Below are 144,179 nucleotides of genomic sequence, written 5' to 3'. Positions count from 1 at the left end.
GCAGTTTTAACTCATGCAGGCAAGGAGTGTTGGTGTCGTTTGCAGTTTCAGCTCGTGCAGACAAGGAGCATTTGGTGCCGTGTTGCAGTTTCAGCTCGTGCAGACAAGGAGCGTTGGTGTTGCCTTTTATGCTCGTGCAGACCAGGAGCGTTGTGCCATGCAGTTTAGGCTCGTGCAGGCAAGGAGCCTCGTGTCCTACAGTTTAGGCTCGTGCGGACAAGGAGCTTTGTGTCTTTGCAGTTTAGGCTCTTACAGACAAGGAGCTTTGTGCCATGCAGTTTAGACTCATGCGGGCAAGGAGAATTTGTTGATTTTGTCAAGCAATCCGGGAGAGGCGTTCCTCACAATTTTCATAGCAAGGAGATTTGACTGCGTGATTGAAGAAGTCTTCGGGCAAGAAGTCGCGCATCGTGATGGCAACGGACGATCTTTGTGTCGCAATTTCATCATCTTCAACACGTTCATGTTGCTTTGAAGGTTGACAAGAGCTGTTTTGCCCCCTTTCCGATTGGCGGACTTGTGGAGGAGACGTATGCTTCTTGTGCAATTTCTTAGGAGTGACTTGAGTCCATCCTTCAATTTTGCTTGTCTTGGAGGATGCCCCCAGCGGTTGAGGTGAAAACTTTGAGTCGGAAGAGCCAGAAGTGAAGGTGGTATAGTTTGACTTCGCCACTTCGTCAAGATCTAGCTCGATGATTCCTTTCTGAGCCAACTTCATGATGAGATCTTTCAGCACGAAACATTTTTCTGTCGGATGACTGATGAAGCGGTGGAATTTACAGTACCTTGGACTGTCGGTGCGATTCATCTCTTCTGGCCGTTTGCACTCAGGCAAACCAATCACCTTCTTTTCCAGCAAGTCTTCTAACATGGCAACCACATCAGAGTCGAGGAATGGATAAGTCTTCTCCTCAAGCTCCTTCAAAGTGCGTCTACGCATCTCTTGATCACGAAAAGCTTCGGTTTGAATCGCCTTGCCTCGTGTGGATATTTTGACGGGAGATGTGTTGACCGTCATCGCTTCCTTGGTGGGTTTCCATGCAGCCTTTTCCACCTTTGTCCCAAGAACTTTATCGTTCTTGTAGTCGGCGATCGGTTCTTTCTTCCCATGATGGGCGATGCTCAACTCCATGTCATGGGCGCGAGTGGCCAATTCCTCGAAAGTTCGTGGTTTAATGCCTTGAAGGATGTATTGCAAACCCCATTGCATGCCTTGGATGCACATCTCGATTGAAGAGGTTTCCGAGAGCCTGTCTTTACAGTCGAGGCTTAGAGTGCACCATCTGTTGATGTAGTCAATGACTGGCTCGTCCTTCCACTGTTTTGTGCTCGTTAGCTCTAGCATGCTCACAGTGTGGCGGGTGCTGTAGAAGCGGTTGAGGAATTCCCGCTCCAATTGCTCCCAGCTGTTGATGGATTCAGGCTCTAGGTCCGTGTACCACTCAAAGGCGTTTCCTTTCAGCGAGCGCACAAACTGCTTGGCGAGGTAGTCTCCCTCCGTCCCCGCGTTGTTGCAAGTTTCGACAAAATGTGCAACGTGCTGCTTTGGGTTTCCTTTTCCATCAAACTGCATGAACTTTGGTGGTTGATAACCCCTTGGCATCTTTAGGGCATCAATCTTCTTGGAATAGGGCTTCGAGTAGAACAAGGAGGTATGTGAGCTCCCTTCGTACTGTGCCTTGATGGTGTTGGTGATCATCTCCTGCAGCTGCTGGATAGAAAGAGATCCCATGAGTGCCGCTGCTTGGTCTGGCTCCGGCTTCCCATCGATTTTCTTCACCGGGGGTTCTTCGTCTCCGCCAGCTCCTCCCTTTAGTGGATCATCCTCTGGGTCGGGTTTATCACCGTCTTGCGCCTCCAGTCGGTTGACTAGTGCTGCAATTTGCAAGTCTTTTTCTTCCACAGTTCGGGTTAACCTTGCGATTGCTTCATTCATTTGAGCCACCTGCTCATCGATTGAAGTTGCTCCAATAGTCATGACTTGCATGGCTGAACTGTCGCTTGAATCGGCATCGGAGAGCATGGATTCGGAGTATTTCCTTAGGCTTTCCCCCCTTGGTGCCCTTAGTGAGGCTAAGGTGATCAAAGGCTCGTGCCTTGGGTGCTTTTGTTCCCTTGACAGAGTTGATGCATAGGTGAAAGAGGCGACAGAAGTAGCTCTTGCCATGCTTCGAGTCGTGATGCCTAAAGTGACACCTCTTGCGACGAGGGCGCCCTTGTTCTTTGCGCCAGTTGCGGGAACAGTTTGAACCTTCCTTGAAGCCATTAATTTTGGAAGTGTGCTCGCATTTCTTGAACTGAGAAAGAGATGAGAGGTAGAGATGGTCCCACTGGGCGTGCCAATTTGTGAACACGGAAAATTCCTGAAATGAAAGAGACAAGAACGACGTGCACAAACAAATATTATGTATTTGATGATTTTGGGTTACAATCTCTCTCTATTTTGATCCTCTGATTCGATCTCCGTAAGGTGTTGATTTGTGGGATGTGCGATTGATCCAAGGGCCGTCGAGGCTTGATCTTGGATGAACGAGGATGAACGGATCTTCAAGGGCTTTTGGGCTTGATCTTGAAGAATGGTGATTGACGGATCTTCAAGGGCTTTTGGGCTTGATCTTGAAGAACAGTGATGAATGGATTTCCGAGGGCTTTTGGGCTTGAACTCGAAGAACAGTGACGAACGGATCTTCGAGAGCTTTTGGGCTTGAACGGATCTTCGAGGGCTTTTGGGCTTGATCTCGAAGAACGGTGATGAACGATGAACGCTTTCTTCAAGGGCCGTCGAGGCTTGGACTTGATGAACAGAGATGAGCGGATTCGTTGATGTTGTCAATCCAAAGGGGCCGTTGGGGCTTGATCCTTGAGGATGAACAGTTGATGAACGATGAACACTTTCTCCAAGGGGCTGTTGAGGCTTGGGCTTGAAGGTGGATGATTGTTGATCCAAGGGCCGTCGGGGCTTGATCTTGGAAGAACGATGAACGAAGAACGAAGAAGGCTTTCTTGATTCTTCGGAAACCTGGATGCTTGAAAGCTTCGGAGTTTCAGAGCTTCAGAGCTTCCGAGCTTTAAGGTGTAATGTGAATTGGTTCTTCAAAATGAATGAAATGGGCTTGTATTTATAGAATTTTCCAATGCCTAATTTTGAATATAATATCCCATATGAAATAAGTCGTTTCTGCCAGGTGTTGACACGTGTCCTATTTGATGACTTTTCCAACTCATTTCAATTTTCGTTGAGTCACACGCTACGTGCAAAATTTATGTAATACATGAGCGTTGACACTTTGATTTATCAGTCAACATTTATTTACGAAATTTCGATGTCTACAAGGGTACTTACGAAGGCCGAAGTAGCCTCATGCGGAGGAATGTGGAGGTCCTGGTCTTGAGGATGAACAGGCGTTTCCGCCGTTGCCTCTGGCTCCTCGGCTGGTCGTTTGCCACAGTCGGCCGTGGAAGGGCCGACCTGAATAGCCACCTCGGATATTGGAGGAGGTTGACGGCAAGTATGAGGGTGATTTGCCAGCGGAACCTCGTCGCTCCACTCGCTCTCTTCCAAAACGAAGACCGAGGGATTTGGATTTACAGGGGAAGTTCTCTCGGTCGCAGAGAGCGCTTTTTCCAGGACAGGTGCAGCCTCGACCGATGGGGGTACAACTGGTGTACCGGCCCCAGAAACAGGCCGGCCGGAGTTGGCTGTTTCTCGACCAAGGCTTGGCCGACGGCGGGAGAAGGAGAAACACCGGGAGTCGTCGCCTCCGTAGTTTGACTGGAGATGACGTGGATCTCCCGTGCTCCTTTTTTTGCCAGCTTTTTGACCCGCTTGGCAGGCGGCGGAGGTTCGATGACCGGCTTGGCCTCTTGACGAGGCCGTTTGCTCAGCACAGCAGTCTTGGCCCTCTTAGTAACGACCGATTTTTTCTCGGCCGCAGCCGCAGCGACTGCCTCCACTTTTCTCAACGGTCGACTACCTGAAAAAGTAAAAACAAATCAGCAAGGCAAATCAATGTGCAAAATTGAAGGAAAAGGGGAGAAATAAACAGTTATCTTGAGCTTGGGGGGCCGAGGCCTTCTTAGGTCAGTCATCGAAGAGTTTGTTCAACACACCTTCGACCGGACCACCAAAGAACTCCTGGGTATATTGTTCCCACCAGTCACCGAAGGTGTCAATGCAAAGGGTTTCTGGGGTGGCCGATCGAAGGCTGAAATTTTGGCATTGCTCTTGGAACTCCCTCTTGGCGGTATTACATTCCTTCTCCGAGGAGCCCGGTTCGCGTCCACGGCTTAGGACGGTTCAGGAGGAGAGAAGGGGGACCGGGCAGCCTTGGAGGTAGCCAAGCTGTCGAGCGAGGAAATTAGGATGGTATACTTCCCAGCCCGCTCGTTTCCCATCACAGCCGAGAGGAAGATCGCGAGCGAGCACGAACGACCCCCAGGACTGACGAAGGTCGGCATCTTCGTCCGCGCCCTATATTGATGAGGGTAACTTGATGGAGGAAGGATATTCTCGACGACGACATATCAAGAATTCGTCGTTGGAAAGGTCATCACAGGCGAAAAAGTATCTAAATACCTCTTCGGCTTGGTGAGGAGGTGTTGGTCGAGAGGCCAGCTGAGGTCCAAGCGCTTCCGTTGGCGAGAAATCAATGATTACCGGCCGAAAGGAGGCGAAGTAAACTTGCAACCAGAGTTGAAAGACCTAGAGGGGACCGTTCTGGTGTGGGTCGATCTTATGAAGGGTCGTCTCGGCCAGACAACGGAAGAGATAGGCAAGAATGTTGGAGCTAAGCGACAGGGCATGACCATTAGCCAAGGCTTCGGCCACCGGCATGTTCTTAACCAAGCATTTGTTAGATTTGGTACAACAAATGTACTTGTTGTACCAATAGAAGAGGAAAGCCTCATGTTCCCCTTCTCGCAGAGCCTCTTCGCCTTGGCCGGCAAAATGGAGATAAAGGGTGTTGTAGTTGAAGAAGTTCTTGTGAAGTTTTTGAACGTCTTCTTTCGAGGGTGTTTGACCCTCATTGCTCAACGTCTCAAAGGCCCGTCGGTCGAAAAGCGTCTTCAGGTTGAGGTTCGACGGGTACCCAGAGAGGGCAGCATCGACGGGGATTCCAGATGCCGAAGTTCCTAAAATGGCGGTGATATCAAGAATGGTGGGGCCAATGGGACCAAGAGGGAGGACCATGGTGTTGGTGGCCGAGCACCAGAAGCATAGGGCTGCTAGGAAGAGCTCCATGTCGAGAACGACATCCATGGATGAGAGGAGAATGGCGTCGTAGATGCTGATGGCTTTCCATTGCTCGCCAATGAGCTTTTCCATTCGTACAACCCAGGCCCCCCAGGTTGTAGTGGTCGAAGGCCAAGAGCCTTGAGGCCTTGCCGCATCCCATCTCGACCATTCAAACCCTTGAAACAAGGGTGATAGGCAATGCTCCTGGAGAAGTCCAGTAATGGTTTATGGTACTGCCACCTTGAAAAGAGGACCCAAGATTTGGTGAGAAGTGCTCATGTCACTTTCAAACCGTATGGTTTTGATTGAGCTTCGATCAATAATCTTCTAACACTGATCACATTCCCTGGAAAGCTTAGAGATAAAGGAGGCCATTGTAGGAGGTTTAAAAGGTAGGTGTGAAAAAGGGTTTTTCTGGGTTGGAGATTTGAAGAAGAAGACCTGGGAAAAAGAAATGCGCTGGAGAACAATAGCAAGAAATTTCAGAAAATTTTGAGAGCGTAAAGTGCAAATGAGAGAATTTCGGTATTTATAGAGTTGTGGAAAGAAGTGCAATCGTTCGAAATTCAAAATAAAGGGTAGAATCGATCGAGGAATTCGCTAATCATTATGAACATTCAGAAAATCCAGTTGAGAAGACCGAGGGTTTCTTGTTTTGGGGGACGCACGATTGCGTGTGACGGCGAGATTTATGGTGAAAGACGGTTTGGCGTCTGCACGATATTGGATGGTTCGTAGATTGAGGTGGCATGGTGGTGTTCAGCAACAAGACCATGATGATATGACGGTTCAGGAGGGCTGCACGCTCCAAACATCACTATGAATTAACCCTATAAAAGAAGGCCACGTAGAATGGTGGTTAGCAAAATCGAGATCGTGGGATCGTGTTCAATAAATGCACCTCGGAAGGGGAACATTTGAGTTTTGAAGTTTTAACTTCGCTTCTTCAAGGCCAAAGCTCGACCAGAGGGTTCAGGCCGAAGGCCTCAGAAGCGAGGGGGCAATGTTCAGGCCCAAAATAGTGGTTTGGGCCGAGTATAGAATCATTCTCGGCCCGGGAGGCCTTGCGACAAAGGTGTTATGGATCGTTCAGTACGTGGGCTTCCAAACTTAGGTCGGCTAGGTCATGACGTAAGACAGGCCGAGTCCTAGTGCGATAAGGAGTCTCGGCAGGATTAAAAACCCGAAAGCGAATCCGGTTCAATAAGGGACTAGGTTCACAGTCATAATAAGAGTAGGATTGGTCGAGTTAGTGTTTGATCAGGAGAGGAAATCCTAGTCCGAATAGGGTTTTAACCCGACCTTGGGGGATCCGTTGCTATAAATAGAAGAGGTTGTGCATCATTCAGGCCCCCAACAATTCAACACAAAACTGCCCTGCGCAAGCTTTCTCAACAACTTTGAGATTTTTTTCTTTTCTTTTCTGGCTGACACATCTTCCGTTGGCATCAACAGAACTGTGGAAGCAACCGGTGATATCTTAAGTCGGCATAGATAGCTCTGTCATCGTAGAATCAGTCGGTCTCGCAGTATCTTCCGTTGGCATCAACAGCACTGCGGCGAGGACGGTTGGTTACCTATCCAAGTCTCGGTCGAGAAGGATTTCCGGATCCTTATTGATTAAGGTCATCTCATTAGCTTCCTCGGCGAAGTGAGGTGTTACAGTATATCGAGCTCGGCGCATTGCACGCCGAGTTATTTTATGATTGGATATTCCCAAGTGGGATTTAAAGTTCGGCATTCGGACGGCCGAACCACGTTCACCATTAAAACTTATATTTGCTTTTGAGTATTTGTGTCCTTACACTTTGGTGTCGATTCGGCGTGAGTTTACTCTGACGAATAACATCACTATGACTGAATCCGACGACGACGACTCGTGAACTTCGTAAGAATAGTAACCTTGTCTCCAGGTTCGAGAACCCAAGAGGCCGAGACGCGTTCCTTCCTCGGTCGCAATCGCAAGACGCAGGAGTCAGCCGCGCATCCAACGCAACATCAACAAATTTACTTCTCGGCCGAGCTCAGCCGACGAGTTGGCACGCCCGCATTCACCGAAGGACGTAGTTAGCTTATAGATTACTCGGCCTACGCGCCACGTAGGCTTGGTAGTTTCTAGGGTCAACAGTATGTCATCCACACACCCCTTTTTAGTTCTCATACACTCTCTTAATTCTCTATCGTCGGATCGAATGAATTGAAGAAGATCAAATAATAGAAATTAATAAGAGGTGTGTGAGAAGTAAAAACTAAAAGGAATGTGTGAATATCACACCCCTTTATTTTATCCTTTTCTTTTTAGATTACCAGACCAACATATCAATTATCAATTTATTATCACATTTCAATTGTAGAAACAAGAATTTACCTGATAACAAACCAAGTTAGCAAACCATGAAACCAATGCTCAATCGGAGATTCAGAGGAGAAGGGTTTTGGTGTCGGACTTTTGGAGCCTTGGAAGAGAGGGGTTTTGGTTGACATAGAGGAGTTTTGCAGTTGCCAGTCGGAGCCTCGAACTCGGATGAGAAGGGGTGGTTTTGCAGTTGGAGGAGAGGGGTTTTGCCGTTTGGTCGGAGGGATTGGGAGTCGGGACTCTCAGATTGGGACCATTGGTCGGTGGGAACCCTTGGGCTGGGCTTGGGACCGTTGGGTAGGCCGATAGGCGATGGTGGCCAGGTGGTGGTGTCGCGAAGAAGACTCAAGGGCTCTGTATTGTCTCTCTTTGTCTCAGCTGTAAGGGAAAATTACATACTTTTCTTATAGACCTGTACATCTGCTACTCCAATCAAATTCGGGCTCTGAACAGAGACGTTGTTCGCACTGAGCCAAGACGAACCTGGATCCAATAATGTATTGTAATCATGTGTAAGTTTCTTTTTCGTGGCTTCGGTTTCATTAAGTTTTACCATGCACGTCAACAAGAGCCATGAGCGAGTAAGCTTTGACAAGGGAGACCAGTCAATAGCATTACCTCTCAATACATACAAGACTGTCTCTTATTATATATCAAGATTCAAGAGGGTCAGTTGACAAAACAAACCCTAGCTAATATGCAGATATATATCTCAATTGTACTGAATAACATGAAAACTATATGATGGTGATGTATCAAGCTCAAATCTTAAAGGAAATCACTTTATCAAACTCTCTAATGTCGTTAGATTATTCATTACTATGTGGTAGCTAGTGCCAAGGGAGAAATAGCAATACCAAGGAAAATTTCACGTTGAATGAGTTGTCTGAAGGAATGATTCCTTCGTTTATAAACATTCATCATACCACTTCTACAGGATTGTATAAGATAAGGGGATCTGGCGTTACTCCTTAAAGTTGGTCAGTATTCTGTTGCGAGTGGCTATAGACTTGGAGTGATGTTGAATCAACAAATTAAGGTAATGCCTCAACTTGTGCAGATGGGCTTCGAACCTAGAGAATAGTTATTGTATGTTTGTAAATTGTAGCCTTCTATTTTTTTTTTATACAATTTACTATTTTACATCTTAATCCAACTATAATTTAACTTAATTGGTAAAATGTGGCCACGAGCACAGTGAAATTCCTCATATCCTCTTCAGGGCCAGAATGAGTGGATAACTGTGACTTATCACCAGTTGTTATTAAAAAAAAAAAAAGAGATTCGGAATATATATATGAAACCCACCTCTTGTTAAACTTTAACTTTGCAGATTTTGGATTATCTTAAAAAAAAAAACCAATCAAACTCAAATTAAGTATTTGTCATTAATATTATAGTCTAGTGTTATTTCTTTCTACTCATAATTTTTTTTTGGGGGGGGGGGGTTTCAGTTTTTGTAGATGATGAGTTGGTCACCAAATTATTATCGTCAACCAAGCCATTGTGCTTTTGTAGATTCAATTTTTGTAGATAACGAGTTCAATACCAAATATACATATATCGGTGTTTAAAAAAAAACTAATACTAGTAATTATGATCCTCGAATGTAGAAAATTCTTTCTTAAATGAATTTAAAAAATGTCAAACTGATTCTTTAATCTGGATTTCTTCTTCCTTAAGAGCAACTCCAGTGTAGGAGCCCTCCCCCCAAGCTATTCACTATTTAATCCACACAGTGAACAGTAACCGCCCTTAATGAATAGTGCATTCCCCTGACAATTGTCTTTTGCATCTCCACCCCTGCATTGAATAGCCCTGGCAATTGGCAATAAAATATTAGTATTTTTTTTGTTTATAAAATAATGCAAAATAATTTTTAATTGTTTTCCTTTTTCTTTTTTCCTATTCCTTTTCCATTTCATTTTTCCAAACTTGACAACCATTCTCTCGTTTTTTCCAGAACACTCTTCATGTTTCCTAGCCCTATGTCTCTCATTTCTCTCTCTCTCTCTCTCTCTCTCTCTCTCTACGACGCAACCCCCTCATTGCAGACGTCGTTGCCCTCCTCTCCCTCTCCTTCTTCTCCTCCACCGCCATGTCCTCCACTACGCAGTCTCCGTCTCTCGCATCGCAGACGCCGAAATCGCATGCTCCGAATCCTCCGTCAACTCCTTCTCTTCCTCCACCGTGACCACCGCTGGAGCTGGAGAGGATGGGGATTGTGGACGAGATCGGCGCGATGTTGGAGGAGTTCGAGGCCTGACAGAAAAAAAACATTAAAACAGACGTCTGACGTCAGCTGATGTCAAACCCACCTCAGGCTCTCGGGCCGGCGAGAATCGACGGGCCTGGCGCTCGGGGGTGCTCGGGCTCCCTCGCCAGCCAACGCTGGACTTCCTCCCTCGGGCAATTAAGCCCTGTTCCAGAGCCTGTCCCTCGAGCAGGAGCTCCCGCTGGAGCTGCTCTAAGGTACCCGGAGTTTTAATTTATTCGTTAAAACTTGACCAAACTGACAAAAGAACATGCGCAATAGCATGATTACATACGCCGGCCACTAGTTATTTGCTACGCAATAGGATTAGTAGTTGGAGATGGTGTACGTGGCATGAATTTAAAGCTGCATCTGGTTTATGACTCTAGTGGCTGCCACAGTAGATCAAAACCACCTAACGGCGTTGACTGCGGTGTGACGTGGACGAACGTAAATTACCAATTACGCGGTTAACGCGGTTTGGTGTCGGGTTCGAGACGTATTGAGACAACTCGTTTTGTCCCCCTTTCATTCCGTCGATCCAATTTTAGGGTTTCAAAATTCAATCTTTCTCTCTCTTTCTCTGCGATTCGATTTCTAGGGTTTCTGATTCTCTCTGTGATCAATCATGGCGAGCAACAACAGGGAGAATAATGTCCAGGAGGAATCGAACCCGCTTCTGGGCAAGCAATTCGAGGAGACCCAGAATGATAATGAGAAGCCCGCCAAGGCCTCGCCGGAGACTCAGTCGCCGGAGAAATCGCCCACGGAGATGGGGCATGTGAATGGCGGTGGTAATGGGTGCGCGTGGACCGCCGATGGGCTGCCTTTGGGGCACGGGAGCGTGATGGGTGAGCCCATGGGCCGGGCCCAGTGGGACTCCAGCCTCCTTGCCTGTCTTGGCCGCAATGATGAATTCTGTAGCAGCGATCTTGAAGTTTGTAAGTTTTTTCTTTTGGTTTTCTTGAATTAACAGTTTGGAATTGTGCGATGTTTGGATGTCTGTGTTGTATTGTAACCTCAGTAGCTTTGATTTCTTCGATTTTCGATGACATATTGGTTTAATTAGCTTTGATTTCTTCAATTTTCGATGTCAGATTGGTTTAATTGCCGTTGTGTATTGGAAATTATGCTAAATTAGCTCAATAATAATCGCATGACATCTTTTCATCATTGCTTTTTCTGTTTATTGGATTAGATATATTCTATAATTAATGAAAATTTTAGAATTCAGTGGCTTGGTTCCTTGTGTTAAACGGTTTAAGCCACGCCTTTCTTGCTTAATAAAGAAGAGGGGGTTTTGCAAACTTTCTGGAATAGTTATGCATCTTGTTGATTACTATACGGACCCCAAGGGGTAGCATGAACCCGAATGGCCAGAATGTGTTCTTGGATGTACCATTCTGCAATTTGGTATTTGTTCTTGATTGAATTACAGTTGGAAATAGCTTTTTTTTGTTTATTGTCTTGGATGATTTTTCATCGATCATATGTCGTTACCTTGTTTTTTCTTTTTCTGTAATGGATACTCTTCAATTCTTATAGCATAAGGTTTGTTGCTTAGCATTATATCAAAAACTGAAATTAATCTAGTCCCTAAATTTCAGAAAACATGAGTGGTTAATTAAAAGAAAGTGTTTGTTCAATATCTTTTGTTTGGGCCGAGACATTTAATTGAAGCGGTAATGTGAAGAAACCTATTAGTCAAGAAATCTCCAACTTATTTTCCCACCAGAAAATATAAAAAATGTGTGCCCACATGAAACAGTAGGATAAAGGGTTTGCTAATACTTGATAATAAGGGTTGGGGCCATAAGATCATAGTATTCATAAATAAACTTTTCAGTGACCTCCTACGTGCTATTGACAATTTGCATGCTAACATTGATGTCATTTTGGTAGGCCTTCTTGGAAGTGTGGCTCCTTGTGTGTTGTATGGAAGTAATGCTGAGAGACTTGGATCTACTCCTGGGACGTTTGCAAATCACTGTTTGCCTTACTCTGGTCTATATCTGATTGGAAACACCTTTTTTGGTTGGAACTTCCTTGCACCGTGGTTTTCATATCCTAGCCGTACTGCCATCCGCCGCAAGTTCAACCTAGAGGCAAGTTATATTTTCCCCTGCAAAATGTGTATGCAATTGTAGGTTAACTTTTGCTTATAATATAAACTTTTGCAATGCGTATGGGTTTTTTTGATCCAGTTATACTCGATTACCTTTGTTTTGTTTATGGCTTCGCAACGAATCTGATAATCATAACACAAAGTATTTTAGTTGTCCGTCTCAAAGCATTACATAGAGAACAAATATATCGTTTTTTATTATCTTACCAGAGAATTCAGGAGTTATTAAATGTGTGGTTTTTATTATATTTTGGTGATGAGCAGGGAAGTTGTGAGGCACTTAATAGGTCATGTGGCTGCTGCGGAAGCTTTGTGGATGATGAGCTACAACAGGAACAGTGTGAGACTGCCTGTGATTTTGCGACTCATGTGTTCTGCCATCCATGTGCTCTATGCCAGGAAGGTCGCGAGATCCGTCGCAGGCTGCCTCATCCTGGTTTCAATGCGCAGCCGGTTCTGGTTATGATTCCTCCTGAGGAGCAGGGCATGGGCCGTGGTGCTTGAGAATTGAGAGCTTGTCCTTCCGGGACATTGGATGTTCGTACTTCGTATACGTAAGCGTGTTTTGATATCCGGAACTGTTGTTAAAACTGCATCGAGTTATCAGAACCGAACCACATCTTTTACTTTGGTTTTCGTAATCAAGTATAAATAAGATAAAGATGAAAGTATAGACTTGTGTGTATATGTAACGTGTGATATCTGTGGACGTGCTTGTTCGTTGGATGCAGACTTTGATGGAACTCCTTTTTAAAGTTTGGTTTCTAAAGGAAGCTATTTTTTTTATACCTACCCTCTGTGGTGTGATAATTAGTAAACGAAAACTTGAGTCGCCCGTCCAAGATCCTCCGTAGCAACCGTCTTAATGCATTTCTTGCTCGCGAATTCATGGCCACAAGATTAAAAAGGTTTTTAACCCTTTTAGGCAAGTGTAATTTCTTTTACCGTGTGTTTCAATGATGGAAAAAAAAACAAAAAAAAAAAAACAAAGTTGGGATTTGGGGAAAAGTTGGGAATTGGACCGCAGAAAAGGATATCTTTGGGAGTGCTACTGGGGGTTGTGGAATGGGTGACGGGGAGCAAGTTGATGATGAGCTGAATTGTTGTCGTCGTCTGCCGGAGAGCTTAGTAGCATTGACGAGGAGCTTGGGACTCAGTAGGGTGATGACGACAACAATTCACAAAAGAAAGTCTGCCCTTTCTTCTTGGCTAGCTGAAAGATTTAATGAGGAGCTCAGAAATCATCCAAATATGAGTGTTCAAAGTCGGCTCTGAGGGTGTGCAAAAGGTGCCACCGCGCAGACCCCCAATTTGGAAGAGCCCCAAATTTTCATTACATGTACACAGACGCATGTAATATATATTTAAATGTGCATGATAATTACAGTTCCAGCGCAAGTGGTTAAGAACCCCTAAATATCAGGGCTGGGCATGTGAGTGAGTGTTGGTGATTTCATGAAACTTGTGAAGAAACAAAGTGGTATATAGACATCACAGAAACCAAGTCAGCATTTGATTGGTTTGAGTATAAGTCGACTCCTCATCGGAGTAGATCGCATTTCAATACTCATACCAAATGTGATATAGTAACAAGTTTAAAGCTGCTATCTTGGAAGCAAAAGATAAGCCCATTCGGGGTATGGTTAAGAGAAACAGTTTGGAATATGCTGGTGGGGCAAAGTATAAGTTAACCATTTTCATAGAGGTATGTATACAATTTCAAGTTACAACTTCATGATGTTTGCTGCTTCTACATCACAAGCAAAATCACACTCGGTCACAAGCAAATTACTTTTGTGTCCTTAATTTTCCAGTGAAAATGTTTACGAGGGAAACTGGAAGCTAAGTGAAAGTTCATGGGAAAAATCGGCAATTTCTTCTAATAAGATATGAAGGAAAAGTTTTAAGAGCAAACAAGTCCAAGTTCTGGATTACATCCTATTGTACGAAGAATTCTGCAATACAACCAAGCATTTGGTGGTTCCTTCCAAACATTTGGTAACAGATATCTTTCCAAGTTCTAACTATTCCTTCAACAAAGAAAAGGCTCAGTACAAATGGGAAATTAAAGAGATAAAGCTGTTTTTCAGTAACAGCATTCTCACTCCCTGGTCTCTACGATGATACAGGGTTAACGTAACTTCCGACGTTCCAACTAAAGTTCAATCCCCTCGAGTATTAACGTAAACAAAGAAAAAAAACCTTCTGAATCCCAAACACATAAGGCGCTTGGAGAAACTTCTGAACACAACACTTCAAGACATGATGGAGAGCTGCAATAAAAAACAAGTCTTTCTTATTTACTCTCCCGGAGCAGAGACGCCTTGCTTCAGCCTCTCCTTTTTCAGCTTCTTCTTAGACACTGGCTTCTTCTTCTTCGGGGGAAGAGTTCTCTGAGCATACACGTAAAGCGCATAGTTTCCAACCAAGAAAAGCAGCAGCAGCCCAACAACAACAATCAACACTATCAATCCAGGGTTAAACCCTTTTGCATCCTGCAAAATCACCACTGCAATTATATTTCGTCACAGACACTCGCGCACAAACAGAGAAGATAAAACAAAATAGAGGGAAAATGTATACTACTGGAATCCCCCGCTCAACATTTGCCTCAAGTAATCAACAGCCCCTAGCTACCACTGTAATTAATATTCACTCTCTCATTCAACTGGATATTTATACTCGCTTCCCATATGATAATGCCTATAGAAGATGCAATAGCGTCCAAGTTCCAGAATTGCGTTCACTTGAATCGAATTGTGTGATTTTGCAGGTCATATCAAAATATGGTTTTGGGAATTGAACTTATGGAACCAGCCTATAGGGTTTTATCGTTTCTTCCCTAAAAGAATGTGAGAGATTACATTTTTATTAACCAGAAGCAGAAGATGAATTAGTAGCAGGTTATCAAACCGAATACTCAGGGTACAAAAATGGTTTATTTTATGTCTACATAAAAAACTTGTGAAGATCCCACTGGCCTAGTCCTGGTATTCCTTAAAAAAAATTAAAAACAAAGCGGTGTGTAATAAAATAGCTCAAAGAAATATAACAATTTTAAGACAGAGGCTAATGAGTGATGACCATAATCTCTGCCTGCTAGGAAACCATATTTTTGTAAGTTACTCTCTCTCTTCCTCACAAATCCACATTAAATGCATAAATATATTATGCCTACAAACAAATTATAAGTGATTTGCAGGGAAAAATTAAAGTGTGAAGCTTATTTCACAGTTTCTTCGCTAATAAACAAAATCTAAACTAGAACAGAGCTTGTTTAAAGGACAGAATGAGATTCAATCCCAATAGGCTCTTAAATATGTGTAAATCAATTGGAAGAACTATTGACAAGCATGCATATATGAACCCACACACCTACAAACTTCATAGTGAAATATAAAGTGACTCATAAAGGCCATGAAACATTAGGTCATGGTAGAAACCCAATAGTCGAATGGACCGGTGAGAGCCGTGAGACTGAAACTCATGGTTTGAGTTCTGATGGAGGAGATCGATACAATACCACCAAACCCATCCACTGGGTAGTTCGCCAAATATAAATATGATGGATCGACGATAGACCTATTACATTTACAGTAATGGACAAAAAACCCATTTCTATATGAATCGAAATACCATGCACATTGGTTCCACATAATTACATGCATTTGAAGCAAAAACGATTACCATCATTCCCTTAGAAAGACCAACATTTTATCAGCATCTCAATTGAAATATGACGGAAGCCCCAGATATATACAAGAGCAGGGGAACAAAATTCATCAACAAGGAAATCAATCAATAAATTAACAAAACTCCTACAAAATTATGGTGGCATTTGATTTGGCAGTTCTTAATTTACACCTAACACAACAAATCTAATAAAAACAGGCTTGGTTCCTAACAATATGCAAACAAATTTTCAAATTCAATCGTGAAGAAAGCCCAAATAGAATACCAATTCTCAGATCACGAAAATCTTTCATCAAGAAATGTATATCTCTGTCTAAATCAACCAAAACACAAGTCCCAGACATATAATATACCACAAAATCTAAGCATGCATGCATAATTTTCGATTACCAGGACCAATAATCAGCTGAAAATTTGAGAAATCTAAATCCAAATTCCACAAACGAAAAATCAAAATCTCTGAATAAATTGCAGGGGATTTGGGGTTTCTGAGAAATAATACCGAAGGAGGGACCTTGTCCTCGAACTGGTCAGCCATGGCCGTCCTGCCGCTCCGAGCCTGCTAAACTTTGAGAGATCCGGCTCACTGTATCAAACTGTGGACCAGAGAGAGGAATCCGGAAGAAGTAAATACGAAGGGTGAGATCTGGTAACGTATGGAAACGGGGTCTGTGTGTAAATTGGAAAAATATGAGGTGTTTGGACCTATCAGCTACGGACAATTGGATTGACTAATTGTCACTGTCATTGCCAAACTGCCATAAATGGGTTCGGTTTATGTTCAAATTTGAGGTTGAACGGGCTTGGAAATTGAAGATTGGCCATCAATCCAATAAAAAAATAGGTTAATTGGGCTTCTATGGATTTGTTTAAAAGGACTATAAATTCTCCCCAAATATTAATCTGAATCTCGACTTTTCTTAAGTTATACTAGAATTTACCTACATATTTTGTTTGTATGAACACATTTGTTTAGAAAATGAGAAGGAGAGAGAGAGAGAGAGAGAGAGTAGGAAAAGTGGGAGGTTTTTGGTTTTTTATTTTTTTAAGTTTAAATATTAGAGATATTTAACATCACCTATATGTGAGGCTTCAATAAAAAACAGTAAAATTTGGACATGTGAAATTACATTATTGTCCATCATTTTTTTTGTGTGATAGAAGTTTAAGTTGTCTTTTTACCCTCTTTTTTTTTTTTATGCAGACATCACTCAATTTCATTTACTCCATTCATAAAAATGTCAAGTGTGGTGGCCATATGCCAAATGGTAACTTTGTCATTTTACTAAATCTACGTCTTTGTTTCACTAGAGCCATCGATAATTAACCTCGTTTCTTGTTTCCAATGTCTAGTTCGGTCGTAAGTCTCATTACATAAAACTTCTATATCATGATGGTTTATTATAAATTTGGTAAACAAGGATAAGATAAATTTGGTAAACATCGATAATTACCCTTAGTGAATCTCACATTACTTGTCTATAGAGTATTTGAATAGTGATCTTAAATGTAGGACACTTACTTCTAGTTCCTTAGGTTTTAGTAGATGCGAATAAGTCGAGAATCACTATAATTTATGACGAACAAAACATGTCGTTAATACATAATCCTACTTCCACTCCAACCCATTGAATTTGCTTAGACAACTGATACCATGTCAAGTAAAGGCTTGCCATTTAGGGCACGTTTGGTGGGTTGGCATGGATATGACTTTGTAGTATTGGACTGGATTAATTGGATGGGGCTTGACTGGATTCATGTCCATTAATTGGTACTCACTAGCCATTAATGGCTATGGTTATTATTATTTTGTTAAATATTAAACTTTCAATATTTTCAATATAAAACAAAAACTTTTAATAAATTTAATCAGAAAAATAAATTAAGGAAACAAAATAAAAATAAAAAGAATAAAAAGAATAAAAACAACAAAGAGGCACAAGGCTGGTCTTCCTCTCTGCAACAACCCCTCGTGACCCACCCAGACCCTGCAATCAAACAGCACTCACGACCCCCGCAGACCGCTTGTAACCTCCGACCCACCTTCAACGACCTGTGACCCACACCTAAAAAATCAGATCTCTAATTCACAAGAAGAAAGGAGATGAGAGAATTACGTGCAACTAATAGGTGAGCTTGTCGGAGTTGTCACCGAAGTTGAGAAAGAACATTGGAATTTGCTACCATAATAGAGAAAGACGAAAGGACGCCCACAAAGGCTAAGGGGCATACAAGTCCAATTTAGCTCATCAAATACCGAACTTTAAATCCAGTATGTCATATAATTTAGCTCATCAAACTTCGGCTAGGTTACAACATACAAGTCCAATTTGAAAAAAAAAGGATAACTTGCCCTAATCAGCCCACCAAATGAGCCCAGGGTTTGACTTCGGGTATTTGTTACTTGGGCACCTTGTTGGGATCCAATATGTCCTATTAAAGTCAGCATACCTAAAAGCTCCTTGGAACCCCTCTTTTACATAGCAAGTTTTGTAAGGACCATGTTTTATACATGAATTCTTAACATACCTTAAACTCTTGTAATTAATATATTGTCTCAGTTGCACCCTGTATGCACTGGCGGATCCATTAAGGGGCAAGCAGAGGCGGAGCCACAGTGGGGTCAATGGGGTCGCACGACCTCTTAGAAGCCATGGAAATAACCTTAGAGGTCCCTTGGAGCTGCTGGTACGACCTCTTGGAGCTGCTGGTGCGACTTCTTGGAGCTACACACCACGTGGTCGACGAAATGTCTGAAAGAAGAAGAAGGCTTGCAGGTTGAAGAAGAAGGAGACGCGCCGTGCGCGCGACGTTTTTTTTTTAAAACAACCTAGGCAAAACGACGTCGTTTTGGCCCAGGGAATATTTTTTAAATGACCTGACCAAAACGACATCGTTTTGGGCCAGGTCTGAAAAAAAAAAAAAAAAAAAAAAAAAAAAGCCTTTCCTTCTTCATTCCCAGATCCGACTCCTCCATCCATTCCCCAATTTTCTTTTGTTTTCTCCTCATCCAACCCTAAGTTCCAAACTCAATCCCCCCCAAACCCTCAACTCCATCTCCTCCCTTGCTGCTACCATTGAGGTGCCTTTGTGCTGCCGTCGTCGTCGTTGTGGTGGTGGTGCCGCCAGCTACTCTCTTTGTATTTGCTCATTGTTATTGTGAAATTTCACAATTCAAGTAAGTTCTAAACCCTATGTATGATATATTTAATTTAATTGAAACCTAATTCATATTTATTTTGATTATATTGTGAGTTTTTATTTTCATTATTTTGTATATGTAGAATATATTTAATTTAATTGAAATTCAATTCATATTTATTTTGATTATATTGATAGTTTGTTTATATTGTGAGTTTTTATTTTCATTATTTTGTATACGTAGAATATATTTAATTTAATTGAAATCCAATTCATATTTATTTTGATTATGTTGATGGTTTGTTTATATTGTGAGTATTTATTTTGAATATTTTGTATATGTAGAATTATTATGGAACGGTTTTTTAAGAGAAAGTCATCATCGGGTTTAGGTAGTTCGAATAATGTTGATAGTTCAAATACTGTTGGTAGTTCAAGAACTCCAAGTTCAAGACAAAGTCAGTTACATGGTGTTTTGGGTAATCTTCAAGCGGATCCTAGATTAAGAACTCGAATGATAGATTATGATGCTAATATGAGAGATGAGGTCCAAAGATCATATATACAAAAAGGACCTTGTCAACCTAGAGGTCATAATTTCCTAATAACTAATATATCGGGAATTAATCGACGCTTCATTCCCCAATGGTTTGATGAGTTTGATTGGTTGGAGTATAGTATATCTAAAGATGTGGCATTTTGTCTCTATTGCTATCTCTTTAAAACCAATTTTGAACAAGTGGGTAGTGAAGCTTTCACTAGAGATGGATTTAAGACTTGGAAGAAAGGGAGAGAAAGATTTAAGATGCATGTTGGACCAGTTGGGAGTGTTTATAATAAGGTTAGAGAAGCTGCTACAAATTTGATGAATCAAGCTACACATATTGAAACGGCAGTGAGCAAACACTCCGACCAAGCTCATTAGGCTTATCGCACATGCTTGAATGCATCAATCAAGTACACTACATTTTTATTGCGACAAGGTCTTGCTTTTCGTGGCCATGATGAAAGTGCCACTTCAAGCAATAGGGGAAATTACTTGGAGCTATTGCAATTCCTTGCAAATAATGATGATAAAGTTAGAGAAGTTGTGATGGAAAATGCTCCGGGGAATCTCAAATTACTAGCTCCTTCCATTCAAAAAGAAATTGTGAATTCATGTGCCCTTGAAACACTTGATGCTATCATGGATGGTCTAAAAGATAGCTTCTTTTCAATATTGGTGGATGAAGCACGTGATGTGTCGGTGAAAGAGCAAATGGTTATGGTGTTGCGTTATGTGGATGACAACAGACATGTAATTGAAAGATTTGTGGGTATCCAACATGTTACTGACACTACTTCAAGTTCACTAAAGGATGCTATTGACACATTCTTTTCTCGCAACGGTTTGAGCTTTTCCAAGCTACGAGGACAAGGTTATGATGGTGCTAGCAATATGAGAGGTGAGTTGAATTGCCTTAAAACAAAGATATTAAGAGAACAACCTTGTGCATATTATGTTCATTGCTTTGCTCATCAACTTCAACTAGCTTTTGTTGTCGTAGCAAAGAAGAATACAGACATTGCCTCTTTTTTTTCAACGGCTAATAGTGTGGTTAATCATGTTGGAGTATCTAAGCGGCGTGATTTACTTAAACAGCAACTTCAAGAAGAGCTTGTGATAGCTTTTGAAAATGATTGTCTTATAACGGGACGAGACTTAAAATTAAGAAACAGGTCTCAAACGTGCTGGGAACACACGATGAAACTCACACTATGGTACCTTGATTAGCATCATTTCCATGTTTTTATCCGTGGTTCATGTGCTTCAAATGGTTATTGATGATAATCCCAATGAAAGTGTGGGTGAAGCAAATAAGTTAATGAGAGAAATACGTACTTTTGAGTTTGTGTTTCACCTTTTCTTGATGAAAGTCATATTGGGACTCACAAATGATTTGTCATAAGCATTGCAAAGGAAAGATTAAGAAATTGTGAATGCAATGGCTTTAGTGAAATCATGCAAGGAAAAGCTACATTGGATGAGGAATAATGGGTTTAATACATTGGTTGATGAAGTATCTTCTTTTTGTGAAAAACATCATATTGATGTTCTTAACATGGAAGAGGCATTTATACTTCCAGGGAGGTTAACGCGTAATGCTCCAATAAAGACAAATCGTCATCATTATCGTGTAGAGCTCTTTATTTATGTCATTGATGAGCAAATTACAGAGTTAGAGGATCGCTTTAATGAGGTAAATACTGAGTTGCTTATTTGTTTGGCATGTTTGAGTCCGAAAGATTCATTTGTAGCTTTTGATAAACCAAAGTTACTTCGTCTTGCTCAATTTTATCCTCAAGACTTTTCGGATGAGGATCGTTTGGCACTTGAAGATCAACTTGAGATTTATATTCATTATGTGTGTTCCAGTAGTGATTTCTCTCAATTGGAAGGGATTGGTGATCATGCAAAAAAAAAATGGTGGAGACAAGGATGCATCAAGTATTCAATTATGTATATTTGCTCATTACATTGTCTTTAGTTTTACCAGTTGCAACTGTTTCAGTGGAGAGAGTATTTTCTGTCATGAATATTGTTAAGGGTCCACTTAGGAACAAAATGGGAAATCAATGGTTGAGTGATAGCTTGCTTGTTTATATTGAGAGAGATATTTTTGCTTGTATTGAAAATGAAGCTATAATGCTTCGTTTTCAAAATATGAAACCTCGTCGTGGACAATTATAGCTTGTAATATTGTTTCTGTTATGAATTATGAATGAAAGTACTATGATTTCATTTTCAATATGTTTTTTCATCCTAAATTTTTATTTGGACTTTTACACTAAGATCCCTTGTTGTAAGATTCTTGGCTCCGCCACTGGGGCAAGGGGGTCAGCTGACCCCCCGAACTTCAATGAACGTCCATAGATACCTTAGGTGCTGATCCTCTGAACTTCGGTGAATGTCCATGGATACCTTGAGTGCTGCCCTTTTGAAGATTAGAGTTGGCTTCATACATGCCCTTCAACCGACTTTAGGCTTACAAAAACCCGATGAATGTCCATGAATACCTGGGGTGCTGCCCCTTGCATACATTAACATGTATGTAGTATGCATTTTCAGATGACTTCAGGCCTACCAAGACTTAATGAAATTGCGATATGCGTGATATTTCTGGTATAAAAAAAATTTGCACGCGTATTGACCCTCTTAATATTATTTCATGGATCCGCCATTGCCTGTATGATGAGATAAGTGTTATGTATTTAAATAGTGCACAATCTGTTCATTAGATAGTTATCATGTAGTGTCACCAATTGCAATAAAATCTCACAAAAAATCTGGCATGATGGCACGTGATTCATAGGTTGTATTATCCAAATCCTTCCCATCATATACAAATCACTTACCAAACTCAGTTTATTCTTTAACCTTAAGGATGACAAACATAGTAGGGAATTAACGGGCCCAAATCTTTCCCATCATTCCATCCTACTACCCCACGGAATTCAAATCAAGTATCAAAGTGGTTAAGGATGCTATGTCCTCAAGGCATCATAATAACTTATCTTTCTTTCTGGTAAGTATGTCCTCTGTGTTAGGCCCGGCCCACAAACCTACCTGGCATTTTGATTTTGCAATCTTCTCATTTAGACATTTATTCTGCTTTTTCGACTCTCCTTCTCATCATACAATATTACACGATAATTTGATCCATTTATTTGCTAGGTCATCATCAAAAGATCATCTTTTTTTTTATTTTAAATGAACTGAATCTGAAATCGATTGTATAACATTTATCCAATAAATAGACGAATCATATTTTTCATTTAAACACTTAAATCTTCAAAATGCTAATTGAACTGTTAAACGATTTTATACTTGATTTTTTTTTTAGATTTGATCCTTAAAAGGTGACTTAGAAATTAGATAACTCTAAATCATCAAACAACGTTACATGATGAAAACAGAAACCAAGAAAATAAAATAAAAAGGTTTGAATGTGAAAGTTGCTAACACCCATTTTCTCTTAAATCAATGTACCTAATTAAGTACTTTTCAAGTATTTTAGTTCCATTATTTAGTGCTGACAAGATTCTAAATTACGCATGTCGATGAACCTTACATAGAGTCCCCGTCCAAAAAGAAAATGGTCATATATATGAATGGTCGGTACGACCGTACAAGGCATACATCACTTTATCTCAGATTTTGGGCTTTCTGAAAAAAATAAGAGTTGTATAAACTATTTGTATTTGCAAGTGGTTTTTTTTAATACCAATGGTTTTTTACTTCAATGATGAAAATGAGTTCGGTCCTAACATAACGACGTGAGTTCGAACTCTGTCGGTAATTAATCTAACATCTAACTTAACCAAATCTATCATTTTTGACAAAAAAAAAAAAAACTATTTGTGTTTTTATCCAATTGGTGAATGCCACTTCAGCAAATAGGGTTTGGCATTGTTCGCCGTTCTGTAAATTCACAGCAACAACAAAAAAAAGAATATAAAAATCCATCACTTTGAGCAACAAATCTTAGGTATCTGCGTTTTCTGCATCTAAATGCACTTTGGTAATTGGTATATTCATGAACAGTTGAGGGAGTTTATAAATAAAAAATAAAATAATAAAATAATAAAAAAAAAAGAGTATTCCTTGTAGTACTTTGAAAATTGGTCCTTGAAAATTTGTATATAATTCCGACAAGGTTGAGCTGGATGGATTGGATTGGACAATTGCCATGCAATTTGCACGTCATGGTTTAGGACAATGAGATTTCGTAAAAGTTCCAACAATGCATTATGCATACGAAGAAAAAGTTTAGCAACGCCTTTTGGACTGTAAGCCACTAAATTTCAATGTAACTTGCGTCACGTTGTTAATTTTGTCAATTGTTTCATCAAATTGAACGTTCTTCTCGTTTATTTTGTAGCAGCATTTGAGTTTGTTGCATGTGTGTTTAAATTTCAATTCCTCCTATAAGAATTTCAAGTATTTACTAATTATATCCTTGTCAATATGGAATTTATTTTGAAATAAGAAAAAATTGAGACAGAATTCACATATTGGCACTAACTCAAAGTTTAAAGGCTCAAAAATCAATTGAAATTCCAGAAAACAAAATAGTATAAGGTCTAATATTCAGGAGACATTTGCTAAAGCTTTCCCCTCATGCTAACTAGAAAAAGTATCTAGCTTTTAACTCTAAACAACCACACCCTCTTTCTTTTTCTTTTTTATTCAATTTCAATTCATCCTATAAATTTGTAAGATTAATTTTGATTGATTTTATCATCATCCCATAATGTTCTTGCTATTAATGCTCAAAACTTGCAAGTTAACAAATTAAAACAATAACCATTGGTGGGCTTGGGATATAGATTAAAATGAGAAGGACTCAAGGTTTAAGTGGTTTAACCCTCAAAATTATACTATATCTACTGTGTCGAATGATTGATTTCAATACTACAAATTGTGATTGTCTAAGATATAGGCACCCAATGAACCCATGCAGCCATTCTCTCACCTTCCTAGCACTTAATGTGCCATGGCATACTGACAACTTTTTACCCACTAGCTGAACTTTCGCGGTGAAGTGACATTTGCCCAGTCGTAATCACACACCATTTATGGATGAGGCACGTCAAGTGCCCTGCTCAGCCTTGGTTAATAACCCCGTCTCCCCAAGTGTCGTCCTAAATACGGTACCTTTACGTCTCATCCTAGGCCTCTGCATTCAATTGCTAGTCACCATGTGCCCAATTGACGTCTGAGTATGCCTGGTCCTAAAACCTTGTGTCATAAAGTTGTCAGTCTGCCCACGTACCCCTAACGGTCAGAAAATACTTTATTCAGACGATCAGATTTGGCGCTCGGGAACATTTTCCTCTGAACCCCTTGGATCTTGGGCTTCTTAAGCTTGTTTGGTCTTTGATCTCACTTTGAGCTTTTCGTAGCCTCTTTTTTAGCCTGCACCATTTTGTGCGCTCAAAAGTAACCAGCATTACCACTTGCAATTAACATTTAGTTGATCAAATTAACCAAAAGCTTAAAGGAAAGAGGTAAAGTATGTAAACCACTTTGATATCTTATAAAGAGCAATCATGATACATTTCAAAGATAAGCGCCTTGAATTGAAGAACCCCAAAAAAAAAAAACACGACTAATTTTAGAAACATTAAAAAGGAAACGCAAAGCTCAAAGTCGGGAACACAAAACAAAAGAAAAAAAAGAAAAAGAAAAAAAGAGTGCCTTTGAAGATTCAATCACACCCAGCCACCACAACCACCAGCAGTCTTGATGAAAAGAAGTTTCTAAAAAGCTACTAATAAATATGAATTCATTTTCCTATGCTATACTTTACCAAGCCCCTACTCAAACTCGAATGTCCACTTTTGACAATAGGAATTGACATTGCTTGTGAAATAAAGCATTATATCCCAACCCCACCTCCCTCTCCACTCCATAATGCTAATCTTTCATCAACATTCACCAATCAAATTTAGACAATGAATCCCACTCATTCTTCAACCTCTCCTACCAATGTCACCCCCTTCATGTTTTGTTTGAGGAGAAACCAACTCGGAAACTTTGATGCAAGAGGAGGAGGAACTAAACTCGGGACCTTCGATGCACGAGGGATTACTCTTAATTACTAGCAAATATTCTTGGTCGTTTGAGTTACAAGTCATTTCAGATATTGTAAGAAGTAATCTTAATCACTGACATCCAGATTCGAGAATTCAGAAGCAAAAGTGAATACTCATAATTGTTTGAGTTACAAGTCATTTTGCATTTCAAAAGGAAATTGGGAGAGTATAAATTATGTTTTTTTTTATACAAATAATTCAACACCAAAATTTTGCTGCTAATTAAATACAAAAACAAATGAAATATCACATTAAATCTACACCGTTAAATATTATAATTAATCAGACGATGTGATCGCCGCCGAAGTTGTGTTCGGAGGAGGACGTTGAGATCGTGATCATGCCATTGCAGTCCGAAACTGTGTCCTGCAAACTCATCAAAAGATGTGAGGTGCTGAAACTTGTTGAAGGCTTTGTTCTTGGCACGATTGGGACTTCAGCTTCACCCACCAGCATTTGGACCACACCTCTCATTGCCGGTCTACAATTTGGGTCAGGATGTGAGCAAGCCAGCCCTACCAACAACACATTCCTCATCTCCCCCTCATCAAATTGCCCCTCCAGTCTTGGGTCCGCCGCCGTCAACAGCCGCCCGTCTCGGTGCAATCCCCACACCCACTCCACCAAGTTATTACACGCACCAACTTTCCCAACCCCACTCACCTCCCTCTCAATTGGCCTCCTCCCACTCCCCACCTCCAGCACCACCGCCCCAAAGCTAAACACATCAGTCTTCTCAGTTGCCCTGCCTGTCAACAAATAATCCGGCGCCAGATACCCCATTGTCCCGGCCGCCACCGTGGCATCCGGGGACTTATTGTGCTCGATTTGCCTCGCCAAACCGAAATCCCCCAAACGGGCATTGAACCCTTCATCCAGCATTATATTGCTGGTCTTAATATCTCTATGGATCACCTGGTTTTCGCACTCTTGGTGCATATAGGCCAAAGCAGAGGCAACTCCCAGTAGAATTTTACGCCTGTGAGGCCATGGCAGCGGCGTTCTTGCCTCGAACAGTGCTTTGTCCAGACTGCCATTCGGCATCAACTCATACACCAACAAAATTTCGCCCTTCTCGTGGCACCAACCTTGGAGCCTCACCAAATTCCGGTGTCTGAGAGTTCCAATTGTCGACAATTCCGACAAGAACTCGTTCTTCCCCTGACTGCTGTGGCTGCACCTCTTTACCGCGACAATGTCGCCCGTGTCGGATAATATGCCTTTATAGACTGTTCCGAAAGCGCCGTGCCCGATGATTCTGTTGGCATTGAAGCACTTGGTAGCTGCCTTGAGCTCCCTGTAAGTGAACTCCTTCGGCATTTTAATGATATCCGAAGCGATATTCGAATCCGATTTCTTGACGAGTTTGACTTTCTTGGAGTAAACCCAGATCAAAACCCCGGCAAACAGAGCCAAAACGAAAGCGGAAGCGGTGACAACTCCGGCGACGGCTCCCGGACCTTCTCTGCAGAGATGATTATGGCAGGAAGAAGACGACTTGCTGTTCTTCTGATTAGTACTGGTAGCGTTACTAGAAGAAGACCCACTTGGTGGAATTGACGGCGGTGGAGATTTGACTGAACTGGCAGTTGGATTCATCAGAGTGGTGGTCGGCGGCGGCGGAGACCCGGACGGTGGAACAGGGGAATCGAACGACGAGCTGAAGCTCCACCACTGGACGCTGTGAATCTCCGTGCTTCCCTGGGTCGACCCGGAAAACCCAACGTACATAAAATCGCTTACGTACTGGCCCAGATCGAGAGAGAATGATAGAACCGGGTCTTTGGGTTTCAGATTCGAGTACGAAACCGAGACGTTGATCACCCCACTAGACCCGTCGTACTCGATCCACGAGTTCACCAGATCGCCGCTCTTTAGATCGATGTCGACGGAACCCAGATCGCTGACACGTGTCGACACCATGGAGTTCAGATCCAATCCGACGTGGTTCCCGTTGATGTCTTTGAACTCGACGTCCATGAGTGTGTCGAACTCGACGGCAACGAAATCCGACCCGGTAGACTGTAGGCCGAGGGACCCGCCCGCGTCGCCAAGGGCCGAGTCGTCGGAAGAAATGAGGAAAGCGAGTCCGCCGCCGATGGAGGAGGGGTTGAGGTTGGTGACGGAGAATGAGAAGAATGTGAAGAAGCTCGCCGGAAACGGGGAAGAGGGCTGGCGGAAGCGGATGGGTTTGGCGTATAAAACGCGGCCGGCGCCGGAGTTGGGAACGGCGAGGTCGCGGGTGAGCCGCACACTCCCATTGTTCAGGTGAGCATCGCCGACGAGCTTCAAGCTGCTCAATGTCAGGGTGCCGAAGTCGAATTCAGTGGCGGCCACGACGGCGAATACGGCTGCGTTTGGAATGCAAAGAACCAGAAAGTAAAGGAAGCAGTGACAATCCAACATTGTCAATGGCGACGAAGGAAACCCATCAGAAAATTTTCTGTGGTGTGCGTTGAGATGAAGAAGAAGAAGAAGATTGAAATGGAATGAATGAATCACGGGTTTGGGTTTCTAGACAGAGAAAGAGAGAGAGAGTAAAGAGGGGAGAGAGAGTGGATGATGGGGAGTCGTATTCTTTGCCTTAAAACAGAACAAAGCGGAGGAAGCAAACAAGGAATATGAAGGAGAGGATACATAAGAGAATCCAGAGGTGACAAGTGGAACAACAGTGCGCCACGTGTCATTTTGCAACGGTTATTTTTTCGGTGGTGATAAGAGTGAGAGTAATAGATAAAGGGTGTTCTGAATAAATCTTTAAGTGGGTACATTACGTGTTATTATATAAATAATAAAAAATTTAATTTTTTTTAATTATTAATTTTATTATTATATATATTTTATTATTTATATAATAACATGTAATATACTATTTCGTATTCTCATCACGTTAAAAAAAATCTTTCGGATCTTGGCTTTCTGGCTTTTACTTTGGGAGGCTCGTGCCATTAGTAAATTTAGCACTGGGAATTTACGGAAAATTTCTGGTGGCACGTGCGGTGTAACGAGTATTCGTTGTCACGCTACTTTTGTTTTGTTTTCTTACCAATTATTTTGCTTTGCTAGTTGTGAGTCAATAATGTCACCTAATTGTCAAGGATCAATGTTAATTACATGGAACTTTGAGATTTAACGGGGCTAAAATTAGATAGATTCTTTCGTAATATTTAATAAATATTATCACGTATTCAAAAAAGATAATGCTAAGAAGATTAAAATTGAAATTAAATTTACAAATCAAATAATGTATCGCCAATAGGAAATAAAGTTGTTAATCAACGCTTAAGTAACAATACAATTATCAACAACCACATTGTTGGGTTTATAAATTTAGTTTTGAAAATTTGGTCTCCCTAACATTATCTTTTTAAAAATATCATACTCTTCAACTCTTATCAATTGCACGGTAAATTAGTTATACGAGAGAATCTCTAAAAAAAATGAGGTTACAAATATTTTTTTTGGCTTTTTAGTCAAAATGGTCTATGAGATTAACTCGTCGCTTTGGTTCTTGAGATTTGAAATCAATAGAAGTGGTCCATGAGTTTATCCATCATTAGTCACTTTGGTCGTCCATGAAAAATCTCCATTAAATAAGGATAAAATTACGTAAATACCCTCAATTTTTTGTTAAATCATTTTGGCCCATTGTCTATTAAATTAATGATACTTTTGTCATTTTGATCTTTATTTAACAGAAGTTTTCATGGAATGACCAAACTGATTGATGGTGGACAAACTCATGAATCACTTCTATTGATTTCAAATTTGAAGGACTAAAGTGGTGAGTTATAGCTTAAGGGTTAAAAGTCTTTTTATTTCCTCCAATGCGAAACTAAATAGGGGGTTTCCATATCTTTCTCCACATTCTTTAGCAAAATCGAGATAATGTTGTAGTTACACTCACTTTATTCTTCATTATTAAAAGTAGGCTTTTTAGCCAAATTGGCCTTTGAGATTTGCATAGCTTCCACTTTAGTCCCTGAAATTTGAAATCAATAAAGTAGTCATTGAGATTGTCCACCATCAATCATTTTGGTTATTGGGTGAAAAATTATGTTAAATAAGGATCCAAATGACAAAATTACCTTCAATTTAATAAACAATAGGCCAAAGTGATTTTACCAAAATTGAGGGTAATTTTATCTTTTTATTCTTATTTTATGGAGATTTTCCATGGAATGACCATTGATAGTGGACAAACTCAGTGACAAATTCTATATATTTCAAATCTCAGGGATTAAAGTGAAGAGTTATGCAAATCTTAGGAACTATTTTGGCTAAAACACCTTAAAGGTACAACAAAAACAAAGAGTGTTGAAAGTGAAGATACATATATCATTATTTAACAGCATTGACAATGAAGATGCTATTATAAGATGCATGTTTTATCATGGTAACGTGATGGACGCTATGGTTATGGTGCTCTTCAGTGAATTTGTATACCTCCAAACCATCTCCTAAATCCCACACCTTGCCTCAATCCCTAAGACCTTCTCCAACATTTAGGTTAAAACTTCAAATTTTTAACCAAAAAAATTTAGGTTTCAGCTTAGAAACAGTTTTTATCCTCCAACCCTTCTAGGTTAAATTTTTAGCCCAAGATTATTAAAGAATGAATTTAGGATAATTATTTTCTTAAAGTAACTTTAAAAAAAATTATTTAGATTATTCTAATTTAATTTATAAACATCCTAACCTAAAAATATTTAAATTCTGATATATATTGAAAAATCACTAAATTGGCATCATGAAACTCGTGGAACACTACGAAAGAATATGAAACACATAAAATACATTTTTTTAATTACTTTAGTTGTTAGATTTAAATTTGGACCGTTAGATAAATTTTTTTTATCGTTGGATTTGATCAAATTATATCTTAGCCGTTGAATTCAATGAATTTATAAATATAAAAACAATACACATATATGATGGACAAGCCCCATTAAATTAGGGATGAATCATTGACTAAATTTGGCCTATAAATGAATTTTAGGTTTTAACTCATATTGGTCTCAAGGGTTGGAACAAGTTAGAGTAAATTTAGAACCTAAAATTTGAGTTTTACTCAAATTTTTTATTTTTTATTTTTTATTTTTTATTTTGCATAAATTAGATGTTTTACAGGTCATGTGACGTGATACAAGAAATACAATTAACGTACATGTAAAAACGGTCAAGTCATTTACATAAGGGTTGTGATTTTCACACACCCTTAGCTACTTTTCCCACACCCTCCCTATTTTTTAATAGTTAATTGGTATCATACTATTTAATCTTCCATATATACCCTTCCTACTTTTTGATGGCAATTAATGAAAGATTAAATAAGGAGGAGTATATATGAAAGATTAAATAGTATGATACCAATTAAGTACTCAAAAATAGGGAGAGGTGTGGAAAAAGTAGTTAAGGGTGTGATAAAATCACAACCCTTTACATCAACTTTTTACGTAGAGTAGACAATGACAATGTATAGTATAGGCACCAAGTATGGAATACTGACCAATCATCTTCCTTTTGCTTCCTCATAAGCACTAGGCAACCTGATGAGCCTACACACCCCTTAGGGCTGTTGCGTGGGTTTGACGGCTGTACTAGTTTCATAATTTCATTCCAACTCCCGGGTGATGGGATGTGGTGACACACCCCGTCCCGAAGGAGGGCATGCTGGCCGTCACGTGAGAGTGACGTAACCATTTACACAGTACGGAAGCTTTAAGATACAATTTATAAGTTGATACACCCGAAGGTGAGTCCTACTTTTGTCCAATCTGTCAGAACACCGTCGAATTCCTCGTAGTCACCACACCTTTGTGATTCCTGAACCTGGAGGGGCGCAAAACCAAAATTGAGTGGGTCAGTAAAACAATTCTTTTCCAAATCCAAACATTTCTCAAAACGTTGTAACCCCTCTCCGTAAAACCTGTATACTTTCCCAGAAATGTAAAATATAAATATACATATATATTCTCAAGACTTCAAGTCGTTAACTCAACATTTTCATAACAATTATGCCATGCCACATCATCTCAACATTTCTCATATTAATTATGCCATGCCACATCATCTCAACAATAATAAGGTATGAATGCATAAACATAATCATATCAGGTGCAAGAAAGTAATCAACCGTAGGCCCTCTAATAGCCCTGTACGGTTGAACCTAGAGCTCAAAATCTATCACTATCACTCTACCGGAGTCACATCTGTGACCTGTCCGGCCTTCTGCACACAAGTTACGCTCTAGTGCTTCTCATAAATCATCTGTGCACATAATCTAAGGTCACCCACCAGTCGGAATCTCACTAACACTCTAGCGACTGGCCTGTCGTACCCACTCCGCGTGGACTGTACGACTAGCATCTACTTGGATCCAAGGCGAGCGTGCGATGCGGTGAATACTATAAGCACTAAACCATGGTGCAGGATTTGAGCTCAATATATATCATCATCATCATAACAGTAATTAAATACTCACCTGTGCGTCCACCGCACCATTTCATACATATGCATCATAAATCAATTCTTACCTGTGCGTCCACCGCACCAATTCATACATATGCATCATATATTAATTCATGCATGGCTTTTCAACTCACATTTCTATATACTTTTCATATCAATTCTATGCATGGTATTTCACTTCCCGTTTTTCCACATAACTCATATGCATTTCATTTTAAACATATTTTCATTTCAATTCAATTTCTGGGAAACGTCAAGTATATATATATATATGGAAAACAAAACTGCCCACTCACCTGGAGTTCGCCCTACAACTCCCTAGCACAATACGCCAAGGCGTCATGACAATCGGCGCCTAAAACAATAATAAATTCCAACCTCAGAATTCATATCGATAGAATATATAACTTATATAAAATACATCACTACGTAGATTGATCCGGAAGATCCACCCCTCAGATTTTAAATCCATAACTTCCAGAGGTCCACAATATATCTCTAGGATAACCTCCTAAAATTTCATTACCATCCAACGGTCGGATCGTCAATTCACATTTTCACCTAAATGTGAAAATTATAAAACGTTATTTGAACACCTAACCAACAATCCTCAATAACTTTCTCATACGGTGTTCAATTTAGGTATATGAATATACCACAGTGAACTACTCGACGTCACGAACGTCGACATATTTTTAAAATAATTTTATTTTTATTTTTTATTTTTACTGTAGCACCTTCTTCTTCCTTGGGTCGCCGGACTGGTTTTTCCGGCGGCCGTTTTCTGGGCAGTTTTTCAAATTGCCATAACTTTGTCATTTCTCAACGAAATCAAGTGATTCAAAAACAAAAGTTGTAGCCCTTGAAGAGACAAAGAGAATGGTACCTTGCACAACACCTAGTTCGCCGTGGTTTGGCCGGAAACTGCCTCGAAAGCCTCGGAGGTCGTCGGAAACTGGGTATTTTTCAAATGAGTATAACTTCTTCAATACTCAACGAAATTGAGTGAAACAAAAAGGAAAGTTGTAGTACTTGACGAGACGAAGAGATTGATACCTACCTCAACTCCTAACTCGCCGGGGATTCGCCGGAAAGAGCCTCGAAAGCTCCGGCCAAACTTTGAACTTGTCGATCTCCGTGTTCTTACGTCCAAAAACTTCCAACGAAGCACTCCGAGCTTCCTTGGGACTTCCTTAAGCTCACTATGAGCTTGGTTTGGCCTGAAAATGGTACCTACGTGATCGTGAAGTCCTCAGGGTTGCAATGGTGGTCTTAACTTGGACGTTCGTGGAGATTTGATTGTGGTTTGTGTGTGAGTCCGTATGTTAGAGAGTAAGAGAGAGAGAGAGTGAAAATCTGAAATGGAAGAAGAAGAGAGAGAAGGAAAGGTTACGGAAAATGGGGAGGAAATTAGGGTATAGGACCCTACCTAAAGTCCAACACAACAATAGCTTAGAAATTTTAGGTAAAACAAACACCAAAATTACGCACCTTAATCCCGTTTAAGGGCGTTTTTGTAATTTCACGTCCTCGGAATTAAAAATTCCGGGACGGGCTGTGACATGTGGATTGTGTTGAAATTTAGGATTATTTTATTGTTTGAATTTGGGCTTAGCCCATTAGTATTAGAGTTTCGTTTTCTTACTTATCAGGGTTAGGTTAGTTTTCTATATATGTGATGCTTTGTAGCTTGTAGAATTAACATGTTAGTCACAATGTAGCTTCTTAGGGTTTTGTAGCCGTTCCGGCATTCTCATTTGTTTAATAATATTTTTATTATTTTGTTAATCTTGTTTGTTCCACACTCTGATATTCAACTGCTAGTGGAATTTACCGCGGTAGTCTAACTCTTTCGGATGTTGAGAAGATATAGATTCATTTTAGCCCCATGATTATCAACCTGTGATACACCAACACCAGTTATCGAACCCAAGACATGTTCCGTGTGAAATTATACGGGTTTGTAATTTATCTCCAACCACTGTGTCATCCCGTGGTAGTTGTGTTCTTGTGACATTGATTGTTAAATCAACTATAAATTACTTCATATGTTGGATAAAGTAAATGTTAGGAGATTACATTTGTGTATCATCTAATGTGGTAAGTGATGTGTATAATCTGTCATGTTAATTGATGAATTTATATTCATTGGATTTTGGTTTGCCACATATAATATGACACACCAATGTGGTACAAAGATATAATCTCCTTAGCATTACTCGTTGTAGAAAAAAAAAGGATTGTTTAATAATTAATTTGTTCGCTTGTTTCTATTTTTACTTTTGTTAGATATGGAAGGAAACTACATTAAAAAAAAGGAAATATAAAAGAGTGGATGAAGAACGATGGAACAATTGTAAAATATTTTGTACAAGGAAAGGCAAATAAATACAAAAGTAAAAAATAAAAACCAAAATTATTTAAAGGTCTTGTTTCATAATCATTTCGTTTTGTTTTTGTTTTTGTTATTGAAATATAGTGTGTGAAGTCAAGTATTTTAGGTTTGGCTTTTCTTGTCAACTATTGTAATTGAACCACACATTCTCAATCTAGTTTTAGGCTATACTCTGATTATGGGATGTTCCTACTGGAGTAAATGTTCAAGATGTGGCACATTTCACATCAAAAAGTTTGTTTATGCATGTGCATTTCATATTTATATTCATGTTGCATTCTGACTAGTTTGATTGTCTAGTCAGTTTTGCGCATTGACTTCTAGTTGTTTGGGCACACAAATTAAGACAACACATATGGGCTAACTGGCACCTTTTTGCTGGTGGTCAATTTCTGGCCATTAATCTGCATATATCTTTTTTTGCGGCTGACAAGCGTTCTTTGCACAAGTTGGCTGATGAAAATTAGGTTTCCTCTGGTATATCTATGTTTTAAGGTTTTAGTTTGTTCTTCAAGGGGTTCATAATTTATTTTAAAGTGAGAGAGTTGTCTTAAAAGCTTTGAGCTTGCTTATTCTCCATTTATGAAACTCTAACAGTCAAATTTTCTTCAAGCATTAAACACCAATTGTCACATCCCGACCCAGGTCCTCATCACATCTCGGGCTCGACTCCACCATAGCATGATATTGTCCACTTTGGGCCCCGACCATGCCCTTACAGTTTTGTTTCTGGGAACTCACACGAGAACTTCCCAATGGGTCACCCATCATGGGATTGCTCTCGCGCGAACTCGCTTAACTTCGGAGTTCCGATGAAACCCGAAGCTAGTGAGCTCCCAAAAGGCCTCATGCTAGGTAGAGATAGGAATATACATATAAGGCTTATAGAATTCACTTCCCTGGGCGATGTGGGATGTTACAATCCACCCCTTAGGGCCTGACGTCCTTGTTGGCACACTTCCGGCCAGGGATTGGCTCTAATACCAAATTGTCACATCTCGGGCTCGACTCCACCATAGAACGATATTGTCTGCTTTGGGCCCGACCACGCCCTCACGGTTTTGTTTTTGGGAACTCACACGAGAACTTCCTAATGGAACACCTATCCTGGGATTGCTCTCGCGCGAACTCGCTTAACTTCGGAGTTCCAATAGAACCCGAAACTAGTGAGCTCCTAAAAGGCCTCATGCTAGGTAGAGATGAGAATATACATATAAGGCTTACATGATCCACTTCCCTGGCGATGTGGGATGTTACACCAATCATTAGGAAGGTTTGCATTGTTTTAATGGTCTAGCATTAAGTTTCAAATCATGATTTAGACCTTGTTTTTTGATTCTTGTCGAATCCAGATTTCACATAACCATCATTGTCATATCATTTGCATTGGTTGTGTTGGTTCTCGATGCCACAAGGTGATGAACTCAGGAGGAGCTGCCACTTTGTGAAGGTCGAAAGAGTCCATCTCGTGTAAGGCACGGTTGTACAAAGGTATAAGTTGTTGCGTAGATTATGATCTAGGAATTAAGCTTGTGTGGATACCTTATATGAAACTTTTTACACTAGTGTTAGACTCAGTGGTGAGTCTCCGGTTTTTTAACCCAGAGGTTGGGTTTTTCGGCCAAAAACTCTTTGTGTTGATTATTGTTATTCTTATTGACATAAATTTAACAGAGTTTAAATGTGCACTGAACTAGACCTTTGTTAACTAGGGTTACGTTAGTAAATCAGTTATAATTGTTTATTTTTGGTTTTGGTAAACTAACAAATCTGATCTTAGTTTACTGGTGACGTTGACTAGTCAGTCAAGTATATATTGAATTTTAAATTATAGGATATTTTTCCTGATACCAATTTCATTGTGAAAGTAAAGTATATGGTGTTAAGAAGAATGAAGAAGTGAACGTGATGGAAGCTATGGTTATGGTGCTCTTAAGTGAATTTGTGTACCTCCAAACCATGTCCTAAATCCCACACCCTACCTTAATCTCTAAGACCATCTTCAACATTTGGGTTAAAACTTAAAATTTTTAACCAAAAAAATTTAGGTTTTAGCCTAGAAACAGTTTTTATCCTCCAACCCTTCTGGGTTAAATTTTTAGCCCGAGATTATTAAAGAATGAATTTAGGATAATTATTTTCTTAAAGTAACTTAAAAAAAATTATGTAGATTATCCTAATTTAATTTTATAAACATCATAACCTAAAAATATTTAAATTCTGATATATATTGAAAAATCACTAAATCGGCATCATGAAACTCGTGGAACACTTCGAAAGAATATGAAACACATAAAATAATTTTTTTAATTACTTTAAATTTGGATTGTTAGATCATTTTGTTTTATCGTTGGATTTGATCAAATTATATCTTAGCTGTTGGATTCAATGAATTTATAAATAAAAAATAAAAAATACACATATATGGTGGACAAGCCCCATTAACTTACGGATGAATCATTGACTAAATTTGGCCTATAAATGAATTTTAGGTTTTAACTCATATTGGTCTTAAGGGTTGGAGCAAGTTAATGTAAATTTAGAATATAAAATTTGAGTTTTACTCAATTTTTTTTTTCTTTTGCATAAATTAGATGTTTTACAGGTCATGTGACTTGATGTGAGAAATACAATTAACGTATATGTAAAAGGACATGGCTTCTCAGCCCTCTCAGTTCCCATACACTCCCATCCCTTCTATTTGTACGGTCACGGTTAAGCCACGTCAACATTTTATATCACTATTTCTTTTTGTCTTATTATCTCTATAAAAAAATCAATATAAAATGTTGACGTGGCTTAACTGTGATCACATAAAATAGGAGATGATAGTATATATGGAAACTGGGGGGCAGAGAAGCCGGGTCCTATGTAAAAACTCTCATGTCATTTACGTAATTAACTAACTTTTGAGTTTGCCTAAATGACCTAGATATAGTGGAAATCTTCACATCAACTTTTTACGTAGAGTAGACAATGACAATGTATAATATAGGCACCAGTATGGAATACTGACCAATCATCTTCCGTTTGCTTCCTCATAAGCACGAGGCAACATGATGAGTCTGCACACTCCTTAGGGCTGTTGCGTGGGTTTGACGGCTGTACTAGTTTCATAATTTCATTCCAAATCCTGGGTGATGGGATGTGGAATGTACGAGTTATAAAGGAGTTCCTGTGTTTTTGTGCCATTTTATTTTATTTTTAAAAATAAGCTAGTGGAATTTACTGCAGTAGTCTAACAGTTTCGGAGGCTGAGAATATTTATAGATGCATTTTAACCTCCTGATTATCAACGTGTGATACACCAACACCAGTTATCGAACCCAAGACACATGCCTTGTGAAATTATACGGGTTTGTAATTTATCTCCAACCACTGTGTCATTCCGTGGTAGTTGTGTTTTTGTGACATTGATTGTTAAATCGACTATAAATTACTTCATATGTTGGATAAAGTAAATGTTAGGAGATTACATTTGTGTATCATCTAATGTGGTAAGTGATGTGTATTATCTGTCATGTTAATTGATGAATTTATATTCATTGAATTTTGGTTTGCCACATATAATATGACACACCAATGTGGTACAAAGATATAATCTCCTTAGCATTACTCGTTATAGAAAAAAAAAAGGATTGTTTAATAATTAATTTGTTTGCTTGTTCTTGTTTTTACTTTTGTTAGATATGGAAGGAAACTACATTAAAAAAAAAGGAAATATAAAAGAGTGGATGAAGAACGATGGAACAATTGTAAAATATTTTGTACAAGGAAAAACAAAAAAATACAAAAGTAAAAAATAAAAACCGAAATTATTTAAAGGTCTTGTTTCATAATCATTTTGTTGATGCACAAAATCGGAGCTATTGGAACAACGTAAATCCAACCGTGAATCTGCAAGAAATGTAAATAACACAAGATGTATCGTGGTTCACCCCAATGTTTGGGCTATGTCCACACTGATTATTGTATTTCTCTGAGAAGTGAGGGGAGTGAGGGAGAGAGATTCAGAGCATCTGAGGGAGAGAGTAAGGCCTCTGATGGCCTAGGAATTGACCTCTTCCAATTGTGAGGGTGAGAAGTCCTTTTATAGAATAAGAGCTCCTCACTTATTACATATTTTCCCATTCCTTTATTACATAATTACATTTAAGTCCCCCTAGTATTTGTACGAAATCTAAATAGGAGGCCCTAAGTATGGTATAAACAGTAGTCCCCCAAGTCTTCAATCAAGAGAGTCTTTTCGCTGGAGACTTGAAATTCAGTCCATGTGTGGGCCGAAGTAACTAGATGTCGTCTAGAACTGATACTCGATATAAGGCGGTGCCTGATCTGTAATGATGCTCAACTAGAAGTAGTACATGTTGTGAGACTGCTCTGCTTGTGGCTTATGTTGTCTTGGTTGACTCGGCTTGTGGCGTTGAAGGTGAGGGAGTCCCTTTTATAGAATAAGGGCTCGCTTCTCAATACATGAATAATGGGCTAGAGTTGATGTTCTATAATGATGGTGATGGAGTAGTCCCTTTTATAGAATAAGGGCTCGCTCCTCAATACATAAGTGATGGGCTAGAGTCCCCCAAGTATTTTTCATGAGTGCTCTCTAATGAAAGTGAGGGAGTCCCTTTTATAGAATAAGGGCTCGCTCCTCAGTACATAAATAATGGGCTAAGTCCCCCAAGTATTTTTTATGAGGCCCAGTTGAGGCCCAATATATGGTACATAATGTAGTCCCCCAAGTATTCGGTTAATAAAGTCTATTGGCTGGAGACTTCAAATTGAATCCATGTATGAGCCGAAGTGGCGGTTGTTCGGAGGCAGTATTTGTATACCCTGCACTGAAGCTTTCTAGGTGAAGCTTTGCAAGTGAAGCTTTGAAGCTGGAGCTCTGTTAATGAAGCTTTTGAAGCTAGAGCTTTTGTAAATGAAGCTTTTGAAGCTAGAGCTCTGTAAATGAAGCTATTGAAGCTGATTGACATGAGTGATGCTCATGAATGTTTATGTTGATTGACATGAATGATGCTCATGGATATTGACATGAGTGATGCTCATGGATGTTGACATGAGTGATGCTCATGAATGTTGATATGAGTGATGCTCATGAATGTTTATGTATGATTGACATGAGTAATGCTTATGAATGTTTATGTATGATTGACATGAGTGATGCTCATGTATAATTTTGGAGTACTGGACGTACTTTTGATCACCTGGTTGGTGGTAATAGTGGCAGGTTACCGAATAATTTTGGAGTACTGGGCGTACTTTTGATCACCTGGTTGGTGATAATAGCGGTAGGGTGCCGAATAAGTTTTTGTAGTACTAGACTACTTTTGGTCACCTGGTTGATGCTATTTTGGGCTTATGGGCATTCGCCCTCCACACAACATTCCAGCCCATTTATTTTGGGCTTTACCGTTTTTTTTAACCCTCTGATGGGGTTTATACAGATGTTTCCGAAAGATAAGAAAAATAAATTACATCATTCAAAAATAAGGAAAGTAAATCACATCATTCTGGTGGGGTGTTTATTCCTTGCTTTTGCAGTGTCATCATGTGCTCTGGTAGAGGAAAACCTTTCTTTTGCTTTTTTTTTTCTTTTTGGTTTTTTATGCTTTGCTTTCGTTTTTGTTTATGTTTTTCTGCTTTGTTTCCCACTGCTTTTCTGCTTTTCAAAACTACAGGGGTTGGATTCTTTCTACTTGCTGGGATGAAAAAGTAGGGAAGCATGATAGGAAAGCCATAAAGTTGCACTACTATCGCCAGCCAATTGCCTTTTACTTTTCCTTTTCTCTTTTCCTGTTTCTGAAATATTCTCCCAACAACATCATGATCTTTTTCTTTGCCCTGATCTCGTATCCTCATCCTCTTCCACTCGTAACACTGACCCAACAGACAAAACGCCGTCGTAACACTGTTACCTCATTCGGCGACTTCCTCATCCTCAGATTGTATGAGCACGCATTGACAGAAACTAACAGCAAGAAATGAAAAAGATGGAAGTCTCTCTCCCCTCAATTTCTCTCTCCTCAGTGCAAGAAACAGGATCATTTGCTGCTCTGAGAAGAGTAGCAACTTTATCAGGAGGATAAGAAAAAAGCCGAGAAAAAATACAGAAGCCTTTTCAGGGCGAATCGCGTGGCTGTCCTTCACCTTCTTGGCATCAGCGTAAGCCCTGATCTGTTTCAGGAGCTTCAGAACCTTGAAGACGACCTCCTAACCGTCAAGCAGCTTCGCTCCGACGTCGAGCGGCAACCTGGCCCATCTCTCACCACCCGCTGCGACCTCCTACAAAATTACTTTAAAGCCCTCTTCTGGTTGAGACCTGCTTCCCCATCTTGCTGAACAAAGATCACATCAACACCGTCACCTTCGTTTGGCATGACGCCTTCAAGAACAAGCAGAAGGCTTCTTAGCATAACATCCACTTGGAAAAAGCCGTCGTTTTTTTTCAATTTGGGGGCCGTGTACAGTCAGATTGGGCTCTCATACCCTCGCGCGACCGTCGATGGTCAACTGCAGGCGTCGCACACGTTTATTGAGGTGGCTGAGGCATTCACATTTCTGAGGGACAATGCGGCGACCAAGGCGTCGATAGGGAGCTCCACAACGATGGATTCGTCGGTGGAGTGTGCTGGGATGTTGGATGTTGATCACTTTGAACATGGGCCTCCGTATTTAAACATGGGCCTCTGTCTGTCGGTTCTCTTGTAGGTTAGAGAGAGAAAGAGTCTAGAGAGAGATTGGTAGCTCATGCCTGACATGGTAGCTCCTGCCCGACTCTTGGAGGTTGATAGCTCATTCCTGACACTTGTACAACATCAAAACCATTGATAAGAACTCCAGTAACAGTTTCAATCTTAGTGGTGGCTTCATGATTTGGTTCTCTGATCTGATGTTTTGGATTTGGTTGTCATCTTTGTTTGGGATCTTGGGTTATAGATAATGTGCAAATATCTTGCTTTGCTACAAGTTTGTGGTTGAGAATGGGATACGTACTGCATGGTTCTTGAGTTTCTGCAGATTCACGGTGGAGGTGAAAAAATGAAAGAGAACCGACACAACTTTTCGTATCGATTCCCACAGACGGCGCCAAATATTGATGCACAAAACCGGAGGTCTTGGAACAACATAAATTCGACCGTGAATCTGCAAGAAAGTAAATAACACAAGATGTATTATGGTTCACCCCAAGGTTTGGGCTACGTCCACACTGATTATTGTATTTTTGAGAGGTTTGTGAGGGAGAGAGTATGAGAGCCTCTATAATGAGAGTGAGGCTTTTAGAGGGGGTGAGAGGGCCTAGGAATTGGCCTCTTCCAATTGTGAGGGTGATGAGTCCTTTTATAGAATAAGGGCTCCTCACTTATTACATATTTGCCCATTCCTTTATTACATAATTGCATTTAAGTCCCCTGAGCATTTGTACGAGATCTAAATAGGAAGACCCTAAGTATGGTATAAACACATTTCGTTTTGTTTTTGTTTTTGTTATTGAAATATAGTGTGTGAAGTCAAGTATTTTAGGTTTGGCTTTTCTTGTCAAATATTGTAATTGAACCACACATGCTCAATCTAGTTTTAGGCTATACTTTGATCATGGGATGTTGCTACTGGAGTAAATGTTCAAGATGTGGCACATTTCACCTAAAAAAGTTTGGTCATGCATGTGCATTTCATATTTATATTCATGTTGGATTTTGACTAGTTTGATTGTCTAGTCAGTTTTGCGCGTTGACTTCCAGTTGTTTGGGCACACAAATTAAGACAACTCATATGAGCTGATTGACACCTTTTTGCTGGTGGTCAATTTCTGGCCATTGAATAGCCTATATCTTTTTTGCGGCTGACAGTGTCCTTTGCATAAGTTGCTTGATGGAAAATAGGTTTCCTCTGGTATATCTATGTTTTAGGTTTCAGTTTGTTCTTTAAGGGGTTCATAATTTATTTTAAAGTGAGAGAGTAGTCTTAAAAGCTTTGAGCTTGCTTCTTCTACATTTATGAAACTCTAACGATCAAATATTCTTCAAGCATTAAACCCCAATAATTAGGAAGTAGGTTTGCATTGTTTTAATGGTCTAGCATTAAGTTTCAAATCATTATTTAGACCTTGTTTTTGGATTCTTGTCAGTTTCTTCCTTCAAGTATTTGTCTAGAGAAACTGACTGGTCATTAAATCCAGATTTCACATAACCATCATTGTCATATCATTTGCATTGGTTATGTTGGTTCTCAGTGCCACAACGTGATGAGCTCAGGAGGAGCTGCCACTTTGTGAAGGCCGAAGGAGTCCATCTCGTGTAAGGCAAGGTTCTACAAAGGTATAAGTTGCTCCGTAGATTATGATCTAGGAATTGAGCTTGTGTGGATACCTTATATGAAACTTTTTACACTAGTGGATTAGACTCAGTGATGAGTCTACGGTTTTTTAACCCAGAGGTGGGGTTTTCGGCCAAAAACTCTTTGTGTTGATTATTGTTATTCTTATTTACATATCTTGTTAATTTGCATGTAACTCATTGACTCTAAGGTTTGTAAATAGATATATGCTTTCAACTAAATTTAACAGAGTTTAAATGTGCACTGAACTAGACCTTTGTTAACTAGGGTTGCGTTAGTAAACCAATTATAATTGTTTATTTTTTGTTTTGGTAAACTAACAAATCTGATCTTAGTTGACTGGTGACGCTGACTAGTCAATCAAGTATATATTGAATTTTAAATTATAGGATAATCTGCCTGATATCAATTTCATTGTGAAAGTCAAGTATATGGTTTTAAGAAGAATGAAGAAGTGAAGGAATGATTGTGGGATACATAGAGGTAGAGCCTATGTATTAAGTGACAAACCAAATCTATTTTAAATTGTTTTCATTTTGGGTAAATTACACTTTACCACCTCAGGTTTGAGGTATATTGCAACTTCATACAACATCTTCAAAACATTTCACTTTCATACCTCACATACTATTATATTTCAATATAATACATTCGTTATATTTTCCATCCATTGATCCGTTTAGAGCTGACGTGATTGCCACATTTGTGCCACGTGGTAATTTTTTTATGCATTAAAAATATTATAATAATTTACCCTTGAAAAAAAAAAACAAAAACCCATCATCCCCGACACCTTCTCCCTCTCCTCCACTCTCTTCACCTTCCCTCCCATCCAAAAAATCAACCCCATCCCACCCTACCCCCACCTCCCCCTGTGCCTTCACGATAAAATTCCACTCCATTGTACTGCAAACGCAATTTCTGTCACTCTCTCTCCTTCACCCATTCATTTCTCCTAACAAAACCACCACACACCACCATTTTTTGATTCTCGAAAGCCTGAGCCTCCATCAATGGCGATTGCATCTCCATCCCCTTTGACCTTCTCCACCTCCTTTTGCCGCACCTATACTGAGTCTCTCTCCACCTTCACTGGCATCCTTTCCATTTTCTTCCGCTGCCGGCGGCTCAGTCTCGCCAAACAACGACGACCTCCAATATGAGACCATGGCTTCTCACATCAGCGTTACTGAAGAGGATCGCTGGTGTTTGTCACACTGCCTATGGATTTTGTTGGGTCATAGGGTGTAGTTCGGAAGCCCAAGGCCATGGTTCAGTTTTTGAAGGGCCTCACAGTGGCCAGAGTGGAAGGTGTGGTCATGGAGGTGTGGTGGGGCTTGGTGGAGAGGGATTAGCCTGGCCTTCATCCAACATAAACCCCACATTTAAATCTTGAAATTGCTTGGAGGCGGTGAACTTAGCGACACTGTCGAGGTACCGGGGGTTGTGGGGGAGGTGGGCGTGGGGTGGAGGGTTGCGGGGGATGTGGGGGTGGGGTAGGGGTTGCGGGGGAGGTGGGGGTAGGGTGGGATAGAGGTGGGTTTTTGGATGGGATAGGAGGTGGAAGAGAGTGGAGGAAAGGGAGGTGGTCGAGAGGGGAGGAATGGTTTTCTGGGTTTCAATGTTTTTTTTAATTTTTTTAATAGGGTAAATTATTATAATATTTTTAATGCATAAAAAATTAATTTTTTTGCCATGTAGCACAAATGTGGCAGTCACATCAGTTCTTAACGAACCAATGGATGAAAAATGTAACAGATGTGTTATATTGAAATAAAATAGTACATGAGGTATGAAAGTGAAATGTTTTGAAGATGTTATATGAGGTTGCAATAGACCTCAAACATGAGATGGTAAAGTGTAATTTACCCTTTCATTTTCAAAAGTTGCCTTGCATTCATTCTTATTTATTTCTTTCCAACGCTCCCACTCGTTTCTTCATCCATCGTTTCTCTCATATACGTTCCACATATGGCAAGGACAAGAAGTAAACATTATAACTAAAAACGAATCGGTCATCAAACAGAGCTTAAATTGTTTACAACTTCCAAGATTTTGTTCTCATTCAATTTTTTTGTTTCTTTGATTCTCTCTATCATCCCTTTTCATCTCTCATTTATTCTATATACGTTTTTATATCTAAAGTACAAAAAGTAAAAAGTAAAAAAGAAATAACTATCACACATACCGTTTAGAAATTCTCAAACAAATAATGATGGATAAATTGTTGACTGCCGAAAATTATTATTAAAAGAAATTTAAGAAAAATATGTTATGCATACGTCATTGGCATAGACATAAAAACACGTGACCATCATCTACCAACGGGAATGGTTTGAAATTAAGATGCATCGTGTGTACATGTAGATATGGGACCTATAGTTAGGTGGAGCCTTGGAGATGCATGCAATATCTAATCATTTTACGATGTACGGAGTCTGTGGACTGATCTGGGTCGTTACATTGGAAAGGAAAGCTATGTTGATTGTCTAAGGGGTATGATTTTTTTTCCTCTTTTTTCCTCTTTTTTCCTCTTCTCTTCTTTTCCATCTTATTTAAACGGTCATTGTTAAATCATGTCAACATCTTATATTAATTTTTTTATAAAAAAAGAAAAACAAAATAAAGAATGTGACAGAAGAGAATAGAATAGGATAAAAAAAAAAAAGAGAGAATCCTAGACCATCTTCTAAGACTTCTACGTGATAATAAACAGTGGAGGAGACCATTGATGCTTTGGCAGCTTCAGTTTCAGAGATTTTGAGTGCCTTTTACATTTTAATCCTAGTTTTTTTAGTAATTTTATAATATATGAATATATCGACCGATTCACGTTCCGAAACACTTTAAAAATGTGCATGCATAACTCAAGAAATTTCCGGGAGCAATTATACCTCTCTCAAAGTAAGCTAATTTGTATCATCTGTAGAAGTATAATTACCACATTAATTATATCATATTGTCGATTCTAACTGTTGACATTAATCTTCATAATATCGCATTATGACATATAGCAATTATGTTATTGGTTGTTACTTACTCAGTCTTAATTAGTGACATTTAAGCAACATCACCATTTTCCTTCATTTCTAATAATTAAGTCAAACATATAATCATTCTTGCATGCTCATGAAATTTTATTAAAATAACTTTGGATGTTCAATACATGAAACTGTTTGTTATTGTTTATATAAGATTATATAGCAATCAGAAAGATTACATTTAGAAATAGAAAGAGATTTTTTAATGTGCTCAAAATATGGGACAATACATCATATGTTCTGCTACAATTGTAAGGATTTTTTTTTTTTTTTTTTTAAGTTTCTTCACTTGTATAATGACGTATGGTGTATGTGCCAGTGTTTTGGGCACACTGAAAAATCGTTCCAGAAATAATATTTGGCACTGGTGAATTACACAGTGATGGCAAAAAAAAAGCTGAAATGCCTTTATGAATATTTCCGATTTTCAAAAATGTGGAATCGCATGATGAAGCAGCTAATCCCCGTTTAAAAAGAAGTTATATTCTCCAAATTACGATGTCATATATTGCTAGTCTGGCTTTGTTACTAATATAAAGAATTGTAAGTTTCATGAACCCGGACACCAGCCACACCAAGTACTCTATATAATAAGAATGATCATGGATAGATCCAAGAAATGTCGACTAATAAATATTTATATTTACTTAAGCCACCTCTCAAATATGGATAATATATATATATATATATATGTATGTATTATTGAAAGATCAAGTAATTTTAAATATCTGATTGATAGGTATGATCAATATAATATGTCAAACTGCAGACATGACAAAATTAAACACCAAAGTTGTATTACTAAATACAAACAGTTGGGAACATAGGTAACGTATATAGTTTTTCTCTTTTTTATGTGGCCAATAACATTTTTAGTATTGTAATTTTCTAAATTATAAATGGATTCACCACACTTTCTACTCTTCTAATTCAAGTAAGGTAGCCACTTAGTATTATGATACAGTGATATTTCTCTTCGTTTGTAAGTGAGAGGTCTTAGGTTCGATTATCGCTAAAGACGAATTTGAACCACATTATTACAAGTCCATTGTGAGGTTAAACCCACCATTCCTCTTTAATGTAGATATTATCGTTTGTTACAAAAAAAATTCAAGTATGATAACTTTTTGGTACATGTCTTTCCAAAAAAAAAAAAAAGTTACGAAATCTTAGACCATCTCTAAAGAAAATATCAAATTATAAGAGATAAATTACAATTGATGACTGATGTGGCAATCTGAAGTCTTATGTCAAATTTTGTTCTTCTCCATCCGAATTGTCAAATGTTATTTAATTATTTAAATAGAGTTTGAAATAGTTGTAATTATTACAAAAATGTTGAAACAAAATTTTTATTGGTTGAAATGTTAGTGGAATAAGGGACCACCCATAAAATGAATTAAAAATAAATTTAACATTGATATTAAATTTGACTCTAAATCGCAAATCCTTCAAATCCAGTTAGCAAATAACACTTCCGTTGGAGAGATTTTTGATGTCAAATATCCACAGTAACATTTCATCTAAAATTTTGACATCTACTTTGGAGATGTCCTTACACTTCCAGCCCCTATGTTAGAATAATTGTTTAGTTAATTTTTTTTTAACGCATCACTCAGATGACTCGCCTAATTTTGCTTGCATGGATTCATATCAATGACCAATTGATTAACTAATGTTACATGTGGTAACAAAAAGGAATTTTTTTTTTTAAAAAAAATAAAAACCTTAATCGTCCAGCTCTCACTAAAGATGAATAGCAACCTGGCGTTCAGTTTTATCCTCACGCTATAATCCTTGGTCATCAAATAATCCAGTCAACAAGTTTGCACGCCTTCTTCGGTTAACCTTTTGATATTTTGTGTTTTGATCGTCGAGTCTCAACCAATTTTCACGAGAACGTTGCCTCCAAAATGCTTCCTCCTGTGCAAGCAAAGAATGTAGTTTATTATAGAGTTCGTACCTTTGTGCTATTGACGTTTCCGTGAAAGGTTGTCCAAATAAGCTATTTAATTTATCCTCCGTCTCTGCAATCTCTTCTGGAATTGAGCGTTCATTGTTCTTTGCCCACTTCATTAATTCCACTCTGGTAGCTTTAATTTTCTCCGTCACTTGAAACATAGCAGACCTCACAATTTCCGAATTCCAACCCTCTTGTACCGCTTCTTGACACCCCTCTTTGGCTGTCCAACCTTCTTCAAAGCGGAATGCTTTCTTGTACTTTCCTTTCTTACGAACCACCCACTCAAACAAAATAGGGATATGATCCAAAGTCGTTGGATTTAGATGTTCCACCCGGAATGACAGAAATAAGTCTATCCATTCCTGGTTTGCCAGAACTCGATCAAGTCGAACTGTGATGCCTCCACCCCTTTTAGTTGCCCAAGGAAATTTATTACCTAGATAACCAAGGTCATTAAACTGACATCTTGCCAACACCTCCCGAAAACCCATTATCTGTCTTTCACTTCTTAAGTCACCACCTTCCTGCTCATCCGCTCTTAGGACTTCATTAAAATCTCCAATACAACACCTAGGGAATGATGAATTGGCATTAAGAGACTCAAGTAATTGCCATGATTTATGCCGATCCGCTTCCGCTGGAAAACCATAGAAGAATGTGACACAGTTACTCTTATTCCGAAGAATAAAGATTCAACAATGATGACACAGTTATGTCAGATTAGTTTATGCAATGTCATTTACAAAATTTGCTCCAAAGTTTTAACCAATAGACTCAAAAAGGTGCTTCTGGAGATTATTTCTACCAATCAGAGTGCTTTTGTGCTGGGGATTTCTGATAATAGCTTGGTAGCGGTAATTGCTTATTATATGCATAAGAAGTCTTCTGGATGGGATGAAGTGATGGCATTGAAACTGGATATAAGTAAGGCGTACAACCGTATCGAATGGAGTTTCCTTGAACAAATGATGAAAAAGTTGGGCTTTATGGACAGGTGGATTAATTTGATGATGGCGTGTGTGACTACCGTTTCATACTCGTTTAAGGTAAATGGCGAGCCGGTGGGACATGTTCACCCGAAGCGGGGGATTCGACAAGGTGACCCTCTTTCTCCGTTTCTCTGTGTTATGTGCGGAAGGTCTCTTTGTGTTATGTGCGGAAGGTCTTTAGGCTCTTTTCGATGCTTGGGAGAAGCAGGGATGGATTAAAGGGGTCAAAGTGTGTAAGGGCACTTCGACTGTGAATTATCTTTTGTTTACGGATGATAGTTTCATTTTCCCCAGAGGCACGATTCAGGAATGCCTACAGGTGAAACATTTGTTGAAAACATATGAAGATGTATCAGGCCAAGCTATTAATTATGTGAAGAGTTGTGTAGCTTTCAGTGGAAACTTGATAGAGTATGATGGACAGTTATTGGCGGATTGTTTGGGTATGCTGCGGGTAATTTTCCATGATTGCTATCTTGGCCTACCGGTTTTGGTGGGAAAATCGAAGAAGGATACGTTCGCATACATTAAAGATCGATTGTGGAAAAAATTAAATGGTTGGAAAGGAAGTCTTCTGAGTAGTGTCGGGAAAGAGATATTGATAAAAACAGTAGCCCAAGCTGTACCCCTATACACCATGCAAACTTTCTTGCTACCAAAAACTTTCTACGATGAGTTGAATCAAATGGTGGCACAATTTTGGTGGGGAAAGGAACAAGGGAAGCGAAGGATACATTGGATTCGGTGGAAAAAGTTATGTAAACTAAAGGGAGATGGTGGCCTTGGCTTTAAGGATATCTATGCCCTTAATCTAGCTCTGTTGGCAAAGCAAGGGTGGCAGTTGATACATGAACAATCCTCTTTGGCATCCCAAATTTTTAAAGCCAAGTATTATCCAGAAAATGATTTTCTTTCGGCACCGGTGAAGACAAATTCATCTTATGGTTGGAGAAGTATAGCTGAAGCCCGCAAAGTAATTAGGGTTGGAGCTCCATGGAGAGTGGGGGATGGTTCTTCTATTAAAATTTGGGGTGATAGTTGGTTACCAAGGGAAACGTTTTCAAAGTTCTTAGCCCTATACCTATGGGAATGGATCAGTCCACTACAGTGGAGAAGTTGATCTCGATGGAGGGAGGGATTGCATGGAACATGGAAGTGGTAAATAATATTTTTTTTGGCAGAGGAAGCTCGATTGATTCAGACCATATCACTTAGTATCTCTCAGACATCATATGTTTTAATCTGGTCTGCAGAGTCGAATGGGAAGCTTACAACGAAAAATGCCTATTTTTTAGCTTGGATTGGCGGAGAAGTCAATGGACAAGAGAGTAATGGTTCTTCGATTACACATGAGATGAAATTTTTGTGGAAGGCTTTGTGGAGAGCTCGGGTACCTGAGAAAGTGAAGATTTGTGTATGGCGATGTTGTATGAATGCGTTACCAACACAGGACAATCTGAAAATAAATAAAATCACTACGGATGCTGCTTGTATGTTCTGTAACAGTGAAGAAGAAACCATGGTGCATTTGATGAGGAATTGTCCTAGAACGACTTCGATTTGGTTAATAAGCCCGTTGGGTTTACGGAGTAGAACAGACACTAGGGGACATTTGGTGGATTGGTTCATAAGACTGGCTAGTGAATTATCAAGAGAAAGCTTTGATTTGTTACTTGTGATTAGTTGGAAGGAACATAACTTGTTTTTATGGCAGGGAAATGCACTTTAACAGTTGGAGTTGGTTTCCAGAGCACAAAGTGGGTTATAGGAATTCCAGCGATTGCATGGGAAGAATCAAACACACAGCAGCAACGAACTAAAGAAATGGAAGAAACCAAAATTGGGTTGAGTAAAATGTAACTTTGATGCGGCCTGAGATGAACAACATGAGGTAGGTGGTGTTGGGATGGTGATTCGAAATGAGAAGGGGGAGTTTATAGCAATAAAGGTGATACAACACACTGCCATTTGTTCCCTGCAGTTTGTTGAGATGATGGCAGCAAGGGACGTGACTATGTTTGTCAAGGAGTGGGAATTCCCAGCTTTGGTTCTTGAAGGTGATGCTTTGTTTGTGATAGCAGGACTAAAAAATGAAGGAAGTGATGACACCTCACATTTTGGAAACATTCTAAATGACACGTGGTCAATTGTTCATTCATTGCCAAAGTGGAAGGGGGACAAACAAGGTGGCACACTGTGGCTTGGTTTGAGGAACTCCTTGATGTAATTCTTGATCTTCTCTTTAAGGATAGTAATTCCTAATTAATTATATTGGTGCGGAACACTCTTTTTCCCTTCGACCGGGTTGAAAACCCCGACAAGGTTTTTATCGAGGCCCTTTAATAGCTCCCTATCCTCATTGATGTACGTATCCATTTCTTATTAATGAATATCATACGTTTTCAAAAAAGAAAAAAAAATTGGCGTTCAGTTACAATTTTCTTTAGTGTGTTAATGTGTCATGCTTGTGATCCACACATCCAATGAAATAGCGACACATGGAGATAATAAAAGACAAATTTATAAATTGTTTTTGAACAAATGATATTATCTACACTAAGAAAGAGGAGGTGGACTCAATATGGTAAATTTATAAAAATTATTAAAAATAACTAAAAGAAAAAAAAAAGTTGAACAAAAAACAAGCAAGTATGAAATTAGAAACAAAAAACGACAATGAAATTAAAAGAGAAATGCAAGCCCCCAACTTCTCCCCAAAATCCCAGCACCATTCCCTTCCCCTATCCCTGATCCTCACGACAGCCCCACATTTACAGCAACCATCCTAACCAAACACAGATCCAACCTAATCCCTCCCAAGTCCCAACTATACCCGTAGGCATCCTTACCCACCTCAATTTGAAATTTTCTTTTTAGTTTGAGAGAGAGAGAGAGAGAGAGAGAGAGAGAGAGAGAGAGAGAGAGAGAGAGAGAGAGAGAGAGAGAGAGAGAGAGAGAGAGAGAGAGAGAGAGAGAGAGAGAGAGAGAGAGAGAGAGAGAAGGGGGTCGAATGCGAGGAAGGATGTACTGGTTGAGCGTTAATTGTGGCGATTTTTTTTATATATTTTTTTATTTTTTACAATCGATATTATTTACACTAAAAGGTTGGGGGAGTGAGCTTAGTTTTGCAATGGGCTAGTAATAATGTGGTTCAGATTCATCTTTAGTGGGAATCGAATCTAAAATCTCTCACTAAATGAAGAGGAATACCACCAAAGTGTAGTACTAAATGACTCCTCTTTTTTTCTCATTAATGTTAATCTTCATCCTGTGAAGAATATCAATAGAGTTTTCCTGTGTAATCTAGAGAGAGAAAGAGAAGAATTTAGAGAGAGAATTGTAGCTGAATTATCCTTTTTGTATTCAATGAATAATTCTTACAGTACATAATACAAGTATATATACATGTAACTTTCCTTACTCACTAAGTATTCTATACTAACTGTTTTAACTACCACAACCACCTTATCCCTTCATCTTTTGACACTTGTCACGATCTGACAGTTCTTTATCTTTACATCCCCCCTCAATCATATGCTTGGAGGAACCAAGCATAAGATTGGAACAATGATGCTGAAACAAGGGTGTAGACAGTCCCTTTGTTAATATATCTGCAAACTGTTCTTTGGATGACACATGAAGCACACGGAGATCTCCTCGAATAACACGTTCCCGCACAAAATGATAATCTATTTCAATATGTTTCACTCGTGAATGGAAGATAGGATTAGAGGATAAAGCAATGGCAGAGATGTTGTCACAATAAAGAACCGCTGCAGTGAAAATTGGAACACACAGATCACATAAGACGTGCCTGATCCATGCTAACTTAGCAGTTGCTATTGCCAACGCTCTATATTCTGCCTCTGTTGATGATCTGGAAACCGTGTGTTACTTCTTCGATGCCAAAGATATAGGACTCGAACCAAGATATACAATATGACCAGAAGTCGATCGTCTATCATTTGGGTCACCTGCCCAATCGGCATCTCAAAATGCGTTTGACAGCTACAACATGGGAGTCCATATGATTATGCATGAACTGGCAACATTGATTTACAGAGAAGGCAATATCCGGCCTTGTAAATGTCAAGTATTGCAAGGCTCCCACAATACTTCAATATTGTTGTGGACTGTGATAAGGAGTCCCTTCGATCTTAGACAACCTGTGGTAGGTTAAACATGGTGTGGCATAAGGTTTGAAATCTTGCAAGTCAACCTTTTCTAGCAGATCCTTGATGTATTTAATTTGTGAAACAAAGAGACCATGAGGCTGATATGTAATCTGTAACCCCAAGAAATAATGAAGCTGGCCTAAATCTTTCATGTCAAACTCCTTGGCTAAATCTTGTATAACATCATCAATCAACTGAGTTGAGCTGCCAGTGAGGATGATATCATCCACATATAAAAGAAGAACCACAGTACCAAGATGAGTGTGCTGCACAAACAATGATGGATCGGCCAGAGAAGCTTTAAAACCCAATCCTGGTAAAAAACTTGTAAACTTTTCATTCCAAGCTCGAGGAGCTTGTTTTAATCCATAGAGTGACTTATTAAGTTTGCATACATAATTGGAGGGATTAACTGAACTTTCAAAGCCTTGTGGTTGAGACATATACACTTTTTCATGTAGGTCACCATGAAGAAATGCGTTCTTCACATCCAGTTGCCTCAAGGACCATTGATACTGAGCTGCTAATGCCAAAATTAACCGAATAGTGGTAGGTTTCACTACAGGACTGAAAGTCTCACTGTAATCCACACCCTCTTCTTGGCTATAACCGTTTGCAACTAACCGTGCCTTATATCTTACCACTGATCCATCATGATTAGTTTTGATTCGATAGACCCATTTACAACCTACTAGGTTTTTAGTAGATGGTAATGGAACTATGGACCAAGCATTCTGAGACTTTAAGGTAGTGATCTCATCTTCCATAGCAGCAACCCATTCTGGAATTTTAATAGCAGACTTGAAAGTTGTAGGTTCTGAAACGTGGGCAGAGGACTTAACTGTTGCTGAAAACACCTTCTTACTAGATATGCCACTTTTAGATCAAGTTTGCATAAGGTGTAAGCTCACTGAGGGTATTGGAAAAAATCTGGATCATCAGGAAGCAAGGACTGTGTAGGTTCTGCAGGTAATGCAGTAGGTGATGTATGAGAAGTAGGATAGTCCACAAATCCCAAATTAGTAAGTGGTGTGGACATGGAACACTCTGAGGCAGTAGTGGGAGTGATGGTTGAAAACTCTGAGGCATTAGTAGGGATAGAAGTTGAACACTCTGGAGCTTGAAGTGGAATTGGTGAAACTGCAATATTATGAGAATTGACTAATGAAGGAAGAACTTGTGGTTGTACTTGTAGTGATGTGGATGTAATGCGTGGTGATGCATTGTTGGATGTAATGATGGATGAATAAGGAAAGGTAGTCTCATCAAATAAAACATGTCTAAACACATAAATTTTGTTGGTAAGAGGATTGAGACAAAGATAGCCTTTACACTGACTGGCATAGCCTATGAATATGCACTGTGAAGTTTTAGGTTGCAGCTTACTAGAATTCAATTGTTTTAAAAACGGAAAACAAGCACATCCAAAGACTTTAAGATGAGATATGGATGGTGAGGTTCCAAACAAGCACTGAAATGGTGATGACATTTGGAATGTTTAACATGCCATTCTATTTATAAGATAAACAGAAACGGCACAAGCATGAAACCAAAATTTATGTGGTAAGGATGCTGTTTGAAGTAGAGTGATGGCTGTTTCAAGTATGTGTCTGTGCTTCCTTTCAACGAGACCATTATGTTGAGGAGTATAAGGACATGACTTTTGATGAATGATACCTTTTTGGAGTAAATATTGTTTGAATTTATGACTGGAGTATTCACCCCTACCATCACTTTGAAACACTTTCACAGTTGCAGATAATTGAGTGATCAGAAAACTGTGAAAATGAACAAAGACACCAAAAACTTCACTTTTATTCATTAATGGAAAAATCCAGGTAAACCTGGTACATTCATCCACAAAGCTTACATAAAATTTGTAACCCTCAATGGAAATAGTGGATGAAGGACCCTAAACATCACTATGGATGACCTCTAGAGGGTGGACAGTTTTATTGGTAGGAAATAGAAATGGAAGCTTGGCAAATTTGCCTTCTAAACAATATTTACAGACAGAAGACACATGATCTAAAGATATAGTAATATGTGATTGTTTTAGCATTGCAGAGGTGACAATGTTGGAAGGATGTCCTAATCTTTGGTGCCATAAATTTATTTTTACTTGACTGCCAAGATAGCAGGTTTGTTGCTGAAAGGATGCATTGTGTTTTTGTGCTTGAATGAGATGTTGTGGAATGTGAAATGGTATTGGATAGAGGTCTTCTCTACAAAGCCCCTGAAGAATGATTTTCCTTGTGATCTTGTCCTAGATCCAGAAACACAAATCATCACAAATGAATCTACATTTGTTATCTTTACATAGCTGATATATGGATAGTAAATGTTGTGATAACTGAGGCACATGCAATATGTTTTTTAATTCAAAAGCATACTGAGGTGTATGAAAAGTAGTAGAACTTATATTAGAGATTGGCAAACCTGAGCCACTTGTTGTTGTTATTGTATCATTGCCAGAAAAAGGTGCTGCGAGATTAAGATTAGAAAGATCTGAGGTCATATGAGAAGTAGCCCCAGTATCAGCAACCCATAATTGGTCTTGTGGTGCAGAAGGAGAAAATGTAGTATGCATTGCAGAAAGATTTGAGGGTAGTGATCTTCCTTGATAAGTGAAGTTGCCTCGATGATAGCACTGAATTGCAGTGTGTCCATATTTCCAACAGATTTGGCATTGCACTTTAGAGGATGGTGCAGATGAAGAAGAGTGTCTTTGAAAGCAATCTGCAGCAATGTGATCTCTTTTGGTGCATATTTGACATGTAGGTACTTCATAACCATGCTCAGGACAAATGGAGATATGAGGTTTGGCAGGACCAAGTATTCCAGCACTCAAATTAGAAGGGCTTGTGTTATACCTTGGATTAGAATGAAAGTTGTTCCTGCCCCTACCTCATCATCGAAAGCCATTGAAACTTTAGCCACCATTGTAATTAGAGGAGTGACCATTATAACCAGTATTTGTCGAACCACCATTATAGACTTGTGACTAAGAAGAACCACTGGAAGAGCCTTCTTGTAGCATAAGAGCTTTGCCTTTACCAGATGTATTTTGAGCAACCATTGCAGTAACAAAAGACTCTTAGATCGAGTTATTTTCAACAGTTGCTTCCTCAGCCAATAACTGAGACCGAAATTCCTTAAGAGTGATGACATTCTCCCTGCCCCTTATAACTATCCTAAAGGTATTATACTCAGAAGGCAACCTTTTCAGTGCCAATATCACAATATCATCATTCTCAAAGGTGACACCAGCTGTAGAAAGATGATCCCTCACATCTTTAATACGTTGCAAATATGTAGAAACTGAATCGGTACCTTTCTTAATATTTTGCAGCTCCGTTTTTAACTGAAAGATATTGGCTTTGGTTATAGTGATCTACATGTCATTAGAGCTCAAGCAACTAATAACGCAAGACATAGCAATGGGAGACAATGTGGCAATGATAAGTTGCATTAATGCACGGTTATGCATTTTCCAAATTTGAAATTCATCAGTCTCAACACCTTCAATTGTAGCATCTTCAATGAATCGAGTAGGACAACGCCTAGTACCATCCACAAAGCTTAAAATGCCATGACTTTCAAGAAGCAATCGAAGTTGATATTGCCAAACAAGGTAATTTGTATCATCAAGTTTAACGGTGATAGAAGTAAACACATTTGTAATCAGATTCGTGATTGAAGATTGAACTATGTTCAATTATGCAGTTGTCACAATTGTGTTGCAGAATGTAACATAGAATCAAGGAATTTGCTTGAAGAAATTGAGAAATCTAGGGTTGAAGAAGCAATCATAAGATTGCAGAAGAATAGAACACAAATCGAGATCAAGATTAAGAAAGAAATCATCAATACAACATGTAAATGTTAAGTTATACTTTTCATCAAACACCTGGCGGGCATGGTTGCATACTGTTAGGTCCTTACTGTGTAGGCCCCTCAATATATCGTTATTATCCTTAGTACAATAGTCTTTAATTTCTTCTTTTCCATTATCCTTTCTCATTTCCTCCCTTACCTATAACTAGAACCCTAACATTTGGTATCCAGAGCCCAGGCGTGCTTCCATGGGCAAGAGCAAGGCGTCGATCATGGTGGCTGATGTTTCCGACTCGGAACTCGACAGAGAGTTTCAACAACAACAAATCATCATGCCACTCTATGAGTTCCATGAGACAGTCACGCTGATGAACGTCCACCAAGATGATCTGCAGCACCATCTCACTGATCTGCAGCACACGCTTGCTGAGATGACGATCGACCGAGCCCGGCAAGAGAAATTTCAACAAACAGTCTTTGAGGAACTTCGTACTCTCAAAACCCCACCCTTTCCCAAAACAGTTCTCAGATTCCCATCGGGTCCATTCCCATTTCCCTGGGCCCCTATCCTTTTGCGGCCATCCCAACCCTTCTTCCCCAACCAACCTGGAGTTCTCCACACTCCCAACCCCTCCCTACAAACCACCTTGTGCGGTCCCCCTTGGCTGCGGGTCCTTCCTCCTTACCTCACACTTCTTCAACTCTTCTTAGTCATTCCCCCAACTTTAGTTACATACCCCCACACTTCGGCGACTCAATCCTGCATCCGTTGGACTCTGCCCATTTTCCCTCCCTTCATTACCCCCATCCCACACCACACTAGGGCCCCAATTTCACCCATTTCTTCCCAAAGCCTTCCTCGTCAATGGCGGGGCCAAAACAGTTAAAGATAAAGCTCACTCGCTTCTTTGAAGAAGACCCGTATGGATGGTTATCCATGGCTGAAAAATTTCTGGATTACCATGAAATTGAGGACTGTCGCCGCGTCACAGTCGCGGGGTTGCATCTGGGGGGTGACGCTGCCCATTGGCAACGATTGTTCAAGCTACGATTCCCTCTTGCCTCTTATGCTACATTCACCACGTAACTACTGCAATGTTTTGGATCGGCTGACGCTTTGAATTTCCATATGGCTCTCTCCCACATCACTCAAACAAAGTCGGTCGAGACCTATGTCGGCCAGTTTATCTGGCTTTCATGTCGTACTCTAGATTGGTCTGATGAGCAGTTCTTAGGGGCATTTTTGGGCGGACTCAAAGAGGACTTGCAGGATGATGTGGTAGCCCAACGACCTACGTCCATTGCCCGGGTTATTGAACTCGTTCGTATTTATGAACACAAAAATGGGCGCCGTTCATCGACTCGTAGTGGGTTTTCCCATCCATCTCCCAATCTCTTTAAGCCTCACACATTGACACCAGCACCTCTAACAGTTTTCCCTCATCCTCCACGCCCCACTCCACATGCCTCTACCCAACCACCTTCTAAACCAGTTATTCACCTCACGCAAGCGGAGATGCAGACATGCAGGGAATAAGGGCTCTGTTTTAATTGTGATGACCAGTTTTGGCCAGGCCATCGTTGTCGACAGTCCCATATTCTACTCCTCATTGCGGAGGATGATTTCAATGACCCATTCCAAGAGGTGGCACCAATCCCACTGCTAGAGCCGGCTTTGGTGGAGCAACCTGACCAACCTATTGCACTCCATGCCATTTCGGCCGCGAAACGCTCTCGCAAACGGGCGATGTGTTTGCAAGGGTTTATTCTTAACACTCTGGTTCAGGTGTTTATTGATTCCGGGATGGATCAAAGTTTTCTTAACCCTCAAGTAGTTGCCAGATTAGGCATTCACACAGATTCTTCTCGTTGTGAGCCGGTTTTGGTAGCAACCGGTCGTTACTTTCGTACGAAGGGTGTTACTCCTCAAGTCTCAGTACTGATTCAAGGGTATGAGTTATGTGGGGACTTTCACCTACTCGTCGTCCCCGGCTGCGACATGGTTTTGGGGATTGATTGGTTAGAAACCTTGGGCCTTATTGGTTGGAACTTCCTCCTCAAGGTCATGGAATTCATGATAAATGGAACAAACTATCGTCTCGTAGGATCTTCCACACCTCCTCAAAGTTCATGTGCCACTTCGTCGGCATTAGACACTCATTTTGGTGTTCCCCTTCAGATTGTGGCTCAACTATCCCGTGTTCCTCAGGGTTCCCTGCCTTCATCTCCACTTTCGGTAATACTCCAAGCACTGCTTTTGAGATACTTGGACCTATTTGAGCCACCCACCACCTTGCCACCCCATAGGGCATTTAATCATCAAATCCCTTTCCTTCCAGGCACAGGACCTGTGAATGTGCACCCTTACCGCTATGGTCATGCCCAGAAAGCGAAACTTGAACGGCAGGTGGTTGACATGTTATCCATCGGCATCATTCAACCGAGTTTTAGCCCTTTCTCTTCACCTGCTCTATTGGTGGGTAAGGTTGAGGGCGATTGGCGTTTTTGTGTCGACTACAGAGTTTTGAATTCGGTCACAATCAAAGACCGCTTCCTTGTTCCGGTTATTGATGAATTACTAGCAGAACTTCATGGCGCTGTCATTTTTTCCAAACTGGACTTGCGTTAGGGATATCACCAAATACGGATGCACCTGGCTGATATCCCTAAAATAGCTTTCCGTACCCATGAAGGCCACTATGAGTTCACTGCCATGCCTTTTGGCCTTACCAACGCCCCAGCCACATTTCAGGCATTGATGAATTCAATTTTAAAGCCCCTATTGCGGAAATCTGTGATCGTCTTTTTTGACGATATATTGGTTTATAGCGACACTCTGGCACACTATGTTTCTCACTTGGCTACTGTCTTTGAGCTTCTCCACACCCACCAACTGAAATTGAAGCCTTCAAAATGTCTTTTTGGCCAAAGTTCTATTGCTTATTTAGGGCATGTTATTTCTTCAGATGGTGTATCAATGGATTCCTCCAAAATTTTTGCCATTATGGAGTGGTCGTCTCCTGCCAACATTAGAGACCTTCGAGGTTTTTTGGGTCTCGCCGGTTACTATCGTAAATTCATTCGGAACTTTGGGTTGCTAGCAAAGCCACTCACTGACTTGCTCCGTAAAGATAGTTTCCAGCGGTCTCTCGCGGCAGAATTGAGTGTGATGCTTCGGATAGCGGAATTGGAGCGGTCTTATCACAGGAGAACCACCCTATTGATTTTCTTAGTAAGCCCTTGGCTCCGAAACATCATGCTCTTTTGGTATATGGAAAGAAATGTTGGCCCTGGTCTTTGCGGTACAAAAATGGATGCCTTATTTGCTTGGTCAGCACTTCAAAATACTTACAGACCACCAAACTCTGTAGTATTTTTTGGATCAACGCATTACAACTCCCGCTCAGCAAAAATGTTTGTTGAAATTACTTGGCTATAATTATACCTTGGAGTATAGGCCTGGATCCTCCAACGCAGCCGCGGATGCCCTTTCTTGTTGGCCTGAGGTCCTGGCCTTAATGGGTCTGTTTCGGCTTCTGTTTGACTGTATCACGGACATACAAGCTACTATGCTTCGGACTCGCAAGCTTTCACCATTCTGAAGGATTTGCAAGTCCATCCAGCAAGTCATGCCTTGTTTAAACTCCAAGGGGATCTTCTTTATTATAAACAAGGTGTGTTTATGGCAACCTCATCCCCTTGGCATTCTCGCCTCCTGGCGGAATTTCAATCTTCTCCTTCAGCGGGTCATTCGGGCTTCCTCCGCATATATAAAAGGCTGACATGTAACTTCAATTGGCCGGGGCTTAAAAAGGAAGTGAAAAAGTTTATTGCTTCATGTGACACTTTCTAGCGTATCAATTATGAGACCATCAAGCCTCCGGGGCTGCTGCAACCTCTAGCCATTCCCAAACAGATTTGGACGGACATTGCGATGAATTTTGTCGAAGGCCTTCCTTCGGTCTATGGCACGAATGCAATCTTGGTGGTAGTGGATAGGTTGTCAAAATACGGCCATTTTATCCCCATCAAACATCCCTATTCAGCTCCTAAAATTGTAGAGGTGTTCATTAAAGAAATCTTTCGTCTCCATGACATGCCGTCTTCTATAGTCAGCAATCGGGATCTAATCTTCATCAACGAATTTTGGACAGCCTTCTTTAAGCAGCAGCATACCACCCTTTGCAAAAGCTCTGCCTATCACCCTCAATTCGACGGGCAAATGGAGGTGCTCAATCGAACCCTTGAACACTTCTTGCGTAACTTTGTGAGCGACAAACCAACGGACTGGATTCAGTGGCTTCCGTGGGCAGAGTGGTGGTATAATACCATCTTCTAATTTGCCATCAACATGACTCCATTCCAGGCCGTGTATGGATATCATCCACCTACAGTGTCCTCTTACCTCCCTGGTTCCTCTCCGGTGCACAACGTCGACATAGCACTCTGTGATCGCAATTCACTGCTCAAACAGTTGCGGGAGCATTTGCAACTTACACAACATCGCATGCGCCAATACGTCGACAAACAACGCTCTGAGCGTACCTTCACTGTGGGTGATTCGGTTTTCCTGAAACTTCAACCTTATCGCCAAACTTTAGTGTCCAAGACTCATTGCCCCAAATTGGCTCCCCGTTACTATGGCCCCTTCAAAGTGATTGCACGGGTTGGTCAAGTTGCCTATACACTAGACCTTCCACCTCAGTCTCGTATTCACCCTACCTTTCATGTTTCCTTGTTGAAACCACAGCTTGGGAGCCATATGGTAGCTTCTCCAACTCCGCCACCACTCTTTACTACAGGTACCTTCCTGTGGACCCCTGAGAAAATTCTTCATTGCGGGCTATTCAAGAGCGGGAACCGTGGAGTCACTCGTTGGTTAATCCAGTGGAAAGGACTTCCAGAGCATGACGCCACTTGGAAGGATGCTGATTCCATCCTCACCCGTTTTCCATCCTTTACAGCCTGAGGACATGCTGTTTCAGGGAAGGGTGCCATGTTAGGTCCTTACTATGTAGGCCTATCGATAAATCGTTATTATCCTTAGTACAGTAGTAAATGGGTGCTAGGTGATGACTCAGCTTATGAGATATTTTGTCTCTTGTGTTGAATGGATATATATCCCCCTTTTGTAATGAATTTGGATAGCAAGGTATGAAAATAGTCTTTAATTTCTTCTTTTCCCTTATCCTTTCTCATTTCCTCCCTTACCTGTAACTGGAACCCTAACACATACACTGTGCAAATCAAGATCGATGTGAGATACGAAGCTCGACTCGAAAGATAATAGCAAAGAACTCCAAATTAGATCACTAAAAACTTCAAAGATCGAGAGCGGAAGCAGCACGTATCCTCAGAATCCAAGGACCGGCGAAGATACCATGTTAATCTTTATCCTGTGAAGAATATCAATAGAGTTTTCCTGTGTAATCTAGAGAGAGAAAAAGAAGAATTTAGAGAGAATTGTAGCTGAATTATCCTTTTTGTATTCAATGAATAATTCTTACAGTACATAATACAAGTATATATACATGTGACTTTCCTTACTCACTAAGTATTCTATACTAACTATTTTAACTACCACAACCACCTTATCCCTTCATCTTTTGACACTTGTCACGATCTGACAGTTCTTTATCTTTACAATTAATTATTTCCTTTTCGTTTGTGTGTTATCCACATGCCAGTACGTACGTATTTGGTCGTATGCACCTCACATAGATGCCATGTTAGGACACTAGTGGAGATTTTAAACTTAATGGCATGTGGCAAAGTGAGACACATAATTAATATTTAGGGAAGTAAGTGAGAACTTTTGAGTTTCATGAGATAAAGTGAGAGAAAAGTTGAGTAGTTTCAGAAAGTGTTTAACTAATGGTTTATTTTGAAAGGATTAATAGTGAAATAATTTGTACATTCAAGATTGTGAAGCGTTTAAATGACAATGACTAAAATGTTATATATCCTAAACTACAAGGATGCAATGTAATTTACCCTAGCAGGGTAAATTCATTCACCCCTATTTATAAATCACGCAAAATCAAGATCATCATCAATGGGCCAAGTAGTCCTTCAACCGGATTAATTTAGTTTTGGATACTTTCTTTACTTTATAAATAGACCAAACTTGCATGTATCAAGCCCATATATAGTTTCCACAAACTTTGTCTTATGGTTCATGTTAGCAATTTCTTTTGTAATAAAGTTTGAATTTCACAAAACGAAGAACGAAGTTGGTGATTCCATTACCATATAACAAAGACAGAAAATTTAAAGTTGATAATTTATTTTACATATGTTGAGAGACATGCAACCACGCAATATAGTCTCGATTAACTTGCATTCACATATTGACAATCCTTCCTCACTTCTCCTTGGTCCCCAGTAAGAGGGTTGTTCTCAGACAAAAGAAGGGCAGCCCTAGAAAACTGCTCCCTGAAGTAGCCGTTATCAGCGGCCATATTTTCCACAAAGGGCAATGTCGATGGGTCAGAACCCAGTTCTTGGTCCACGGTGGGCAGACCCTTGTGGCTTAGCAGGTTCTTGTAATAATAGTTGTCGAGAAGCATGGGTGTTTCACGGTCGTTCCTTGCGTAGAGGACTGCTTTTGGGTCTGGGGTTGGAGTCGGGCACCGACCTGTGAGGTATTTGGCATGGTCACGGTCTAGGGTTGGATCGATGGTTGGGTAGAGCCTGTGTACCAGGTTCACACAGTGGACTCGACCCCCAGAGTGAGCTCCTGCATGTTTACAAAAAATAAAAATTTTCATTCTTAAATAAAGTGTGTGTTTTACTACCTTAAAGTTTCTTAATTTTCAACATTTTATACATCAATTTTTTTGTTGTCCCTGTTTGGTACCAAAAGTGATAATTCTGGGATACTGTCATACATCCCCTAACTGATGACGTATCCTCGTGGATACTAACTAGGTGGATATTAAAAAATACCGGCCACGTTGATATTAAAAAATTAAAATTAGAAAAACTAAAAAAATTAAAGAAAATTATTTTCTCATAAGACCCAAAAAGAAAAAAATTAACTCTGGAAAGAGGGCTTGCTTCGTATGGAGAGCTTGGAAGAGGAGAGTTTGGAGTTGAAGGTGGTGGTAGGGGTGGCAAGGAGGTGGATCAAACACTTGGGCTGCGACGTTTTGGGGCTGAAGGTGGAAGACAAGAAGGAAGCAGGGTGGGATTGGAGGTCATCACTCCTACGCCGTCGCATGCACACACGCATGCACGCTGTTGCTCCTATGTTGTCGCACCTTGCTGGGTTCATCCTTCCCCACCAAGGTCATATACCTCACCTCTGTTCGCCGCCCGTTTTTCAAATGGATCTGGGTCTTGGCTTGCAACTTTGTTTGCAAGCATGGCGGATCCCTTTGTTTTGCTTTCTCGCTTCTCCGAGAACTGAGAGAAGGTGAGAGAGGGTTGATGGAAGAAAGGCTGTTTGGGTGGGCGAGATTTAGTGCTCTGGTAAGGAATTGGACGCATGAGTTGGGAGGGAAGAAGGGATGTTTGGGAAGGGATGATGTGCAGGGAAGAAGGAGGGTAAGACAAAATAATTTTTCTTTTAAATTTTTAAATTTTTTAATATTCACATGGCCTACATTGATACGTTGCACCTATTCATTGTCCACGTAGGTGCCATGTCATCTATTAACGGAGGTTGTAACGAAAAAACTTAATAGATGTATGAAAGTGTGTCAGAATTATGACTTTAGGGCTCAGACTAGGACAAAAAAAAACATAATGTATGAAATGTGTTTAAAACTAAGAAACTTCAGGATAGTAAACTAACATTCACCCCTTCTTTCACTATTAGGAAAAACCATTTGCGCGACAAAGAAAAATTGGCACAAGTGTGTTTTGCACAACGAAACAATAGCTTCGTCGCGCAAGAATGGTGCTACTTCGCACAACGCACACTTTTGTCATGCAATACTATATGCATGAAAAAAGTGGGTAATTTTTTTTGGCGCAAAAAAAAATGCTCGACAAAGTTTTCTTCCACGACATAGGCTTCTTCGCGGAAAGTTCATTTAGTGTTTGGGTCAAAGCATTCAGTGCATGTGAATAAGCAGAATGACGAAGTGTTTCCCACGAAAACCTTGCGTGTCACAAGCTTTGTCACGCAAAGTCCATTCAGTTTGTGAGTTAGAGCATTCAGTGCACGTGAATAAGGGGAGTCAATACCGTATTTAGTGTAGATGTTTGCGGGATAAAGGCTTCATCGCGCAAAATCCCTAACCTTCGTATAAATATGCACTTCTGCTATCCTTATTCTTCACAATTCATTTCGAAAACGCTTTACTAGTATGTAGATTATAATCAATTTGTTCTTTGATTTTTGGTACGATGGCCAACTGTGGTGCGTGTTCGTCAAAGACAATGGATGGTGAATGTTCCAAAAAAGGTTTGAGAGTGATGTGGACTACAAACAATTTTCCCGCATACGCTATGATGTCTAGGTGGAGCACTAAGGGTTATTACGCATGCCCAGTTTGCAAAGAGAACATAAAGTCTGGTTGGCATGCGAGAAAAGTTTGTTACCTAGGGCATCGTAGATGGTTGCCGTGGGACCACGAGTGGTGTCAGAACGAGGCAACCTTCTTCAACAGCACAGAGATTCGGCAAAGACCCAGAGAATGGTTCGGAGATGAAATTTTGGCTCAGGTGAATCATTTGGATTTTGCTCCGTTGGGCAAATCTATAAATAGGACAAGACCAGACACACATCTAAACTGGACACACAAGACGAGTTGTTCGAGCTCCCGTATTGGTTGAAATTAAAATTAAGACACAACATCAATGTAATGCATGTTAAGAAAAATGCGTTTGATACAGTGGTGGGAACTATACTAGACATTGAGGGAAAAACAAAGGACATAATAAAAGCTTAGATGGATCTGGAAAAAATGGGCATTAGGCTAGGTGTATGGATGATGAGGGATGGAGACATAGCTAGAAAGAAGCTTGCATCATTTTTTATGAAACCGGATAAGAGGAATTTTTTTTTTGCAGTTTCTATCTTCTGTACAGTTTCCAGATGGGTATACTTCAAGCATTGGCCTTTGCGCAATGTGAATGGAGGCAAATTTTTAGGCCTCAAGAGTCATGATTGTCATGTATCCGATAGAAAGGTATTTATTCGGCAAATTTTTAGACCTCAAGAGTAATGATTGTCATGTATACGATAGAAAGGTATTTATTTGCCATAAATACTTTAGTTTGTGATGTATTTATGATTTGACTAATTTTACACATTATTTTGTTTATTGATACATGTGGAGCCAAAAATAATCAAGAAATGACACGTGGATTTTGGGTGAAAAGGACAAAATTACCCTCAAGGCACTTTGGGATTCCTACATGCAAGCAATGGACAATCATCCCTTAATCAAGTTAAAAATGCCCAAAATAGGTAACAAATTCAAAGTTATTTCATCCATCCTCATCCTATATTTTCCACAAGGTAATTATTTCATAACCTTCAAAACATTCCATATAAATTGAGTTAATTGGCTAATTAATGGATTTATTCCTAATTAATCCATTAATTACCAATTAAATAACCCATTTCACACAAAAATACCCCAAAAGGCCGGCCACCTTTTTCTCAAAAGGGGGACCGACCATGCTCTATATATTGAACCCCATTTTCTCTAAAAACCTAGGTCCACACTTTTGCAAAACTCCAAAAACTCTTTAAACATTTTTTTCTCTAAATTCTAACTTTGGCAACGGAGGTTCTTCGGCCAAAGCCCCCCATTCATCTTGGGTGCATGAGGCTTTTGGCCTTAACCAAATGTGTTAATTGTTTTGTAGGTGCAATTTTGTCCAAGATCAAGGAGGAAGAAATTTGCATCCACAAATTAGTGCTTTCATTGAGAGAAGAGTCACACACTCGTAGAAGACTCCTGCATCAAAAGGTTTTTTCTATTTATTTGTCCATATGTAGATTTTTTGTACGTTCTTATTATTAGAATTTTTTATTTGCAAAGATTCTTTGATATAACGTAAAAGAGAAATACAATGGTTAGAAATTTAGAAAACTCCAATATTCAAGAAATGGGACCACGACGATCCACGAGGCTAAATATGATAATAAGAGCGGCACCATCGCTACGGGGCTCCACCATGGCAACCATTGCTGTGGCCACCACTACCCGTGGCGAGGTCCATGACACCACCCCCACATCTTGAGCTGTGTCATCCAAGGCCCATGACATCGAAGCCACGACTCAAGCCTCGCACTCGCATGCATTATGTCCTAAACAGCCTGTTCTAGTGGCTAAGCTTGCTTTCACGGGCAAGCCTGCTCCCACGACCCAGCCCACTCTCGTGACCCAGCCTGCTCCCGCTGAGTAGCCTACTCATGTGGCCCAGCCTGCTTCTGCTGAGCAGCCCACTCTCTTGGCCTAGTCTGCTTCCGCGGCCCAACCTGCTCCAATGGCCTAGTCTTCTCCCATGCCCTTCCAAGCAGCCCAAATCGATCCAAGATTAGTTCAACCATCCCGACTCTAAATTTTCAGACCGACGATCAAACCGGGAGCATTTTCACCACATTTTTCTGTTGATTTGATATTTCCCAACTCAAATCTCACACCTGAAGTCTACCACACTTCCACTGCTTAAGGAGACCCATTTCTTCCAAGTTATTCCAACCCAAATGGAGAACAACATTTGTGTCAACAAATCATAGAGTTGATGAGCGCCATCGCACATCAGACGACCTTGGTGAACTGACTTTTGTAGCGTGCTGAGATGTAACGTGCCCCAGACGAGGTGTCTCCAAGTAAGACAAGGGCAGATAAAGAACCTCTCCAGCACTGTCCTAGCAAGCAGCCACTCGACCAGCCATGAACCGAGCGTTCAAGCAGTGTATACTCTCGATTGGGCCCTCGAGATAGTGTATACTCCCACCTTAGCGCGTTGAGGAGCGTACACTATTGACTAGGCTCACGGACGAGCATACATTCACGGTTAGGGTCACACTCCGATAGTCAACATAAGCAACCTTCAAGGTGAAGTGTTCAACAAGAGTAGGTAGCACGACGGACGGAGAGAATCAGTCACTCAATCCGGCTCAAGTTCAACCGGCAGCTTGGGAAAAATTCGCTCGCCTGCTAGGAACGTACCACACGCACCGCATCCGCGGCATAGACTAGCCAAACACATGGATCAGGTAGGCAGAGCCTTCATGCAAGTTCAGCATGCCCCATTTCACATTTTCAAAAAGGATGAATTCCCGGAGAGACACTTGAAGCACTATCAAAGAGCAATGATCCTCTATCGAAACAATGACGATCTTATGTGCAAGATATTCGCCACCACTCTACAAGGCGAGGCGCAGGATTGGTTCTACACCCTGCTGCCATATTCCATCCCGAGTTTCGACGAACTTTTTTTGGTTTTCACTTAAGAATATTCATCCTATCGCTCGATAAAAAAGAAGTCCGACCATTTGTTCAACGTCAAGAAAAACCCAAAGGAGTCGCTTCACAACTATGTGAAGAGGTTCAAAGCAGAGAAGGTAAGGATAGTTGGATGCAATGACTCGATAGCTAGATCATCATTCCAAAAAGGACTTCCAGCAGACCACCCGCTATTCAGAAAATTGATCATGAAAGAAGATCTAACTCTGGCAGACTCTTTTGCTCTGACAGAGAAGCATGCATTTTGGGACGAGGCTTGCCAATGCACATTCAAAGACTTGAAGAAATACCCGCCATCACCTCCTTACTATCCAAACCGGAAGCAGCGGATGACTTATTCACATGTTTGACAGTATCTAAAGCAGCAATAAGCTCTACCATCATGTGAGAAGAGCTAGGAGCCCAACTACTTGTATTCCACTGTTTAAAAGCTCTCATCGATGCTATTAGAAATTCAAAAGCTAACTTTGGCGATAATTGTTACAACCTGGAAGCTCAAGTTTTACCTTCAAACACACGGAATCATCATTATGATGTACTATTCCGCCCAATCCAGACGTGCGACGATAAAGGCGTAGACCTTGGTGGATGCAAAGTTTTCTGACGAACGCAACAATTTAGCCCAAAAGACATACCAAAGGTAGATGAACACTAGAAGGATACACTCGGAAGCAAGTTTTGTCCTCGTCGCCTTAAAAGATTCTATATAGGAGCAACATGTACCAGCAGTTGAGCACCACTTCCTGCTACGTGTCACACGGCCCTAGCCGACCCTTACTCCATAATTCAATTCTAGAGTGGCCCAATACCGGCAGTGGAGCATTTCCTGCTATGTGTAACATTGCCCCCATCTCTATAGCTCCATACCACTCATTCACGATGCAACATAGTGGTCTAACGATGCCCTGGAGGTAGCCGAGCGCGCTCTAGCCTTGTTTGCTCTACCCGATGGAGACTTCTGGCATTTGCATGTCCACATCGCATCCAACTACAAAGGTTTGAGAGTAGGCGTAGTCCTTGTCACCCAGACGGTTCAATGTCTGAATAGGCGATCACTCTAGGCTTCAAAGCATCCAACATCAAAGTAGAATACGAGACCCTACTAGCAGGTCTCCGAATGGTAAAAAACTTGGCGTTGAAAAAGCTCACATTTCATTTTGATTCCCAGGTAATCACTATTGAGACTGCTTGAGGCATTTCAGACTTACACCTTCATTCAAGTTTCACAGACAGACAACGCTCACATGGACGCAGTAGCTGGCCTAGGCTCCGCCCTCGACCACCAACTCAAATGCTCTATTCCGATGGAGTATCTAGACGAGCTAAGCATAGAGGCAAAACCAACAGCCGATGTGTCACAGGTTAGTACAACTCCAAATAGATAAGATGTCATTGTAGCATTACCCACGGAAAGATTGGAGTCTAGGAAGCTCCAAATCAAGGCAGCACACTACTACATATGGAATGACATTCTCATCCGAAAATCTTACACCAGACCACATCTCAACTGCCTAGCGCCTCCCGATGACTTGAAGGTTCTAAGCTCAATCCATGAAGGCATTTGCGGAAATCACTCCGGAGGTCGATCTTTAGCACATAAGGCTTTTAATGCAGGCTACTGCTGTCTTACTATACATCGAGATGCTAAGGACTTAGTACAAAAGTGCGACCGTTGGCAATATTACAAGCCGGTACCATTACTGTCTGCCAGCGAGCTACACTTGCAGACGAATCTTTGGTCATTCATGTAATGGGCAATCGACCTGGTAGGACCTATGCCGCCTGCTACTAGGTGCAGATACATGATGATCGTGGCAATCGATTACTTCACCAAATGGGTAGAAGCAGAGCCCAAGACGACCACGATTCAGATAGACATAGAACACTTTATATAGATGAACATCATTTGTCGATTTGGTATCCCTCAGTCCATTTCACTGACAATGGCCTGCAATTCATGGGCCAAGATGTGGCAAATTTCTTCCAAAGTATGGCATCAATCAGCACATATCCATCCCAAGATATCCTCAAGGCAGTAGGCGAGCTGAAGCATCCAACAAGATGATCTTCAACTGCCTCAAGAAATCCTTCACCAACAACAAGGGAAAATGGCTAGATGAACTCCCCAGATGTCTATGGGCATATCGCACCACCAAAAGACGAGTAATCGGTGAGACTCCTTTCTCTTTGGCATTTGGCTCAGAAGCAATCATTCATCCTAATGTCATCAAGCCAAGTATCACCGCTCTACTACCAAGTATTGAGCAGAACAGTAAAGAGATGGCCACAAGCTTAGATCTGGCAGAGGAGAAGCGTAAGCAGACCATCATTTGCATCGCAGCCTACCAGCAACAGCTCATTTCCAGCTACAACAAAAGGGCCAAGATCCGGTAGTTCCAGCTCAAAGATCTAGTCTTAAGAAAAGCCTTCATCACTGCCCACAGAGAAGGCTCCAAAAAGATGGATCCCATATAGGAAGATCCGTACAAGATCAGCAGAGTAGGCGGCAAGAGTAATTACACATTCGCCACTATGAAACGAGAAAACGATCAAAAAGCAGTGAAGCGCCTACAATCTGAGGAAGTACCATGTGTGACCTCTCGCTACATTAAATCCTAAAGACTCAAGCAGCTCGACGGATACCATCTCACAAGTCGATAACTATCTAGTTGTTATGCAGTTCCTACCTTACAACTAAGTTCTCGTTTGTTTCACTCATTTTTCAATGAGGAATTCAGAAGTAATCACAACTTGGCTCAGCTGCATGCTTACAATAATTGATCACCATGCTCTCCAGTGTGAAAGGGTAAACCAATTCCCCGACACCCACATGGGTCAGCTCTTTAAGACGGGAGGATAAACTCTACACTCTGAATATCCATACGTGGATGAGCCTGGCTACCCTAGTATAACTTGATGCACGATGGCTTGCGCCGGTATTCCTAGAAGTAGCCACAATAGTCTTTTTTCAAAGCTTAGCTAACTAAAGGATTTTGGGTCTCTTGGCCTAATCCGGCAAGAATCGGGCCTTAGAGACGAAGAGGGGACATTATGTAATATGTCCTAGAGACGGCTGCCTTGGAACCCTAAAGCTGTTACTGAGTGCACTAAAGTAGCCTATGATTTTTGGAAGACTACCTACGACTTGCCTTTCGAGCAATAAAACCTCACTAGACTTATACAACCGCACATTTTTGTGAAAGGTTAAACAAGCTAGCGTGCATATACAAAGCTTTATCCACTACCGACATGCTACGTAGTCGATAAGCTTTACATCTGCCAAGCCCAGAACAACCTACACCAAGTCTTAAAGTGTTGTGATACCTGCTATGCAACCTACGGAATTGGAGAAAGCCAAGGTTAACAGCCTAGTAGTTATGCGGACTTGTGTGCTTCTGTGAGTAAGGCATCCAGCAGCTAACCCTATGGCTAACAACTTTGCAAAGTTCTACACCAACACCTACGGCTGCATAGGTTACGCTGGCCTGTCTGCTTATAGAAAAGTAGCACGCCTGCCACTGGTGTATAAAGTCTAAAGGTTAGGGCATGAACAAAAAAAGTGAAGATGAAGAAAAACGAAGGAAGCATGTTTATTAACAACTAGCAAAGGCTGAAGGAGTTCAAGCAAAACAAGAGGTACAAGGAATAACAAAGAAAATCATAAGGGCTATCGAGAAGACTACATTTCAGCTTGGACATCCCATGACTACTCGGTCACCACACCTTCAACAACTGCGACGCTTTTAGCAGTGGCTTCATCCATCGCTTCACCCCCGGTTGCCCCATCTTGGGCACCAACTTTTCCAACTACTTCACCAATGGAAGCCTCAAAAGTAAAAGCAAGCATGTTTTCCGGAGAAATAGAAAAGGTCTCGAAACCTCGAGCCCATCCTTCTCACCTTTCAGCTACTCATCCACCTCGAGCAGACCAACACGGACGCGCTGTAACTCATCCACTTCCTTCTTCAGACTTTCGTTGATCTTCAGTACACCTTGAAGTTCCAACACTTGGGCTTTAAGCCTATCGATGATTCTCTTGAAATGGATCACTTGATTATAAGAAGCAATCAACTCTTCAACCTTTGCATAAATAGTGAAACAAAACTCGGAACTGCAAACTTAAGATGTTGAATCTGAGGTATGTAACATTCGATCTCTTTCTCTAAACTTTCATACTTAACTTGGATTGCGTCAAGCTTAGTCTTCAAGTCAATAATATCTTAGCGAGCGGTCTTAAGCTACAGAGAAGTGGGGGTAAAAATATTAGACCCTTTCAAAGCAACGAGCTCAGAACCTAACCTCTTGATCTCCTCATCCAACCTCTTGATCTCCTCGGCCGAGGAATAAGCTTCAGCTGTTATAGTCTTCGCCACCTCCTTGGTAACCTTGCTATATTTGCATCATAACAAGCATATTAGTCATTCTATATTGGGTCTATGCTTCACAAATGAACTTGGGCAAACAAACCTTTCTAAACACCATCAATAAACTTGGCACAAACGTCTATGTCTTCAAGCTGATCTGGTTTCAAGAGCATGCAGATCTCAGCAGCCTCCCCAGAAGCAGGCTTAGTGGATTTCTCACAGCAACCCACGCGAGCAGCCTTCTTCTTCCCAGCAGGCGAATTAATCTCAGCAGCAGAGGAAGTGGGCCTTAGCACCACTTTAGCAGTAGAATCCACCTTATCGCTGTTCATAATAGGAAGCCTTTTTCGAAGGAGAACCAGACTTTGCTTCTAACAGATGTCTTGGCATAGACTTCGGAACTTGGGGCATGACAAGACCTCTACACTAAGCAATACTATCAGTAATTGTACAAGCCATTCTCGAAATGGTAGGCACCACATGCTCAGATCTAGCAACCTTATTTTTTTTCCCATTCGAAGAAGTCATGTCAATCACAGGACTCTCGGCAGCAGGCAGACCCTCATAAACAAGGGATGAAGTCTTCAGTTTTCTCAACCGGCATCTCTTAAGCAGGAGGGGACGATCTATTCTTTCCACCTTATAATAGGCTCCACGACAGCGTTCAAAAGAGCTAATGCATCTGCCTCGATCCTCTTTACCTTCTCTCGAGAGAGCAGCCAACGCTATTCACGGTACTCAGCAGGGGAGCTCAACCCATACTGGCTTTTCCCCCATTTTTTTCTCGGACCAGCAGGTAGGAGGCCTGCATGCCCAACATTCTAGCAGCCTATGAGGCCCTCGACCTTTTCATTTCTCTCAATCGCCCGCCTGGCCTGCGTCAGGACCAAGAGCCCAAAGGACAATAACCATGCGACTCGTCTAGCACTACATCCCAGCGCATCAATCCCCGACCCCAGCCGTGCAAGCTGCCCTTGGCACTAGCCAAGCCAAGCGGCCCAAGCAATGGTCCCTGCCACAATACCTCTTTGGCCCATGCTGAGCCGACTCCTGGCCCCTACCAACCAACTTGCCGCATCACCCCGACGATTGCTCTGCGACAACACTATCCAAAAAGAAAACAAGGAAAATGAAATTTTTCTTACTTCGGTGAGGCACGGAGAAGACAAAGAAAGCAACGAAAAACGGTCATTTGCACGGATAAGATGTATAAGATTGCTAGAGGAAGGGGAACAAATATCCTCTAAGTTCTCTCTCGCTCTCTCTCTTGTATGGTAGAATAAATTGCTCTCCAAAGTTGATTTAATAACCCATATAAGGTGGACTTAAATAGGCTTTGAGAATAAATTTATTTTCCTTTCCTAGAAGGATCTAATTTCCAATTAAAGAGTGAATCAACATTAAAATAGGAAACAATCTTATGTTTCCTCAAGCAAGAAGATCTCTACACCTGCTGCCCTTTCCTATGAGCAGCCCAATAGGGGTGGGGGCATTTATGAAGCCAAAAATAATCAAGAGACAACACGTGGATTTTTGGGTGAAAATGACAAAATTACCCTCGAGGCACATCGGGATTCCTACGCGCGAGCAGTGGATAATCATCCCTCAATCAAGTCAAAAATGCCCAAAATAGGTAACAAATTCAAACTTATTTCATCCATCCTCATCCTATATTTTCTACAAGGTAATTATTTCATAACCTTCAAAACATTCCATATAAATTGAGTTAATTGGCTAATGAATGGATTTATTCCTAATTAATCCATTAATTACCAATTCAATCACCCATTTCACACAAAAATACCCCAAAGGGCTGGCCATCTTTTCTCAAAATGGGGACTGGCCATGCTCTATATATTGAACCCCATTTTCTCTAAAAACCTAGGTGCACACTCTTGCAAAACTCCAAAAACTCTCTAAACACTTTTCTCTCTAAATTCTAACTTTGGCATCGGAGGTTCTTCGGCCAAAGCCCCCCATTCACCGTGGATGCATGAGGCTTTTGGCCTGAACCAAAGGTGTTAATTGTTTTGTAGGTGCAATTTTGTCCAAGATCAAGGAGGAAGAAATTTGCATCTACAATGCAAACTACTAGTGAATTAAAAAAGAGTATAGAACAGGGTAAAGCCCGAATGATCAATCGTGAAAGCATGGGTCGTATTTGAGTTGCTAATATTTTGTGCAATGTTCCTACAAGATGTTGAGACTAGGTTCAATTGACAGCAACACAATAATGGTAGTGGTGTAAGAAGTGAAAAACTTTTTGTTTTTGCCCAAATTGCACAACCTTTTGGCAAACCAATCAGAGGGGAGTCGTTTAACAAAATGGACATGGAGATAGCACATTGGTTTGTACTTAACAATTGTGACGAGACAATTACCTACCTAGATGAGCATGAAGAGTTGATAAAGCGGGAACATCCTTCACATTTATATGCTAAGAGGCACCGTGAATTGTTTCCTCGTTGGTTTCGTGACAATGTAAGTTGTTCGTGTTTTGGGTTATTCGCATAATTGTAAATAGTAAACTAACACATCAACTTTTTATCATTAATATAGGTGAAGAAATTGAAGGACATGAATTCACCTGCTTACACTGAGGAATTGTACAACTTGGCATTGGGGCCCCTAAGCGCAGAATTGTACTCCGGTTGTCATGTAAACGACATCAAGATTTTGGTAGCTGATTGCGATGACAAGTTGTGTATGCAAAATAATGTGGTACATGTGAAACCCCACCCCAAAAACTAAGTGTAATTTCACAAATTTTAAATAAAAATGAAATTACCTTTCTGTCCCTAACCTTACCCAATCTAGATCCCTTATTTTTGGATTCCCTCTCTAGTTCTCCTCATCTCTCTGCTCGCCATGTGGCAGACCCTCTCTTATTTCTCATTCTCTCTCTTCTCCCCGATCACTCACTCTCTCTCGCTCGGATCTTTCTCACTCTCACAGAAGCCTCTCTCCCTTTTCCTGATTACACTTAACCACCCACACACCTAAGTTGACAAACGAATAACGACGATGGTGCCACCATCACCACCGGTGTCAACCTTCTTCCTCCTTCATCTCTGTGAAGCACAGAACACCTAGAGTTCACCCAAAAAACTCCTCCAGTGAGCTGTGATGTTCGAGCTCGAAGTCCAGCCGATTCTGGCCATTTCACGGTGAATCAAAGGTGAGAAACCCTCCCTTTTGTCTCTATTGTCATTTTAAGGGGTAAATCATAGGTTATTTTGGCACGTCGGCGTTGACCGGAGCTCGGAAGGCTTCAGCCTTCGTTCTTAACGGAACAGGGTCGAAATGACAAACACCCAGACACCCGAAACCCAAACCCATATAACCCGGGCCTGTGAGGCCGTGCCAATTTGGGCCATTGGCTTGCTAAACCCTTAGCCCAAAACCTAAGGGCTTCGGTCTGTTGAGCTTTAAACCCAAAAGCCTATAACCTTGGGTTGAGCTTTCAAGCCAAGGCCCGTTGAACCCTTAAAACCCTTTGGACCCTAGGCCTTCGGGTCGAGATGACACAGGCTTTCGGCCCATTAAACCCAGACCTATGGGCCATATAACCCGACCTAGGCCTATCGACCCCAAGCCCAAACCCAGAACTAGCCCAAACCCTAAGCCTAGCCGCACGTGAGCCTGCACGTCGGTGACTTCCGGTGCCGGCGTATGGAGTACACTCGCCACCGTCCATTGTGGTGCCGACGAATTTTCAAGCCAACTTTTCGACGACCTACGACGGTGCGTGGTGGTACCCGCGGTCCCTGTTTATGTTTTCCAACATCCTGAATCTATTTTTTACGTCAGTTTTCCCAAATTCAATCATTTCAGTAGAGTTTTATTAATTGGACCCTTTATGTGCTTAGGTGCGTTTATTAGCGGCGTTCTTATGATTCCTATTTCGTACGGCTCTTCGATGACGGAGTATTTGTGAGTTGACCCCTTCTAAAATGCATATTTTAATAGTAGAAATGCGTACATGAAAAACATGATTTAATGGTTACGTTTTATGAAACGTTTTATGAGTAAATTAGATTTACACTTTATGATTATCATGCTTTACCGAGAAATTTTTGGAATACCATACTTTATCGAATATATGTTTTTTTTTATAGTATATATGATGGCTTACTATATACTATTTATGAACATGTTTGTACACTTCTTTGTAGTATATATGATTGATGACTATATGCTATGAAGATGTTTTGAGATATATGGATTTATGTTGGAAAAAGTATATTCTATGTTTTTGTGCATATCTAGTGGTCACTGTTCTGCCTACAGGCGAAGATAGTTGTTTATTGGGTTCGGGCCGGGAGATATAGTTATTGGGTTCGGGCCGGGAGATATAGTTATTGGGTTCATGCTGGGAGATATAGTTGTTGGCTTCATGCTGGGAAATGTAGTACCATATGCCACTATGATACCATTACGTAGCACACTATACAATATATGTTTTATGAAGGTTTTATGGCATGCTGGGGTTTTCGGAAAACCTATTACATATTATGCTATTGAGTTTTCATAAAAGTTTGGGGGTTAGTGTTGATAACTGTTTCAATATTATATATATATATATATATATATATATATATATATATATATCAACTTGGTCCACTTATATTTACTTTGCACCCCTTCAGGATATAGGAATGAGTCTTACTATCTGAGCTATGAGGCATTCCTCTACTTATGATATCGTGCCATCATCTCTGCTTTGACATCATTGTAATAACACATTCCGTTGTATTCAGAATTAGATGTATGCTCCGAACATGTCATGCACTATCACTACCTTTATCATTGTTGGCAATTGAATATTATGATTTTATTTTATGTAGTTCGAACGAAATTTATATGCATGTTTTGCATGCTCTTAGCATATGCATTCATTAAATGGCTTGCATCACCCTCAGGTGTCGGCCAGAAGGTGGCCATCCCGATGTCCCCCAGATATCGGGATTGGGGAGTGTCAGATTGGTATCAGAGCATACTTAGGACTTCATTATTCCATTTGGTAATCATAACATTCTTCTAATTCTTGTTTGCCTCTTATCAGAATTATGGACCATCTTGGTGGGAATGTACCTCGACGACTTCGTTTTAGTCTAATGGGAGGAATTCAACTATTGACCTTTGCTTTACAGAATGCTTTTCCTGGTAGTAGCAGGCCGAGTTGGACATATATGGAGATTGCTCGTAGTCACAGCGTTACGGAACTTAGGGTAGTTGGAGCTTATGAGGAGGTTGAGGATTGGTTGGAAAATATGGAGGATACCTTAAAGAGCATGAAATGCCCAGCATCTGAATGAGCGAATACCGCCGGTTACTTCATTCAAGGGGATGCGAGGTTTTGGTGGAAGTTAGCGACGGGCTTTTGTCCACATAATTCTTTGATGACTTAGGCTACATTCAGGAGACTTTTCACCGCACACTTGTTTAGCCCCAATTATCAGCTAAGGAAGATACAAGAGTTCTTAGAGTTTCGCTAGGGCGATTTGAGCATTACAGAGTTTGATAATACTTTTTTGCGTTTGTCGAGACACCATGAGGGAACCTATAGGAACCAGTAGGAGATGATGATTCAGCTACAGATTGCTTTGAACATGGACTACCGCGAGTTTCTAGCTCTACATAGGCATAGATCCAATGAGGATATGATTGAGGCGGCCTTGAAGATCAAACAGTCGAGATGGGACATACTTAAACAGGATAAGCCTCAAAGTCAGAACCAGCCTCGAAATCAGAACCAAAATTAGAGGGGTTGTGGTTTCTAATCCCGAAGTATGAGGGAACCTTTTACTTCTTCTCATTCTTTCGGCCCTAGATACTCTCAGTTGTTCAAGCGACAAGGTCAGGGTTCAAGATTGTCTAGTGAGGGCTCAGACAATGAGTAGGTGAGGTAATCTTTCAGCCATTTTAGTCAGGCAATAACAGCTTGTACGCATTGTGGTTTATGCCATCGGGGAGATTGCAGGGTGAATTCTACCACATGTCACAAGTGTGGTGACATGGGGCATTGTGTTTGTGATTGCCCTTTGGCATCCCTACTAGAGAGTTATGCTTCGCATTCGGGTTACGGTGGGAGTAACAATCTGAGCACTCATAGTTATGGCGGTAGTAGTAATACTCATAGTTATGGTAAGAGTGGTAGTCAGGGTACTCAGTTTTTGGCTCATAGATAACCACAGTATTCCGGAGCAGCTTCAGGCAGTTGTGCTCAGGGGAATTGAGCGGGCCACAATAGTGAAGGTGATAGGACTCGAGACGGCCGTAACAGTGGTTCAAGATATCAGGTCCATGGGTGTATCAATGCCGTGACTTAGTAGAAGGTGGAGCAGAATCCTAGAGTCATTACTGGTACGTTACTTGTTTGTGTTAATTAGGCTATAGTTCTGATTGATTTGGGTGCCACTTATTCATTTGTCTCTCCACCATTTGCACAGGTTGTAAACCCTTAATCTACATCGCTCGATTTTGATAGGTTCATACAAATGACACCTGAAGATCTTTTTTGTGCACAATGGAAGTTTAAGGACTACCCAGTTATTTTTTAAAGGGAAATTTTGGAGGCTAATTTAATTCCCTTCCAACTTGCGGAGTTCGATGTCATCTTGGGAATGGATTGACTATCCAGGCACCATGCTTATGTTGGACGTAGGGAGAAATTTTTGATGTTCAATTGGCTTGGATGACCGTCAATCATGTTTCAGGGTGAACGAACGAATAGGCTTGTTTCTACCATCCAGACGACTAAGTTATTACATAAAGGTTTTGTGGGATTCTTAGCCCACATGGTCACACGGAGTGAACCTTTTTTGTGTGCTGAAGATGTGCCAGTGGTGAATGAATTCGTCAATGTATTTCCTGAAGATTTGGCAGGGTTACCACCTGCGAGGGAAATCGAATTCACCATTGATTTACTTCCAGGTACCAACCCTATTTCATTGGTACCGTACTAAATGACACTAACAAAGTTGAGAGAATTGAAGATTCAACTTCAGGAGCTCGTGGATAAGGGCTACATCCAGCCCAACATGTCTTCCTTGGGCGCTCTTGTTTTATTTGTCAGAAAGAAGGATGGGTTGATGAGATTTTACATCGACTACAGACAACTAAATCGGGTGACAGTAAAGAATCGTTATTCGTTGCCTCAGATTGATGATCTGTTTGACTAATTGAAGGGTGCTAAAGTATTTTCTAAGATCGATCTTCGTTCGGGTTACCACCAGCTGCTGATCTGAAACGAAGATGTACCAAAGACTGCCTTTCGCACTAGGTATATACACTATGAGTTCCGAGTCATACCTTTTGGGTTAATGAATGCACTCGCAGTTTTCATGGATTTGATTAACCGAGTCTTCAGACTGTACCTTGATCAATTTGTGATTGTGTTCTTTGATGACATCCTGATCTATTCCTGGAGTAATGCTGAGCACATGAATGATTTGAAGTTAGTGTTGGAGAGGTTGAGAAAACATTAGCTGTATGCAAAGTTCAGTAAATGTTAGTTTTGGCTAAACTGGATCAATTTCCTTGGGCATGTGGTTGCTGCTGAGGGAATTAGTGTGGACCTTTAAAAGGTTTCGGTAGTGTCTACATGGGAGCAACAGAGGAATATTACTGAAGTGAAGAGCTTTCTGGGGCTGGTAGGCTATTATCGATGTTTTGTGCAAAATTGCTCAGCAATCGCCCTGACTCTTACTAAGTTGACCCGGAAGGTGATCAAATTCGAGTGGGATAAACATTATGAACAGAGTTTCCAGGAGCTAAAGCAGTGTCTTACTCATGCCCCTGTCCTTGTTCTTCCAAACGATGGTGGTGAGTTTGAGATATACAATGACGCATCTATGTCAAGATTAGGTTGTGTTCTGATGTAGTATAGGAAAGTCATCGCCTATGCTTCTAAGCAGCTCAAAACTCACAAGAAAAACTACCCCACTCATGATCTGGAGCTCCGAGCAATGGTTTTTACTCTAAAAATCTGGCGACATTACTTGTACGTGCCGCATCTTCACTGATCACACGAGTTTGAAATATGTCTTCACCCAGAATGAGCTAAATTTGAGGCATAGAAGGTGGATGGAACTCATTAGTGATTATGACTGCACTATCGAGTATCATCCTAGACATACCAATGTCGTAGCGGATGCACTTAGCCGGAAGTCTTTTGGATAACTTGTCTCTCTTTTAGCTATCCATATTCTGCTATTGTTTTCTCCTTGAGAAATCGACATTTTAGTGACACCAGATTCACAGAGAGTATTATTGGCACACTTCCAGATTAGGCTTGTCTTGGTGGATATGGTTAGGGAAGCTTAGGAACTTGAACTGTAATGTGCAGAGCTAAATGAGCAGGTATTGAAGGGCTCTAGGCGAGATTTGAAAATTTGAAGGGATGAAGCCTTGGTGATGGGAAATATGTTGTTTGTGCCTAAGGATAATGAGGTGGTGAAAAAGGAAATTTTAGATGAAGCCCATATTTCGGCATTTGCCATGCATCAGGGGAGCACCAAGCTATATCACACTATCCGTCCATTATACTACTAGTAACGGATGAAGCAGGATGTGGCAAAGTATGCGAGGAGATTCATTATTTACTAGCAGGTGAAGGCGGACAGACAGAGACCTGAAGGGTTAATGCAAAATCTCCCTATACCAGTATGGAAGTGGGTAGACATCACCATAGATTTCCTGTATGGTTTGCCAAGGAAACAGTCGAGGTTTGATGGCATATGGGTGATTGTAGACCGTCTCACCAAGACTGCTCACTTCTTACATGTTCGACAGACTTGCACACTGAAGAGTGTAACACGGTTGTTCATTAATTGCTCACTTTATGGTGTTCCCGTCACTATCATTTCAGATAGAGATCCAAGGTTCATTTCCAGGTTTTAGAGAGCATTCAATGACGCCATGGATACTCAGCTGTTGTATAACACTGCCTACCATTCACAGACCGATAGTCAATCAGAAATGATGATTCAGACCTTCGACGACATGTTGAAAGTTATGTTCTCTAGTGGAAGGGTAGATAGAATAGTTATTTGTTGTTGATCGAGTTTGCTTACAACAACAACTATCACTCCAGTATGGGTATGGCACCATTTGAGGCATTGTATGGGAATGCATGCCAGACACCGTTGTGTTGGATAGAGGTTGGTGAACGGGTGTTAGTGGGACTAGAAATTGTTGATACCACTAACACCAGCATCTAGCCGATTAAGAGAAATCTGAAGGCGACTTAAGATCGACAAAAACGCATTACAGACTGACATTCTAGGGATCGTGAGTATAAGGTTGGTGACTTTGTCTTCCTGAAGTTATCACCCTGGAAAGGTGTGGTTCATTTTGGTAAGTGAAGGAGGTTGAGCCCTTGATATGTTGGCCCCTACCAGATCACGGAGAGAATTGGTGCAGTTTCTTATAGGTTGGAGCTACCACTAGAGCTGTCGCAGATTCACAACGTATTTCATGTTTCCATGCTTCAAAAATATGTATCAGATCCCTCTCACATCATTCAGCCCGAACCATTAGAAGTGAATCTGTATGTAAGCTATGTTGAGGAACCTGTGGCAATCATCGATCATCAGGATAAAAGTCTGAGGAATAAAGTCATCCCATTGGTAAAAGTGTTATGGAGAAACCATGTCGTCGAGGAAGCGACATGGGAAGCAGAGGAATTGATGAAGAGCCATTATCCATATTTATTTAATTGAGGTTGTAAATTCAGGGCTGAAATTCTTTTAAGGGGGATATATTGTGAAACCTCACCCTTAACCTTACCCAATCCGGAACCCTTATTTTGGATTCCCTCTCTAGTTCTCCTCCTCTCTCTGCCTGCCACGTGGCAGACCCCTTTTTATCTTTCATTCTCTCCCTTATCCCCAATTACTCTCTCTCTCTTCGCTCCGATCTTTCTCACTCTCACAGAACCGTCCCTTTTTCTCCCCGATTACATTCAACCACCCATACACCCAAGTTGACAAACGAACGGTGAAGATGGTGTCACCATCACCACCAGTGTCAACCCTTTTCCTCCCTCATCTCAGTGAAGCATGGGACACCTAGAAACCACCCAAAATTCCTCCAGCGAGCCGTGGCATTCGAGTTCGAAGTCCTGTCGATTCTGGCCATTTCACGACAAATCGAAGGTGAGAAACCCTCCCTCTCATCTATATTGTCATTTAAGGGGTAGATCGTTGGTTATTTTGGCACATTGGGGTCGATTAAAGCTCGGGAGGCTTCGACCTTCGTTCTCTATAGAATGGGGTCGAAAAGACCCACACCCGGAGACCTAAAACCCAAACCCATATAGCTTAGGCCTGTAAGGCTGTACTAACTCGAGCCATTGGCTTACTAAACCCTTAGCCCAAAAACTAAGGGCTTCGGCCCGTTGAGCTTTAAACCTAAAACGCTATAACCCTAGGTCGGGCTTTCAAGCCCAGGCTTGTTGATCCCTTAAATCCCTTTGGACCATAGGCATTTGGGTCGAGATGACACGGGCCTTCGGCCTATTAAACCCAGGCCTCTAGGCCATAGAACCCGGCTTAGTTATAAGGCCCAGGTCCACCAAACCCAGAACCAACCCAAACCCTAAATCCCGCCGTGCATGAGCCTATGCGTGGGTTGCACGTGGGTGACTGCCGGTGTCGGCGCTTGGAGTACACGCACCACCATCCACAACAGCGCCGGTGAATTTTTTGGCCAACTTTCCGCGACAATGGCGGCGTGTAAGGGTACCCGCGATCCCCCTATGTTTTTTGATGTATTGAATCCGTTTTTAACTTTCATTTTCCCAAATTGAATTGTTTTAGTAGACTTTTATTAATTGGACCATTTATGTGGTTAATTGCGTTTATGAGCGGCGTTCCTATTATTCCTATTTCGTACGGCTCTTCAACGATGAAGTATCTGTGAATGGACCCTTTCTAAAATGCATGTTTTAATAGTAGAAATGCATACATGAAATGCATGATTTAACGGTTACGTTTTACGAAATTTTTTATGAGTAAATTAGATTTACACTTTATGATTATCATGCTTTACTGATAATATTTTGGAATACCATACTTTATCGAATTTATGTTCTTTATAGTATATATGATAAATGACTACATACTATTTATGAACATGTTTTTACACTTCTTTGTAGTATATATGATGGATGATTATATGCTATGAAGATGTTTTTGAGATATATGGATTTATGTTGGAAATAGTATATTCAATGTGATACCACTACGTAGCACACTATACGATATATGTTTTAGGAAGATTTTATGGCATGCTAGTATTTTCGAAAAACCTATTACATATTATGCTATTGAGTTTTCATAAAACTTTGGGGGTTAGTATGTTGATAACTGTTTTAGTATTATATATATATCAACTTGATCCACTCATGTTTGTTTTATGCCCCATCAGAACATAGGAACGAGGCTTACGATTCGAGCTACGAGGCAGGCCCCTACCAGTGATATCGTGCCATCATCTCTGCTTTGACATCATTGCAATAGTACCTTCCGTTGTATTCTGAATTAGATGTATGCTCTGAACATGTCATGCACTATTACTATCTTTATCATTGTTGGCAGTTGAATATTATTATATTATTTTAGGGAGTTCGAACAAAATTTATACGCATGTTTTACATGTTTTCAGCATATGCATTTATTAAATGGCTTGCATCACCCTTGGGTTCAGCCAGCACGTGGCCATCTAGATGTCCCTCGGACATCGGGATCGGGGTGTGTCAGTACATGTCCCAGGTGCGGGCGGCATTGCATACATTGATTTCTAAGAAAACTTACAAGTGTTGTGCAATTGCTTTACAAAGACTGTTGTCAAGTTATCCTGTTTAAGTGTCACTGCTTTGATACAAACCCACGTAGGGTTAGAGGTGTTAAGCGAGACAATGGTTTGCGATCGGTCAACACTAACAGATGTTGGTATAAGGACGACCTCTACATTTTGGCAATGATGACCAAACAAATTTTCTACATAAATGACCCTAAGGGTGGGAAGGGATGAAAAATAGTTCAGAAGATTAAGCACAGAAGGCTGTATGATATTCCAGACCAAGATCTTGCTAACGTTGACGATTATGGTGACATTGCTGACCAACAACTAGAAACTTCAACTAAACTTGGTGCACATACACTGTGAGATATGACTATTGTACAAGAATCGTATCAGGTAGCCGGACGTCCTGAAATCGAAATACCAATCGATTGCATTATGATTGACCTTGGGGATCTACCGCGATACAGTGCACCCGAGCATGCGAACGACGATGTTGACATGCCTACAAACGAGGAGGAATGAGAGTCTGAATATGATGAAAATGATGATATTTATTCTAGTTCAGACGAGGATTAATGAAAACTTGTGATGTAAATGTAATGATATGTATTGAATGGTATTTATTTTGTATACAAACAAAAGTTTCCTTTAAAATTTGTAAAAAATTAATTAAACAAAAAAAAATTATTTATTTTGGTGAATTAGAACACCCTCGTCGCGCGAACATATAAAATTTTAATTTAATTTTTTTTTGCGAAAATTGGGCGTGTTTTTATTTTGGTGAAGCTCACAGACTCTATCTCTCTCATTCTTTGCGAAGCTTAGTCTTCTCTTTCTCTCTTTTCTATCTCTCTCACTATCTTAGTCTCTCCCTTTCTCCCTTTCTCCCTCTCTCCTTCACTCGCTCTCTCTTTGTTTCTCAGTGTCTCTGTCACTTTCTCCTCCACACCTGACATCTGCTGCCGCACTCTGACACCACACCATCTCACCACCATCGCAACATTACTAGGTAAGCACCAAGTATCCCTTAATTCACTCTCTCTTAATTCAATTATTTATTATTGCAATTTTTCATTTTTTTTTCTATTGAATTGTTTTAAGGGAACTTTAACGAAAAGCACCCGGTACTATTCACTTTAACGAAAAACCACATTTTTACACTAAAAAGTCAATCCTGGTACTATTCACTTTACCCTTTATTTTGTCCTTATCATTAAAACTCAAAGTTTTCAAGCCCTTTTCATTAGTTTTCCTTTGTTTTAATTAGAACAATTAGGGATTTATTGTTTGGAATTGGGAATATTGGGTTAGGGTTTTCGAATTGGGAATCTTTGGTTAGGGTTTTCGAATTGAGAATATTGGGTTATGATTTTTGAATTGGGAATTCGGGGTTTGTATTTTTTTGTTTTCATCTTTTTGGGGTTATAAACAAAATTGGGTATCGAATTAGGAATCAAATAGGGGTTTCAAACTGGGATTAGCAACTGGGAAGGAGAGGCAGTCCCAGAGGAGGAAAGCACACTTAAGGAATTATTGGGAAATTGGTAAGGGTTTCGAATTGGATTCTGATCAAATAAGGGTTTTGAATTGGGGTTAGTTATCTGTGTACTAATTGATTTGGGTTTCTGGAATTATTAATTTCTTTCTTCATATTAAATTGCAGTTTTTTATTTGTGCAAGTATGATTTCAATGTATTTTTACAACTACCTTCTTTTTATCTGGTTGTTGAGTAATCCAAACTCACAAATTGAGAGCATTATTGATATATATATATATATATATATATTGTAGGGTTTGCTTTGAAACTTTATTTCGTGTTAATACTTTGAAACTTGAGAGTGGGTTAGAAGTTTTAAAATGTGTTAACGGAAGAAAGAATGTTCTACAGGTTGAGTTTCTGATATTTCAGGATCTTACTCAATTGCCAGCATTATTTGGAATCTTATACTAAACACAGATATTTCAGGTTCCGGTAGAATTTAAATTTTACTTAATCGTCTTTAGCTGATAGATTAATAGAGTTTACATTGTGTTAATCAATAGAGTTTACATTGTTTGCAGTTTACTTAACTGTCTTTGGCTGATAGATTAAGGTCGCTTCCCTTAACAGTCACAGGTATGTCTCATACTGTTTGGACCCAAAATTACACAATCGGCCCGAGTAATCAAGACCGTTGAGTAAGCATACCTCCACACTGTCGATGGAAAAGTGAAGATAATTTTAGTAAGGTTAAAAGATAACATTATGGTTTCTTTTATCATGATTATCTTTTAATAATGATTTATCTTGACATTTTCTTATGGAAATAATATATCTCCAAGCTGGAAACAGGCTACACAATTCAAATTGATGTGGATGTGGATATGTGGTTTGGATCAATTTTGGTTTACAAATATGCACGGCATCAGATAATGAAGCATGCAGGTCAGGATATTATCCATTTAAAATATGGTGATAATTAAAAATGAACATCAGCATTCAGGATGCATGCAACATTTTTGGTGAAAGATGATGGCTTAGGGTGATGATGAAAGCCTAGGAAAGCTAGGTTTTTTTTGGTGATGTGATAATGTGGTAGGAAACCTAGGTAGGCTAGGCTTTTTTGCATGGTGATGGGTGTTGGCAAATGAGTTTAAAGTGATAAGAATTGATGATGGAATCACTGTATGCGTGCCATGTGAAAGGGTTTCAACGGGACATTTGTTGCTCCTCTGGTATAAGTCTACATGCATAAGGAGACTAAGAAGATTTTTGCCGAAATATATTAAAGATAATATCAATTGTTTTGATATTGTTTTTAGAGTATAGTCGGGAAATGACTCTTTTGGATTGGCGGTCAAGGAAACTTGGCTATAAATACAAAGCGGCAAACAACGAAAAGGCCCTCCAGTTCAACACACAAATTGCCCTGCGCAAACTCTCTCAACAACCTTGAGATTATTATTCTTTTTCCGCCCACACATCTTCAGTTTGGATAAACAACATTGTGAAGGCAACCAGTGATACCTTCAGTTTAGATAAACAACACTATTACCGTAGAACCAGCCGATTGCGGAACACCTTCAGTTTGGATAAACAACACTACATCGAGGCTGAATGGTTATCTATCCAAGTCTCGGTCTAGAAAGACTTTCGGGTCTTTATTGGTAGAGGTCATCTCATTAGCCTTTTTCGGCGAGGTGAGGTGTTACAGTTTACTAGGACTCGGCACATTGAACGCCGAGTTGTTTTATGATTGGATACTCACAAGTAAGCTTTATAGTTCGGCATTCTAACGGTCGAACCACATTTACCATCAAGACATATATCTGTTTTGAGTATATGTACCCTTATACTCTGGTGTCGATTCGGTGTGCTTATACCTTTACAAATATAATCACTGTGAACGAATCCTGCGCCGACGATTTGTGAATTTCGCAAAATTAACAGCCTTGTCTTCAGGCTCTAGAACCCAAAGGCTGAGACGTGTTCCTTCCTCGGCCTCAGTCGCAAGATCGAGAAGTCAGCTGCGTGCTTAATGCAACATCAACACATTTTACACCTCGCCCAAGCTTGGCCGACAAGTTGGCACACCCCGTATCAACTGAAGGACATAGTCAACTCATTAGTTACTCGGCCTGCGTGCCACGTAGGCTTGGTAGTTTTTAGGGTCAACACATACTAAAATCTAAGATCTAGAATTTAAATTTTAATGCTTAATGAGCAAACATTTATCTATTGAATGAGCTAGTAGGAAGTCAAAAACGGTTGTACATATGAGAAGGTGTTGGAAGAAATTGTTGAAGGTAGTTCATCAATTTTACAATTTCTGCACTTATGAGTTCATCTATGCATTTTCTTTACGGTGATCAGTGTTAACAACATACATACTACACGGAGAAATATGATGTAAGTAAGGCCCTCTATGTCACAAACTATGAATTCCAGAATTCAGATAATTATTTCTTACATGCATTGAAAACACTAAGAGTCTAATTTATATGTTAACTGGTAGTTAATGCAAGAGAGCTTTCTAAGCAGTTTGGATGTTCGGAAAGCCTTTACTAAAATGTCTCATTAAAGATTCGTGGAATAGGTAGTAAAGAATAAGAAATAGGGTTTGCTTGATAACTGTTTTGTTTTTAATTAGAAAATTAAAGGGGAAAAGAAAGAGAGAAAGGAAACTGAGTAGCCAGATGATAGTTGTGACTGGTTTTTTCGTTTGGGAATGAGTACTATATATGTTTGTGTGTGTGTGTGTACGTGGATAGATAATATTGATTTGAATTGATTTATTTGCTATTTTGCTATTTATATCCCTACACCAACCAACCCTTTCCCTCCATATATGCTATTATCTCGAATGCTTTGCCGTAGCTGTATATTCATATAAGTTCACTAGATTTGGTGTTTTGGTTTGGTTTTGGATTTTTTCCCAAAAATAGATAAACTTAATTTATCCCTGTGTGTGTGTGTGTGTGTGTGTGTGTGTGTGTGTGTGTATTACTGATCTATTGGCGGACCAGCTATTTAGGATTCATATCAAGGAAAATGTTAAATATTTGACTATTCTTTGTCTATTACTGATCTATTGGCGGATCAGCTGTAACATCCCACATCGCCTAGGGGAGTGATCCTTAAATGTATATTCCCATCCCTACTTAGCACGAGGCATTTTGGGAGCTCATTGGCTTCGGGTTTCATAAGAACTTCGAAGTTAAGCGAAAAGGAGGCCAGAGCACTCCCAGGATGGGTGACCCACTGGGAAGTTGCTCGTGAGTTCCCAAAAACAAAACCGTGAAGGAATGGTAAGCCCAAAGCGGACAATATCGTGCTACAATGGTGGAACAGGCCCGGGAAGTGATCCGCCCAGGCTGGGATGTGACAAATGGTATCAGAGCCTAGGTTTAGCAGTCCTGTATAATTCTTGAATATCAGAACTATGCTGCCTCGTAGAGAGCCCCGTCAATCAGCTGAATCTAGTTTCCCTGATATTGCTCAATTAGGGGAAGCTATAGTTTCTACCATTCAGATAGCATTCCGTACTCCCCAGATGACACCTCTTGAGACAGTTCATAATCTGAAGTTAACTCACTTCATTGGAAATGAAGGTCATGAGGGGGTAGAAAAATGGCTGAATCATGTGGAGAAGACCTTTTAGGTGATGCAAAGTAAAAGGGAATCTTTCTTCTGATAGGTGGGTCGAGACGACTACCTGGTTTTTGGGAGAACAACCTGTATCTTGGTGGAGACAGGAGTCTTACCAGTTGATCCCAGCAGAGATTGTGGACTGGGGAGTGTTTAAGGAGCTGTTTCGGAAAAGGTTCATTCCTCCTGCGTATATTGATAGTAATAAACAGGAGTTTACTCATCTGAGGCAAGGAAAGATGTCCGCTAATGAGTATTACAGGATGTTTATTGATCTATCGAGATATGATCCAAAGGTTGCTGCTAATCCGGTAGAGATGCTTCACCATTTCAATTTAGGTACTAAGAAAAAATGACGTTCCATAGCGACATCGACTCATTGTGCCTCTTACCAGGAGTTTTATGAGATTCTACTGAGGATTGAGGTCTCAGAGAACATACCTAGTGAAAGTGAGGATGAGGAAGGAAATAATGGGGGGCTAGAGATGAGATGACAAAGGAAAAGGGTAAGCATTTCAGGGACCCCGTAATACCCAGAACTTTAAGAGGAGTGATGGGAGTTCCAGCTCTTCTAGCGGAGGATTGAGTACTAATATGCAGAGGAGAGGTGGTAGATTTACTGGAGGCCCTAGGTTCCAGAGGCATAGAGATTTTGGTGGTTTAGGTGGATCCGATGCTCCCTTATGCCGCAGATGTAATATTAGGCATTTTAGGGAGTGTAGGAGAGGCAACAATGGATGCTTCACTTGTGGTCAAATGGGTCATAGGGCTGCTCAATGCTTTTAGAGTCAGCAGAGACCCCAGCAGCTGGAGGATCTATGTCCTATCAGCCATATTCAGCTGGAGGATCTCAGTGGTACCAAAGGGGACAGCCCCAGCAGGGAGAGATTGCTATTAGTAGTGCAGGGTCTTCGAGGTAGTTGGGTCAGCAGACGCAGGGGACGTGGTGTTCATGCCAACAGAGGTCGTGATGGACGACAACAAAATCAGGGTGGCGCAGCGGAAGCGTGGTGGACCCGGGCCGGGATGTGACAAATGGTATCAGAGCCAATCCCTGGCTGGAAGTGTGCCAATGAGGACATCGGGCCCCTAAGTGGGGTGGATTGTAACATCCCACATCGCCTAGGAGAGTGATCCTTAAATGTATATTCCCATCCCTACCTAGCACGAGGCCTTTTAGGAGCTCACTGGCTCCGGGTTCCATAGTAACTCGGAAGTTAAGCGAAAAGAAGGCCAGAGCACTCCCAGGATGGGTGACCCACTGGGAAGTTGCTCATGACTTCCCAAAAACAAAACTGTAAGGGAATGCTAAGCCCAAAGTGGACAATATCGTGCTACAGTGGTGGAGCAGGCCCGGGAAGTGATCCGCCCCAGGTCGGGATGTGACATCAGCTATTTAGGATTGATTCCTTATGTTTTTTTACAAACATTTGATAGCTTTTAAATGCAAAACATAAACAAAAACATGTTGGTGTTGGTGGATTATGTATATTATGTGCCATGTAATATACTCTAATAAATTGACTAAAAGTAGTGGAATGCAACTTTTTTATTTATTGTTTTTGTAGATGTCGAACTTAATTTCAAACTACCAGGCAACTAGTAGGGTTAGTCAGACACCTTCTCTAGCAAGTAGTGTTGCTACCACCTCCTAACCTGATATGGGCACGACAGGTGTGTCTCCGGTCATGCCTTTCAGTCCAACGGTGTCTCCGGCTCCTACGTCATCGACTTCTTCGATGACCCATCCTCTACTAAGCGCCCGACGAACTCATCGACGGCCTCAGAGTTATGAGGAGGCTGAGCAGTCTAGTGAGGCTTCCTCTGTCCATTAAGAGGGGTCCCAAATAGGTAATGCATCTTTCTCACAGTATTTTCAATTTAACAATTTGGAATTTAGATTATAATTGTTTTAAAGTCCCTAATTGGTATAAAGTGTTTGAATTGTTTTAGGGGAGGTTATGCTGAATTTTCAGTAGAAAATATCATTCCTCTTATGTTTGCCTTGTTTATTTTGTAGTTAAAAAAAAAAAGGGGGGGGGGGGGCCATGCAGACTTCTGAAGATGTCACAGACCACTCGTACCCCAACTGAGAAGATCACCATTACATGGGATCCTCGACATTGTGCAGCTGCAACAAATGATCAGCACAGTTCATTGGCCAACGACATTGGCTCGGTTATTAGGAATCATTGCCCGCACCTGTGGGAGTCACTGATAGCTATCCCACATGAAGTCAAGGAAGCCGTTCTTCATGAATTACCGGTAAGTATTTACAACCTCAAATACTAAATTTTTATTAAAGTATACAAATATTATAAATTTTAACTACTATTTATGTGTTGAGTTTTGCAACATCACTATGAGCTCACAAACCTCAATGCCAATCAAAACCAGTACATCAACGAGCTTTGCGCCGACATGTTCACTTAGTGGAAAAGTGACCTCCAAAAGCATTATGAGAAATATGACGGTCCGAAGGTCGTTCTAGCAGTTAGGTGCCCTAAAAAGTTGGTGGACCACCGGGATGAATGGTAGTGCTTGTGTGACCATTTTTAAGATTAGAAATACCTCGTAAGTATAATATATATTCAATAATATTTAATCAAAATTTGTGTATTTTTAAATAACATTTTAATTTTTTCATTAATTTGTTATAAATATATAAACTAATACATTTTTTTAACTCAACAGAAAAAAGTGAAGGCAAACTCGATCAATCGATCGAAGAAGAAACCTCTTCATCACTTCGGCTCAAGATGCTTCTTTTATAGGTTGGAGGTGCGACGTAAGGTAACAGTATATTTATTTTAAGTTTTGATTCTTTTTACTCTATTACACAATTGGTAATCTATGTGTTAATATATATATTTTTTTCATTCAGGGGGGTAGCTTCATGTAAGTTATTTCATTTTTTAATATTCAATTAGTATTAATATTAATTACATGTATATTAAAATTAATTTGTTTGTTTTCATTTTTCTAGTCCACCATGATGGAGAAAGACCAGACCATTCTTGAGGAGGTGGCTTCCTAGCTTCTCCCTAGAGACCCTAATCAAGGAGGTGTTTTCCCCTAAGGATGCAGGTTTTTAGATCATGATAGACACACTCGATTAGGCCATCGGTCGTAGGCAGGGGAATGCTCACCAGGGGCTTGGTAAAGCCCGCCTTCAGGACCCTTCTGCCTCCTTCTCCAGGTAGAGAACATAAGAGATTGAACCGCTGACATCTGAAGTGGTGGACCTAAAGGAGAAAATTGTCGCCTAACAGTCTCAGCTTGCGTCCTAAAGCAATTTGATGAACCAAATTCGTCTCGCCCTTCAAATCTCTAGCATTCGGTTCCCCGACGTTGAACTAACTTCAACAACAACCACCCAACCCCCCGCCGCAGCAGCTACAACCTCCCAGCCCCCCAACACAACAGCAACACCACCAGCAGGCGATTGTGACGTGGACGACTACATATTGTAGATTTTTTTAATTATTGCAAATTTTAGAATATTTCTTTCCGTTGTATGTACATTTTCAATAATTTTTTATCCAATATTCTTCTTTACATTTTCTGTTTTTAATTTCATTAAATTAATTAAAGTTACATAAAACAATATTATCAACATTTAAAAGGAAAAAATAATAAAAAAATAAAAAAATAATTTTAAAATCTTACTACGATGGCCTTTATGTCCATCACGCAAAGGTCACCATGTCGAACCCCAGTTTCGTCGCTCAGAGGATCACACGCAACGAACACTCATTTATAGGTCTTTGTTTTTCGCAAGAACCACCAATTCCGTCGCGCAACATTCATTTCACTCAACGAAGAACTTTCCTCCGTCGCGTAATGTCTGACGTCACGAGCTTTGCGCGACAGAATTTGCGCAACGTCCTTTTCGCCGCCCAATGTTTTCGGTGACCGTATTTACCTTTGCACGACAACTATCGCTTCCTCGCCCAAGCAGTTATGCTTAGTAGTGTTTAACTATCAACAAATTTAAGCCTTTGTAATGCCCTACGTTTGGAATACAAATAATTATCTTTTCCTCAACGATTCTACTTTAACATTCGTTTTATTAGACTTAGCCACATTACCTAAAGCAACGTTAAAAAAAATCTTCCTTCTACACCTGATGTGCAAACCCTGATCTATTTATAATTTAGATTAATTTGGTACATATAGACTAAAATTTGTGTAAAAAACAATTACATTGTTATAAGAACTATGGCCTTTTATGTGAATATATATATATATATATATATATATATATATATATATATATGCCGCCTCATTTACATATAAAAATGTGAATAATAAGTCAAACATGCTTAAAACCCAAATATTCTTTTAAAAGCAAAAGTTAAATGTGCTCGAAAAAGAAACCCTAATGTGCATAGAAAAATGTATGACGGAGAACTTAGTCAACAAAAATAGGAATTTGGTTTATGGTGCCTCTTAAGTTGGAAATTTCAACTTTGTATTTTGGGTATGGAGTTACCTCATTTTATGGAGACCGATCTTCTTTAATCTGGACAAAAACCCTATATAATAAGCCTTGCATGGTTATTGTTCTTTGCATTAGCATCTAAGATCTCTCTTATAGTACATAAGCACACACATAAAAACACACGGATCAAGCACACACTCACATACACACAGATTCAAATGGAGCGTTCAATGCGTCTTGTTTCAGCCGCCTTCGTTCTTGTCCTGCTTTTGGCGTCTACCGGTAATTATACCTCTTTTTAATAATTAAATTTTTATGATGTTTCGAATAAAGCATCTTATTCAACAAAAAAAATTGATCTTTAGATATGGGGCCAATGGGCATTGAGGCAAAGACTGAATCAAGCAAGGCAGTTGAGGGAAAGATCTGCGAGGTTCCGAGCACCCTGTTCAAGGGGTTGTGCATTTCGTCTAACAACTGTAAACACACCTGCAGAAAGGAGCAATTCACCAGAGGCAAATGTATTGGCGATGGCTTCACTCGTAAATGCGTCTGCACCAAAAAGTGCTAATTATTTTGTTAAAAAGAAATGTTATCTTTGTAGAGATCGTGCTTGTCTAATGCGATGGCCAGATATGGTCATGTATCCACATGGTTGCTTTTGCTAATAAATTGAATGACCCTACATGGATCATTATTCATATGTCTAGTTAGGGCTGGTTCGGTATGGGATACCGAACCAAAAATGGCATATCAAATCCCGAACCGAAAATTTTCGGGACGTAAATCTCATGACCGATCCCGAACCGAAATTTCGGGATTCCCGAAATATTTTCGGTATTTCGGAATTTCCCGAAACCGAACATCATCAGAATCCAAATCGTCTTAGATTAATATTGAAATCATCCGAACCTGCATTAATCCAAATTGAAATCAGAGACATAGTGATAGTGAATCAGTGAAAGATTTATGGTCGAGAAAGAAGCAAAGTGAAGAGAGGGACCTCCTCCTGACCCGAGCCCCCAATTCGAAACCCTAAGCCCCAATTCAAAAACCTAACCTCAATTCGAAATCCCACACACACAGAGAATCACTGGAGAGAACCGGAGGTGGGGATGAAGCCATGAGGTGTGGTGGTGGCCGGAGTGGAGATAGTTCGTCGGAGTCAGATTGCTAGACGGTGGGTGGCTGCTGAGCTTCAAATCCGAGAAAGAGAGGGAGAGTCTGAGACTGAGTGAAGGCAGATGAGAGGCGAAATGAAATGAGAGAGAGTGAGTAGGGATGTTTGGCTTGGTTTTGGATTGGGTGGAAGGAAGGGTTAGGTGGTTTCTGGGTTGTAGAGAGAGAGTGAGAGAGAGAGAATACGAGAGAGATGAGACAGAAAAAATGAGAGGGATAAAGGATTAGGTAGGTTATGAGTTGTAGAGAGAGACGAGACAGAAAATAAGAGAGAGATGAAGGGTTAGGTTATGGGTTGTAGATAGAGGGAGTCTGGGAGATAATCAAGAGAGATGACTGATGAGACAGAAAATAGGGAAGAGAGAGAGACGGCTCTGTCTTCAGAAAGCAAACACCCTTGCCTTGCGTGACCCATCCCTTCCCATGTGCTTGATGCAACGTTTGTCAGCACCACACCACACACACACTGACATATATACATATATATACACACACACACACTGACACATATACATATACACACACACACACACACACACACACACACATTCCAACACACACACACACACATATATATAATATACCCAATATAATATTAATAAAGTTCGGTTCGGGATCGGGAATACCGAATATTTCAAATTGTAAGACCGAATCTCATACCAAACAATTCGGGATCGGTTCGGTTTCGGTACTAAAATTTTCGGGATTTTTGGTTCGGTATTTTTTCAATTTGGTTTCGGTATGGTTTGGGATTTCGGTATTTTTTTCCAGCCCTATGTCTAGTGTAGTGTTTTCACCGCGCCTTACGTACTTTTAATTGCCTATTATCCCGAAATGCTAATAACAATATTATTTTTTATCCGTTTTGACAAGGCATTTTGTTGAAAAAATTCACTTAACGTACTTGGATTCAACACATTACTTTAATTTGTGTCACAAAGATTTATTTTAGTCACATTGTCAATTTCAGATATACTTTTTTTATCAGCAGCTTCTGTTGTATTAAGTTATTTTGGCTTTTAAACCAGTAGTAATATATGTAAGACAAGGTGAGGTTGAAGCACAAGAAAAAAAATTAGGAAAAGGTTCGAAATTGCCAAATCAACTTTTAAACAAAGACTTAACTGTTTATTTATTTTATTTTAGAAGAAATGGTCCTTAAAGATTAATATTTTCTTGATAACATTTTAAAAGACTCTTCCACATTTCTTTTTCTTAAAACACTTTCAAATTTTTCTCTCACGTTTCTGCAAAGTATACGTGGTATTACCAAGGACAGGAGCCATCTTGGGCCAAAGGGGTGGATGCCCTAACTCAATTTTTTGTGAAAAAACTGTACATATTGCATATAATAATTTGACGTGATAAAGCATTTTCAACTATGAAACTTCTAAAATTGAGAAATTGTAAGAAAATTAATGGATGAATGATAACATGGTTTTTTTAGGGGTGTGCTATCCACACATCCCTTTTTACTTCTCACACACCCCTTGTTAATTTATATACGTTGATCTTCTTCAATTCATTTGATCCGACGGCCGAAAACCAAAAAGATGTGGGAGAAGTAAAAAGGCGTGTGTGGATATCACACCCCTATTTTTATAGAAAGAGATATTTGATGGTATTAGTAATGAAATTATTACGCAACGCCCTTTCAAAACTTGAAAATGCGTCGTGATTGTGAGAGGATATTGTAATATGTTGTACGAAATATTTTACAAATTAATATATGTGCTTTGTTAGTAAATTCTTAAGCTTTTTAATTTATGACTTTATTTGTCACAGCCCGTTCCGGGATTCTTTATTTCAGGGACGTGAAATTATGGAATTACCCTTTACGGGTATTAAGGTATGTGTGTGTGACGCATTATTTGGACTAAATTCATATATTTCAACTTTTGGAAATATTTTAAGTTGGAGTAAAATTGGGTTGTAATTTATGTGGTTAGGAAATAGGGATGGAATGGTTTTGAGGGACCACACACATACACGGGACACCCTGTCCCTTTCCCCGTGCCCTCTATCTCTCTCCCCTTCTCAGTTCCTCCTTTCTCTTCCTCACTCTCGAACGTACGGACCACCACCATATAACCCTGAAACTTCATGGATCGAGGGTTTTGAAGGCACCATCGTGCTTGTGAGGACTCCACGAACTCAACCATACCATTTTCAGGTAAGGATAGCTTCGTATTCACGTTGAAACAGTAAAACCGATTTGGGGGTACTATTCATGCGAACTTTAAAACTTGTGTTTTTGGAAATTTAAAGCTTGTAGGAAGCTTAAGGGAGTCCTCACGAGTCTAGGAGTACTTCGTTGGTAGAATTTGGACGTCGGAGGACCGAGATCGGAGTTTTTCAAAATTGGCCGGATTTTCGTGCTTCCTCAGGTAAACTCTAGTGGATTTTGGACCTTGAAACTAGTCTATTGTGATTCTACATGTTGAGGGCTTCCAATTCATATATTATACGAAGAAAATGGTTGAGAAACGAAGGAGAACGAAGCATTTGAAAATTCCCCAGTTTTCCGGCCACCGGAAAAACTAGTCCGGCGAACTCGCGAGGAAGAAGGTGCGCGTGGGCGCGCGTGGACCCGTGCTTTCCCTGGCTCATGGGGGCGCGTGCCACATCAAAAAATTATTTTAAAAATTTGTCGACGTTCGTGACGTCGAGTAGGTCAATGTGGTATATTTATATACCCAAATTGAGCACTGTATGAGAAGTTATTAAGGATTGTTGATTAGGTGTTTAAGTAACGTTTTATAGTTTTCGCATTTAGGTGAAAATGTGAATTGACGATCCGACCGTTGGATCGTCACCAAACTTTGATACGTTGTAATACGTAATATTTGAGGATTATAGGAACTTACGGATTGGGAATCCGATTTACGGATCTTCCGGAATTGGAGTTGTAAGTTCATAAAATAGAATGTAAACCGTCACTTAGTTTTGTTAATTGACGGAGATCCGACCGTTGGATGGTAATGAAATTTTAGGATGTCCTGGAGATATATTATGGACCTCTGGAAGTTATGGATTTAAAATCTGAGTGGCAGATCTTCCGGATCAAACTACGTAATGACGTATTTTATATAAGTTATATATTCTATCGATATGAATTCTGAGGTTGGATTTGATTACTGTTCTAGGCGGCGATCGTCATGACGCCTTGATGTGTGGTGCTAGGGAGTTGTTGGACGAACTCCAGGTGAGTGGGCAGTTTTGATTTCGTATTACCTATATACAGTTATTTTTCCCAGAAAATACGTTTTTATGAAAGTTATGAATTTATTTGCCATGCATAAAATTATTGAGATATTTAGTTTGATTATTGATGCATACATATGTGAATTGACGCGGTGGACGCTCAGGTGAGTTTATTTATTATTCAGCTGAGTTATTTATATGAATTGCATTGAAAGTTCATAACCTGCACCTAGGTGATAGTGCTTATATTGTTATTCACCACACTGCACGCTCGTCTTGGATCCAAGTAGGTGGATGTCGTACAGACCATGTGAGGGTTCCGACATGCTAGTTGTACAGATCACTAGATGTGATTCCAACTAGTGGGTGACCTTAGTTATGCGCGCCGATGATTGATGAGAGAAGCACTAGAGCGTATTCATACACCTGTCATCGTACAGACTACTATATGTAGTTCCGAGTGACGTGCAGAGTTGAACCGTACAGGTCACCGAGGTGACTCCGGTTGGATTGGATGTTGAGCTTTAGAATCAGCCGTAGAGGACCACTTCAGGGTCTTCGGTTGATTTATTTTCACCTGATTTATAGTGATGCATCTATATTATGTTTTTGGACACTTGGCATGGCATATTTTTCTGAAAAGTGTTAAAGGATAGTGATTTGAGATATTTGCTTATATATATGTTTATATATATGCTATTTTCTGGAAAAGTATACAGATTTTACAGCGAGGGGTTAGAAATGTTTTAAATGAAAGATTTTCGAAAAGCTTTGTTTTGCTGACCCACTCAATTTTGTTTTTCGCCCCTCCAGGTTTAAGTTAGCAGAGCTTTGGTGGCCACGAGGAACCCAACAGCGTTCTGACAGAATTCACAAAAGTAAGACTCACCCTCGGGGGTTTCCATTTAGTAATTGTATTTTAAGAGCTTCCGAACTGTGTAAATGGTTACGTCACTCTCACGTGACGGCCAGCACGCCCTCCTTCGGGACGGGGTGTGTCATTATTTTTTAAGATGTCCCGATTCATATGGATCTCAGATTTCTCCCAGTTGTATTGCTATAGTATCATTCTAGGTTACCCTAAGTTTGAAATCTTAAGTGTAAACTTGTTACAGATATATAAAAAGTGTTCCATGTGTTTTCTCCCAACTATCTGCTTCTTCTTGCTCAATGTTGTTACTAACTTCATATATATATTACATATATATATATTACGATTACTAACTTCATATATATATATATATATATATATATATATATATATATTACGATAATAACCATGCATAGTAACCATATTTTATTTGGAATAATTGTTTAAAGAGACGAGAGTTGCCGAGTGTAGGACCTACGAGTCTGAGAGTAACCGCTTCAATGGAACATGCGTGAGTAAAAGTAACTGTGCAGTTGTTTGCCAGACTAAGGGCTTTTCCCGGTGGTTGGTGCTAGGGTTTACTAGACTTGACATTCATGCCGTGTTTTTCGTGTTCGTATCGTTGTCGTGTCATACCCAATATCTTAACGGGTCGTGTCATGTAACACCTGTTAAAATAAACGGGTAAAATGACCCAACCCGATAATATTAACAGGTAATATGACTCGACCCGTTACCTGTTAAGAAAAATATATTTTAAACCAATAAATAATCAAATGAAAAACATAATACTAAATAAGTATATACATACCATATTGTCACATCTAACACATAAAAATGCATTTGTCTTTTAAGTATATTTTCACTTACCTAAAGTCTTTAATAGTTTTTTAATTAATGTAGAAGTGTAAAAAAATATAGAAAAATATATAAACGCTCGTAATGACAAGCTTTACAGCTTCATGAAGAGCTTAACTTCAAAATTTGCCACTATAATCATATAAATCATAAATCAAAATTTAACCATTGATTGTTGTTTACATTTACACTTCATTGTTCTCATCAAATTTTGTTTTTTCAGATTTTCATTTTTGAAAACTTGATCTATTAGAGGATGCAGGAAGATGAACGGTTTGGATCGTTGATATTATATTCCAAGTTTTACGGTTAGTGAAAATATTGTTTGATGTTTATAAAGTTTCTACGAATTATATGACATCGACTCATATTTCAGTTAACCGTAAATATCGAAACATGATATCAAAGATCTGAACAATTCATCTTCTTACATTTGCCAGATGATCACGTTTTCAAAAATGAAAATTTTAAAAATGAAATTCAGTAAGAAGAATAAAGCGTAAATGGCAATCGATGGTTAAATATAAATTTAAGGTTTATGAATTATAGTGTTGGATTTCGAAGCTTACCCCTTCAAGAAAGTTGTAAAGTTTGTCACTATGAGTGATTGTATATATTTTTTTACATCTTTTACACTTCTACAATAATAATTATTAATTTTATTAATTTTTCCCTCAAATAAAAAACATTATTCATGAAGGTTTGGAGGATTTTAAAAATCTAAACGATAATGTAAGTGTAACCATTATCTACTCGTGGAGGAATAATGATGAATCATGAGTGTTTATATATTCTTTCACATTTTTCATACTTGTATGTATGTCTTCTTAGTTCTTGCCTATACAAATACTATATTAGTTTATTTTAATTCTGGACAACAACATGTTAAGTAAAATTTATCCTAGTAATGATAATTAGGAACTCTCATAATAAAAATAAATAAGGACTAAAACTCTTTTTTATAACTTATATAGAATAATAATACAAAACTATATATTTAATATAGAATATATTGTATATATTAATATGACTATTGTATTTTATAATAAATCTTTTAGTAATTAAACTTTAAAATTATCAAAATAAATGTTTTCTTAACGGGTTGAAATGGGTTACCCACGTGTTAGCCGCATGTATACTATTAACGGGTTCTTAACGGATCACCCGATAATGACCCAATAAGTTATTGTGTTGACCCGAAACCCGTTATTTTCATGTTGTTTTCGTGTCGTGTCAGAAACTGCCAGATCTAGGGTTTACGTCGCAGATGCTTTTGCACAGAAACTGTTAATTAGCTAATTAAGCTAGTGATGATTTGATCACTTATCACTTAATTATTAGTGGGTGCGCGGATGCACGTACTTTGGTACTAGTGTGGAACTAGCTGGAATAATTCACAGTTGGGTTGTTAATTAATATCGTGTCTCTGTTATGTTTTTAATGTTCTTGTTTGTTTAGTATCTCCGTCGTGAGTTACTTTGTACAATATGTCGTACTGCGTAACTTCTTTATGCATTAATCTTAGTTTACTAGTATGAAGTTTCTTGGTTTTCAGCATTTCATACATCAAGTTTTTTTTTTTGTCCTAGTCTGGTACCTAAAGTGATAATTCTGGGACACTGTCATACATTTGTTAAGTTTTCCATTAAAACCTCCGTTAACTGATAATGTGGCACCTACATGAACATTGGCTAGGTGCCACATGTTAATATAGGCCATGTGGATATTATTATTTTTTTAAATAGAAAAACTAACAAAATTAAAAAAATTAAAAAGGGTTAATCTTAGTTTACTACTTTGAAGTTTCTTATTTTTCAACATTTGGTACATCAAGTTTTTTTTGTCCCAGTCTGGTACCTAAAGTCATAATTCTAGGACACTTTCACACATCTATTAAGTTTTCCGTCAAAACCTCCATTAATTGATAATGTTGTGCCCACATGAACAATGTTTGGGTGCCACGTGTTAATTTAGGCACACATGGGTATTTAAAATAGGAAAACTCATTAAAAAGACTTGAAAACTTTGAGTTTTAACCGAAATGACAAAAAGGTGTTGTAAGTGAATAGTACTAGGAGTAACTTTTTAGAGTAAAAATGTCCCTAACATGAATAGTACCAGAAATGTTTCATTAAGACTCCAATTTAAAATTAGGTTAATCTTAGTTTACTACTCTCAAGTTTCTTGGTTTTCAACATTTGGTAGTTCAAGTTTTTTTTCATCCCAAAGTTGTACCTAAAGTCAAAATTTTGAGATAGTTTCATACGTCTGTTATGGTTACTGTTAAGTCAACCGTTAATTGGTGACGTGGCACCCACGTAGACACTAACTAGGCACCACGTGTCAATCTGACCCCACTTCAACATTAAAAAATTTAAAAAATTTAAAAAATTTAAAAATGTACCATTAATCTCCACTTTCTCTCCCTAAACCTCATCTCTCTCCTCCACTTCTCAGCCTCATTCACTCCCTCCAACAACTACCTCATCAGCTACGGCTCATCTTCCAACACCTCCGTCTTCAACCGTGTCTTTTTGACGGACCCGTATAGATCCGAGATGGGCTTCATTTCAATCGTGGACAAAACCTCACCTCTACCGCATGACCAAAACCCATCTTCCCTTCACTCTTCTCCCATTTCGACGTCGTCACCAAGCTCACCCTCAATGTGACCACAGATCCATCAGCGTTGGCAATGAATAAAGGTGGGTTTGGTTGATTGGACGCTCATGGTGATGATTTAACGAGGGGGAAGGCTCAACTGCGATGACGCTTTTATGCTATTCACGCTCGATAAACACGTAGGCTGTGGCGTTCTGGGGTTGAAGATGGAGGACAAGGAGGAAGTGGAGTGGGATTGAAGAGCTTGGAAATTGAAGCCGCCATTGTTGGATTACAGAGAAGGGGGTGAGATCGGGGTTGGTAAAGACACGAAGACTGGTTGATTGTGCCATAGCACACACGCTGTTGCACCTTGCTGGGTTCTCCCTTCCCTCACCGAGGCCATAGACCTCACCTTCGTACGCTGTCTACCGCCCATTTTTCACATGGATTTGGGTCTTGGCCTACAACTCTGTTTGCAGGCATGGCAAATCCTTTTTCTTTTACCTTTCTCGCTTCTTCGAGAACTGAGAGAAGACGAGAGATGGTTGATAAAAGAATAGGTGTTTAGGTGGGGGAGATTTAGTGATATGGTGAGGAATTAGGTGGGGGGGAGTCGGGATGGAGGAATAGGCATTTGGGAAGGGAGGATATGTAAGGGAAGATGGAAGGGAAGATGTACGAAAGAATTTTTTTTAAAAATTTTTTTAATATCCATATGGTTGACACATGAAACCTAGTCATTGTCCACGTAAACACCTTGTTATCAGTTAATGGATGCTTTGACGAAAAACTTAACAAATGTATGAAAGTGTGCTTGAATTATAACTTTTGGTACCAGGCTGGGACCAAAAAAACTTAATATATCAAATGTTGAAAACCAAGAAACTTCAGTGTAATAAACTAATATTAACCCTAAAACAAATTATTTTCTTATCAGATCCAAAAGAAAAAAACTTAAATTCGAGAGAGGGCTTGCTAGAGAGAGGGCTTGCTTCGTATAGAGAGCTTGGAAGATGAGAGTTTGGAGTTGAAGGTGGCGGCGGGCGTGGCGAGCAGGCAAATCAAACACTTGGGTTGTGGCGTTCTGGGGGTGAAAGTGGAGAACAAGGAGGCAGCAGGGTAAGATTGGAGGTCGTGACTCCTACGACGTTGCACGCACACATGTTGTTGCTCTTACACTGTCACACCTTGTTGGGTTCATCCTTCCCCCATCAAGGCCATGTACCTCACCTCCATCCGTTGTCCGCTGCCCATTTTTCAAATGGATTTAGGTCTTGGCCTGCAACTCTGTTTGCAGGCATGACAAATCATTTTGTTTTACTTTCTCGCTTCTTCAATAACTAAGAGAAGACGAGAGAAGGTTAATGGAAGAATAGTGTTTAGGTGGGGGAGATTTAATGCTCTGGTGAGGAATTGGGTGGGGAAGTCGGGAGTCAAGAATGGGTGTTTGGGAAGGGAGGATGTGCAGAGAAGAAAGAGAGTAAGACAAAAGATTTTTTTTTTAATTTTTTTTAAATCACGTGGCCTATATTAACATGTGGCACCCAGTCATTGTCCATGTGAGCGCCACATCATCAATTAACGAGGGTTCTGACGGAAAAACTAACGGATGTATGAAATTGTCCCAGAATTATGATTTTAGGTACCAGACTGAAACGAAAAAAAAAACTTGATGTATGAAATGTTGAAAATCAATAAAATTTAGCACAGTAAATTGTTATTAACCCTTTTATTTAATTAAAGTTGAGTGTTGCAATATTATTTACTATTTGGGCTAATCTCAGTTTACTATTATGAAGTTTCTTGGTTTTCAACAATTCAGTTTGGTACCTAAAGTCATAATTCTAGGACACTTTCAGACATTTGTTAAATTTTCTATTAGAACCTCTATTAATTGATGATAGGGCACCCACATGGCCAATGAATGGGCGCCACGTGAATATTTAAAAATTAAAAAAAAAATCGATTAGAGATGGGTTTTGCTTTTGGTGTTCTTTCTAACCCAAAACCAAAGAAATTATCAAACTCTTTCCCCCATAGGGGCTTTTCAATTTCTTTCTTCCAGGCCTTGACGAATTGAGTCGCGTCTTCAACCTTCATCTTCAACCACCACCTCCATGTTATATCAGTCCCCCACTCCACCCACCGATTCGACTTCCTCCTCATACCAAACCCTAAAATCCTAACCCAATTTTTTGCTCGAATCCCCAAAAGAGGCTTGTGGACTTAGGCTTCGTTCGGTCATCTTAGTTCATATATGCCCAAGATGTTGTTTTTCTACTGCAAAATTAAAGGGACATCGATGATTTGCATGTAGGCCTTTAGATTATCAGCTACTATGATAGACGACGGCGATGAGGATGCATTCCAACTTCGCAATGTGACTAGGGAAGGAAAGGGAGGAACAGAAGAAGAGAAGGTTGGCTGCCCAGGTGGAGAATGTAGTGATGAATCAGGTCCAACGCTGACGCAATCCATGTCCCCAATTCCAGTTGGTTCTTGCCCATGGGACATGGTGAGGATTTTGAAAAGGCGACGACAATAGGAAGGAAAATTAAGAAATGGGGTTTTGGAGAACATGGTAGCTCGGGTGAAGGGGGGAGGAGAAACAAAATAGGGTTTTTAGTTTTATTATTTTGTAATTTTTTTGTAATTTTTTAATATTCACGTGGGCTTATATTGACGCGTGGCACTCAGTTATTATCCACGTGAGTGCCATGTCATCTGTTAACGGAGGTTTTGACAGAAAATTTAACGGATGTATGAAAGTGTCCCAAAATTATGACTTTAGGTACCAAACTGAGACGAAAAAAATCTTCATGTACAAAATGTTGAAAAAAAAAAAAATTAGGGTAGTAAACTTTTGGCTTTTTAGCCAAAATGGTCCTTGAGATTTGCATCACACATCACTTTGGTCCATAAGATTGAAAATCAATATAAATGGTCCATGAGATTGTCCACCATCCATTATTTTGGTCATTCCATTAAAAACTCGATTAAGTGTCTCGGAGCTCTTGGCCGGAAGTTTGGGTAATTTTCAAAGCTTCATAACTCAATCGTTTCATAACCAAACTCGACCCATAATATATTAAAATGAAGATAGGAAAGTGTAGAACAAGATTTTACCTATTTGGAAGTTCAATGGTTGTCGGAGATGGCCGGAAAATAGCCTGAAAAGTGACTGGTCCCCTAAAAAACTGGAAAACTCGCCGGAAATGGGTAAAGTTTAAACATTCATAACTTCTTCAATACTCAACGAAATTAAGTGATTCAGAAACAAATGATACTTCTCAACAAGACAAAGAGAATGGTACCTTTCTTGATGGCTAATTCGCTCTGGTTTGGCCAAAAAAAGGCTCGAAAGTGGCTAACTCGAGACCAACACACAGTTTCAAGCCATTTTTCGGCCAAACCACAGCGATTTAGCCGTCGAGAAAGGTACCATTCCTTTCATCTCATCGAGAACTATGATTTTCAGTTTTGAATTACTTGATTTTATTGAGTAAAGAAAGAAGTTAAGAACGTTTAAAGTTTACCCAATTTCTGGCGAGTTTTCTAGTTTTCTAGTTGACCAGTCATCTTTCAGGCTATATTCCGGCCATCTCTGACAACCATTAGGCTTCTAAATAGGTATAATCTTGTTCTACACTTTCCTATCTTCATTTTGTTATATTATGGGTCGAATTTGGTTAAAAAATGATTGAATTACGAAGCTTTGAAAATTGCCCAAACTTTCGGGCAAGAGCTCCGAGACACTTAACGGAGTTGTTAACGGAAGGACCAAAATAACGGAAGCTGAACATTCTTAGGGACCATTTCTATTGATTTTCAATCTTAGGGACCAAAGTAACGGAAGGTGGACATTCTCAATGACCATTTTGGCTAAAAAGCCTAAGTTTTTTACCTATTTTCTTTTGTCTAATTTCGACCAGTATTTGATTGTTAATTTGTGCATGGACTACTCATAGCCCCAGCAAACTCTACCAGTTTATATCATTCACATGAGGCATAAAAAAGTAATGAAAATTACTAATTGTTTACAAGTTACAGAGATATCGAACAAATTGAAGTCTCAGTCAGACTATCCATAGACTTAGCACTACTGAACTATTACGCCCGATGCATGACAGTCACCACTTGGATTCAAGTTCCAGAAGGGATAATCTATGGACATGACAATTTTAATATATCTCATGCCTGAAGCATAATCAATGTGTAGGTTCCAATGATTCAACTTCCCAAAAGTAGAGATTAAAAATCCAAGCTCTATAACGCTCTAGAGGAGGTTATGATCCAAATGCTCAAACAATTCATCTAATAAGAGATGACTGTCCTAGAAGAGACAATGTAAAGCCCCTGAAGAGGCAAGGATATCCAAAGTAATGAAATACTTATAAATATGCATGCACATGCACATGAGAATTATAGGATCATGAATTCATGATTACCAATGTTAATTTTGGTTTTACAATAGCTACTAAATTCATCAATGAGCTGTGTTGATATTGAGCCACGTTCTTTTGTTCGTTGACAAAAAAGCAAAATTATTGGCCAATATGGAGAAAGGCAATCCCATTACAATTTATTAAGAATGTGAAAAAAATGGACCTATAGTACAATTCGCCAAATGATGTTAAACCCAGAAGGTTACATATGGGCATTTGTAATACAGTAAAATACACTCACATGATATGACAGAAGGTCTCCAATTGAAACTTGAAATTGTAATACACTCCTGGTGACATGATTTTTCATTGTAAAGCTTGTTCATTTTAGTGGAGAATTATATATATGCCCGAAGCATATCTCCACAAGTAAATCCCTCAAGTATACATGGAAGCAAGTTGCTCTGTATAAATTCCAAAGGAGAATGTGTTACGAAGTGTAGAAAATCCCCGAAGGATTTAGATTGCTTGAAGGAAACCCTGGAAAGGTAAAGCATAAATTATGTACTCAATACCAATGAATGGTATAAATTGCCTTAGTGAGTACTATATTTATGATATTGTTGCAACATACTAAATCTCTTGCAAAAGCTAATAATATTAGAATGGGACTCCTGAAGAGTCTAGAAAGAATATAAAGTGTTGAAATGAATATTGTCTTAAGCTGCAAATCGAACAATATGCCAACACAAGTCTTATCCATGATGTTTATGGTATTAAAGAACCATATGGATTGAAGATCATGAGTTGAACACTCAAGTGGTTAATTAATATTTAGACATTGAGAAAAATCATTCATCCTCGTGAGGGAAATGATGAATTGATATTTGGTCTAGGAGTACCATATCCTAGTAAAGTATATGTCTTACTATATTTAGTACAATACACTAAGTCAGATGTTACATTTCCTGTGAAGCACAATATCAACATATGGTATTAGAATGAAGTTTATCTTTTGATAACTCCAGGAAATTATAGACATGTGCTTGTTTTATTCCAAAGAACTCACTAATAGCTATGGTCTTATTGGGCAAGCAAAATTTGAATACCTCTCTAGCTTGCATACAAATCACTCTCAGAAAGGATTTGTATTTACATATGGAAAAAGATCGATCCTACAACGATCAAGGAAGCAACATTCATTGCCACATCTTCATATCTCTCAGAAATAAGGGAGTTTGGTTAAAACCTGTGGCCATTAAAATTTGGAGCGCATGTGAACCACCTTCAGAAGCAAACACTCCAACTATCATGAATGGTATCAGATTGCATCAACTTAGTAATCAACTAGATTGAAGAATTCAAAATTAGGGGGAGATACTCATCAGGGGGATTATCCAAAACAGATCAAGTTTTTAACAAGGCAACCGAAATTGACATATGGTCATCCAAGGGGGAGTGTTGTAATGTAATATGTGGATAGCCCACATGAATAGTTTGTTACTATTCATCCAAAGAAAAATCAAATAGGTTATCATTCATATGAAGAAAGTTTGTAAAGCAAATAGTATTGCTACAGTAACCTTTTTCCTATAAAATGAGAACATACGGAGGAAGGAAAGAGGTGTAAAAGAAAAGAAGAGAGAGGAGAGGAAGAAGAGAAATAAGAGAGATATAGAATAAAATACCAATGAGTTGGGCTAGAGAGAAGAGAGAAAATAGTGAGGGTTATCTTTGTACTTCTATTATTTCACATAATAAAAGAAAGTACTATTGCTGCCCCAAGGACATAGGCACACTTGCCGAACCTCGTAAATAGTATGTCTCATTTACTTTATGTTCCACTGCACACATACCATCGATTTTACAACACTGATCTATTCTTTGGTTGATATATGGAGGTCTAGTATGTCTTATATAATAACATCGAAAATTAGCTGACCCATTAAGCTATTAGAATCAGATTGTAAACACGGAAATTCCTGCGATGAATGAGACAAGAACACGTGTACAAAATAATATTTGTATTAATGATTTAGGGGTTACAATCTCTTCTACAAATTTATCCTCTGATTCTATCTTCGAAACGTGTAGATGTAGTGTTGTTGATCCAAGGGCCGTTGAGGCTTGATCTTGGACGAACAGTTGATGAATGATGAACACCTTCTTCAAGGGCCGTCAGGGCTTGATCTTGAATTGGTGGAAGTTCTTCAAGAGGGGCGTTAGGGCTTGATCTTGAAGGAGGATTTCACGAAGAACGAAGAGGGCTTTCTTGATCCTTCGGGATTTGCTTGAGAGCTTCAGAGTTTCGAGGCTTCGAGGCTTCAAGGCTTTGGTGTGGTGTGAATTCTCTTCCAATTTGGGAGTAGAGAAAATGTATGCCCAAAATCCCCCCTTTGATTCTTTGATGGAGGAGCCTATTTATAGGCTTTGGGAATGAATCACCACCATCCATTTGTTTTGGTGGATGTTGTAGGTGAATTTGGGTGGATGTTGTAGGTGAATTTGGTGGGTGTTGTAGGTGAAACTTGGGTGGATGTTGTAGGTGAAGTGAATGAATGTTGTAATTTTAATACAATGGTCAACATTTATTACACTAAAATTTCAATGTTTACAAATGTAATCTTAATGCAATGGCTAACATTTATGCCACCGAAATTTCAATGTCTACAAATGCCCCCACTTCAAGGCGCGTTGTATACATGTGCTTGTTACATGTAGAAGATGCGTTTTGAAGTCCCTTAATGCAGTCGTCGACCCAAGGGCCGTTGAGGCTTGATCTTGAACTGGTCTGGGAGTTTCTTCAAGTGCCGTTAAGGCTTGTTCTTGAATTTTGTTTGAAATTTCTTCAAGGGCCGTTGAGGCTTAATCTTGGATGAAATAGGACCACAACGAGCTTCGTGTAGTAGACGATCCTTGGCTTTGATAATGGATGACTCGGCACGTATTTTGTTGTGTTTGTTGACTTTCCATAGCTTTGATCTTGAACTAGGCTGGAGGAGTTTTCTGGTTGCCTCCAAAGGACTTTCCACAGACTTAATCTTGAACTGGATTTGACTCAAAGGTGGTGGACACTTGATCTTGAATCAGGGTCGTTGAGGCTTGATTTCGAACTTAAACATGACCGCGAGCAGTTTCAGGACATGCATGCTTTGAAAGATCAAGGAAGTTCGCAGCATTTTCATATGAACCCTGAGCAGTTTGGTCAACAGTATGATCTTCAAGATCGATGGGCTCTTCTTCCAGTTGGTGACTTGATCTTTAAGGATTACCGAGACTTTGCTCTTCGGTGACAGTGCCAGCAAAAGGTCGTTAAAGCTTCTCGAGCCTTTTGGGTTAGAGCAACGGTGTCCAGCTTGGATCTTTACTTGAACTCCTCCGTCTGGATGATGTGGTCATGCAGGGAAGGGCTTCGTGCTTCATGATTTGTTCCAGCTCGTTGTGTTGCATTCTTCTCTGCTTATTTCTTTTGCATGGCTGAAGCGATGTGCAACCTTTTGCCTTTAAATGGTTCCTCGGAGCACCACCTCTCAGCGACTCACTCATGCTTGGCAGCTTCAGTGCAAAGAGCCGATGTCAACAGATCCACACTCTTGAAGCATTTGCTGAGGGAATTCGAGACATATTAGCAGTTGAAGATGAGCACTCGAGAGCAACGCTAGGTAAGTAACCAGGCAAAGGTTCCGGGCAATCAGTTCCTGGTCGGACATTTAATTTCAGGTTCCGACCGATTGCTTCCTTTCCCCTTGTTCTGCAGGCAAGAGCAAGGGCAGAGGAGAAGATGGGGGAAGAGCATGATATGAGATACCTTTGCTTTCGACCCCAGTGATATGAGATACTTTTACTTTTGAAGAAGTAGCGGACGATCAGCACATGCATTCGTCGCGCCTGTCTCCATATGCTTCGATGCATCATCTTCATCTGCATCATCTTCACCTGCATCATCTGTTTTCCAGGCAGACGTGGTAGACGAAGAGGAAGCAGAAGATGTTGACGATGCGTATTCGAGAGCACCGCTAGGTGAGCAATCAGAAAAGGTTCCAAGCAGTCGGTTCCTTACCAGGAGCTTGAGTGGAGGTTCCGACATATTGCTTTCTTTATCCTTGTCTTCGTAGTGAAGAGGGAGGACAAAGAAAAGGATAGGGAGAAAGCATGCTATGAGATACTCTTGCTCTCAACCCCAGTGATATGAGATACCTTTACTCTGGTGTGGCTTGGTTGAAGAGGCGCTTCCAGGGAGGAAGAAAACTGAATTTTGGTTGCAGATGCCCTCGGCGAGGAAGAAAGGTCAGGCTGGATGCGTTTTCAGGGAGGAAGAAAACTGAGTTTTGGTTGCAAATGTTTTCGGCAAGGAAGAAAGGTCAGGCTGGATGTGTTTTCAGGGAGGAAGAAAACTGAGTTTTGGTTGCAAATGTCTTCGGCAAGGAAGAAAGGTCAGGCTGGACGTGTTTTTAGGGAGGAAGAAAACTGAGTTTTGGTTGCAGATGCCTTCGGCAAGGAAGATGAGTCAAGCTAGATGTGTGTCTTGCTATAGGATGGAGGTCGAATTATATGGTGAGCTCTCAACATCAAGTGGTAGGGTGAGCGTGGCCTTGTCACCCACGCTTGTCGGCAGAAGTGCGGTAGTTGGCGTAATGGACCTCACACGTTTTCAACTTTGTCAGTGATATCTGACGAAGTTGCACGTGATAGCCGAAAACTGAGATTGTGTCTGAGAAGTGTCGACGGACTTTACGCAGAAAAATCCGGGTTTTGAAATTCGGAGAGTGGTGTTTCTTCGATTTACGAACGAATGGTTGTGCTGCCTCTCCTTTTAAAGAGGTGTCAATTGTATTCAACACGCACAATTTGAAGATTGCCTGCCCGTGAAAAATTATCTCTGCTACTCTTTACTTCATCCAACCATTTTCTTTTAGTATTTTTTGAAAATGACTTCCCCTTTTAACATTTGCTTAAATTTGAGTCTTAGCAGCGACACAGGTGCACCGCATCAGGGTAATGTATGGCGCCCGTCTTTTTTTTCTTCTAATGGCCCTCTTACAGTTGAAGACTCTGTGATGAGGGATGCAACAACGGCTACGGTTGTAGCTAGAAACCTCCTCACTCCTAAAGATAATAGGATACTTTCACGACGGTCCGATGAGTTAGCTGTTCAAGAGTCCCAGGCTCTCAGTGTCCAGTGTGCGAACTCTGTTTCCAACATGGGCCAACGCTTACTTGCTCGAACTCGCCAGGTTGAATCATTGACAACTGAGGTGGCAGCTCTTAGTCAAGAGATTAGGCAGCTCAAGCGTGAGAATAGAGAGTTGCATGTGCTTGCAAATAGTTATTCGACGAGCATGAAGAGGAAGCTTGATCAGCTGACGGACTCCGAAGGTCGAATTCAAAGTGACCATCGGAAGTTTGTGAATGTATTCCAGAGGCACTTTTTGCCTTCGTCATCTGGGGTTCGACCAAGTATTGAGGCTCCGAATAAGCTATCTTCGGTGCCTCCTTCTTTTAGGGTTCCACCGAGTACCAAGGCTCCAAGTACTGAGGCTTCACACAAGTGACATTCGTGAAGGCTTTTTCTACTTTCTTTCTCTTTTTTTTTTTTTTTTTTTTTGTTTGTAATTTCTCGGAGATATTAATGGACATGCCTTATTTTATTCCGTGCATCTACTCGGACGAACGTGTGGGAGTTAGAGTGTTGGGACTTATAATGTGCATGGCACGTATATACACCCACACAACAATTATTTTTTCAAGTAATGATGCCCATTTTGAAACCTTTATTTTCTTTGCCTTCCGCATGGTGCTGATATATATAATTCCCTTTTTTTTTTTTTTTTTTTTTTTTTTTTTTTTCAGAGTAGTGCCATGCACCAAGATTTCACTATTTGTATACATATGTTTTGATGGATGTTGCCTGACGCACCAAACACCTTTCATCATTTTTTTTATTTTTATTTTTATTTTTATTATATATATTTAAGAAACTAGGAACATGATTCTTCAAAGGGGAAGCGAAGTGGAGAGCATGGGTCTTCCTTGCTGCATCGTATTCTTCTCTGTACCACTTTTTATTTGCACAGTCACCGCACCATTCTTCTATGCGTTCTTCTCTGCACACGGATCACTGTTTGAACAGCTACTATACTACATTCTTCTCTGCACTATTCTCTTCACGCGGATCACTGTTTGCACAGCTATTGTACTGCATTCTTCACTGCATGCGGATTGCTGTTTACACAGTCACTGCATCGCATGCGGATCCGTTTCTTTTGCAACTGTTGAGATCGTTGTATATATATACATAGGCATACGCACACACATACACACATAGAGCGCTGCACATTCACCACACAGCTGCTACCTGGCTGCGATCACGACTGCGTGCACTGCTTCCTGCGTTCCCCGCGTCTGCTAGCTGGTAAGTCTCTGTATTTGCTACCTCTTTCAGCTCTACATCTTCGTCGACTGGGCTTTCTTATGTAGCATCCTCTGTTGCTCATGCTACTAACAGTGCGCCTATTGTTCCTGGAGGATCCTCGTTTGCTGCTACTGAGCTCGGTGCTGGAAGGAAATGCAGGAGGTAGGGTGACCAGTGCTGCAGACGGGAAGAAGGAGGTAGTCGGCTGGCAGGGTGCAGCTTTTACTTCGTGAGTTCGTTTATATGTATAACCCATCACCATGCATTTATGTATATATCCCAGAGCCACACGCAGCAGGCGTTTATACATATATATATATATATATATACGGGTTAGCGTCCTTCACTGCTTTTTTAGATGTATTCAGAGTAACGTTAACATTTACAAGTTAACTTAAACCCTTCAAAGCACGGTATTTGTATATCGGCAAATATAGCCCCACCATTCACATCCAAGTTCAAATCTGTTCATTCGACCCGCATGCCTTTCTTCTGTGTTGTGCCTTCCAAGTCTTGCATCAACAATCTGTCACGGATGATCTGTTTATCGAACGCTGTTAAGTCATCCAGGATAGCCGTGCAGCATCCCATGCTGTCATGTTTCTTCATTAGCTTGTTTGAAGAAGCATGCCCGTGAACGTTACATCCAGTAAAACAGTATTGAAGTCGCAGAAAGTGCCTTATATATACATATATATATATATATATATATATATATATGTGTGTGTCCTGGAGCCGCGCACAGCATACCTCTATACATATATATAGCCTGGAGCCGCACACACTCACACTTATTTATATACATTTATAGCCCTGAGATCAGTTGTCCCATCTTGGATGCCGCACATACTTACACTTATTTATATATATATATATATATATATATATGTTGAGTGTCTTGTCGCTTTTTGACATGTTGTACGTACATATATATATATATATATATGTTGAGTGTCCTGTCGCTTTGCATGTATGTGTATATATATATATATATATATATATATAAGTTGGCTGGCGGTTGTCCCATCATTCTGCATGCATACATATATATGGAAGTTGGTTGTGATTGATACCGTGCACACATGTACATGTATGTGGAAATTGATTTGTCCCCTCACCAAACCGTGCACTTGTTTCATCACCACGAACATAATATAATGTTTTTTTTTTTTTTTTTTTTTTTTTTATATGCACGATGTGTGTGCTCCCACTGATGGATTTGTTTGCTGTGATGCCAGGAATCTTTGATCTTGAGAAGGCAGAGCTTGACTCCAGGATCTTCACGAAGCTTTTAGAGCCGTGGTAGCAGGTCGTAGGTGTGCCAGATACTGCAACGAGGTTCCGCTGTGTAGTGCCTTTTGATCACAGTTTTCCCTCGGTGGTGTGCTGCCGTGTGGAGCTGTGCAAGAGACTGCAGTGGGGCTCCGCTGCGGGTTTACTGCCGCTGTAGCGTGCTTTGAAGGGTCATCCTGTAGCTACCATCTTTGTCGTGCTGGTCAAGTTTTGTGGCTGACTTTTTTTGTTGCAGTCATGGTGTTTCTCAAGTGCTTTAAAAGCAACACTATCACCATTCTTGCAAAGGAAGGCGATTCACAGGATAGTGGAACGACGTTAAAGCTTCATGCGCCACTTACCGGCCCCAAGGCGCTTGCCCTTCCCGCAAAAGACAATTCCATGCATATTAAGTCGTGGTCTTCTGAAGTACCTTGGGATGTGGTAGACTCTGTTCGACTAAATGCAAAGAAAAAGGCGTGCACATCGATGAGTCTTATCTTGAACCATTCGCACCATGTTCGTGACAATCATTCAGTTTCGTTTGAGCTTCTTGGCGATCGTATCCGCAGCGGAGCTATGGCTTGGAGTAGCACCTTGTCGACTACTGGAGGAGCCGCCTTCGTTGAGTTTTATTGGGAATGGCTTGAAGATGTCTTGAGCCGTTCCAAAGATATGCTTACCAGCACGGGCATTTATCATGCTGTATATGCATCTCTGTTCAGTTATGGCCGACATCCTTCCGTCATGCGTGCATTCTTTGAGCATTGGTGCTCAGCGACCAACACACTTCACACGGCTCGAAGGGAGATGTCGTTCTCGCTTTGGGATCTCCATAAGATAGGAGGCTTGCCAATCCAGGGAAAATTCTATTATGAGGTTGTTCCTAGCGTGGAAGAGTTTTCTTATCGCAACAGTCGAGGATTACCTGTGAGCTGCCGCTATTTGTTTGGGGCATACCATAAGATTTTCCAAGAGGCCCCAGGTAAGTCAGGCGTGAAGATTTCTTCATGGATCCGATTTTGGTATTGGGATGCCATGAAGTACAAGAGGCCTTCGAAGAAAAGTGGTCCTAACAAGACAACCAGGCCTAAGGGGGACTCAGACCCGTCGGGTGTCATTGGTCCAGTTGTTCGTCGTACTTCTGCTGAGTTGAAGGCATTTGAGGATTGTGGCGTGGCGTCAGAGCACTTAGAAGAATCTTACTTAGCCGCTTTCTTAGCTTGTTGGCTCTGTAAGTTTGTTTTCCCCAAGGATGATGTCAACCTCATTCGTCCCGGAGTCTTCAAAGTTGCTAGCAAGATGGCTGCAGGTGAATCTTTTAGCCTTGCTATTCCAGTTTTAGCCAACATTTACGACGGTTTGAATGTTATTTCGAACTTGGCAAGCACTGAAGATCGTGCTGCGGTGCTCCCTTACCACTATGTGTATGGTTGGTTGGGTGAGTATTTTGGCACTCATTTTTCTTTGTCAACTTTAGACAAGTCAGGTCCTTCTTCTCCGACTTCAGTCAAGATGGGGCCTTTAATGACGAAGTATTCTGGCGTGCTTTCTGCGAGGAGTCTTGACGATTCGCAGGCTCAAACACTGTTTAGAAGTTGTGAAGGCTTAAAAATGGACCGCCTGGCGAAAGTTGGCTCAGTACGGCGAGGCATCATGGACGATTCGCATCTTCGCTCTTCAGATTTATCTTATCTTATAAGTCTTCGCTCGGCGTATGTTTCTTTGCGGCAAGAAAACCGTGCGTCGTTCAGCCGTACAATCCTCACCGTTTTAGCAGGCAATTTGGTTTCGTCCAAAATGTGCCGGGCAGGCTGAAGGAAAAGGCCCAATCAGAATCCTTGCAGGCCGTGTATATGCATTGGGAGTCTTGTACCCGTGCCTGTACGAACGCTTATATCACCCTGCCAGCCAAGGACGAGTTCAGGGGTAATCCAGTGACTCGTGTTTACGCGCATTGGTGGTCAAAGGTACATCATGAGGATTTGGGGATGGCAAGTGGTACTAATTCTTCCCATTCACGCCATGATGCATCGAAAGAAGGCATTTTTGCGACTCCTATGCAGCTGGTACCTTTTGATCGTGCGAGTGCCACTCCCTTGCAAGACAGACCTGTGGCTTTAGTCCGTCAACGCTTGTGCTCGTCTCCTCACCATTTGGACGCTTCTGAAGAGGCGGGTGACGAAGTTGATTCGTATGAAGATGGACTTGTTTTGCGGCGGCGCCAACAAGTTTTAAACAAACGACCTCTTGAAGTTGCTCAGGTTGACAGCGATGTCAATTTTCGTCATAAAAAGAAAGAAGTGTTTAGGCCTCCCCAATCCGATGGTCGTGTGTCTTCAGAGAAATATGTATGCATTTCTTTCTCTCTCATGACTTCTTATTCTTATTTCAGCTTTTGCTTCTAACACCTCTCTTCGTCTTCTTTAGGTTGGGCCTTCTTGTTCTTTTGATTTGGCGACCGCGGGTGTTCACTCCTATATGGATATGTTACTTGGAGGCAATCTACCTACAGACGGGGAGATTGGGGATCCGCCCGGTGAAGAGCTCGTTCAAAATTCGCCCAATCTTCCAAGCCTGCCGTGTGTAGGTGAAGGCGTACAAGAGTCCATCATATGTCCAGCACCTTTGCCAGCTAGTTCTGCGATCTCTTTGAGAGGGCCGAACCTTAATGGTACCGAGCAATTTATCCATCGCCTCAAACTTCGTGCTGCCTTAGATGTCAAAAGCCATATTGAGAGTAGGATTTCGAAGTGCTCGCTGGAAGACCTTTCATTGCTCGAAGAAGATTTGTCGAAGCTTGTTTCTACGATTGACAATCTTAATGTTGATTCTTCGTATTTGAGGATCAAGATCGCCGAACTTATGGCTGCCTCCACTGAGTATTCTTCCTTGCGCGCTATTTCCTTGAAGAAGTTGAGCCCAGATGATCGAGCTCAACAGCTTGCAGCAATAGACTTGTCCTTAGCCCGAGTCCGGTCTTCTCAGCAAGTTGCTTCGGGAGATTATCAAGTCATAGAGGCTTCTTTAGCTTCCGTCCAGGTGCGTCTGGATGCGTTGGTACGAGAGCGAGAGCAGTTGGGAACCCAAGCATCACAACTTGAAAAGGTTCTTGCAAAACAGAGGGCTACACTTTCTCAGCACCATGAGGAGATTTCACGTCTAGAACAAGAGAAAGGCATGGCTATGGATTTGCCCACCTTGTCTCCGACCGAGGTGGAGACTTTGAAGACTTTGGAAGGCTTGTTTCAAGATCGCCTTCGTAGTTTTAGGGACATATCTTTCCAGTAATATTTTCTGTTTTTTTTTTATTTTTTTATTTTTATTTTTTTTTTATTTTTTATTTTAAAGAAATGAAGTATTCGTCTTCTTGCATTTGCTCTTTATTCTTCAAAGTATTTGTGTTTTTTGTTGATGATGTGACTGTACTTGAAGTTTTGAAGTTTCAAGTTGCCTACGTACCCCCGGTTGATGAGGGATCAAGTCATAACGTAGTTCAAATGGTGATGATTTTTTTTATAGTGATTTTGATGATGATTTTACCGTACACAGTTTATGCTCTTGCGGGCCAAGAGCCTTGTGCCGTAGCCTTTTAGGGGTAGTAACGCTTCAAGAATCTGCCATTGATGGGACCGATCTTCAAGCCGTCTTCTGCCATGATTAAGTAGGCGCCGTTTGTGTAGACCTCTTGTATTACGTACGGTCCATCCCACTTTGATGTGAACTTGCTTTTTGTCTTGTGAGTCGTGATGATAGGCCTTCGTAATGCAAGGACGAGATCTCCAGTTTGGAAAGACCTTGGGCGGACCTTCTTGTTGAATGCCTTGGATAGCCGTGCTTGGTAGCATTCCAAGTGTTGTTGAGCTTCGAGCCTTCTTTCGTCGAGTGATTCCAACTCTTGAAGACGCAACTTTGCATTCTCTTCATCAGTCAAGCCTTCTTGTATAGCCATCCTAAGTAAGGGGATTTGACTTTCTAGCGGTAGAACAGCTTCCACGCCATATACGAGAGAATAAGGGGTAGCTTGGGTAGGAGTCCTATGCGTTGTCCTATATGCCCAAAGTGCTTCGCTTATTCTTTCGTGCCAGTTTCTCTTTGTTCGGCCGATCACCTTCTTTAAAAGGTTGCACAATGTTTTGTTGAATGCTTCTGCGAGACCGTTGGCCGGAGTATGATACATGGAAGACTTGTGCTGCTTAAACTTGTATTTCTCACAGAGTTCGTCTACAAGTCGGTTGGAGAACTGTTTTCCATTGTCAGTGATAATGTAGCGAGGCACACCATATCTGTGGATGATATGCTCTTTGATGAAACGGACAACAGTTTCCTTTTTTACTTCCCTTAGGGGTATGGCTTCAGCCCACTTGGAGAAATAATCTGTTGCAGCTAGGATGTAAGCTTCTCCTGCAGACGACTTTGGAGTAATTGGTCCCACGACGTCCAATCCTCATGCATCGAATGGCCATGAAGCAGCTGTAGGGTGTAATGGTTCAGGTGGTTGATGTATGAAGTTGGCGTGGAATTGACAGGCTTGGCACCTTTTGGCATGTTCCAGGCAATCCTTCACCATACTTGGCCAGTAGTAACCCATTCTCTTGAGCTGGAAATGTAGCTTTGGTCCAGATTGATGCGCCCCGCACACGCCTGAGTGTGCTTCTTCCATGGCTTGATTGGCTTCTTCCTCACCTAGGCATCTCAGAAGTACTCCTTCGAAAGAGCGCCGGTAGAGTGTTTCTTTGTAGTAGAGGAAGCGAGGTGCTCGTCGACGTATTTCAGAGCGGTGTCTAGGATCATTTGGAAGTTTTCCATACTCCAAGTAGTCAATCAATGGTTGTCTCCATTCTTCAACATCGACTGGAAGTACCGAGATGACATTTGTATCATCTAGTATCATTTCGGTGGCGAGGGGGATGACCCATCTTTGGCAAATTGGCACATCTGCAGCTTCGTCTTCTCCTAGTGTCATACTCGAGGCTAGGTTAGCGAGAGCGTCTGCCATTTGATTTTCTTTTCTCGGCACGTGTTCTAGTGTTACGGCCTCGAACTTTTGTAGCAGCTGAGTTGCCAATCGGAAGTACGGAACGAGATCATCTTTCCTCACCTCATATTCAGTCAAGAGTTGACTAATTATGAGCTTAGAGTCGCCATATACCTCAAGGGTTGTGATTTCCATGTTGATCGCCATTTGAAGCCCGATGATTAGTGTTTGGTACTCAGCGACGTTGTTGGAGCACAATTCGCTTAGTTGGAATGAGTAACGTAGTATTTGCCTTTGCGGCGACATGAATACTACTCCTGCCCCCGCTCCGTCTGCTCGTGCGGATCCGTCGAAAAACATCGTCCATCTCGGGAATATGTCAATGTAGAATACCTCCTCGTCAGGCAAGTCGTCTGAGATTTTCCAATCGGTTGGGATTGGATGATCGGCAAGGAAGTCTGCTAATGCTTGTCCCTTGACGGCTTTAGCTGGGACGTAAATGATCTCGTATTGATTGAGAATCAACGCCCATTTAGCTAGTCGCCCTGTCAAGACTGGCTTGGACATGACATATTTAACCGGGTCAGCTTTAGCAACCAAGTGGATGGTGTAAGCATGCATGTAATGTCTGAGCTTCTGGATGGCAAACACTAAGGCAAGGCACATTTTCTCTATTGGGGAGTAGTTCAACTCGGCGCCGGTGAGTGTTCGACTCAGGTAGTAAAGCGCTCATTCTTTCTGGAATTCGTTTTCCTGGGCCAAAAGTGCTCCCACTGAACTTTCCTGAGCGGCGATGTACAATATGAGTGGTTTCCCGGGCACAGGCGCCCCCAGGACAGGTGGACTTGATAAATATTTTTTTATGCTTTCAAAAGCATTGTGGCACGCTTCGTCCCATACGAATGGAACATCCTTTTTCATGAGTCGACTAAACGGTTGACAACGCCTTGCAAGGTTGGAGATGAAGCGTCTGATGAAGGCTAGTCGTCCTTGTAGACTTTTCAGCTCGTGAAGGTTTCTTGGCTCGGGCATGTTTTGGATGGCCTTGATTTTTTATTGGTCCACTTCAATGCCACGGTGCTTGACAATGAAGCCGAGGAACTTTCCAGAGGTGACGCCAAACGCACACTTCAACGGGTTCATCTTGAGGTTGTACTTTCGCAGCCTTTTGAACACTACTCGCAAATCCTTCAAGTGATCTGATCTTTTCTTTGTTTTGACCACCACGTCGTCCACATAACATTCTACGTTTTTGTGTAGCATGTCATTGAAGATTTTCTGCATTGCTCGCTGATATGTGGCTCCAGCGTTCTTTAGACCAAAGGGCATCACCTTGTAGCAGTAGATACCTTTTGGAGTGCGGAATGCTGTTAGTTCCTCATCTTCGAGGGCCATACGAATTTGATTGTATCCAGAAGAGCCGTCCATAAATGACAGTGCCTCGTGGCCAGTGGTTGCGTCCACCATGATTTCGATGATTGGCAAGGGAAAGTCATCTTTCGGGCAAGCGTCATTGAGGTCCCGGAAGTCTACACAAACACGTATTTGTCCAGATTTCTTAAGGACGATGACGATGTTGGAGATCCACTTGGGGTATTGCACCTCTCGAATGAAGCCTGCTTCGATTAGCTTGTCAATCTCTACCTCGATTTGTGGAATGAGCTCGGATCGATAGCGCCTTTGAGTTTGCTTTATCGGTCGCGTTCCAGGCTTAACTGCAAGATGATGTACAGCGATGACAGGGTCAAGGCCGGGCATTTCCTTGTAAGTCCAAGCAAAGACGTCTTTGTACTCTGATAACAGTTGGTAATACTCATCTACCTCGTCTGCACTTAGCAGCGCACTCACGAAGATAGGTTTCTGCTCATCTTTTGTGCCTAAGTTGAGCTCTTTGAGATCATCGACCGTGGATTGCCCTCCATCCTCAAGTTGCGGTGGCGCAGCAGTGACATCTTCTTCGGGGATCTCGTCTTCTTTGCCTTCTTGGATCGTGATGTGGAAGACATCTTGGAATTCCTCTTCGGTGTCGTCTTCTTGGGCTGGTCGGCATGAAGATTGTCCAGTGTGGATGATGGTGTGCCTTCTTACTTTTAGTGGTCCATTTGTGTCCACCTCCAAGATTGCTTGGCGCTTCATCCTTGAAGGGATTGAGCTTCGAATATCACATTTTTCTGCTATCATGTCGAGCTTTTCTTCCTTTGACGTTGTCTTCTTATTTCTAGAAAACTTCTTGTTGTCTTCAAGTCTTTCCAAAGCTGACTGACGAGGAAAAGAACTAGTCGTGTTGCTTTGCTTCTTAGGTTTTGACAACCTTTCAAAAACAGAGCTTTGGGATGCTGGCATGTTAAGTCTCTTGAAGACGGAGGTTCGGTTTTGACCACCAATGCGGTTAAGTGCTGACATTCTGGGTCTTGAACGATTCATCCTATCGAAGACTGACGTCCAAGGGGTGGATTTAGGCTCATCATGATCTTGTTCAATACTCACGCTGATGTGTTGAGTGCTAGCATTTTTCGCTTTGCTTGAAATCTTCACGGGTGCATTTGGTGTGAAGCCTAGTCCAGCTTTGTTGTTATCAACTCCGTAACCGTGCTTCTTCAACTTCTTTTGAGTCTCGGTGAGGTCACGTTCTTTATTGTTAACGGTGTTTGAAACCTTCTTTCCATGATTCGAAGAAGAAGCGAAGTCGTAGCCAGCTTTTGACATAAGTTTATAGGCGTTTGGATCAAAACCTTCTTCGGTCCTCTGGGTCGGGAGAAAGCTTGGTTCCACCCCCTTTGGTAGAGCTTTTATGAAGCTTTGTGGTAGTCTTGCGACCTTAGTGCCGCCTAGCTGTGTCAGAGGTAAAACTGCATTCGTCTTGAGCAACTTTACATTATCCATATGCCTCTGTGCATCGGCTTTGTTTGCTCCAGTTTCGAACGGAGATTGACCATTCTTTCTTCTCGACATCGGGATGTATCGGAAGACGGGTGTGTTTGGTCCATTTGAGGGTGTCCTACTCCCCTTTGCTGTTACACGTTTAGCCAGCTCATTATCGTTCTTGCTTGAAGACGGCGTAACTTCTTCTTCTTGCTTCTTAGGCATGGCTTGTCGTCCTGCTTTTTAGGTACCATGTCTTCATCCATGTAGAACTTGGCGTCTGCGAAATGTGATTCGGCTTTAGTGAATGGTTTGGTGTCGCCATAGATCACCTTCACTCCTTCTCGGTAGAATTTTAAGCATTGGTGAAGGGTGGACGGTACTTCTCCATTCGCGTGGATCCAAGGCCTTCCTAAGAGTAAGCCGTAGGAAGTTCTTGCATCAATCACGTGGAATATCGTGCTCGACTTGAGTTCACCAATAGTCATCTCCACTCGAATCATGCCCATCGCTCTTTGTCCTCCTTGATTAAAACCTTGGATTAGTAGACGACTTAGGGAAAGCTCATCTGCCTTGATGCCGATTGTAGTCATTGTTGACTTTGGCATGATGTTTATGGCTGATCCACCATCCACAAGCATGCGGTTGACTTTGTGCCCCTTTACATACCCAGAGACGAAGAGAGAACGGTTGTGAGGCTTGGATCCTAGCAGCAAGTCTTCGTCGGTGAAATGGATTGCGTCCTCGATAGCACAACATGTGGCACATTCATGTGGCCGAAGCTTCAAGCCTTCGTTCTTGCTTTCTTGCACTTCATGTTCATTGGGACTTTCCAAGACCGCTGCTAATGCTATTCGCATCTTTTTTGGTAATCGTAGCGCTTCCTCAATGCTAAAGTGTGTTGGCAGACCTTCTTCGAGCGTGGGAGTTTTTTCTCCCTCAGTGGTGATATCTTTGCCTTTTGAAGGTTCTTCCGTTTCTACTTCGACCATATGGCATGCAACGATAGTGCACTGTTAGAAGAAGTCATTCGGGAAGTACTCGCGCAAGGAGACAGGAATGCGCGGCTCTTGCTCCATGGGTTCCCCAGCATACGTTGGCTTATTGATTTTTACGTTTCTTTTAGGCTTCCTACTGTTGCGGCGACGGTGTTTTCTCACTTGTTCCACCTTTCGTCTTGTGGCTTGTGGTTTTGGTTTCCTTGTTTTTTTGTAGGTCACCAATGTCCATCCTTCATCATCATCGGTATACGCATCTTGTTCGTTTGCCCCCGGCGATGGTTGAGTAGAAGGCGCCGTGTAGCTTGCACATTGATAGGAATGGTCGGGTGTCGTTTGGAGAGGCACGGGATCGAAGGATCCGAACGCCACCGTAGTAGTATGTGTTGCGGCTGTGTCCTCAAGGTCTAGCTCGATTCTCCCTTGTTGCGCTAGCTTCATAATGAGTTCTTTGAGGACGAAGCACTTGCCCACATGATGGCTTACGATACGATGGTACTTGCAGTACCTAGGATCGTTCGTTCGATTCATTTCTTCAGGGCGCTTGCACTCTGGTAACTCAATTACCTTCTTTTCCAGCAAGTCATCTAACATCGCACCCACGTCTGAGTCAGGAAAAGGGTACGTCTTTTGCTCCAACTCTCTCAAGGTGTTTTTATACTTGTCTTGGGTGCGAGGAGGCTCACTTCTCTTTGTCTCCTTTGCCTTGGTCTTGGAGGAAATCTTGATAGGCGCAGAGGTGGTCTTGATAGGCGCGGATGGGGTTTTGATGGGGGTAGTGTTGACAGTAAAAGTTTCCTTGGCAGGCTTTTTTCCAGTCTTGTCCACACTCGGGGCGAACACCTTATCCTTCTTGAAGTGGGTGATCGGCTCATTCTTTCCGTGATTGGCGATATTCAGCTCCATGTCGTGGGAACGCGTTGCCAGCTCCTCAAACGTTTTTGGTTTTATGCCTTGGAGAATGTAATGTAACCCCCAGTGCATGCCTTGAACACACATCTCAATGGCAGAGGTTTCAGAAAGCCGATCTTTGCAATCCAGACTTAATGAACGCCATCTATTGATGTAGTCGACGACGGGTTCCTCCTTCCACTGTTTCGTACTGGTCAGCTCCAGCATGCTTACGGTGCGGCGCGTGCTGTAGAAGCGGTTGAGGAATTCCTTTTCTAGCTGATCCCAACTGTTGATAGACTCGGGCTCGAGGTCGGTGTACCAGTCAAAGGCGTTGCTTTTCAGCAAGCGCACGAACTGCTTGACGAGGTGGTCTCCTTCTGTTCCAGCATTGTTGCAGGTTTCAATGAAGTGGGCGACATGTTGCTTCGGGTTCCCCTTTCCATCGAACTGCATAAACTTTGGTGGTTGATAACCCCTCGGCATCTTCAAAGCGTCAATCTTCTTGGAGTAGGGCTTTGAGTATAGTACAGAATCATGTGAACTTCCTTCATACTGCGCCTTGATGGTGTTGGCGATCATCTCCTGCAGCTGCTGGATAGAGAGAGACCCCATGAGTGTCGCCGCTTGGTCCGGCTTCAGTGTCTCTTCGACGTTCTCCACTGGAGGTTCCTCATCCTCGTCGTTTTCCCTCTTTACTGGATTATCCCCTTGCCTAACTTTCTCATCGGGCTTTGCATCTAGTTGGTTAACGAGCGCTGCGATTTGCAGGTCTTTGTCCTCCACAGTCCTTGTGAGTTTTGCGATTGTTTCACTCATCTGAGCCAGCTGCTCCTCAATTGAAGTCGCTCCAGCAACCATGACTTGCATAGCTATGCCGCTGCTTAAGTCGGCATAAGAAAGTAAGGATTCAGAGTACTTCCTCTGGCTTTCCTCTCTTGGCGCCCTGAGCGAGGCCAGGGTGATCACCGGTTTGTGCCTCGGGTGCTCTTGTGCCTTCGGCGAAGTTGATGCAGGGGCGGAAGAGGCGGCAGAAAGAGCTTTTGCCTTGCTTCGAGTTATGATGCCTGAAGTGACGCCCCCTGTCGTGATGGCGCTCTTGTTTCTTGCATTGGCAGCGAGAACAACTTGGGCCTTCCTTGACGCCATTTGTGCTTGTTGCGGATTCAAAGATAGAGATGAGAGGTAGAGACGGTCCCACTGGGCGTGCCAAATTTGTAAACACGGAAATTCCTGCGATGAATGAGACAAGAACACATGTACAAAATAATATTTGTATTAATGATTTAGGGGTTACAATCTCTTCTACAAATTTATCCTCTGATTCTATCTTCGAAACGTGTAGATGTAGTGTTGTTGATCCAAGGGCCGTTGAGGCTTGATCTTGGACGAACAGTTGATGAATGATGAACACCTTCTTCAAGGGCCGTCGGGGCTTGATCTTGAATTGGTGGAAGTTCTTCAAGAGGGGCGTTAGGGCTTGATCTTGAAGGAGGATTTCACGAAGAACGAAGAGGGCTTTCTTGATCCTTCGGGATTTGCTTGAGAGCTTCAGAGTTTCGAGGCTTCGAGGCTTCAAGGCTTTGGTGTGGTGTGAATTCTCTTCCAATTTGGGAGTAGAGAAAATGTATGCCCAAAATCCCCCCTTTGATTCTTTGATGGAGGAGCCTATTTATAGGCTTTGGGAATGAATCACCACCATCCATTTGTTTTGGTGGATGTTGTAGGTGAATTTGGGTGGATGTTGTAGGTGAATTTGGTGGGTGTTGTAGGTGAAACTTGGGTGGATGTTGTAGGTGAAGTGAATGAATGTTGTAATTTTAATACAATGGTCAACATTTATTACACTAAAATTTCAATGTTTACAAATGTAATCTTAATGCAATGGCTAACATTTATGCCACCGAAATTTCAATGTCTACACAGATTTATAGTGAATTTTGTTTTTTTTAATTTCTTGGGTGAATTATTATACAATTAGAATATAAATATTCAAATACTTGATATTCAAGAGTTGATGTCAAAGATAGTGGAAATTTACCCAAAATTTTCACTGTTCCTTCACCATGGATGCCGATGGACTGAAAGCGAGAGAGCACTAAAGTTATTGAATCATTGTGATTAGGAATAAACTATTCCAACACACTTGCATAGATCTCCTCACTGTCCTTCCTTCCCGTCTTCATCTCAATGCGTGGCCCTTCTAACTGCAACTAAATCTTCGTAAGTAATGAATCTCGACGAGACAAGGAGCCTAACCTCTCAATGAAAAACTAATTAATCGAACACGAAGAAAGTCAACTGAAACGATAATTTAATTTATTAACGTACCTTTTTTATTGCAAAGATCGTAAAGAGATTTAAAGTGTGGAAATAGATGAAGAAAATTAAACGGAATGTAATATTAAAGTTTTCTCGAAGACCATGTGATAAAAAAAATGCATGATTATTACTCATTTATGGATTTCAGATCAAAGTTTGAGGTTAAAGCTTTAAAAGTGTATCTATTTATTCTCTAATCCTGATATCAAATCCAAAAGGCGGGTGACCATGAATCTTTGATCATGTGGTGATGACCAAAAGAACGAAACTCACTACAATATGTACATGACAAAGCCATCTCTTGCCGAAAGAGCAACAACATAAGCACAAGAAATTAACTGTGTGGAACAGTGGAAGGGCATTCGTTCTCAAGGGCTTTTTTATTGTGTTTACGTAGTTGAAATTTCTCATACTGAAGCTCCTCCCCGATGCCTTCTCCGATTTTATTCCTTTCACACTCTCTAACAATGGAGACGCATCACATCCCTGCATGCCACAAATTAATGTTAATTAACTAATGAAAATTATGAATTTGATGTCTCTTGACTTAATTAACTAGTACGCAAAAGTCAAAGGCAGACAACTCATACCTGAACGATGCTATCGTGAAAGAGATTTCTTAGCCAAGAAATTGCTACTTCCATGTTTATAAAATGGATTAGTGACCTCTTGCTTGATGATTTCTTCAGCTTTTGGCAACTATTGGAGTAATAGTTAAGTCGGAGCTCACTTTTACCTATGTCAACCAGTCAAAATACACAACATTGTCAACTTAACACACTAAGCTACGGTTCCTTGTTTTATATAAATTTCTACGTACATAAGTACGTAATAGTTAAGATAATTTTGACGTTCCAGAGTACTGTACTAAATCAATAGTTCAGATTGACGAACTCTGCTAGACAAGGTATGCATAGATTGATTAAAATGACATCTGGTATAGGATAGTTTTCGTAGAGGATAGTTAAAATCCACAAATAAATGTAAAAAATATGATGAAGCTGTGTACCAAATTGAAATTGCAAGAGTAATGGAAACAACATAAAGATAAAAAAGCTCGAGAAAGCGGGGTTATAGGAGGCCATCTTGTTTCGCAGTTCTAGCTCTTCGTTTGCTTGTATATGTGAGCTATTGTTGGCTTTTTTGTTCTTCTTTTTTTTTTTTTTTTTTTTTTTTGAACAAAGGTAAACATTTCCATTACCAACAACCCAAATTTACACAACAAGGGTCTAAGGACAAACAAGTACAAGCAAAATTGGACTAGCAGAATTAAACAAAAAGGAGCCCAAATAAGAATTCAGGCCCAAACCGGAAACTAGCAAAAAACACCCTAGATGTCTACTTCCATCGCCTTTGCTACAGTGCACCAACAAGATCCCACGCCTCCAACCGACGAATGCCTCACCAATCACATCAACCAGCCACAAGCAACTTATCAAACGCAGCCACAAAGAAAAAAACCAGTCACTAAGTGGAAGAAGCCTGTGGCAGTACACGAGCAACGCTGCAGAAAAAGGCAGCAACCAGTGAGAAAGTGGTGGTGTTATGAACACCCTAGCCAATGGGAACACCGGAGCTCTACACGCTTTCTCGACGAGCCACAACAAATAGTGGTAAATAGTGATTGCAGATCGAAGTAGAGATGGTCAAAGATGACAGATGCTATTGTGGTGTGAGGGACAAGCTAAATTGGGGTAGGAAGTGGAGGGAAAAAGCAACATCATGTTAGAAAAGAGGAGACAAAAGGCAGGAGGAAGGAACTACCACCAACCCCAGCCATAGCTAGGGTCGGCAGCTTCGAAATTTATCGAAATTGGATACATTCACAATCGGTGAGACGAGACTCCCAAATTGAGAGAAAGTTTCTCACGAGAGAGGGAAAGTATAAATTGGATGGAATTTGTTTTTTTTTTTATCGGTTCTTTGAGGGAACCTTCTACTACATTCCTAAAAGTGTGGGTCTTCCTTTTTTATTTTTTTTTCTTTTTCTATTGTTTGTTGTAAAATCGACGGTGTGTGCAATGAAATAAATAAATAAGACACAAAAGTTTTAAGGTTCCTCTAATGTCAGTGTGACTGGAGTACGTCCTCGGGGCAGCAGTAGTGCTTTCATTATAATTTGGAATAATAGGAGTACAAAGATAACTTTCACTATTCTCTCCTCTCCTCTTCCTCTCTTTTTCTTTCTTCCTTCTCTCCTTCACAATCTCTTCCGTGAGTCCCTCTCATTCATCTCCTTGTAATGCTCTATTTATAGAGCAAACATTATGAAAGCAAAAAGTTCACTATTTAACTTGTGAACCTTTACTATATACATGTGGGCAAACATACCCATTGTTTTACAACACTCCCCCTTGGCTGCCCACATATCAACATCAGTTAATTTGTTAAAATCTTGATCTGTTTTTGGATGCTCCCCCTAACTAGTATATCCCCCTGATTTCAAATTCTTTAGGCTAATCATTGATCATTATACTTCAGTCCCTTAGCGAGTAGAGTTTCCAAAAGAGGTGCTTTACATGTTGTTAACTTTCCACAGGCTTGTTCGTGAACTGGGTTGGAGGGCCTTCTGCTAGACTTCCTCCAAAGGTTTGAATTTACTCCTTTAATCTGGAGAGGAATTTGATTCAAGGGTGGTGGACACTTGATCTTGAATCGGACTTATGATTTCTTCAAGGACTTCGAGGCTTGATCTTGAATGCAAGTGGACCATGAGGAGCTTCACTTGGCAAGTGATCTTCGGTTTTGTCGGGAATGAATCAACACGTGCTTGTTGCGCTTGTCTCCATATGCTTCAATGTATCATTTTCACTTGTCTTACTTGCTCCCCATGCTTAAGTTGTATTTTTCCTGGTTTTCCCCCATGCATGTGTGGCATATTCTCCTGCAGTATTTACCTTCTGATGCAGGAGTGGAATGCAACCCTTGCATTTGGATGGTTCATCACTCCTTGGTGACTGGAGACCCAGCTCCAACAACAGTTAAAGATGACTACTCGAGAGGAATGCTAGGTAAGCAGTCAAGAAAGGTTCCAGGCAGTCGGTTCCTTACTGGGAGTTTGAATGGAGGTTCGGACATATTGCTCTCTTTATCCTTGTCTTTGCAGGTAAGAACAAGGACAAAAGAAAGGACATGGAGATTGCATGATATGAGATACTCTTACTCTCGTCCCTGAAGATATGAGATAATCTTGCTCTGGTGTGGCTTGTTTGAAGATGTATTCTCGGAGAGGAAGAAAACCGAGTATTTCAAGATGCTTTGTTGAAGATGCATTCTCGGAGATGAGGAAGAGTTAGGTGTTTTAGAGTGTGCCTTGCCATGGACGATGAAGGTCGACATATATAGGGATTTCCCCAATAGCAGGTAATGGTGTTGTGTCTTTACTCTTGTCAGCAATTGTGGTGTAATTAGAATAGTAAGATTTACGCGTTTTCAACTTTGTCAGAGATCTTTGACAAAGTTGCACGCGATATCAGAAAAAACTAAGATTTCGTCTGAAATATGCCAACAAACTTTATTCAAGAAAATCTGGCTTTTGAAATTCAGAGAGCGGTGCCTCTTCGATCTCTGAACGAGTGGCTTTATTGCCTCTTCTCTTATAGAAACATCAATTGTGTTCAAGAGTATGCTCATAAAGTTGCTGCCCGTAGAAATTTCCCCCTTCTTGCACTTCTGAAATTTTATTTGACCTCTTTTTTCCTTCATCATTTCTGAAAATGACTTGCCCATCTAACATTTGCTTAGATTTGAGTCTTAGGAATGATACAGATGAGCAGCGTCAGGATAATATTTGGCGTTCGTCCTTCTTATCTTCTAATGGTCCTCTTACGGTTGGAGACTATGTGATGAAGGAGAACATAACCGCTATTGTGGTAGCTAGGAATCTTCTCACTCTAGAGGATAACAGAATCCTTTCAAAACAGTCTGATGAGACGGCCGTTCAAAACTCATTGGCTCTCAGTGTTCAATGTGCGGGCTCTGTATCCAATATGGGTCAACGCCTACTTGCTCAAACTCGCTAAGTTGAATCATTGATGGTTGAGGTGGCAAGTCTTAAACAATAAATCAGAGGGCTCAAGCACGAGAATAGAGTGTTACACCTGCTTGCAAATAATTACTCGACGAGCATGAAAAGAAAGCTCGACCAGCTGCAAGAATTCGAAAGTCGAATTCCAAATGACCACCAGAGGTTCATTGCTAGATTCCGAAAGCAACTGATGCCTTCCCCTTCTGGTGTTTTGCTAAGTACTGGGGTGCCACATGATCAATCTCCAGTGCCTCCCCCTTCTGGGGTACTTCCGAGTACTAAGGCTTCACATGAACAACCTTTGTGAAGGCTCTTTCCCATTTGTTTGTTTTAACTTATATGTATGTACATATCTGTAATTTCTCGGAGATATTAATAGATAAGCTATATTTCATTCAATGTATTGTGCTAAATACAATAAAGTATATACTTCACTAAGATGTGGTACTTCTGGACCAAATATCAATTTATCTTTACCTTCACGAAGATAAATGATCATTCTTAGTGTCAACATCATTTGAGTATTTAACTCACAATCTTCAATCCATATGGTTTTTTAATATCATAAACATCATGGATAAGATTCATGTTGGCATATTGTTCGATCTGCAGCTTGAGACAATATTCCTCTCAACACTTTATAATATTTCTTGACTCTTCAAGAGTTCTAAATTTAATATCATCAACTCTTCAGGAGTTCTAATTTAATGTCATTGACTCTTGCAAGAGATTTTAGTATGTTGCAACAATATTATAATGATAGTACTCACTAAGGCAATTTATACCATCCATTAGTATTAAGTACATATTTTATGCTTTACCCTTCGAGGGTTTACTTCAAGCAATTTGAATCCTTCAGAAACTTTCTACACTTCATGAAACATTTTCCTTTGGAATTTATACAGAGCAATTTGCTCCCATGTATACTTGAGGGATTTACTTATGGAGATATGATGTGGGTGATTCACAAACCTTCGTATATAATTCTCCATTTATATGAACTCGTTTACAAGAGTATAATTTCAGGTTTCAATTAGTAACCTTGTGTCATATCATGTGAGTGTATTACACTGTATTACAAATGCCTATATGTAACCTCCTTTGTTCAACATCTTTTGGCTATTTGTATTGTATTCAAATATATAGGTCCATTTTTCCACATTCTTACAAAATTGTAATGGAATTGCCTTTCTCCATTTTGGCCAATAATTTTCCTTTTGTCGATGAACAAAAGAACGTGACTCAATATTAACATAGCTCATTGATGAATTTAGTAGCTACTTGTAAAAACCAAAATTACCATTGGTTATCATCAATCTGTGATCCCATATTCTCATGTGCAAGCTTTTCATTTCTTTGGATATCCATTGCCTCTTTAAGGGCATGACACTATCTCTTCCAAGATAGTCATAATTTAGAGAATGTGGATCATAACCTCCTTTTGAGCATTATAAAGCTTGGATTTTAATCTCCACTTCCGGGAGTTGAGTCATTTGGAACCTATATGTCTATCATGCTTCATGCATGAGACATCAATATTCCCATATCTGCGGATTGTCCTTTCTGGGACGTGTATCCATGCGGCGACTATCATGCTTCTGGCATGCAACAGTTATGCTTTGGGAATGCAATAGTTCCGTAATGCAATATTCTTCATCTTTCATATGACTGAACCGTTTGAGTCTAAGGGTCTGCCACGTTTCAGGCGTGCAACAGATAAATCAGTTGCTGCCATATTATTTTGTCCAACAGGAACATCAATTATTGTAGGCACATTTGCAGCAAGTATATATGATTTCATCACTTTCGTTGCATTATTCAATTATTCCTATTTCATTTTCTCATTGATTGCTTCGTGAATCAAAATAAGATAAATTCTCTTCGTTCTTTTGGAACAGTATTTTCTTATCATTCTCCTGGAATGATATTTTCTTATCGTTCTTCTAGAATGATGTTATTTTCTCCCCCTAATGGCGGGAAAAATGTCTTATCATAGTCTGCAAATCATGCAGTAAATATATCCCCAGTCAAGGGTTCCAAATGTTAAATGATAGATAGTGGATCAAATTCAACATAAATTCTCAGTTTGTATTGATGCCTTATTTTAGTACATTGTGGCAGTACTATAGGCACATAGATAACACAACCAAAAACTCATAAATGTGTAATGTTTTGCTGGTGCCTAAACACGAGTTGTACTGAGAAATATTGATGGTTGGTGTTTGTACCATATTTAGGGCCTCCGTATTTAGACCTCGTATAAATACTCGGGGGACTCAAATGTAATTATGTAATAAATGAAGGGGCAAATATGTAATAAGTGAATAGCCCTTATTCTATAAAAGGACTCATCACTCTCCTCATTAAGAGAGGGCAAGGTTTAGGCCATGGGAAGAGAGAAAATGGCTAGAGAGCATACTGCCTCTAGCCTTCTTGTATATTCACCATTCATAGTGAAACAGTATCAACATCAGTCTGGACGTAGCCCAAACATTGGGGTGAACCACGATACATCTTATGTTCTTTACTTTCTTGCAGATTCACGGTCAAATTTACGTTGTTCCAAGATCCCTCCAGTTTTGTGCATCAACAGTTGGCAACTGGTTTCAACCAAACTTAATAATGAATTATGTAAAATGGCACATGTAGAAAACTTGCAATTTCGTTTTCATGAGCAGAGCGCGGGTAATCAATTTCATTCGCTTAATAAATGTTTCTGCTAAACCATTTTGAGTATGGGCATGAGGAACTTCTGGTCCTTATTTAATAGTCTATAGACTGAGACTTTTATGACTTTTATTACAATTAAGTTGAGGCACTGCGGCACTTCAAACTTATGGTACTCATCAAGGAATTTCATGTCCTGATCTTCAGGATCAAGGGACTTGATACCTGATCTTTTTGCGTGATGGAACTATGGGTCCAATCATTTTATATGATGAGGATCAAGAAACTGCAGGTTCTGATCTGATCAAGGAACTTCAGGTCCTATATATACTCATTGTAACACAAGATAAGCACAATAAATAAATTAAAGCAATAGACGGTAATTCCAGCCATAATGAATAAATTGCATTTAAGTAAATAAAGCTTGTGACAAGGGCTTTAATTCAACACCATTCACATAAATCAAAATTTAAAGCAATAGGCGGTAAAACCATCCATGGTAAATAAATTGTTTTAAAGTAAATAAAGCTTGTGACAAAGGCTTTGATTTAGCGCCATTCACATAAATATCAAAGCTTTAAAGCAAAGGGTAATAATTCTACCCACTGTAAATTAATTGCTTTAAATAAATAGAACTTGTGAAAGGATTTTAAGCCAACACCATTCACATAAATAAATAGTATCATAACCTTTTATTTTTCCAATTCCTTTTGTCCCTTTTATTTGTTAATTAATTTTTTTTTCTTTCTATTAGCACCAAGCTTCAAAACCTTTTCTTTTCTCACATGCTGCACAATTCCAAAAAAAAAACAACTTTGCCTTTTGTTTTCTTTGACATGGTGCAACATATCTTTTCAAGGCTTTGGCCCCATTTCCCTTTTTATTTTTGTATTCATAGTTCTGAAGTCATTTTGATTACTCAGGAAATAATAGTAACAATAAGTTCCAATTAGTGTTCCTCCTCCGTGAGTTTCGAAAAAGTCGAAACGGTTCCCATAAGTTTTGGAGTCAAGAGTGTCTGCAACTTATGAGAAGATCAAACCATTAGATTTAGCTCAAATTTTAGTATGATATGGATAAGAGGATAACGAACAACTTTCGTGAAGAAACAATTTCGATTTGAGCTACAGAAATGGAGTTGTGGTACCCATAAGGTGGCTGTCCAGTTTTCTGCGGAAATTGGAAACTAGTTTGGTATTTCAAATATCTGCGACGATCACACCATTAAAGTTTTCTGAAATTTTGATATGTTGTAGATACTGAGCGGATGAACAACTTTCAAGAAGAAAGTATTTCAATCTGAGGTCCTCAAGTTGGAGTCCCAAGGCTATTTACATGGCTGCCAAATTCTTTACGAATTTTGAGTCTGTACTCTTTTGCTTCTGCAAAGGATGATATACAGTCATACAACAATATATATAGTTGCTTCAAGAGAATCAATTGTACTGAGATTTGAAGATGAAATGAAAAGATTTTCTTATCTGTGAGATTCTAGCTGAATGAGGTGAACATGATTTGTGGGGCTATGCTTTCCACTGACATGAGAGCTTCTCGTGCTGATAACGTGTTGTAAAATCGACGATGTGTGCAGTGGAATAAATAAATAAGACACAAAATTTACGAGGTTCCTCTACACTCAGTGTGACTGGAGTATGTCCTCGAGGCAGCAGTAATGCTTTCATTATAATTTGGAATAATAGGAGTACAATGATAACTTTCACTATTCTCTCCTCTCCTCTTCCTCTCTTTTTCTTTCTTCTTTCTCTCCTTCACAATCTCTTCCGTGAGTCCCTCTCATTCATCTCCTTGTAATGCTTTATAGAGCAAACATTATGAAAGCAAAAAGTTCACTATTTAACTTGTGAACCTTTACTATATACATGTGGACAAACATACCCATTGTTTTACAACATTGTTGGCTTTTTATATTCAAGTTGTGGGATGTGTTAATTATTAGGAGGATTGGATCAAAATAGAAACCCTAGAATTAATTCCTCTCTCCACCGAGCCACCTTCTTTGATGTTTTCACAAAGTTGCCTCACGCATGAAAGATCCACTCAAAGCAAATAATATAATATGAAATTGATATCTCTACTAATTAAAAAAATACTTATTGTCAACCAAAATTCTATGAAATTACTAGTTTAACCCTCTAATTAAAACAGAACATGAATAAGAAATATGAGACAGAAATGTAATTTCACATAACCAAATTTTGTTGTTTTTTTTTTGTCAAAGCCTCACCTACATGTAATCCTAACATATCTCTAATTTAAAAATTAAAAAATAAAATTCTTCCCACTCCCACATTCTCTATCACTCTCTTCCTTTCTCCTTCTATTTCAAAAACAAAAATAACAAAAAATTCTCACACACTTTGTGTGTGCCTATATGTAACATCCCACATCGCCAAGGGAAGTGGATCCTCTATACCTTTTATGTATATTCTCATCTCTACCTATCACGAGGCCTTTTGGAAGCTCACTGGCTTCGGGTAGCGAGTTCGCGCAAGAGCAATCCCTGGATAGGTGACCCACTGAGAAGTTCTTGTGTGAGTTCCCAGAAACAATATTGTGAGGGCATGGTCGGGGCCCAAAACGGATAATATCGTGCTATGGTGGAGTCGAGCTCGGGATGTGGTGGGAGCCCGAGCCGGGATGTGATAATTTGGTATCAGAGCCAATCCCTGGCCGAAAGTGTGTCGACGAGGACGTCAGGCCCCTAAGGAAGGTGTATTGTAACATCCCACATCTCCCAGGGGAGTGGATCCTCTATGCCTTATATGTATATTCCCATCTCTACCTAGCACGAGGCCTTTTAGGAGCTCACTAGCTTCAGGTTCCATTGGAACTCTGAAGTTAAGCAAGTTCACGCAAGAGCAATCCCAAAATGGATGAGCTAACTACCAAGCCTACGTGGCGCACAGGCCAAGTAACTAAAAAGCTAACTATGTCATTCGATTGATACGGGGCGTGCCAACTCGTCGACCAAGCTTGGCTAAGGAGTAAAATGTGTTGATGTTGTGTTGAACACGCGACTAACTTCTCGATCTTGCAATTACGACCGAGGAAGGAACACGTCTCGCCCTTTGGGTTCTAGACCCTGAAGACAATGCTGCTAATTCTGCGAAGTTCACAATCGTCGACGCTGGATTCGGTCATAGTGATTATATTTGTAAGGGTATAAGCACACCAAATTGACACCAGAGTATAGGGGCACAGATACTCAAAACAGATATATGTCTTGATGGTAAATGCGGTTCGACTGTTATATTGCCGAACTCTAAAGCTTACTTACGAGTATCCAATATTAAAACAACTTGGCATTCAATGTGTCGAGCCCTAGTAAACTATAACACCTCACTTTGCTAAAAAGGCTAATGAGATGACATATGCCAATAAAGACTCGAAAGTCTTTCTCGACCGAGACTTGGATAAATAACCAGTCGGCCTCGATGCAGTACTGTTTATCCAAACTGAAAGTGTTCCATGGTCAGCTCGTTCTACGGCGATAGTGCTGCTTATCCAAACTAAAGGTATCACTAGTTGCCTTCACAGTGCTGCTTATCCAAACTGAAGATGTGTTGGCAGAAAAAGAAAATAAAAATCTCAGGATTGTTGAGAGAGTTTGTGCAGGGCAACTTATGTGTTGAATTGGGGGGCGGTTTGAATGATGTACTCCTCCCTCTATTTATAGTAGCAAACTTGCTTCTAATCGAATCAAAACTACACTCGGGTTAGGACTCCTTACCCCGATCCAATCTTATCTTGGCCAGTCCTACTCCTATTAGGACTTTGAACTCAACCCTTTATCAGGCCGCATTCATTCTCAAGTTTCAGCATCCTCATCCTGCCGAGACTCTTTATTGTATCAGGATTCAACTACCCTATCCTGATAGGATACGGTAGGCCGCTGAGCAACACTTCCAGGCCGAGAACAATTCTAAACTTAACCCAAACCAATATTTTGGGCCCAAACATTGCCCCCTTGCTTTTAAAGTTGTCGACCTACATTCCTTGGTTCGAGCCTCAACCTTGAAGAAGCAAAACTGACCTAAAATAAACATTGAACCCTCTCGAGAACTACCACCATGCGTATTTATGAGACATGATCTCACAATCTCAATTTTTCCAACCATCCTACCATGTGTTGGTCCCTTGGTTAACCTAGCAGCCCTTGATCATGACCCTCGAAAATATGTGACAGCCGAAACGTCTTTTTTACAGTAAACCCACCGTAACACGCAATCGTGCATCCTCAAACCGCGAAAACCTCGGTCCTTACACCTGGATTCTCTGAATATCCACAATGATTAACAACTTTCCAGTTTTGAAAATCAAACATTTAACCTTCCTCCCAAAATGCCTATAAATACCTGAATCATTTCCATTCGTACTTTACATTTTCCAAAACCCTTGAAACCTTCTTACCATTTTACTTTCAAAATCCCAGAAACCCTAAGCTTTTAACATAGAAATCCTCGAGTCTTCATCAATGGCCTTCTTCATTTCCAAGTTATCTGACAAATGCAACAAGTGCAAGAACTTCATCGACCGGAGCGCTGTCAAGACTCTACGCTTCGAGAGTGATTTAAGCGCCACTCTTCAAATCATGTGACCACTTTTCAAGGATGCAGTGTCATCGTCCATCACTAACCTCTTCAAAGACCACTGCCTGACACCCTTAATGCAAGGGTTTGATTGGTCGAAGTGGTGCCTGATGAAGCCCTAAGGAGCCTAGCCTTCGACAAAGACAACCTGGGGATGGAAAAATTCTTCGGCAAAGAATTGGAGGCTCTTGGCATCCACAAAACCATTACACTTTCGACCATGGAGATTGCCATGGATAAAGAACTCTTTATGGCAACTCTGAGCTTCCGGTACTCGACCACTAACACCATGATCATTCCCTTCTTTTCCAAGTCAATTATTTTGAGTCAAGTAGTTCCTACTTCGTTCTGTAGTCGATTACTTTTGAGTGGAAATTGTCGAGACTGATCAATAGGTCGCCCTGCGAAGACTCTGCTAACTAATAATTCGAGCAATTGGGTGTGGTTCTCACCATTACTTCGTATTACCTCGAGCAAACTGTTCATTTTTTGGATAACTGTCTATTCAACCTACCGAGATTGCTCGTCAGGTCATATTCGAAGAAACAACCTAGTTTGAGGGTTAGAGCCTTCACCACCGTCTTCGTCTCAGTCTTTTACTATTCCTTCAATGAAAACGCATGCGGTTCGGTTGGGTACTTCTGTGTTTCGAGGCTGGGTACCTAGACAGACTTTATTTTCTCGGTGTGTCACACTTGCAGCCTCACGGGTCAGAGCAACGACGAGATTTCACGCATGTGACACTTCTTGTCCAAGACTCTACTGGCAGATCGATCGTTGACTTTCACATGATTGTTTTCGTTTGACCAATCGTGTCTCGATGGCCATGAACTTCGTAGTTTTACCACTTGGTCCCACAGGGCGTGCCAAAATGTTGACCTTAAAAACTACCAAGCCTATGTGGCGCGCTGGCCGAGTAACTAATGAGCTAACTACGTCTTTCGGTTGATGCGGGGCGTGCCAACTCGTCGACTGATGAGTAAAATATGTTGATGTTACGTTGAGCACGCGGCTGACTTCTTAATCTTGCAACTGCGGGCAAGGAAGGAACACGTCTCAGCCTTTAGGTTTTAGAGCCTGAAGACAAGGCTGCTAGTTCTGCGAAGTTCACAAATCATTGGCGCCAGATTCGGTCACAGTGATTATATTTGTAAGGGTATAAGCACGTCGAATCGACACTAGAGTATAGGGGCACAGATACTCAAAACAGATATATGTCTTGATGGTAAATGTGGTTTGGCCGTCAGAAAATAACTCAGCGTTCAATGTGTCGAGCCCTAGTAAATTGTAACACCTCACTTCTCCGAAAAGGCTAATGAGATGACCTCTGCCAATAAAGACCCGAAAGTCTTTCTTAACAGAGACTTGGATAAATAACCAGTCGACCTCGACATAATGTTGTTTATCCAAACTGAAGGTGTTCCGCAGTCGGCTGGTTCTACGGCGATAATGTTGTTTATCCAAACTGAAGGTATCACCGGTTGCTTTCACAGTGTTGTTGTTGAGAGAGTTTGTGCAGGGCAATTTGTGTGTTGAATTGGAGGGGGTTTGAATGATGCACTCCTCCCTCTATTTATAGTAGCAAACCTACTTCTGATCGAATCAAAACTACACTCGAGTTAGGACTTCTTACCCCGATCCAATCTTATCTCGGCCAGTCCTACTCCTATTAGGACTTTGAACTCAACCCCTTATCAAGCCGCATTCATTCCCAAGTTTCAGCATCCTTATCCTTCCGAGACTCCTTATTGTATCAAGATTCAACTACCCCATCCTGATAGGACACGGCCGACCCCTGAGCAACGTTTTCAGGCTGAGAACAATTCTAAACTCGACCCAAACCAATATTTTGGGCCCAAACAAGCTTATAATAAAAATTGAAAGGAAGTCTATATGCAACAATTTCTCATAACAAAATCCTTTTCCAAGTTGTAAATCCGACCCCAAAATATATATTACACGACATGTCTTGAGTTTGATTTATGTCGCTATTGAATCACACGATGGTGGCCTATGAGAGGCTGACATGTCTATGTGAGTTTTCCCGGCCTCTAAAAAAGTGGATTATGGTGGCGAAACCACCAGTTAGTCATTTTTTTTATAAGAAAATAAATTAAAGAAATACTATGCATATGTACACAAAGAGATAGAGAGAACTCAAGTGATGTCCATCGAAAAAAAAGCACAATTTATTTTTCCTTACTGTCCTTGCAAGGAGGTTTTTCCAAGAAAGTCGAAGCTTAGTGTTTTTGACGATTTTCTTTTTGAAACCCTAGGGTTCAGGTGCCGACATTATTGTATACACTGTTTCTGAGATCTCAACAAACGGGACGGTGTAACAGTAGGCTTGGGCTTGGTTTTGTGTGTTGAGAATGTGATTATGGTGGGCATGCAGAATATGGAGGGCTTGGCGACAAGGTTTGGAGTGAGTCATTCTCTGTCTGCAAAGGAAAAGGGCAGCATAAAGATAGAGAAGAAGGATGTGGAGAGGGCTTTACTAGGGTTTCATTACAGTATTGTGGGTGAGGTTTTCTCAAAGAAGACGGTGAATGAGAGTGGCATGATTGATCAGTTCATAAATCTATGGCGTGGAAGAGATGAGGTACCATCAGAGCTTTGGGTGGGGGGCGGTTCATGGCTCGCTTTGTAGGCCGTAAAGATATGGCTAGGGTTTTGGAGGCAGAGAAACCATGGTTGTTTAGAGACGATCTCGTATTGGTTGTTGATGGGGCTCGTTATGGGAAATGGGCAGAACCTCTCTATTTGGCTACATTGTGGGTGTAGTTACATAAAATGCCGCCATAAATATGACAGAAATGGTGGCTCGGGCAATTGAAGGTTTGATTGGCGTGGTGGTAAGGGTTGATAAAGATGATGGTTGGGACTGTATTTGACGATTCCTAAGGGTGAGGATCTCTATTGATGTACGGGAGCCTCTCATGAGGGGAGCTAACGTTGAATTTCCTGATGATGGGTCGGTTTGGGTGGACTTTCGTTATGAGGGACTTCCACATTATTGTCTTATTTGTGGGAAGGTGGGACATGTAACTCGATGGTGTAAGACACAAAGGCTTAGGGATGAGGCTTCTGAGGTTAACACAGAGGCGTTATATGCATTCGGTGGCCTTGATAAGAAGTATGATCTAAGAGGAAATAGTATTATGGAGCGCGATGTTGGGCAGTAGGGTGTTAGGGGGATTAGTGTGTCTTCATCGTCTATGGGGTGGCATTCTAACTGTATCATTGATGAGGAGGTCCGTCAGAAATATGTTGTGGAACAAGAGGAGAAGGAAAGGTAACGGTTGGAACAATAACTGGCCTTTGATGTAGGGCTTATAGGTCGAGGAGGAGCCATTGCACCTGAAGCTGGGACTATTGAATTATTGAGCCACCCGGATGGGATTGAGGCCATTGGGGAAAGTACTGAGGTCATGAAGCCACGTAGGAACTTTGACCTTAATATACCATCTGTGAAAGTTCATAAGGAGGTTATTGATAAGGATCCTGGCACTGTTGGTCATGATATGGGTGTGAGGGTAGTGCTGATATCACAGGATTCGGATCCAGTCAATCTACTTCTTATCATTGAAGCAGTTTCGATGGGAGGAATGAAAAGGACTCGGGAGAATGATAGGTGTGAGATTAAGGAGTTTGGCGAATGTGAGATACGGGTGAACAAAATTCAAAAGTCTGATTGTGACCAAGCGGGGGCCACCTACGAGGGGTCTCCGCGATCGCAATGAAGTTTATATGTTGGAACTGTTAGGGTATCAAGGGAAGACTTGACAGTTGATAATATCTTGGAGAAAAATTGGCTTCACTCCCCTGAGGTTATGGTTCTTTTATAAACTAAAAATAATAGTTAACAGTACAGTTATTTGAAGCAGAGGCTCGGTATGGCATGCATGCATGCTGTTGAACCTAGAGGACGTGCTGGTGGTATGTGTGTGTTTTGGAATGATGCAAATGATGTGGTTTTGGTGAAGTATGGGGATTTCTTCATTGAGGTCTTGATTCAGGATACAGTACGACTTTGCAAATGGCGTTTAGTGATTGTTTATGCGAGTACGGATGAGCATATGAGGGCAACGCAATTAGGGCCGGTACAAGACCGTGTTTTGTCCTATTTTGAGCCATGCATGGTAATGGGCGATTTGAATGACTTATTATTGGACTCAGAAAATAAGGGAGGTAACGAGCGCACTGTTGCGAGTATGAGGTGTTTTCGATCCTTTGTGACTCAAGCACGGCTATTAGATTTAGGGTTTGTAGAATACCCATTTACGTGGAGCAATAGGCAGGAGGACGGTTTTATCCAGGAAAGACTTGATCGTGTTTTTGCTACCCATGAATGGGTTCAATGTTATCAACAAACAGTGGTGAAGCATGTGATTTTGGAGGGGTCGGATCATACGATGTTAGTGTTATCAATGGAAGTGGAGCAGTCCCAGCGTAAGACAAGGTTTATGTATGACCCAAAATGGAACCATGATAAAAAGTGTGCTGATATAGTCCGTGCATGTTGTGGGGAAGTGGTTGGTGGGTATTCTGCACAGAATTTGGTGCACATGCTACGGAAGGTTACCCATAGGTTGGTGTTGTGGCGTAAAAATGAGGGTCGAAATGAGCAAAAAGAAATATGTCGATTGAAGGAGGTTCTCCGAGCAGCATATCAACAACGGGTGTTCGACGGACACCGTATTCAAAGTTTGGAAGAAGAGCTTTGAAGAGCTATTCGAAGGGAAGAAGTTTTTTGGCGTACGAAGTCTCGTGTTCAATGGTTACGCAAAGGTGATAAAAATACCCATTTTTTTCATACACAAACCATGAAACGTAGAAGACGGAATGCTATTAGAGGCTTAGAAGATGTGGATGGGACTTGGTGCATGGACAAAAACCGTTTACATGGCATTGCTGTAGATTATTTTCAAAACTTATTTTCCTCGGATTGGCATGCAGAGAATATAGAGATTTTATAGTGTGTGCCGTGTAAGGTGGGGATTACGGAAAATAATCTGTTGATTGGCACTATGAGTGATATGGAAATTGAAAATGCCTTATATCAGATGCACCCTACAAAATCACCAGGTCCAGATGGTTTTAATGCGGGTTTCTTTCAGCATCATTGGGAGACAGTTGGAGGTGTGGTGTTAGGTATGGTGAAATCTTTCTTTTGCTCTCATCGTATGTTACAAGATTTGAACCATACTAATATTGTGCTTATTCCCAAAGTAGAGAATCCAACGAAAATGTCTCAGTTTAGACCAATTTCACTTTGTAATATGGTCTATAAGCTCATTTCTAAAGTTTTGACTAATCGATTAAAAAGAGTTCTTCCTAAGGTGATTAGTCAGAATCAATCGACGTTTGTGGATGGAAGGCAAATTAATGATAATGTCCTGGTGGTTCACGAACTTCTCCATTCTATGCAACATAAGAATGAGGAGGATGTTAATTATATGGCGATGAAACTGGATATGGCAAAAGCCTATGATAGGGTTGAATGGTCTTTCCTTATTACGATGATGCATAAATTAGGCTTTGATGATGTGTTCTGCCAATGGGTGATGGAATGTGTGAAAACTGTGTCATATAGTGTGGTTGTTAATAGTGAGGCTATGAGATATATCACACCTCGTAAAGGGATTAGACAAGGGGATCCGCTATCACTGTTTCTATTCCTCATCTGTGCAAAGGGTTTTTCATCATTACTTCATTATGAAGAGCGGGTAGGACGTCTTCGGGGTATATCTGTCACATATGTTGCTGAGCTCATATCCCATGTTTTTTTTGCCGATGACTCCATGTTATTTGGTCGAGCTATGGAGTTCGAGGCATATAATATTAAATGTTGGCTACATCGGTATATTGTGGGTTCTGGCCAATTTATTAATTTGGATAAGAGTTCTGTCCATTTCAGTGTGGGTTGTTCTCCGGGGTTGAAAGCTCAATTATCACAAGTTCTGGAGATTACGCATAAGGAAGGTTTTAGGAAATATTTAGGTATACAATCTGATTTTGGGGCTTCAAAGAAAAAAGTATTTGAAGAGGTAAGAAATAAACTGGATGCAAGAATCAATGGTTGGGCGGAGTAGTTTTTGTCGGTAGCCGGTACGGAGGTGTTTATTAAGAGCGTTGTTGCGGCTTTACCTATTTATACTATGTCTTGTTTTCAATTGCCTATTCAATTGGCAAGGGAAA

General features: G+C 40.6%; 5 protein-coding genes, 2 long non-coding RNA genes and 1 pseudogene across 7 annotated transcripts; 2 read left to right on the top strand and 6 right to left on the bottom strand.

The window, feature by feature from the left end:
- Positions 1 to 10,281: 10,281 nt before the first annotated feature.
- Positions 10,282 to 12,755, top strand: LOC103450070 (cell number regulator 8-like). The gene is made up of 3 exons (XM_008389394.4): positions 10,282 to 10,787; positions 11,749 to 11,951; positions 12,236 to 12,755. Exons 1-3 carry the CDS (start codon positions 10,475 to 10,477, stop codon positions 12,473 to 12,475), a joined length of 756 nt encoding a protein of 251 aa, XP_008387616.1. The 5' UTR covers positions 10,282 to 10,474; the 3' UTR covers positions 12,476 to 12,755.
- A 1,069-nt stretch (positions 12,756 to 13,824) lies between these two features.
- On the bottom strand, positions 13,825 to 16,498 carry LOC103450069 (DNA-binding protein S1FA-like). The gene is made up of 2 exons (XM_008389393.4): positions 16,167 to 16,498; positions 13,825 to 14,466 (listed from the first exon to the last, which is right to left on the bottom strand). Exons 1-2 carry the CDS (start codon positions 16,200 to 16,202, stop codon positions 14,272 to 14,274), a joined length of 231 nt encoding a protein of 76 aa, XP_008387615.1. The 5' UTR covers positions 16,203 to 16,498; the 3' UTR covers positions 13,825 to 14,271.
- Positions 16,499 to 25,528: 9,030 nt separating this feature from the next.
- On the bottom strand, positions 25,529 to 28,039 carry LOC103450068 (L-type lectin-domain containing receptor kinase VIII.1). The gene has a single exon (XM_008389392.4). It carries the CDS (start codon positions 27,848 to 27,850, stop codon positions 25,727 to 25,729), a length of 2,124 nt encoding a protein of 707 aa, XP_008387614.2. The 5' UTR covers positions 27,851 to 28,039; the 3' UTR covers positions 25,529 to 25,726.
- A 3,049-nt stretch (positions 28,040 to 31,088) lies between these two features.
- Positions 31,089 to 33,346, bottom strand: LOC139190252 (uncharacterized). The gene is made up of 4 exons (XR_011574344.1): positions 32,976 to 33,346; positions 32,802 to 32,870; positions 32,212 to 32,270; positions 31,089 to 31,276 (listed from the first exon to the last, which is right to left on the bottom strand). It is a non-coding gene; the product is annotated as an uncharacterized lncRNA (long non-coding RNA).
- A 14,133-nt stretch (positions 33,347 to 47,479) lies between these two features.
- LOC139189850 (uncharacterized) lies at positions 47,480 to 48,145 on the bottom strand. The gene has a single exon (XM_070809094.1). It carries the CDS (start codon positions 48,143 to 48,145, stop codon positions 47,480 to 47,482), a length of 666 nt encoding a protein of 221 aa, XP_070665195.1.
- Positions 48,146 to 62,987: 14,842 nt separating this feature from the next.
- On the bottom strand, positions 62,988 to 127,759 carry LOC103450106 (peroxidase 21-like; annotated as a pseudogene).
- LOC139190206 (uncharacterized) lies at positions 94,550 to 95,236 on the bottom strand. The gene is made up of 2 exons (XR_011574289.1): positions 94,899 to 95,236; positions 94,550 to 94,750 (listed from the first exon to the last, which is right to left on the bottom strand). It is a non-coding gene; the product is annotated as an uncharacterized lncRNA (long non-coding RNA).
- A 14,115-nt stretch (positions 127,760 to 141,874) lies between the features above and the next one.
- LOC114819996 (uncharacterized) lies at positions 141,875 to 142,705 on the top strand. Its single transcript, XM_029089830.2, has one exon. It carries the CDS (start codon positions 141,875 to 141,877, stop codon positions 142,703 to 142,705), a length of 831 nt encoding a protein of 276 aa, XP_028945663.2.
- Positions 142,706 to 144,179: the final 1,474 nt, after the last annotated feature.

Source organism: Malus domestica, chromosome 12 (genome assembly GCF_042453785.1).
Source record: "Malus domestica chromosome 12, GDT2T_hap1".
In the NCBI taxonomy this organism is placed as follows: Eukaryota; Viridiplantae; Streptophyta; class Magnoliopsida; order Rosales; family Rosaceae; genus Malus; species Malus domestica.
Note: the sequence above shows the minus strand (reverse complement) of the source record. Positions and strands in the feature narration are given on the sequence as shown.

Excerpts from the sequence above, each read along its gene's own strand:
- LOC114819996 (XM_029089830.2), top strand. The coding sequence starts at position 141,875 with ATGGCATGCATGCATGCTGTTGAACCTAGAGGACGTGCTGGTGGTATG.
- LOC103450070 (XM_008389394.4), top strand. The coding sequence starts at position 10,475 with ATGGCGAGCAACAACAGGGAGAATAATGTCCAGGAGGAATCGAACCCG. Across the intron at positions 10,788-11,748 it reads TAGCAGCGATCTTGAAGTTT|GCCTTCTTGGAAGTGTGGCT; the intron begins GTAAGTTTTTTC and ends TCATTTTGGTAG. Across the intron at positions 11,952-12,235 it reads GCCGCAAGTTCAACCTAGAG|GGAAGTTGTGAGGCACTTAA; the intron begins GCAAGTTATATT and ends GGTGATGAGCAG.
- LOC103450068 (XM_008389392.4), bottom strand. The coding sequence starts at position 27,850 with ATGTTGGATTGTCACTGCTTCCTTTACTTTCTGGTTCTTTGCATTCCA.
- LOC103450069 (XM_008389393.4), bottom strand. The coding sequence starts at position 16,202 with ATGGCTGACCAGTTCGAGGACAAGGTCCCTCCTTCG. Across the intron at positions 14,467-16,166 it reads AGGACAAGGTCCCTCCTTCG|GATGCAAAAGGGTTTAACCC; the intron begins GTATTATTTCTC and ends GTGATTTTGCAG.
- LOC139189850 (XM_070809094.1), bottom strand. The coding sequence starts at position 48,145 with ATGGGTTTTCGGGAGGTGTTGGCAAGATGTCAGTTTAATGACCTTGGT.